General features: G+C 38.6%; 1 protein-coding gene and 2 pseudogenes across 3 annotated transcripts; all 3 read left to right on the top strand.

Moving 5' to 3' along the window:
* The first annotated feature begins 13745 nt into the window (after positions 1–13745).
* On the top strand, positions 13746–14154 carry LOC109457096 (small ribosomal subunit protein eS12; annotated as a pseudogene).
* Positions 14155–22281: 8127 nt separating this feature from the next.
* ABCB1 (ATP binding cassette subfamily B member 1) lies at positions 22282–107400 on the top strand. Of its 3 annotated transcripts, XM_074340684.1 has the most exons (29): positions 22282–22440; positions 23011–23081; positions 28392–28443; positions 40112–40283; positions 51452–51500; positions 53619–53810; positions 54229–54400; positions 57339–57463; positions 63389–63560; positions 65433–65546; positions 65694–65804; positions 65987–66112; positions 66221–66424; positions 67251–67268; positions 67335–67421; positions 70152–70313; positions 71136–71312; positions 71806–71952; positions 74631–74738; positions 77527–77604; positions 80366–80449; positions 90138–90341; positions 92361–92461; positions 93739–93879; positions 96264–96420; positions 96899–97096; positions 103129–103335; positions 105816–105962; positions 106794–107400. In XM_074340684.1, exons 1-29 carry the CDS (start codon positions 22414–22416, stop codon positions 106995–106997), a joined length of 3807 nt encoding a protein of 1268 aa, XP_074196785.1. In that variant the 5' UTR covers positions 22282–22413; the 3' UTR covers positions 106998–107400. The 3 variants fall into 3 exon arrangements, with proteins under 3 accessions (XP_074196785.1, XP_074196784.1, XP_074196786.1); XM_074340683.1 differs by having other exon boundaries at positions 67251–67421; XM_074340685.1 differs by lacking the exon at positions 22282–22440 and having other exon boundaries at positions 23040–23080; positions 28390–28443; positions 67251–67421.
* Positions 86527–88246, top strand: LOC109457106 (retinal dehydrogenase 2; annotated as a pseudogene).
* Positions 107401–110532: the final 3132 nt, after the last annotated feature.

Genomic DNA, 110532 nt, shown 5'->3' with positions numbered 1-110532 from the left:
TATCATATTGGTCTATTGTATATATAGCAAATACTTTTTCTAGTTTGTTGTTGCCTTGTTTGTGGTGCCTATACAGTTATTATATACAGTGACATTTGAAATGTTTTATATAATCTAAATTCATCAGTCTTTTTTATACTGGTTTTTCCTTTGGTCATTTAGAAATGCCTTTGCCACCCCCAACATCATACAGATATTTTATGGTGTCTTTTTTACATCAAAAATAGTTCATCTATTGTTCTCATTAAAAATGTATTTCTGCCAAAATTTATATACACTATAGCTCTAGGAGGACAGATATTACATTCATTATGTTTAGCCTCTGGCATGTCATTGTTAGTAGTCAATAAATATTTTTTGAATAAAAAGTGTTCATCTATACGGAATACATGAAGGTGTGAAATTAGGATATAAATTTATTTTTTTCAAATGATTAGCCACTTGTCTAATTCTACTTAATAAATTATCCATCTTTTCCATTGTACAGATTTGAAATATTAAATTTCTCATGTAATAATTTTTAAGTAATAATTTTGTGTTTGTAATAAAGACTTGTGTTCATGATAATAAATCCACAGAGACAACATAAATATTTCACAACTTCTTTCCTGCTATCTCTCCAGACATACAATAGAGATAAATGTACCTAATTTTACCCAGATGCACTCATGATACTTGCAGTCGATACATACTTTCACCATCTGTCAAATACATTTTGTATTTGTTTATAATGCTTTCTAACTTGCAAAATTTTTGTATTTTTATGCAGTCAAATTATGTATTTTTATTTTTATGGTTTCTGGGTTTTCATGCTTAGAAAAGCTTTCTGTATGCTTAAATTTTAAAAATGTAAACCTATGTTCTGTAATATGTGAACTTACCTTGATGTAAGAGTCAATTGATGAAGAAACCTAACTTTTTCAAATGGTGAATAGTTATCCAATATTGGTATTAAATAATGCATCCTTTCCCCCTGATATGAAATGCTACCTTTGTTAGGTACTAAATATTTGCATATATTTTAATCTAATGATGGATTTTCTACTGTGATCCATTGATTTATCATTTGTGAACTACTGGTACCAAAATCTAAGTACCAGAGCCTTATGATTCTTTTAAATATCTAGTATTAATATCGCCTAATTATTCTCTTTTGGAATGTTCTTAGGTAATTTTAGAACATGTATTCTTCCATATAAACATTAGAATCATTTTGACATATGCTCTCCCCAAAAAGCCTAGAGAAATTCTGATTAGAATTGCATTGCATTTATAGATTAAGTAAAAAAAAAAATAGCATCTTTCCAATATTTGCAATGTTCTAAGACCATGGTATGTCTTTTTATTTCCTCACATATTCTTTTATTTCACTTGGTGGAGTTTTGTAGTTTTTGTCATAGAGTTCTAGATTGATACTATGCTAGGTTTATTTTTTCTTTTATTATATTTCTAATTCATTTTAATTTTTACATAGGAAAGTCATTCATTTTTGCACAATTACCTTTCTAAATGCACTTATTGTTTTTAATAGGTTTTCAGTTGATTCTCTTAGTTTTACATCATCTGAATTTATTTATGTAGCATTAATAATATTGACAAATACTTGGTAAGTACTCAATAAGCATCAGTTATAATTCTTATTATTATTTATATTATATCAATTAGAAATAGTGTCAGAAAGACTACATTTTCCATGATGAAGTACATAGGTTTACATTTTCAGATTTTGGCAAAATGATTCCAAATTTTATCTGTAAGTATAAACATGCAAATATGACCAAGATGATTTGGTAAAAGAAGAGTAACAAAGGAAGACTTGCTTTATCAGATATTAAAATATGTTGTAAAATATATAAAATATTATAAATAGCAAAATACTACCTCAAAAACAGAAAGATTAATGGTAAGTTTGGTGGAGTTATACACAAATCTTTTTAACATCAAGAATTTATTTTCATACCTAAAAATGTGTGAATACCAATTCTACAAAGTAATTTTTTGTAAGTTATCTTTGACAACTCATAAAAAATAATCATCTTGGGAATATTTTGGTAAAGGCTAAACATCAGTGAGAAATGGATTGCTAACAAACTTAAAAAAATGTATTTTTCAATTACAGTTGACATATTGGTTTAGGTGTACATCATAGTGATTAGACATTTACATACCTTATGAAGTGATCACCTTGGTTACTTTAGTACCCATCTGACACCATACACAGTTATTACAATATTATTGACTCTATTCCCTATGCTGTACTTTACATCGCTGCGTCTATCATTATAACTGGCAATTTGTACTTCTTAATCCCTTTCACCTTTTTCACCCACACAAACTTCTAAATAGGATTTTAAGCCATGATGTCAAAAATGTCAAAAGAATAGTGCTTTAATTCTTCTTGCAGATAGACTAAATGAGACTTGTTTCTCTTAAAATAACTTTCAAGAAAATTCTCCCTGAGAGATTCGTAAAGTCAAGAGAATTAAAACACATTTAGTACCAATTCATGTCCACAGCTGAATTTTGCTTATGCAAGCTTAAAATGTGTCAAAATGACAATGATAGTAATGATTGCTCCCTGAATTTTTCTGGGTCAATTTAATCATATATATAGTCATGTATTTATTTAAAGGACTGTTGCTGTCATTTGGGTTCATGATAATATTCAGTATCCTCTACTTGCTTGCTCCTTATTTTAACCAAACTATTCTAAACATTTTCATGATTTTTTTACTTTTTGAAGTTAGCTCTCTACCTCAAAACAAAAATTAAATTATAATATGATGAAAGGAAAAAAACCTGATTGATATTTATGCACTGGAGCTTACAACATTTCCTAGTTTATAACGTTTCAAAGTTCATGCATGACCTTGCATTACAAAGCATGAGATCAAATAAAGATATTCTTCAAGGTGAATGTTCATTGAGTAAGAAGAGGGTTGCCATCTAAAATAAAGCGAACTAAACTGTGCCAAAAGTCAGCCAGTTTAGGTATTTATAATCATTATTTTGTGTTTTGCCTTTTATTTTTACTACTTATTTGTTTCTTTTCTCTCCTGCTACACTGTAGCAGGGAAGGAGCTCTATCTATCTTGTCCGCTTCCTTAATCCCCAAAAGCCTCTGACCAGAATAGAGGCTTAATCTATATTGATGATTAATCTATATTAATGAATAAGGTTGAGCTGTGTGTTTACTTCACCAAGAGTTAACAAGAGGCCTAGGGACGAAGAAAGCAAAAATGGAGAGTTACTCTAAAATAATCCACCTGCTCCTTGCCTCTGATCTCAATCCCCTCCCATTCAAATTCCATATTGCCACTAGAGTGAGCTTTCTAAAGTGTCTAGAAAAATAATTCTGACCATGATACTTTCCTGACTAAAACCTTTCAGTGATTCACAACTACCTAAGAAGTATGGTCCAAACTCCTTTGCAAATCAGGGCTTCAGAGTTCTGGCTTCTGTTACCCTTTCAGCCTTTTCTCCTGTCACCGGTCCTACCTAACCAAGTGCCCCAGGTGTCATATATCTAGATATTGCTATCTTAGCTTTGTTTTTTTGTTTTTAAGATTTTTTTTTATTATTATTGGGAAAGGGGAACAGGACTTTATTGGTGAACAGTGTGTACTTCCAGGACTTTTTTTCCAAGTCAAGTTGTTGTCGTTTTAATCTTAGTTGTAGAGGGCAAAGCTCAGCTCCAGGTCCAGTTGCTGTTGCTAGTTGCAGGGGGCGCTGCCCACCATCCCTTGCGGGAGTCGAGGAATCAAACTGGCAACCTTGTGGTTGAGAGCCCACTGGCCCATGTGGGAATCGAACCAGCAGCCTTCGGAGTTGGGAGCATGGAGCTCTAACCACCTGAGCCACCGGACTGGCCTGCTATCTTAGCATTTTAAAGGCAGTATTTTTCTTCATATTTTTACCTCTGTATGATAAAAATAAACTCATTAGTTGCTAACTATGTACTGGAATATTTTCATATGTTATTTCATTTAATTCTTATAAAAACCCTGTAAGGGACTGCTTTATCTCCGTTTTACATATGTAGAAATTGAGACCTAGTAAAATATAAATTCTTTACATTAGTGTGCTCATTGGTCAGTAAAGATACTAACTTTTTGTCTTTGATGTCTGCTTTAAACACTTCCCTAGTCTGATTTGCCTTTTAATTATTTTTACCAACAGAAATTTTGTCTTTATGTTGTAAAATCTGTCAAAACTTTCCTTAGTGATTTTTTTCTATTCTAAATTTAGAAAGTCCTCTTTTCCTTGGCAGTTTGATACATCATATATAATTCTCTTCTAATTTGTTTTCTTTTCTGTTTACTTTAAAACGAATATCCAGAAGTACCTTAGTAGGTGGCCTAAGGTTAAACAAAATCTAAATGGCTCTATTTTCATATAAATAGCCAATTACTCAAATACAATTTATTGAAAAATCCCTTTCTTCACCATTACTTGTCTTTGTTTGTTTGTTTCCTACAATTTACTTTCTAATGTAAACAGAGTTTACTCCTGAATTACCTGTTCTGTTCCATTGGTCTGATTATCCAGTTTTGTGCCAATACCATATTGTTTTAAGTATACTAGGAAATGCTAATTCTTCCTCAATATTTTATCATTAGATTTGGACATCTTCCATCTTTAAGTTTTAGTATGTAAGTGTTATGGATAGGCACTAAGGAATGCATCTTTTATAATTAAGTTATGTTCCATAAATAAAGACATTTCAAAGATCTCTTGTATGGTGACTGAGTATTATCCCTTAGATTAGTGTTTAAAAGAGTGCTTTAGTGTGTCCATAAACTCCAAGGTACCTGGGTGACAAGCTATTCATTAACAATCTGACTGCAGAAATTCAGCTAGAAAGTGTTATCATTTTATTGAGTGTATAATGGCTTATTATTAACTTTCTTTTAAAAATTCATAGTCACTGTTATCTTCCCTGACCAATTCTACTCTTGGCTGAAGTTTTCCTTCTTACTACACACCATGTTTAGGACAGCAATAGTATTCACCGAATACTGTATTATGTAAAAACACTGTTTTCCATCAACTCATAAGTAAAAATTATGGGCTTATGGAATGTCAGAATGGTAAGGGGTAAAAAAAGACCTTAATGTATGTGCATTCGTGCCTCCCACCCTATGTCTTTCCTTATTCCCCCAACTAACTCCATTTCCCCAAACAATTCCTTTGCTTCCTTTATAATAACCACATAAATCCTGTAATCTTCTTGACTTATTTAGAAAGGCTAGTGTTTTTTTTCCTTTTAAAACATCTAACTTAATTTATATTCGGGTTTTGACTGCCTCATCACAACAAAGAAGGCACATTTTCATGAAGTTTAATTGTAAGATTGAGATTCTTAGAGTAGAATTTTCTCACTGCCACATTGGTTAAGAATTGAACCTAGCATTATGGATGAAGGACCTTAGACAGGTATTCTGAGAAAACTGATATCTAGATCCACTAAGAACTAATTCTCTGGGATTTTGTTTTTTGTCTGTCCTTTCTAAATTGTAGAACTTCATTATGAAGCCACTAAAGTAGGACACTGATGTTTCTTCATGATCCTAGATCCTAGAATCAGCATACAAGATACACTCTTAGTCTATATTCAAGAAAACATCAAGGATACATGGAATTGTACTATCCAGACATCTTGACTAAGGCTCTATGCCATTATTCCCAGGCTGATAGCAAAAACTCCTTCCACACACACTCTACCCATAGAGACTATGCCAGTACCTTACTGGATTTCATTAGCAACTTTCCCAGGTCTCAAGGCTACCTTGAGTGCCATGTCATTCAGAAATAATCTCTGAAACCTGCCCATCAAATCATTCAAATATATTCCAGCTCATTATTTTTAACAGACCTAATTCAACTTTTAAGACACTGTTGAAAATATATAATAATTGTTGGTTCAGGTTGGTTTAAAGTCTTCATGAATTTGAATTGCTTTCCTTGACACATTGATGGAGACCATTTTAAGTTCCCTTCCAACAGCAAAACAATGCACCTCAAATATTCATCCTCTCAAACTCTAATATAGGTTCACTTTGCATTAATTTATGTGATTCATTTAAGGGAAAAAAAATAAATGTGGAAATATGAGTATAGGCTCTCAAAAAAGAAAGAGGCCCTTAAGTAGTACACTAGCTGTCTAAAAACTCTCAGTTCCGCTTCTTGAACATATAATGTTGTTCTGAACCTGAGGAAGTATAGAGAAGTGGTTAAAGATGTGAGTTCTAGAGTTCACATTTCTGTAGGGGATCCTGTATTCAACTTTCTGTTTTGCTACTCACTTACTGTGTGGTATACAGACTTTAACTTCAGTGAATATTAGTCGCCTCGTTTTTTTGTTTGTTTGTTTAATTGGGGAATATTGGGGGACAGTGTGTTTCGCCTGGGAGTTGTCCTTCAATCTAGCTGTGAAGGATGCAGCTCAGCTCCAAGTCCAGTCGCTGTTTTCAATCTTTAGTTGCAGGGGGCACAGCCCACAATCCCATGTGGGAATTGAACCGACACCCTTGTTGTTGAGAGCTCATGCTCTAACCAACTGAGCCATCCGGCCGCCCCACTGGCAGCTCAGTGGCAGCTTGTTGTCTTCGATCTAGTTGTGGAGGGTGCAGCTCACTGGCCCATGTGGGAATTGAACCGGCAACCCTGTTGTTCAGAGCTTACGCTCTAACCAACTGAGCCATCCAGCCGCCCCATAATATGAATATAATCACAGCCCTACTTGTGTCAGGATTAAGTGAGAAAACATCTGATTTAGAGCTCAATAAATATTAGTGATTATTTTTATTTTCTTTCCTTAAATGCATTAGGAGCTCCATTGAGGGCAAGGACTAACTCACTTCTCTTTATATCTAGAATGCTCAGTGCAATTGCTCAATAAGTTGAGCAATTGTTAAATTTGTTAAATTTTGTTATTAAATTTTGTTATCATGGAATTGTTAAATATGAGAGAACTACCTGCAACATGTTATAAAAAATTTTTTAATAATGCATTTCCTGTCGAGCAGAAGCAGGAACTCCTTCCAATACTGGTCACGAAGTTTGATCATACCAGAGTCTCCAAATATTTCCAAATTATGTAATATCTTTCTCTTCAGTAACGATGATTTGCTATATGCAAAACTAAATGTGATTAATTTACACCTTTGTAAGATTTTTTAATATATAAAAAGTCATAAGTGAAAAATGATTCCTTCGTGAAACCCCATGTCCGGATTCTTTAATTTGCAATACTCGTATGTACACAAAACTGAAAATCAAATCTGCAGAGATCAAAGAATTTCAGAGATGCTCTTAAGCATTTTTTTAAAAATATGAAAGCATTATTTTCTTCATAGTCTCAAAAGATAGGAATCTTTGTGAGAATGCCAAATGAAGGCAGTGAAGTTGTTTGCCAGCGAAGACCTTGTAATATTGTTTTACAAATGTAAAATGAGGGTTGAAAAAGAGCAGTGCCCAATAGGATACAATGAGGAAAAAAACAAGGGGATGAGCAATGGTATTGATTTAGCCATTCCTTAATTCAGTAAATATTTACTGAGTGCCTACTGTGCTTCATTTCATGCTGGGAAACAGAAGAGCAAAGTAGAGATAGGCTGCTTTTTTTCATAGAGCTTATATCTCAATGGGGAAGACACATGTTTTAATGAGCAAAAATCACAATTGTGATATAGAATAGGAGGGAGAAGTATAAGGTACTTTGTGAACTACTAACGAGATAACCAAATCTAATCAGGAAACATAGGGAGCATTTCCCTGAGGAAGTGAGTTTTAAACTAAGCCAGAAGAATGAATTCATGTTAGCTACGTGATGGTGTGTGTGTGTGTGTGTGTGTGTGTGTGTGTGTGTGTGTATCCAAATGCATGTTGGGAAATTGGGAGGGATGGGAGAGGGTAGCTAAAGACTGCTTCAGGAGGGCAAGCAGCAGGAACACAGAGCACAGCAAAGTTCCAGCTTACTGACAGAAGGTCACTGGCTGGGTCACTAAGGAACAGAGATATGTACCCTAAGGCTAGAGAGGTATGCAAAAGCCAGATCTTGGAGGGCCTTTGAAATTGAGCCTGAGAGTGATGGAAAAACCATTGCAAGTCTTGCCTAGAGGTATGACATGGTAGTATGTGCATTTTTACAAGTTACTTTTGCTGCTGTGTGGAGGGTGAATCAGAAGGGTTATAGAATGCATGTGGAGAAAGTAGTTAGGAAGCTCTGATAATAGCCCAAATAAGAGAGGATAGTGGTTACAGTGGTTTGGACAAAGTTATTGTTACTGTTAAGAAGATGCATTCAGATTGAACATAGAGAGTAAGGCAGAAGGGGTTCCAGGACCCCTCCCCCCACCCCAGGTTCCTGACGCAAAATAAATGGTGGTTCTGTGTACTTAGCTGTGCATGCTAACCAAGAAACCAAACTGCGAACAGGATCAAAATTTCAATGCTCAATGTGAGACGCATTGAGCTATTCAGGTGGCAATTTCCACAACACGATCTTTAGAATTTACTGTCTTTTAACAATATCAAAGAAAATGAAGAATGAAGAAACTTGACTGTAGAATAGTAAGCATGTTCACCTTTGCCATATGATGAAATGGTAACATGGATAATATACTTGGCTTGGGTGAGCACTACTTGATTCTAATGCACAGCAATCAATAAAATAAAAGGAACAAAACTAGAAATGATATAAGAATAATAATAACTGCAAACTAAATGCCAGTTCCTAAAAAAGAACACTGCAGTATGACTTGCCAATCAGAAGGGACACAATAACTACAAGGTCATGGCATGCAATGTCAAGCAATAGAGACAATACAGTCAAATATTTGGCAGAATTACAGAATAGCTCGCTGGGAAGGACTAACACAAGGGAAACCAACTAAAAGATAAGAATTGGAATTCATCAGTGTCTCATGAAAAGGTCACACAACAAATTAAAAGTTTTGTATTTTTTTTTACATTACTGTAGTTAACATCACCCCCTCATTTTCTATGTGTTAATACCACTTAAGGTATTTTAACAGATAATTTTATTGTTAGTCACAACAAAAATGCAATTTGTAATGAGCAATACTTCTTTCACCCTTTTTTCAAGTATTGCACAATAAAACAAGCCTGGGGCCTCAGCTGTAGAATCCTAGCTAATTGGATTGCAGATGCTACTAAGGCAAATAAATAAGAATGCACTCTAGAAACTGTAGCCCTTTAATGGTAATTAAAACCGGCAAGCCTGACTAATCAAGGACAAAAATAAAATCAAGATGAAAAAAACTTGACACAAAGGTGAAGAGAATATGATTACAACTGTCCCCATAACAAGTATTCCACACTAGCCCACCTGAAATCCCCAGCGTTAGAATCCCCTCCCAATAGGATAGAAAGAACAACAAACTCAGCATTATAAAACCTATGTTATTACCTTGACCCTTTATCTAACCGATTGTGTGGTGTTGGTCAAGTTCCTTAGCATTTCATAGGCTCTGTAATGAAGCAACAACGTTAAATGTCCTCTAAGTTCACTTACAAACCTAAAACACCCATAAATCTAGAGAGAAACAGAAATACCCTACATTAAAAACCATTTTACAGAAATAATTTTAAAAGCATTAATATTCAAGGATTTCCAAGATCTTAATTACACCATTCAAAACTTTCCTCGGCTCTATTATGTCTTGGCTCAAATGAGGACATCCTACTTAAAATTGTAATCTTTCCGTGACTGGCACACCCAGTCTCCTGTCTCTGCTGTTTCCCCCCATAGCACTTTCCACCTTTCAACATACTAAATCATTTTTTTGTGCTTTTGTCAAACTGCCTACCCCACCACCAAATATAAATTCTACCCGGGCAGGAAGTTTTGTTTTGTGAATGGATGTATGCCAAGCACATAACGTACAATAAGTGCTCAATTAGTGTTGTTGGCTGGATGAATGAGTGAGTTCCTAACACAGTTTAAAATGAAACATTCCCTACTTAAGCAACAGTTGGGAAAGCAGCTGTAACCAACTAGTATGTTCCTTTAGTTGGTTAGATCTACTTAGCACAATATCCTTAAATATGGAAGTATATTTTAAGCAGTTTTGTCTTTTTGAAATACCAACCTTTAAAAAAAAAAAAAAAAGTCTGTAAACATCAGCTCACTGAACTGATTTGACCTTGTTTCCAGGAGAGAGTTCATTTAAGATCAGGAAAGTTCAAAGTCAATGAATCATAAAGCAATTGAAAAACTAAAAAGGAAATGACATTTTTTATGAACTGTGCAAATTCAAAAACCATTTAGGGTAGTATTATTATGTCAGGAATTCCTCAGGTTTGGCTTATAAAGTAAGAAAATGATCAACTGGATATATACTAGGATTGATCCAACCAGATAAGTATTGAACCTCAAAGGAATTTGTCTTTAGGAAGAATCTTCAGAACAAATTTACTAGGCAAGTAAGAGAATTGGGCTCATTACTCTATAGCCACATTTCATTTTTAGCTGAAACTTCTCACAAGTCATTCACTAGTCTATTAATAATAATAACGACAAGAACAACAGAAGTAAAGGTTCAGAACTTATACACTCAGGCTGTAAGCTAACTGCTTTACATTCAGTGCCTCATTTTACAAATGAGGAATTTCAGCTGCAATGAGAATAAATAAATTGTCCCATGTCAAACGACCGGAACTTAAACTCAACCTTTTTAATGCTAAAGCCCATGTTCTTCACTGCAATGCTAGTTTGTCTCTGTTTCTAAAACTTAAATTTATCAGTGAAAGGAAAACTTTTTGCTACTTTTGAGGACATTCAAAACACATTTCTGTAGATTCTGAAGACAAACACACAGAAAAAGTTCCAACAACTTTATTTCTTGGCCGGCAGCATTGAAATTGCTTCAGAGCTTCTTTGGGTAATTTACTTTGAAAAGAACAATGCTCAATTAGCTGTAAAAGTTCAGTTTGCTTGTAAAAAAACAAAACAAAACAATCACCCTGTAATCCTAAAATTACACTAATAATTTTCATCCCTGAAAACACTCGCACACAACTTGAGGGGCTTTGTGCCCTTTCTTCTTCAAATCGTCAGCATCTAGCAGAGTGCCTGCCACATAATTAGTGCTCACTAGAAAATTTAAGAAAATGAGACTCAAGAAAGAAATAATTGCTCCAGCTAAGTTTGTCTTTATTTGTGTAGATATGCTTTAAAATGTCAAATAATATCATTAATGGGAGTTTCTCTAAGTCCATTCAACAAACAGAAATTGGGTGCCTACTATGTGTGCTCCACTTTGTATTAAGCACTAGCAGTAAATCACAGAAAAGGAGACAAGGCTCCTACCTTCAGAGAACTCCGCTTTTCAGGGGAATGTGTTCTTAACTGGTCTTCCTGCCGCCTCCCCTTATTATCTCCCTCAGGCAGAGATATGAGGTGGTTAAAAGAAAAAGTAACTCCAGACCTTTGATCTAGGTGATTCTTTGAGGTTGATATGGAAGGAGCAATTAGATGAAACACATCCAATTTACACAGAGAGTTGATGGCAAAACCAAAGCTAGAATCCAATTATTTCAGTCTACCATATTGTTTCCTTATTCCCTAAAGATCATCTCTATTTTCATCTTTCTTTCCTTAGAAGCACGCTAAAGATATTTTCAGGAATATGAGAGTTTTCAAAGAAATGTAGAATATTGAGAGTTCTCAATGTTACTTATTTTAGCGAGTTACTTTTGGCCTTCACGAAATGTGACTGCTCTTTAATAAACAGGAAATCCCACTGAGAGGTGAAAAACCATAACTAGGATCCTGGACCCTCACTAAAAAACAACCATTCTTCATATTTTGATGTATTTCTTTCTAGTATTACAGCAATTAATTTGCTTTACCCAGTTACTATCATCCTGTCACAATTTTCTCCTGACCTTTTCTTGCATATTAACATAGGTATTTTCCAATGTTATTACAAACTCTTTGTAAACATATTTTATATTACACTTTAAGTGACTGTATCATAATTTACTTAGCCATTCATATGTGGTTATTTAGATAACTTCTTGTTTTTCACTGTTATCAAATAAAACAGCAATGAACATCTACATCCTTCTGCCTGATTGCCCCCAGCCCCATATTTTAGATTATTTCTTTAGGACAGATTTCCTAAAATTGAATTGGGAAAACATATTTAAGGTATATATTGATGCAATTTTTCCATATGCATTATAATAATTTCTCTTCTCATCTATTTTACTTCACTCTTGTGAATACTACAGCCTCATTTTTCAAAACGTCTTTGCTGTTTTAATTTGCATTTCTTTGTACTTAGTGTGAACATTTCATATCCTTCTTTGTTCACCAGTGTACTATCGCCCTTTTGTGTGTGAATTTGCATCTTTGGTCCAGTTTCATTTTAACCTTTGGATTTTCTTGTCCATTTATATGTGCTCTTTATGTATTAAGAATATTAACTGACTGTGCTATTTGCAATAAACAGCTATTTGGTTAGTTGTTGCCTTTCAATTTGTATTTATTCAAGATAATTTTTATACAGAGGGTGCCAAAAAATGTATACACATTTTAAGAAGGAAAAAACTATTAAAATTATAGTACTCAAAATATATGGATAACAAAAAATGAGTACAACTCATGTGTATACATTTTGGGGGGCAACCCCAGTATTCTTTTTTGCCTTATTTAAAACAATTATTTATTGTTATTTCCATATCATTATTTTCTTTCATTGTCCATCACTAGCCCTTCCTAATGTTAAAAAAAAAAATTCAACTGAGTAAATTTAAAGACCTAATGGACTTTATTAAGCGATTCATGAAATGGGCCGCCTCCCATCTAGCAACTAGATGGGCACTCTGAGGAGTTGTTCAAAATGGAAGATGTTATAGGAAGAAGGGCGGAGCAAGGGAGTTATGTGGGGGGTGGGTGAGAAAAGATTATTTGGGGGTTGGGACATCTTTTCTTTGGGGGAAGAGAAGAGGAAGAGTTTTTATTGTGTAGATTGCCTCCTTTCTCTGTGGGGGAAGGAGAGGACCTATGTGGCTGATTACTGGTGCTTGACCGGATAATTCCACGCTAGTTGATTAATATTATGTTTCTGGGAGAGGTTGAAATGGCAATTAGATCAGATATTAAATCTAGGTTTGGTGTCACTCTTTCCCTGCTGCCACCGAGTGGCACAGGGGAGAGGAGAAGGCTTGGGTGTAGTCAAGATTTTGAAGCATGGCCTGGTTGGCACCCTCTCCATGTCCCTGGGCCTCACCTTTACTTGACCTACCTATAGCTTAACAATAGATCAACCCCTGCGGCTTGAGATCAAAATGTCCCCTCTCCCTCCCACTTCCGTTTTAGAAAATTACCTTGAAACTTATGATTAATATCCTTAGGCTTATTGAGCACAATCTCTGGTCTAGCATTCTTTCCAGGCTAATCCCATCATTATTCCTGGGTTGCTGACTACACCATAGAATCACGTGGACACAGGGAAGACTCCATGCAGATCCTGGGAATTGTTACATAGCCTCTGGAGGAATGCCCAGATTTTCCCTTAAAAACCCCAAGCCAGTCTGAGACTGTTAAGGCAATTTTTGGAGGTGTTAACCCGCTGCCTTCTCAGACCACCAGTACTCAGATAATAAACGCTTATTCCATGACCCAACTCCGGTGTCTATCTATTGGCTGAGCGGTACAGGCAGCATTAGTCCGGGTCTCTTTTGGCCTCCAGTTTCAATTTGGCTCCACCTGAAACCCAACACCCTTGGCTGAGGAAGGCATTGCTGCTGGAGGTGTAATGGACGTTAATACTGCTTTACAAGAGGCGCTGAAGACAGTGCTCATCTATGATGGCCCGGTACATGGAATTCGTGAAGCTGCCAAAGCCTCAGACAAGAGCCAAGGCCATCTTTGTGTGCTCGCATCCAACTACGATGAGCCTATGTGCAGTCAAGTTGGTGGAGACCCTCTGTGCTGAACACCAAATCAAACTAATTAAGGCTGATGACAACAAGAAACTAGCCGAATGGGTAGGCCTCTGTAAAATCGACAGAGGGAAACCACATAAAGTGGTTGGTTGCATTTGTGTGTTGGTTAAAAGCTATTGCAAAGAGTCTCAGGTCAAGGATGTCATCGAGGAACACATCAAATGCAAGAAATGAACAAATAAACTTGGCTTTTTTCTTTTAAATCTAGGTTTGGTATCATCATGGGCTTTTAGCGTGAGTGATGCTATTTGGGGCCTTTTTTTTCTTTAACACAAGTATCATGTGGTGCGGCCCGTGGGGTCTCAGTTCCCGCTCCCCACATAAAAACGCAGGATGCGGCTAGGCCAAAAAGGAACACCCATGGAGCCATAGGTAGGGGAGTCATACCATTATAGTCTCACTGGAGGCTGGAGTCACCCAACATGCGACCTGCTGTCTGCTTTTCTGCCAACTGACCGACTCCCACTCCCCAGTGTGGCCGTGGCAGTTATATCAGTAGCCAATGGCTAACTGGCTACGGCTGACGGCCAACTAGCCATAGCCCAAGGCCGTCTACTACCTGAGTCAGCACCTTTCCACGTGAGGCCAAGAGCCTTTGTCCCCACAACTAGTCATTACACTTTTACTCCTAAGTTCTTAATTTTTATTCCTGTCTTGGTATTCCATTGATCATCTTTGTTAGGATATTTGGATACAAATACTATGTATTCAATACCAAACACTTTTCAAGTCTTACCAGATTTGCTTCTTACAAAAACTCTAGGTGGATTCCGTTATTGTGTCCATTTTAATGGTGCAGTAATCAAGGTTTTGAGAAGCTGAGTAACCCATCCAAAGCCACTCAACTAAGTGAAATTCAACTTCAAATCCTCCTGAGCCCCACTTCGTCCTCATCTTCCCCTTGATCTTACTCCTTTGTCCTCTCGCCCATTAATTCTGTAATTCATTTTGAAAATCTGTGCTATTATGGTAGATTTATTTTAACAGAGGAGAGTGACTTACTCTTAGTGGTGATTTTCTAGTGGAGTTTTAAGGCTAAGAGACATTAGAGAGCTTTCAAAGCACCCTAATGATAGTTTAGGCAGCTGACCTACTAGCCTAACTTCTATAAAGTTGTCTCTGATATCAGACTCTTGATACTTAACATTTTCAACAAGCATTTATTGAATCTTTATATTTTGTAAGTTGCTGTACTGTTAAAATATAAAAAGAAATTCTTCATCATGTAAAACATTAATAATAAACAACAAATGAGAGGTATAGCTAATGAGCAGTAGAATCAGGGAGGGGTAGAAATCACATCTGACTAGTGTAGACAAAAAGATTCACAGAGGAGTAAAATTAGGCCTCTATTTGGCATTGATTTGACACAAGGCTAAGTCATTTAATTTTAAATTAAGTCGATTTATTATCTGATTACCATTTCAATGTTGCAGCATTGCCTAAATGATGTCAAGAGACATAACCACTTTCAAGATGACTCCAGTTAGGTTGCAAGTCCGGTCTTTTGTTTTTTTTAAGTGTACATGTGCATAGAAGCAATCTGATGTAATCCAATGTGAGTTTAGGTACAGTCATTCAATGTCCCTTGTCATTAAGACAGTCACATGTCCTTTATACATTAAAATCAACTACACCCAAATGTGTGGGTCCTGTATTGTTGCCACAACTGAGTCATTTGTCTTGCTCTTTGGACTGGAAATTTCAGGTGTATTCCTTATCTGACTCAGCTCAATTGAGCTTATCAACGTGAGTGTGCATTCCTTCTTTAATTCAGACTTAGATTGGCTAAATAGAAGAACTGGGAGAAATAGGGGCAATGACCTATTGAAGAAATCAGGGAAAGAAACACACAGGATTTATAACAAAGGAGGCATGGGAAGAACCTCCAGAAGAATTAAATATTCCTTCTTAGGAGAAGAAGGGAAAATAGATGAAAAGCATAATAGACAATTTGAAAGAGGGGCTTGAGAAAATAATGAAGGGTTGAGGAGTTAGGATATGACTATTCATCTAAACATAGAACAAGAGAACTTGCATGTTTTTTATAACACATTTTTAGTGGATGCTTGTCGATTGACAGAAACACATGTAATGGATTTTCTATTGATGGCAGAACTTAAAATCTGAAAATCCCACATTAAAGAAATATAAACATTTATTAACAACACATTTACAGAATCAAAAAGGAAGAAATTTGAATTAAGATTAATTTGTGCATTGTTTAATAGGCTACATAATAAAGAGAACTAATGAGAGTAGCTAAAATACTAGTTGGCCTTCCACATCTAATATATAATATTTCCATTCACTGGGAGAAACTCACTGTTTATCGTACTTATATGACAAATACTTTTTACATTTAAGATTAAGTTGTTTGATAGATCTTTGCATATTACTTTTGCTTGAGGTAGGGTAGAAAGGTGTGTTTCAGAAAAGGTTAATGTTATTTCAGGTGACAAACAGGTCCAAAGAGAATAAGGCAACTAGCCTGACAATAGTATTTATAGAATTCCTACCACTAGAAAAGTACTGTACTAACTGTTACACAAACAAATAAACAAGTAAATCACAATCTCAGTCTACCTGGGACAATAAAACTTTTATAAATAAAGTAATCTACAATCTCCCTGAAGACAGAATATAATGTTTAAATCATCTACCACTATAATTTAGCGCAATGTTTAGCACATGGCAGGCACTTAGTAAATGTTTGTGGAATACACACTAAACTGAAGCCCAGATTTATAGAGAAACAACTCAATAAATATAAATTCAAATGATTAAAATAAATTAAGCAGCATACAAAGTAAGAACAATGTTCTATTAGAACCAAAAAACTTTATACATAATTTTATATGTATGATACAGACCAAACAAAAGGGCTTCTCACTAGGAAACTCTAATTTTTCTTTTCCCTAGTGTTTTGGCTCTGTTGCCCCTGGTTATAATCATTTTTCAAATCAGTTTCTTGGTCATAAACAATAGATTGTTTTTAACCTGAGTCATAGAAATCCCCTACCCCCTGCTTTAGGTAATTATCCTAAAGCTTGTAATTAATGTCTGTTGACTATGTCATTGTACATAGCACAGTGCTCTTTCCAGATCTACCGTGTTCCCCCGAAAATAAGACCTAGCCCGACCATCAGCTCTAATGCATCTTTTGGAGCAAAAATTAAGACCCAGTCTTTTATATTATATATTATATTATATTATATTATATCCAGTCTTATAGTAAAATAAGACTGGATCTTATATTAATTTTTGCTCCAAAAGACGCATTAGAGCTGATTGTCTGGCTAGGTCTTACTTTCGAGGAAACACGGTAGCTCCCAGCTGAACAATAACTGAATGACTAGTTAAACCAGAGGAAACGCCAGGCTCCATGACGCTGAACAATTTTTCATCATGCAGTCACCCTGTGTCAATGGCTTTGAATCCTGCTTCTTGGGCCAACACTCCTAACTCTATTAACTAAAATCTGTGTCTCCTCATCTAGGGGCCGAGGGGATATAAGTGATGCCCCACCAAGACTTCCACTATATTCCAACCACAGAGGTCAACATGGTCCCCCAGGTGGATCTCTAGACCCCTTCCCTGCATCTAAGATCAGATAGTGCGAGAGTCCAGTGATTCCCCGATATGCAAGGACAATGCCCACATTCAGCAGGAAGCAGACACAGAAGAAGAGACCGCCTGTCCCTCAACTTCCCAACTCCCATAGAGACTTATGTGGATCACGTCTCTCAAGAGGGACATAAAGCAGACAGTTAGAGACAGGAATTGGGTCTCCGGCATAGGTCAGGTAACATTCCTGCATGTCCAACATAGTTCACGGAAAATTACCACCCAAAAGACCTCCCCTCTCCGCGCAAACTTGCCCTTGTTTACCATAACCATTAGCCATTATCAGTCACAGGTATCAATCAAGCAGTCCCACAATTAGACAGGAGTAGCCCTTTCTAGAGGAGAAGGAAACAAAAACTCCAAGTCCTCACCAGTCAGCACCTTTTGAGCCACTCTGCTGTTCAGGCCCGCTCCTATCTCTCTGGAGTGTATTTTCGCTTCGAATACACTGCTCTTTCACCACTATATTTCTGTGTCTCGTACAATTCTTTGCTCGAGATGCCAAGAACCTGCACACCGTGCCAAGAAGGGCCTGCTCTCTGGTAACACTTAGACCACACTTTCCTGAGTCAACCTGTTCATTCATTCACTTAATACATTTATTGAGCATTTACTGTTTCTGGTGGTTCTAGCAAAATAACGTGACATTTGAGCAAAGACCTGAAAAAATCGAGAAAAGGAGTGATACTATACAACTAACTTAAGGGATGAGAGTTTCAGGCAGAGGAGATGGTAAGTGCAAATGCCCTAAGCTGGGAACATGCTTGGGTTTTCAAGGAACAGAAGGCTGATGAGACTGGAACAGAATTAATGATAAAAGAGGAATAGGAGATGAGGTCAGAGGGGGCTAGATCACGTAGGGACTTGGGAAAAACTTTGCATTTTACTCTGAGTGGAGGAGGAAGCAGTTGGATAGTGAAAGAATTTGACTTGACTTACTCTTAACAATAGACCCTGGGGAAGGGAGGGTGGAGAGAGACTGTTAAAGGCGGGTAAAGATAGAAGCAGAGAGACCAGTTTTCATGTTATTGCAATATTCGTGGTGACAGATGCTGGTGGAAGTGGCAATGAAGGTGTGAAATAGTATTATATTTGTTTGTTTTATTTATTGTTTAAGTACTGGCTTTCCCCCTCTCTATTACTCTATTGAGTGTAACAGAGAATAAATACATGTAGTATATCCATAAAGGCTGAAGAATGTCAAGGAAAGGCAAAAATAGATTGAGAAGGGAGTATTATTATTAATATATAGCAGTTGTTGAGTATTTAGGGTGTTTCAGGTGCCGTATAAGCCTTCTAAATAAATAAATCACTTAATCTTACAATAACACTATAAGGTACACTAAGTCCTCTCTGAACATCATTGATGCGTTCTGTGACTTTAAACAAAAGGACGTATCATGAAACCAATTTTACCCTATGCTAATTGATATAAATAAGAGTTAAGTTTCTAGGGCATCTCATCAATGCTATAACAAAACAACCGTTGAATGAGATGACATTATTTGAGAACCTACTGTACCATTATTACTGCCTCTTTACCAAAGAGATAACAGAAAGACAGAAAAGTTAAGTAACCTATTCAAAAGTACACAGCAAAAACAGCAAAAATGGTACTTGAAGCTAAGTTTTTCTAACTCTAAAGCCCACATGGTGGAGCGGAGTCACATACTGAAGAGGACAATTATTGTAAACTAATTTAAAGATTTACATGTGGAAAGACACAGAGTGAAATAAAAGAGCAAATCATCTGAGAAGCGAATTTAGCTGAAATGGAATGAACATGTACAGCGTTTCCCTGAAAATAAAACCTATCTGGACAATAAGCCCTGGCATGATTTTTCAGGATGACATCCCCTGAACATAAACCCTAATGCATCTTTTGGAGCAAAAATTAATATAAGACCCAGTCTTATTTTGGGGGAAACACGGTATGTACGTTTTGGGGGCAAGGGAGAGAGTATAAGGAACTGAGGTGGACAAAGACAGTCAGAGGGAAGTAATGTGTTGTAGCCCTTATGAGCTAACTGGACACTCTTAGATCTGATACAGTTGATGGTAGGGAGCCATTGCAGTTTTTCTAAGATGCAATCATAAGATTCAAAGATTTCATAGGGCTTGAAAGGCAGTGTAGGGGAGTGTACCATAACATATACTATAGTGTGGGCTAATGGTGAAGAGATAGAGAGCTGCCCTGCTTTCAAGTCCTGGGTCAGGTGCTTACCCACCATGTGACTTTGGGCAAATAATGTAAACCTCAGTTTCTTTCACTGTAAAATGGGCTTCTTGTGAAGATTAATCTCTTTCAAGCGTCTGAGACAGATCCTCATATATGGCCCGTGCTTAGTAAATATTTATTATTATTATTATTCCCACAGGTATGTATAGGATAGACTGCAGCTGGAATGCAAATTTTGACTGTTGGGAGAGTAGACAAGTTGGTGAAAAGATTACATGCCGATGGAGGACAGAAAGATGCAGCATTATGGGGAAACACACTTCAAAAGGGAAAAATAGTCGCTTGAATGAAGGTGTCTGAGTGAAGACTTGGAAATGGGATGCTTGAGTTTTCTTGAGGAGCTGTCAAGTGCAGCTGTTACTTATTACTAGAAGTAGTGGGCAGTAATGGGAGACAGGAGTCAAAACCGTTAAAGGTCAAGGACTTGGAAGCAGCCAGAACTGTTCATTACTTTAAGTCCATCATATTTTATATCCATCTCCATGTCAGTGGAGCAAAGAAACTAAAAAATATATATAGTTGTCACGCGGGGCAGCCTACAGGGTCTCTGCTCCCGCTCCCCACATGAGAACACAGGATATGGTGAGGCCAAAAAGGAACACCCACGGAGCCATAGGTAGGGGAGTCATACCACTATAGTCTCTCTGGAGGCTGGATTGACACGATGTGCGACCTACTGTCCGCTTTTCTGCCAACCAACCGACGACTCTCCTAGACTCTCCTAGACTGGACTCCCCAACGTAGCCGCGGCAGTTATATCAATGGCCAATGGCTCAATGGTTACAGCTGACGGCCAACCAGTCACAGCTGACGGCCATCCAATCACAGTTGATGGCCATTTACTACCTGAGCCAGCACCTTTCTATGTGAGGCCAAGAGCCTGGAAACTGCTCTCTGGGGTTCTGTCCCCACAATAGTAAAAAAACAAAGCTTTATTGAAAGCTCTCTGGGCTAGCTAGTCTGAGCCTGAAACTATGTATATCCTTGGTAGAGATTTTCACTTGAAGCACAAGCCTACAGGCATAGTATAATCAGCTTATTATACTTCAAAAAATATCCTGCAGTTGTTTTAGGGAGGATTTAAGGTAGTTTACAAGTATACGTAAAATATAACAAGATCACACTAATTAAAGGTGGGACAAAGTAAAAGTGTAAACAGAGAGCAGAGACATAAATCAGATTAAAAATGCATGTGATGAAGAGAAAAGCTTTATACATTTGCCCCAGGTGGTCCACAGGGTTGGTGTTAAACCTTTAAGCAGTGAACCAGTGCTGTACACTTGCACATCCAATTGGAACATAGAGAAAATTAGTGACCTAATTAACGGTTTGTAAAGAAAGAAACCTGATTGTATGGCCAAAAAAAAAAAAAAAAATCAAGGCAAGAAAAATTCCGAATAAAGGATGGAAAAGAAAATTATGCCTTTGAAGTATGACTTAAAGAAAGCATGGAAAATACACTGCAGTAAAAAATAAAAGGGTTTTTTCGTAAACTTGTAGTGAGCTGAGGGGCAACACGTTAAGTCACAGAATGCAGACTAAAGGTCACAAAAAGATCTACTTTCCCCACGTTTATAAGAAGCATGAAAATGTCTGATGTGAGTTAACACTGCTTTATGAATTTGAATTGTGAAGATTACCCTAATTTTCATCAACTTGAAGAAGACAGTGGACAAGAAAAAAATAGTAAAATGGTAACAGTAAAGATGGAATTAAATTACAACTAAAAATAATATGCTAAAATACATGATACTTTAATAATCCGAATTAAAATGTGAGTTTTGAACAGCCTTGAGAAAAACAAGGACATTGATTTGATTGCTAAGATTTGAAAATATTACAGACTTTTATATACCATTTCCACCCTAAAATGTCCATTTCAATTCGCATATTAAAAAATCTTCCTATTTATTTTCTCCCATTTATCTTCAAATAAAAAAACGAACAGATAACCTCAGAAACTATCCAACATACTGAAGAAAGACTTTTGCAGAAAAATTTCACCGGGCCTTTTTAAAGGTGCTGCTGGGAAGGGAAGTTTAACTCGTTTTCACTGTAGAATGGGCGAGGTCGGAGATTGTTTTATTAACGGTACTAGATGCGACGCCAAAGAAAGTTTCCCTTACCTACTCGAGACCCAGGGAGCCATATCTGTATATCTATATATCTATATATCCTCTCTCTCTCGTGAACATGTAGAGACATAACTCTATAAATGTAAGCGCCCCCGATGATTCAGCTGATAGATGTTTCCCTGCTTGCCCTTTTGCGTTGGGGCGACGGTAGCAAGGACATTTCTCCTGCAAATTCAACCTGTTTCGCAACTTGTCGAGCAATTAGCTTTCAATAGAAGAGGGCGGGGAGCAATCCTGAGTGGTCTGGCTGATTGGCTGGACAGAAGAGCCCCAGGGTGTGACCTGCCCATTCCGGGCTCACTCGGTTCGCAGCGCAGAGCCCCGGTACAGTAGAGCTTCCGCTCCTCGTAGCTCGAGGAAGCCGGGGCTGCTGCTCGCATCTGCCGGGGCATTCCGCTTCAAGTCTGCATCTTTTCCCACAAAATCCACGTCATGGTGGACGATCCGAGAAAGCCCGAGGTAGGGGCGCGCGAAGTTGGGGACCGGATGGGGACAGTTCGCAGGAAGGGTCGAGCTCTCCAATTTCCTGAGCTTGGTCGCTGTGGGAGAAAGGCTTTGGTGGGGATGGAGGGGGAGATTTCAATGGGGAAGTCTATGGGGACCAAGTGGGGTGAAACCTAGAGTCACTCGGGGAGCTCCTGGAGCATCCCCAACCTATAGTTTTCGGCGCTAGCCACGCGTAAGTATGCCGCCAAGCGAATGAGGAGAGCGAAGATCCCGAGCGGTACGGGAAGCGGTCTCTGGGCCGGCGGGAGGGTTGTCCGCGGAGAGGGGAACCGGGAGGTAGAGACAGTGTTGGCGGGCAAAGTCCAGGATGCGCTGCAGTCCTCCAGCTCAGTTCGTGTGGACAGGCTGCAGGGCCCGCGTGCGGGGAAGCCCCTGCGGCGACCCTCACGGGGGAGCCTCTGGAGCGTCAGGGCGAGCGCACCGCCCTGCGGCTCGCCGGCCTCCGCGCGCGAGTGGGGCTCAGTCTCACCCCCGTCCCCTGCGTATCGCGCCTTTGGCTCATCCGCTGTGGTTTCTCCGCAGGTCGCAATGGATCTTGAAGGAAACCAGAATGGAAGAGCAGGGAAGAACTTCTTGAAAGTGGGCAAAAAAAGGTAGCCAGTTTGTTTCATTTTCATACTTTACATGGCCCGAGGGACTTGGGCAATTCGTTTCTTGCCTCCAGCTCTGAAATAAATGAGATGATGATTTTAATCTTCAACGCTAGCTGTTGCTCTGCAGAGAAGTTCTCAGGCTGAGTTGAGCCCAGGGTTTACGTCCTCCCTCTGCTTTGGTGAACTTCTTACTCACCAGTTGGGCTTCAGGCCAATGCTCACATCCTTTTTGTGTTTTATAACCTTGCGCTTTCCAAGCCATGTATATCAGCCGTGTTGATCATTTACGTGCTTGAGCGATGTGTTTGTACTCTGCTGCTTGGTCCAGTCTCCTGCTTCTGGTAAAACAGTCACATAAACTTGACATGTTTGTGGCATGGCGGATAGGGCAGAAGGCCAAAACATTGTTTTTCGAAAAGGCAATGAATATCTGACCCTAGTAGAAGAAATTCTGAAAAGAGCAGACTGCAGGGCCAAAGAAGACTGTGAGCTATGGTCTGAAATTATCCTGATCGTATTTAGAATGGGTAATGTAACCACACAGGGAAAATAATTATTTTGAGTACATTTTGATCATAGTGCAGTGTCTACACAGGAGATTTTTAAACTTCACGCATTTGGTTTTAGTAGATTGTAAAATAAAACAAATAAATATATTATTATTATTATTAGAAACGGAGCTTTTAAGTGTAAGAGAAAAATAGGACTGTGGACATCAAATAAGTTTTTTTAAAAAAACAATGTTAAATGTGAATTGGAAATTTCAGTATGAACTCATGCTTTTTTAATAGTTCATTTTCTGTCCACTGAAAGGGGAAAGAGCTGCTATGAACATACTGTCAGATCTTGGTTTCTAACTACCATTCCTCACACTAAGGAATGTGAACCCCACAGAGAAATGGATAATTCCAGCCATGTCTGGTTAGGGAAAATACAAAGTGAGCCTGGAGTATCTTGTGGTACCCCAAAACAAGGAAGAAGAGTTTAAAGAAATTGTCAAAAGGACACAGGAGTTGGCTTGAAGGGGCTTCTGCTGGCCAAATTTGGAACGATATGAGCAACAAAAATAATAATGACTGTGCTTGATTGTGAAATACTGAATACAAACCATGAATTCTTAATAAAATTCTGAGAGGAGGAGGAGGAAAACTAAAAAGGTGGGAGAGGTAGAGAGAATAAAGGAAAGTTCTTTACAGAAAAATGCCAGCTATCATTTTGGAAATTGCATTGTTATAATTGATTCAGGCAAGGATTGTTAGTAGATCCTAAACCACTCAGAGAAAAGCTGTATCTAAGAATTATCCAAAATTCTTACTAATTAGGGAAAGAAAAGTGTGCTTTTCCAGTGGGGAGATTTTTGCAGTTAGCACCTTAACCAAGTGATCAGCATATCTGATTTCACTTGTGGAGGAATATACTGTGTTAGTGACAAGACACCACCTAGGAAGTATGTTAGCGAAAACATTTAGTCTGAATCTAATCAACCCTCTAGACTGATGTGGTCCAATAGAATAGAATGTGAGTTACATGTGAAATTATTAATTTTATAGTACCAACATAAAAAAGTAAAAAGAATCAGGTGAAATTAATTTTGAAAAACTATTTTAAGGAACCCAGTATATCCAAAATATTATTATTTCTACCTGTAATCAGGATTATTAATGAGATAGTTTACATTGTCTTTTTCATATAATAGCCCCCCTGCTATCTGTGGTGATATGTTCTAAGACCCCTGGCAGATGCCTGAAACCAATGATCCTATATACCAACCTAATCCTATATACATATATTGTTGACCCTTGAACAACGCAGGTTTGAACTATGCAGGTCCACTTATATGCATTATTTTTCAATTGATGTTCGCAGTTCAAACCCGTGTTGTTCCGGGTCAACTGGCAGTTCGGAATTCAAGTGTGCAGAGGGCCTACTAAAGTTATATGTAGATTTTTCGACTTTTCAGACAGTCAATGCTTGTAACCCTCCACTCCCAGCTATTTAAGGGTCAACTGTGCTACTATACATACATAACTATGATAAAGCTTAATTTGTAAATTAGGTTTGATAAGAGATTAACAATAATAAATAATACAATAGAATAATTATAATGGTATACTGTAATAAAAGTTATAGGAATGGCTTTGGGGTTATTATTAAGTAAAATAAGGGTTACTTGAACACAAGCACTGCAATATGAGACAGCCCATCTGATAACCAAGATGGCTATTAAGTCACTAATAGGTAGCATATACAGCAAGGGGATGTATACAAGGGATGATTCACGTCTCCAGCTGGTGTATGTGAAACTTCACCACTCTCAAAACAGTGCACAATTTAAAACTTATAAATTGTTTATTTCTGGAATTTTCCATTTAATGTTCTCAGGCCACAGTTGACCACAGAAACCACAGAAAGCGAAACCACAGATATGGGGGGGGGGACTACTAAGTCCTCACATCTGCTGTGTATATTATCCTTACTGTACATCTCAATTTGAACTCAGTTTGAAACACACATATCCAAGGTGTGGGACATTCTGTTCTTATTCCCACAAAATATCAAGGTGGTGAGGGTGGGGTGGGAGTAGGACTTAGAGATTTAAAAAAGAGACTAAAGAGACAAAACCACCAAATGTAGTATGTGAGTCCTGATTACATTAGAGTTCAGGAAAGGAAAAACCTATAGAAAACATTCTTGGGAAATTTGAATGTGGATTGGATATTAGATGATATCAAATTGCTGTTAATTTTTTTAGATGTGATAATGGTAGGAGGACATGTGAATTGCCATGATATTTGTAACTTACTTTCAAATGGTTCAGTAAAATATTAACAATGATAATATATATACTTCCTTATATAGATAAAGAAAATATGGTCAAAATGTTAACACTTGTTGAATTTAGGTGAATGTTATAATTTGAAAATTTTCATATAAACCAAAAAAGAAAAAAGATTCCGCAGAGTGAAAGTAGCTATTTCTCTTTTTGTTTTAAACATTTTTTAAAACTTGGTACCTTAAAGAGCTATGTACTTATGACACAAACATGTAGGGATATTAAAGTAAGAAGTATTGAGGGTATGTGGAGGGAAATGGTAAAGAAATTTGTTTGAACCTGCACATACCTTCATTTTGTTATTCATTCTTATGGCCTACAGACTTTTTTCTAACTAGAAAATTTATTTATTTATTTATTTATTTATTTATTTATTTATTTATGTGGTTCCCATTAAACTGCTCATCATCATTGATTTTAATCTATTCTTAATAAATAAAACTTTATTCTTTTTTCCAGTTTTATTGAGATATAATTGACATACAGCACTGTATAAGTTCAAGGTATACAGTATAATGGTTTGACTTACATATATTGTGAAATGATTACCACAGTAAGTTTAGTTAACATCCATCCATCATCTATATCATACAGAAACAATAAAAAGAAAGAGCAAAAAAACAAACAAACAAACAAACAAAACTGTTTTTTCCTTGTGATGAGAACTGTTAGGAGCCATTCTTTTCACAACTTCCCTGTGTATCAAAGAGCAGGTGTGAAGTATAATTATTATGTTGTACATTACATCCCTGGTACTTTATCTGACAACTGGAAATTGTGCCTTTGGACCACCTTCCTCCGCCCCTTCCCCATAAACCTGATCTCTTTTTCGATGAGTTTGTTTTTTCTCAACTATATATTCTAATGTGAAATTATAAAGAAGCATGTGGCTTTGTTAATAGGTATAATCCTTAGATAACAGTACCATTTGGAATATCTAGATTTGCAAAAATTCTTAATTAAAAGTGAGGTTTGATGAGCAGTTTGCCTTTGGTAAGCACTATGTTTTGAGCTGATGAGGTAAATAAGTAATCTAGTAAGGGTGAGAGTCAGAGTGAAAGTGAATTTCTAGTGAATATCTGAAGTTGAGGGGATCGACTGTTCAGTTTAAATCAGCTTTCTTCTAGTAGCTGTGTGATGTTGGACATGCTGCCGGTTAACTCCTCTCACCTGCAGTTTTCTCATCTGTAAAAGGACAAAAAATATGCCTGTCTCACAGAGATTAAGATTAAATGAGATCATGTATGTGTAGTGTTTACTTAGCCAGCACCTCAGGAACATTATAAATTCTCCAAAATAACAGCAGTTTTAGAGAATGAAAAAGTAAATAAAAAGCTTAAAGCTAAAACTCAATTATGTATGGCTATTTTTCTCCTCTCATCCTGGTTCCAGGGTTACCAAAACCATGCTTTTACTGGGAATAGGGTGGGACCACATTAGAACAGCTATGTTTGTGTATTTTGTGTGTTTTTTTAATGTCCGTCTAACATCACTCCAAGGCCAAATATGGGATTTGGATTTTTTTCAAACTCTGGGTTTTTTTCCTTAGAAGTCTCTTCAACTCTTTAACCTCACTTGGTGTAAAAAACAAAGACAAAGATGAATTTACTGTTTGGACTTGAAAATCTGTGTGAAAATAATGTAGTTCTTCTCTGAAATACTCTTTTTTTTTTGTACATTTGAAAATATAGATGCGGAGACTGCTAATGGTTGGTTTGCTTTCATGTCCTAGGTGGCAATTTATACATAGAGTGGAATCAGATTACAGAGTTAGATTCACTTGAATCCGGGCTCAAAATAATAATGGACTTTGTTACGCCTGAGGACAGCTTTTTTTTTTTTTTTTTTTGCAGTTTACAGACCATCGTTTTTGACCGTAGCTTTTCTAGATTGCGCTTATTGCTATAAGAGTCCATTTAGGGCTCCAGACTTCCTTTCAGAATTAGATTTGCTCGTAGTGATTTAATTACTTTTCTTCTTAGGTTAGTGTATGCCCAGCATCTGATTGCTGTTACTTTCCAATGGTTAAGAGAATGATTAAGGATAATATCTGGGTAGTAGATAGAATATCTGCTTCTAGAATTACTGAGATGATAGTTAAAGGTATTGATTTGGGAGAGCATCATTGATTTTCTAATTAGAGTGAAAACAGGAAGCTCTCTTTTTTCAGTATTGTTTTTTTGAATTGCAGAAGTTGTTGTGTCTGTGTGTGTGTTTATCACAGAAAATTAGGAAGTACCAAAGGCACGAGGAAGAAAATATTTTGATAGAAATCTAAACACCCAGTGATAACCATACATATGGATTTCTAAGGTATAGGCAAACATGCTTAAAATCCTAAATGGGCTCATACTATTAACCTGTATTTTTACGGAATAATATATTCTGAACATGTTATAAGCTCTATGTTAATTTGGCAATTGAAAAATTTATATAATTTTTAAAGTTCTGTATAATTCTATTGCTATGTTTTTCAGTAAAAAAGATGAGAAGAAAGAAAGGAGACCAACTGTCAGTGCATTTGCAATGGTAAGTTTTGAATTTATTCACTATTCAAAATACTTTGGAAATTTGACTTCTCGGTACCTAGAGAAGAGATAGTTCTCTTATAATATTTTCTTGGACAGTTTGTTAATGGAGAGGTGAAATTCATTGGTTTAATTTAGGTTGTTTTCAGGGAAATGCCAATCATAACTTGCCACGTGAATTGAACCTCAATAGCCATGCTTTTTGTTCTAGATTTCAGTATTCTCCTAATTACATCACCAGTGATCTGTTATCCATAGCTAGCACTTCTCCCAGAGCTTGCCATAGATAACAGATCTCTCAGCCATCTGGATAGAGGAGACCAGCCTCATGGTTCAAATAGGACACAAGGTTATCTGTAATCAATGGCTCTGAAATCCTGACAGGTTTGAAGTGAAAGTCCTAGGTACCCATATAATAGAAGTTTACAATGAATCATTTATTACTGTGACTTAGTCCATGTCATCATTCCTCTGTGCTGAGTAATTGAAAATCTAGAATTTGAAAACTTTAGTGTAATTCTTTATCTCATTTTCTGCTTGCACCGTGGTTGCTGAGAAGCTTTTCTTTAATCAACTGGGAATAAGGCAGGGATTTTATAGATGTGGCTAGGTGATGGTCTCTCTCTACCTGAATCCTTCTTTTTTTCTAAGAGTGTAGAACTGTGGGATTAAAACCTGGAAGACTACTGAACCAATTGAGTCTGACAGAGCATTCTTTGTTATTCATTCATGACACACAGACATTTTTTTAAATGTGTGGGGGAGGGATAGGCTCTCTTGTAAAATGAATATTAGTAAATTAAAATAAGAATTAAATAAGAATTGTTATAGGCAGGAAAAAACAGTCGCCTGACTTTTACACTAAGGACTCTGTAGTTATCTTATATGATCATTTTTTCCTGAGCCATAGTTGCTTGGCTACAGTTTCACCTTTTATTCTCTCTCTACTATGAAATTTTGGGGAGATGAGACTATACACTTGTGTCATTCTCAGAAAGATTACTTGAGTATCCAAGTGACAGTTTTTGTTTGTTTTAGATTTCATTCTTGTGTTTTTATATTGAAAGAAGCTTTTATGTTAAAGTTCGGTTTATTTCCAAGTCTTAATTTCAGTTCAAAATGACTTTAGTTATTTTGAGACTAAAACATTTCTGTCTTTTGTAGTTTAGTTTTTATTATTTGTAGCTTAAATTTTAAAAGAAGTCTTATATTTTAGAACATCTAACAGACCTAATACATAGAGTAATGCTATCAATAGAGTTCAAGCCACAAAAGAATAAAAATATGGAGTTTGAATGTGAGGTAATGATAATAACACACATACAGCATTACATGCCATGTACTATTCTAAGCACTTTATATATGAACTCATTTTTTTCCTTACAATTCCCCTTGAGATAGATACTATTATTCTAGTTTTACAAATCAAGAAACTTAGGCCAGATATGTTAACTTGCCCAAGGATACACAGTGGGGCCAAGATTCAGACCTGGGAAGTCATGTTCTAAATCACAGTGCTCAGGATAGCATAGAAAGAATATATTCTAAGCCTGTTGATATGAAGTGCTTACTACTCTCGTGGCTTTTTCTGTGTGTTTTTTCCTGAAGGGTGGACATAGAAAACTGTGGATTTAATTTGTATATAAAACCTATAAACACAAGGACACATTCAGAAAGTTTAATAGTAAAATGCTGATGTTATTGACATTGCTTATTAATAACAGTATCCAGCTTAAACAAAATCTCATGTGTCAGGGGTTTCTAAGAACCCCAGGTTTGATGAGTCACTAGAAGAACTCACAGGACTCAGCATATAAACAGTTATAGTTAAGAGTTATTACAGCAGAAAGATACAGAGTAGAATTAGCCAAGGGAAAAGGCACATAGGAAGACATGCAGGAGAAACTAGGCCCAAGCTCCCAGAGTCCTCTCCCCGTCCTCTGACACTTAATTCCCCCAGCAGTGAGTGGTGACAACAAATATGAAATGCCGTCTGTCAAGAGAAGCTCATTAGGGGCAGCCAGTTAACTCAGTTGGTTAGAACACGATGCATGTAACACCAGGGTTGCCGGTTCGATCCCGGCATGGGCCAGTGTGAGCTGCGCCCTCCATAACTAGATTGAAACTCCTACTTGACTTGGAGCTGATCGGTCCTGGAAAAAAACACTTAAAATAAATAAAAGTTAAAAAAAAATTTTAAAAAAGAGAAGCTTATTAGAGATTCAGTTCCCAAAGTTTTTACTGGGGGCTGATCACATAGGCAAAGCACGTACCAAAATTCCAGACTCACAGAAGGCAAGCAAGTGTTCAGGATAAAGCATGTTGTTTGTACAAATAGTTCTGGCCACTTTTATCAGTTAGGCCACTTAACCATCCCCAAATCCAAGTTCCAGATGCCAGCTAAGGGCGAACCTTATAGAGAGGTCAATTAAGTTCGCGAACTCATCCTAGAAAAAGTGCTACATACCTCATTGCTGAATATCACTACGGTCACCTTCGAAGTACTCTTCTTGGGAAGCTATGCACCAACGCCAGCGCCTAGTCCATCTTTCAAAACAATTTGGAACTCTTTTTCTGGAATGGCCATCAGAGCTGTCTATTACCCTTGTCCTGAATGTCATCAAAATGTCTTCCTTTCAATATTCCCTTTATCTTCGGATAAAGAAAGAAGTCATTGGGGGCCAGATCAGGTGAGTAGGGAGGGTGTTCCAATACAGTTACTTGTTTACTGGCTGAAAACTCCCTCACAGACAGCGCTATGTGAGCTGGTGCATTGTCGTGATGCAAGAGCCATGACTTGGTGAAAAGTTCAGGTTGTTTTCATATAACTTTTTTCATGCAGCCTTTTCAGCAATTCCAGATAGTAAACTTGGTTAACAGTTTGTCCAGTTCGTACAAATTCATAATGAATCATCCCTCTGATATCAAAAAAGGTTAGCAACATTGTTGCAACAAGTTCAGGAACTTAATTGGCAGACCTGGAATACAGATCTAAACATAACACTCTCAGGTTTGCAGTGTTTACTATTTTCTGCATACCTTCCCTGTTCACTTATTTCTGCTATGAAACTTTTTAGCAGTCTTCAGAAAGGTAAGGAATAGATTCAAAAATTTCTCCTAGCCTTTATTTTATTTATATAGGCTTTATTTCAACATTTACAGAAACGCGAAAGTAAAATAAAATCTAAAGCAAGTGAGGAAATGGGACAAATGGAAATAGGGCAGGAAAAATACCAGTTGGGCTGCAGCTCCTATTCAAAGTACTCCTTAAAGATTGTATACTCTTGCCAGTATTGTTCTGCAGATTCAACTCTGAGCTTTCTACTTTATGTATCGTATTGAAACATTTATTTTTTTATCTAAATAAATAATAGCTAGCAATATTAAGTGCTTCCTCTCTGTCAGGCTTTGTTAAGCACTCCATGATATTACTTAACTTAATCTTCACAATAACCCAATGATGTAGGCACTTGTGTTATCCTTATGCTCCAAATGATGAAACAGACTCAGAAAAGTTAAGCAATACATTCAAAGTCATAGAGTCACATAGCTAATAATGGGGCAAGCTCAGAATTGTGTCCAATCTGCTGAGTCTAGAGCCAGAGGTTTTAACAACTTGAATCATTTATGAAAGTTTATAACTGTGTAAGCTTTTATCTGCCTGAGATTGAAGAACGATTTGTTGATGCTGTTATCTTCTGACCACCTGGTCATTCCTCAGAACTTGAAGATTTTACCACCTGTCTCAGTGTCCTCCTTTTCACTCCTGGAACCCCGGCTATCGTGGGTGACTTTTATGGTATTACAGATAAGCACTCCTTGACTTTCACAGGTGCAATAATCTTTTCCGCCCCATCACTCCAGCTATCCACTTACATACTCATAACCTGGATTTTGTTGTTATTTGAAACTATTCTATTTCCAAAGCGACCAGTTGAAGCAGCCAGCTTGAATTAGCCAGCTATCTGCGTTCTTTTTAATGTGGTCACTGTTCTCTCTGGATCTTCAGCCCCTGACCCATCAATGTCCCGTTAGCCCCTCCTGTCTCCATTCTTTTTCTTATCCAGCTGAAAGTGATGACTGTCTCTCTAGTTATTCTCTTACCCAAACTATAAACTTCCTTTCACTTGTCATTTGTCATATATCGTGTAGACAAAATCAGCCATTTGCTTTCTTGCTGCCTGAACCCTGATATCTGATTGCTGTAGCAGAAAATCTCAACAGTGTACCCAGCACAGAAATCCGTCTCCTGTTTGTCTCACTATGTCAAACTTCTGCTCTTTTCAAAGTTCCCAATTCTTCCTCCCCCACGACCAACACCTCCTCTCACTCTTGGTGGATAACCCCTCCTTTTATTTCACAAACAAAATGAAAGCCACCTGACAGAAGTTCCTCAGCTCATTTCTCCCAATGTACAAACATAACTACCTATACCTGGATCAATTCCCTCTTCCTTCTCGCCTATTACAATAGACGAGGCATCTGGTACTTAAAACTCCTCACTCACTTATATTTTGGCTCCCATAGCCTCTTCTTTCTCAAGGACCTTATGTTATTATTATCTCTTCTGTATCTTCAATCTCTCCTCTCAACTGAGTCTTTCCCATTGGCATTTACACATCAGGTGTTTTTAATTTCACTCACGCCCTCCTTAAAGCCATTCCTTTTTAGCTTGCTTCCCACACAGGAGTTGCCTTTGTTTTCTGTCTCCATTTCATCTTGAAATCATTTTTAACATGATAATTTGGCTTCTGTCTTCACCACTCACCAAATCCAGAGGCCTGTTTTGATTCTGACCTGTAAGTAGCATCTTACACTGTCCGCCATGTTCTTTCTCCTGTTTGTTTCTGTGATGCTGCAGGCTGCTGATTTTCCTCTCAGCTTTTCAATTTTTCTTGTGTCATCTTTGCCTATGAAGTTAGAATTCCTCAACCCCTTATCCCAGGAGTCAGTGATGGTGTTGGCATTTCTGTAATTTCACACAGCTGTTTTCTAGTTTTCATGCAAAACTCCTTTCTCCTCTGAGTTTCATTCTGCACAATTACGGTATCTTCTATCCATTTTCAGTGGTGTCCTTCTGATTTCTAGTTACTTTTCCTCCTCCATGGAGACCATTAGCATTTACCTGCTTCTACTTCATTCACCTGTGCTCTCATTCTTCTTCAATTTTGGTAACTTTATTAATGTCTCCTGGGCCCAACATTCTTTGACCTCTTTGGTTCCCACAACCTTCACCCCTATTCTAGTAAGTTACACTAGTGGACAAGGACCTGGGGCTTATCGTGTCAGTGGACTTCCACCTATGATGCTGTAAACGCAAATGGGTGTCTTCACCTTCAACTTCTGACTCCTTCTAGCTTGTAGCTTGGCCGTTTTTCTATTATCCTTTTTTTTTTTTTTTTTTTTTTTACATTGTGCATTCATTTCCTATTGCTGCTGTAACAAAATATTACTCACTTAATGACTTAAAACAACACAAGCTTATTATCTTAGAGTTCTGAAGCCAGAAATCTCACTGGGCTAAAATCAGATGCCATTAGGGCCGGATTCCTTTTGGAGACTCAGAGAGAATCTCTTTCCCTTCCCTTTTGCAACTTCTAGAGGCTGCCTGCATTCCTAAACTCATGACCCCTTCCTTGCATCACTCCAACCTCTTCAGGCATCATTTCTTCTGCTACTGACTTTGATCCCCTTGGCTCCCCCTTGTAAGGCTCCTTGTGATTGCATCAGGCCCCCTTGGATAACCGGGTAATCTCCTCATCTCAAGATACTTAACATCTGCAAAGTCCCTTTTACTGCTTAGGGACACATATCCACAGGATCCTGGGATTAGGATATAGACATGTTTGCCTACCACATATGGTCAAGACTTTGCTCTCTCAACTACTCTTTTTATTCCTAGTTGCCCTCCTTCATTTCTGCTCTTCTAAAAACTACTCTACCCATTGTGGCCATATCACATCACCTCACTTCCTTCCTTAAAACACTCTGGTATGCCTTTCCTTTACACTTAGATGGCAAATTTAGAGTAGAACCCAAACTCCTTCCTGTGACTTTGAAGGACCTTCCATCATCTGACCTCCTGTCTCATCTCTGACTTCACCGTAGACTCTTCCCTTCTACTCTGTTCTTGCCACAGTGGTAATTCTCTTTGGTTCTTGAGACACGCCAAACTTATATTCACCCCAGGACTGTTGCTTTTGCTCTTCCTGCCTGGAATGCTCGGTCTTGGATTGTCACATGACTAACAGTATCCTTCCTGTCACTGAGGTCTCCACTCAGATGTCACCTTCTCTCAGAGATGGTCCTGATCAGCCAATCTAAGCCAGCTGACCTGGCCTATCACTCTGGTCTAAGCTCCATGAGGGCTGGGGTTTGTATGTTTTCTTTCTTCATTGATGTACTCCAAATGCCTAGAACAGTGCCTGGAACTTAGGTACTTCGGTAGTGAGTGAAGGTTGAATACATCTATTCCTTTTTACTATTTGCACTAGAATGCAAGCTTTATGAAGACAGGTATCTTGTTTTATTCACTCTTGTTGCCAGAACCTAGCCCAAAGCTGACCTTTACTAGGTGCTTAATAAGTATCTTTTGGATGCTGAATGAATGAATGAATGAATGAATGAATGAATTCACCAGCTTCCCTCTCCAGCCCAGGCACCATGGTCAGGTCATATTCGCCATCTAGCCTGCTGAATATTATTACCTAAACCACTCTCCTGCCAGCACTTTCTACTTCTTTGTCCTGGGAAGCCCAACACTGTCTTTCCGTGCTGATCAACCTTCCTTCTATGTGGTTCTTGTTCACTTCTTCCCTCCTCCCTATCAGCATCTAACCAGACATTTTGCATGTCATTGTACGTAAAGGGTTCCAATGATAACCAGTTCATATCCCTTGTCTTATATTTCACCTGATGTGTTTCAACTATTTTTTGTCCACCTGCTCCTTCACTGTAAGCTCCTGAAAAATCTTATAAATTTTTAAATTTCTAAAACCAATAACAGTGCCTGCTTATATTGTATATTATTATATTGTATGCCTAATAAAAGGTTCTCTTATTAAATCTTACTTTTATCCTTATAACAGCCACGTGCGGCTTGCGGTATGAATGTAGAAACTGAGGTTCAAGGTTATTAGAGATTTTTTTCCCCTCCGAAGTCTCCTTCCTTAGTAAGTGACAGAGCTAGGACATTTCACTGAGGCTTTTGTCCTACTCAGCATTATGTTACCACTTTCTTCAAATCTCCTTAACCACTTTCACTCCACAAACCAGTCTTGCCTCAAGTCACAAATAAATGTGAGGTTCTGAACTCTCTCAACTTTGTCCAAAATTTCTAAAATTCTTGGAAACTTGTTTGTATCTGTGCTCATTCTGAGCTTGTTCCTACTAGTTTGAGATGAAGAGATACACCTTTGCCAGTTTTATTATGAAAATTTTCAAACTATTTTATAGAAAAATGGTAAAATTCACGCTCATATACCCATTGTCTATATCTAAACATTAACATTTTACCAGGTGTTTCACCTGAAATTATAGATTTCATGATGTTTCATACATAACTATCTCAGTTTATATATATATAAAATATATATAGAAATATATTTCCTACCAAACATTATCCTATAAAATCTATTGCAATCATTATATTCAACAAAATGAATAGTAACTCCTTAATATTATATAATGCTCATATGTAAATTTTTCCAATTATATCCAAAAAATGTCTTATAGTTGATTTGTTCAAAAATGGATCCAGTCAATGACATTTGGATATTGTGTCTCCCAAGTCTAGAACCATTTTCTCCTCTTTTTAAATGTCACTGATATGTTGAAAAGACTGTACGAGTTGTCCTGTAGAATGCTTCACCTTCTGGAATATTTTTATTTCTTCTATGGCATCATTTAACTTGTTCTACCATGCCTTTCATTTCTTATATGCTGAGAGTTAGTTTTAAAGATTTTAATACATTCATCTTAAATATTTTGATTGAGAAAATTGCATAGGAGCTGCTGCTTACTTCATGTCTCATCATATCTGGAAACATCAGATGTCAGAGTATTCTACTTTTTTATGATAGTAAGTTTGATCATTTAGTTAAAGTGATGATGTTGAATCCCTCCGTTGTAGAAGAATCTCAGCCTCCTTGCAACTATGAGGACTCCTAAAGCATCATGGGATATCTTGTTTCACCTCATAGGTATAGAATCCACTGATGATCCCTCATTTCAGGTTCTTGAAACATTGTTTCCTTTATTCTCTAGGGTTTTGCTCCATTGCAGTTTCCTTCCTGTATTTTCATCAATCATCTCTGGATGATTTATCTATAAACATATGTAGGACTTCATTAAATAGTTATCCTTTGGCATTGCATCCCTCTCTACTAACCATCCTCCTATCATTTTGCCCCAAGATCATCAAAAGGATATCTCCATTACTTCATTTCCAAATTATTCTTTTTTTATTATTAGTTTTAGGTGTACAAAACAATGTAATAGTTAGACATTTATACTCCAAATTATTCTTAATCCCACTCACTATCTTTTCCTAGATGATCTTATTCACTCCTAAAATTTCTGCTACATATGCGAGTATCACAAAACTATGCCTCAAGCTCTGAATTTTCTCCTCCATACTTCCTGAATAGCACTTCACCTGAAATTATAGGTTTCATGATGTTTCATACATAACTACCTCAGTTTACATCAAACAAGACTAAATGAGATTTCTCTGCCCACTTTCCCAGCCCTTGCCTCTTCTGGTTTGCCCTAGCTCACTGAAGAGTGCATTTTGCTCAATCAGCTTTTTTAACTTTTTAAAAAATTTTTATTAAATTTATTGGGGTGATATTGATGAGTAAAATTATATAGGTTTAAAGTGTACAGTTCTATAATACATCATCTGTATATTGCATTATGTGTTCAACATCCAAAGTCAGTTCTCCTTCCATCACCATGTATTTGACCCCCTTTACCCTCTTCTACCACCCTTCCTCCTTTACCCCCTGGTAACCATTAAACTGTTGTCTGTGTCTATGAGTTTTTGTTTGTCTAGTTCATTTGTTGCTTTCAGTTTTATATCCCATGTATGAGTGAAGTCATATGGTTCTTGACTTTTTCTGTCTGACTGATTTCGCTTAGCATGATAATCTGAAGATCAATCCATGTTGTTGCAAATGGCAGTATTTCACCTTTTCTTATGGCTGAGTAATATCCCATTGTATATATGTGCCATGTCTTTATCCAATAATCTATTGAAGGATGCTTTGGTGGTTTCCATGTCTTGGTCATCATGAATAAGGCCACAGTGAACATAGGGATACATATATCTTTACAGATAAATGTTTTCAGATTTTTGGGGTGGATACCCAAAAGAGGAATTGCTGGGTCATATGATAATTCTATTCTTAATTTTTTGAGGAACCTCCATATTGTTTTCCATAGCGGCTGTACCAGCTTACATTCCCACCAGCAGTGCATAATGGTTCCTTTTTCTCCACAATCTCTCCAACACTTGTTATTATTTGTCTTATTGATAATATCCATTCTAACAGGTGTGAGGTAGAATCACAAATGACCCCAAATAGCCAAAGCAATCCTCAATCAGCTTTTTTCCTGCTGCTTCTATACTTCACACCCCCAGCTTGGAAGACGACAGTCTTCGCCAAGCACATTGTGATTTTATCTGCTCTGCTTACTGTTCTTTCCGCCTGGAATGCCTTCCTTCTTGCTTCTAAACACTTGCTGAACTTTCAAAGCTGGGAGGGTTCATCACCTCCTCTACGATGCTTTTCCACAAAGGAGGGGATGATCATTTGCTCAATTTTGTGTCGACTCTACTTTGTACACTATGCTGTCAAAATGTGCAGAATATATATTGCATGTTTTTTGCTTTGCCTTCCTCATTCTCTTTAAACACTCTGAAGACAGGAGTTCTGTCTTTTCTACATATCTCTGTCTTTTCTATTTATTTCAGTCATCAAGTAGGCATTTAGTAAATTTTTGTATTCATGACCTGCTTGTTTTTATTATGGCCAATGATTTTTTGGAGGTCAGATGTCTTATGGCGGTAGTGATGAGAGAAACCCTTGCATGTCAAATATCTTCTCTTCCTCTACTGAGGAATGTAATATTTTGTCCACTTTAATAAAGTCTCTAAGAGAAGATAAATGGTTTCTGCCCATATCTTCCTCCTTGTTGTGTGTGTTTTTTAGGAGGCAGATGAGTGCTTAGTTAAGACAAAATAGATAGTGGTAAATTTAGCCTGCGTTTCAATGAAATATGACAAAAAATGTCCAAAACAATCTCTCTTAAAGGTTTAGTTTGTAAAGAGGGTGATGTTTTTAGATTATGTAAAATATATGCCATTAATCCAAACTTAACCTCACTTGTACATTTTTAAGAGCTAGAAAAAGTTTAAATGAATATGTATGTATAGATTTAAGTGTATATTAGATTTTCTTACACCAAACTTCAATTTTCACTAATTTTATATTTCAGCTTCACTTTTTCTTTCCTGCTTTATGGACTGCCATTCACTACCACCAAGAACTATTCTGCTCTTTACTTCTCCACTTGTTAGTTCAATACTTATTCCCATTTTGTACTACTGTAAGTTCCCTGTTAGCTAAAGTTAAGATTGGTTTCTCTTTGTGGGACATATATACAGTCTAAATTTTACTTTCTGCTGCTCTGTCCTTTACGTTGCTGGTTCTTGATCTTTGTTTTCGTTTATATGCCCTGCCCTGACCTATGACTTTCTACCCATTTCTCCCCACAAACTTGCTGACTATATCTACGTCTTGCCTTCATACAACAACCACCTGCTTTGGGATTTATCCGCTAACGCCCACAGCTGGCTTCATCCTGTTTCTGTTTTTGTTTTCTTCCAGTTCTTAACTAGTTCCTTGAATTATATAGAAGTATTAATTGCTTCTCCAGGGGGGCATTCTTAGGGCCCCAAGCACATTCCTCTTACTATATCTTCTTTTTATCACTTTTATCATTTTAGATACAGAGAAGTCTTTCTTGTCTTCTTGAGCCTACAATTACAGAGATTGTGCAGGTCTGCACTTGTCAGTTATTATGGCCATATTCTGTCTTCTCATGAAATCTGTTCTTTGGCAAGCATGCATCTTAACTCATTTTTTTCCTTTTCACTAACTACATTAAAATCATTTTACATTTATGCTAATGCTATTATGCAGCTGAACTGTGACTCAAGCCACTTTCTTAAACCAACAAAACGTGTTTCCTCAATCGTGTCCTTAGAGGGCCCTTGTCAATCAAGATTTTTCTTGACTAAAAAATCTTGAGATGGAAAGTGGTATTCTTGGAAGTCAGAGGAACAAATAGTATATTTCTATTACTCTACCATTAAAGACTTTTACAGTTTCCCAGAGGAATGTCCCCTCCCTCTCATCAAACCTCATGTGTAAAAAAAGAAGACATACTGAGTTCAATAGGAAGAAGTAGGTCAGAACTCAATAGAAGAATTAAATGCCCATTTCTAATTAGACGTTTATCTAATTAGAAAGTTTATCTTGGACCAGGGTGGTAGCAAAGGTAGTCTGAGAAATGTTTGGATTTGGGATACATATGGAAGGTAAAGCAATCCATCCACGAAACTGTGCTAATTGTTCCTATTCTCTACATTTTTTCTTTTTTAGTTTCGCTATTCGAATTGGCTTGATAAGATGTATATGTTGCTGGGGTCTCTGGCTGCCATGATCCATGGAGCAGGACTCCCACTCACGATGCTGGTTTTTGGAGACATGACGGATGCCTTTGCCAATGCAGGAAAGTCACAAAACTTAACTTATACAAACATGACTAATGCAAGTAAGTATTGTTTATGGTACTGATTTTATTGGAAGTTTGAAGAAAAATCAGTCACTTAGAGTGATGTTTGTAAGGCCCTTACTAAATATGCACTTGTGTGGTTAGTGCAGTGGGAGGTGGAGGGTCTGAGCTATTGTTCACATTTGTAATGAGTTTGAGAAGACAATATTCACCAGCATTAGAATGCACAGTGGAAGTGCTGGCTGGGATATGCAGAAAAAGAGAGAGCACTGTGAAGTCAGAAATATCCCAGGAAGTTTCAGGAAGAGGAATAGAAACCTAATCTGGACCTTGAATGATAATTAGGGATCAGTTGTGAGATGCTCTGATATTGGATATGAGTGCAAGAGACAGGAGTCCTGGATGATTTTAAAGTTTTTACCCTGAGAAACTGGATAAACTAGATGCAGTTATCATCAGCTAGGATGAAGGTAGAGGGGAGAGTGGGTTTGGCAGTAAATACCAGAAATTTAATTTTGGACGTTGTCACAGGTTGGGCTCTTTGGAAACAGATGCTAGCTAAAATGGAGAAATTGGGCCAAGAGAAGTTTTTAATTTTTATTTGTTTATTTATTTATTTATTTTGGGGTGTGTGTGTGTGTGTGTGTGTGTGTGTATTTAGGAAAGGAGAAATAATAGTTTGTATGCTAAGGTGAAGGATCCAAAAGAGAGGAGAAACTGATGCTTTGAGAGAGAGGAAAGAAATTTGCTTGAGTGATATCCATGAGACAGGAAGGGATTTAATGCTCAAGAAGAAATATTTGCTTTAGGTGGTAGTACCAGTAGTTCATCTATAATAACAGGTGGGAAGAGAGAGTATTTGAGTGCCAATGCCCAAAGGTGGGTAGATGAGGAGGGAAGAATTTGTGAAAGTTTTCTTTTGGTTACTTCACTTAGTGAAGTAGGAAGCAAGACATTTGGCTGATAAAGAATGGAGGTCTAGAACAATCCTTTAGCAGAGTGGGAAAGTGAATGGACTGTTGAAATACTTCGGGTGTCACATACACACTCTCTGACACTCTCACACTTGATTGAGGAGGGACTAGTTGATAGCTCTGAGCTTCCAAGTCAACTTTGGTCAAGCATAGATTGATTTAAACTACGCTACCCAAAGACTTACAACCTGGTGCGCACGCAAGTAGTAGAAATCTTGAAAATGCCTCTTCGAGGATACACTGGAGAATACAGCAATACTATGTAGCTTTACAATGTCCCTTCAACTTTTGGACCAATAAGTCTCTGATGAATGCTATGAATTCTTTCCCCAATAACATGTACATAAGTATTCATACCAATTTGGGGTATTTATGGATCCTTTGATACCTGTCTGTGGGTTCTGAGAACCCCTTCTTTGTGATCCTGAAGAATACATTCTTTTAACCCTAAGGCAGGACTACTTCAGTTCAGTAAATGCAGGTAATGAGTTAGGACAGAAAGTTTTATAGTAGGATTAAGCTATATAAAATCCTTATGTATTTATTTCGTCCCTTCATGGCATTCAACAGTACCTGCCAAATGGTTGTTCCAACTTTGAATTGGCACCTTTCTTTTCATACCATTCACCAAAAGGAAGTTCTTGGTGCTCTCTGAATTCATTGTTTCCTATGTGTGCTAGATTTGGCAGTATTATTTGGAGTTAATCCTTTGATGTGCTCTCTGGTAGCTCAGTAGACCTTACGTGTACATCTATACTCATTCTGATCGTACCCACTTTTTAATTTTTAAAAATTTATTTTTCAGTTACTGTTGACATACAATATTATATTAGTTTCAGGTGTACAAAAGAACATAGTAATTAGACATTTGTATACCTCACAAAGTGATCATCTCAGTAAGTCTATTACCCATCTGACACTATACATAGTTATTACAATATTATTGACTATATTCCCTATGCCGTCCTTTACATCCCCATGGCTGTTTTTTTTCAATTATAGTTGACATTCAATATTTACATTAGTTTCAGGTATATAGCATACAACTAACCTACTGACTTACTATGGGAATAGAATGTGCAATCTTGTTGAAGAATCTAAGAAATATGGACTAATGGTTCTCAAACTACCCAAAGTATCAAAAAAAGTACACATTTTAAGAGATAATATCTGCATTACTTTTTGAAGTTGAATTACGGTAGCAATGTGTAGTATGATGTTTGTTCAAAAGATGGCATTAATCAAATGAATACTAGCATGATTCATTGTATTACAATTTTAATACAGTTTTTTCCTTCTTAAAATGTGTATATATTTTTTTTGTCACCGTGTGTGTGTGTGTGTGTGTGTGTGTATACATTTTAAAAATATATATATATGTACATACACATATACATTTGTGTATATATGTGTATATATATATAATGTCTTTCTGGTTTTGAATCAGAGTAATGGTAAACTTGTACAGTAAGCTTGGGAGCCTTCCCTCCTCTTGAATTTTTTGGAATGCTTTGAGAAGAGTAGGTGTTAATTCTTTGAATGTTTGGTAAAATTCACTTGTGAATTCACTGGTTGAAGACTTGTTTGTTAGGAGCTTCTTTAATACTGATTCGATTTCATTCGTAGTAATTGGTTGGTTCAGATTTTTTTGTTTTTTCTTGATTCAGCCTTGGAAGATTGTATGTTTTCGGGAATTTATCCACTTCTTTCAGATTGTCCAATTTGTTGGCGTATAATTACTTGTAGTGTTTTCTTAAAATTTTGTTTGTTTCTGTGGTGTCCATTGTCACGTCTCCTCTTTCATTTCTGATTTTATTTATTTGGGTCCTCTCTCATTTTTTCTTGATGAATCTGGTTAAAAGTTGTTGGAATTTGTTTATCTTTTCAAAGAACCAGCTCTTGGTTTCATTGGTCTTTTGCTTTTTTGTTGTTGTTGTTTTTTTAGACTCTATTTTGTTTATTTCCACTCTGATCTTATATTAATTCCTTCCTTGTACTCACTTTGGGCTTTGCTTGCTGTTCTTGATTCAGTTCCTTTAAGTTTAAAGTTAAATTGTTTGAGATTTTTCTTGAGGTAGGCCTGTATTGCTATGAATTTTCCTCTTAGGACTGCTTTCACTGTGTCCCATAGATTTTGTGTCATGTTTTAATTTTCATTTGTCTCAAGCCATCTTTGGATTTCTTTTTTATTTTATTGTTAACCCATTCATTGTTTAATATCATGTTATTTAGCCTCCATGTGTTTGTGTGTTTTTTAGGGTTTTTTTGTTTTTTGTTTTTTTGGTTCTACTTCATACCATTATATTCAGAGAGGGTGCCTGATATGATTTCAATCTTCTTGAATTTATTGAAACTTGTTTTGTGGCCTAATATATGGTCCTTATTTGAAAATATTCCATGTGTACTTGAAAAGGATGTACATTCTGCTACTTTGAGGTAGAATGCTCTAAAAACATCAATTAAATCCATCTGTTTCCTTATTGATTTTCAGTTTGGAAGATCTGCCCCTTGGTGACAATGGGGTGTTAAAGTCTCCTATTATGATTGTATTACTGTTTATGTCTTCATTTCTGTTGGTCAATATTTGCTTTATATATTTAGGTGCTCCTATGTTGGGTGCATAGATGTTTACTAGGGTTATATCCTCTTGTTGGATTGATCCCTTCATCATTATGTAATGTACTTCTTTGTCTCTTATTATATAGTCTTTGTTTTAAAGTCTGTTTTGTCTGATATACGTATTGCTACATCAGCTTTTTTATAGTTTTTATATTTGCATGAAATATCTTTTCCATCCCTTCACTCTCAGTCTATGTGTGTCTTTTGATCTGAGGTGGGTCTTTTCTAGACAGCATATGTATGGATCTTGTTTTCTTATCTATTCTACTACCTTATATCTTTTGATTGGAGCATTTACATTTAAAGTGACTATTGCTAGGTACATAGTTGTTGCCATTTTATTATTCATATTTATGTTCTCTTTCTCCCCCTTCTTCTTTTTAAAGAAATCCATTTAGCATGTCTTGTAATGCTAGCTTGGTGGTAATGAATTTTCTTTTTCTGGGAAGCTCTTTATCTCCTTCAATTTTAAAGGATAGCCTTGTTGGGCAGAGTAATCTTGGTTGTAGATCCTTGCTTTTCATCACTTTAAATATTTTGTGCCAATCCCTTCTGACCTGCAAAGTTTCTGTTGAGAAATCAGCTGACAGTTACGGGAGCTCCCTTGTAAGTAACTACCATGTTTCCCCAAAAATAAGACCTAGCCAGACAATAAGCTCTAATGCGTCTTTTGGAGCAAAAATTAATGTAAGACTCGGTCTTATTTTATTATAATATAAGACCGGGTATAATATAATACAATACAATAAAGTACAGTTCAGTACAGTACAGTACAGTACAGTACAGTACAGTACAGTACAATACTGGATCTTATTAATTTTTGCTCCAAAAGATGCATTAGAGCTGATTGTCCGGCTAGGTCTTATTTTCAGGGAAATAGGGTAGTTGCCTTTCTCTTGGGCTTGCAGGATTCTCTCTTTGTCTTTAACCTTTTCCATTTTAATTATGATGTGTCTGTCTGGTGTGGGCCTCCTTGGGTTTATCTTGTTTGGGACTTTATGTACTTCCTGGGCTTGTGTGTCTATTTCCTTCACCTGGTTAGGGAAGTTTTCAGTCATTATATCTTCAAATAGGTTCTCAATCCCTTGCTCCCTCTTTTCTTCTGGTAGTCCTATGTTGTGAATGTTGTTACTCTTGATGTTGTTGCAGGGGTCCCTTAAGCTTTCTTTGTTGTTGTTTTTTATTTTTATTTTTGCTTTTCCGATTGGGTGTTTTCTGATACCCTGTCTTCTGAATTGCTGATTCAATTCTCTGTTTCATCTAATCTGCTGTTGATTCCTTCTAGTGTATTCTTCATTTCAGTTATTGTATTCTTTATTTACGATTGGTTCTTTTTTATGGTTTCTATGTACTTCTTTATGTTTACCATCTCTTTGTTCAAGGTCTCACTAAGTTTCTTAATCATTCTTATACCCAGTGTTTAGAAGAACTCTGTCTCTGGTAGGTTGGTTGCCTCCATTTCATTTAGTTCTTTTTCTGGAATTTTATTTGTTTGACATGTTTCTTTATTTACTCATTTTGTCTGCCTCTCTGTTTGTTTCTATGTATTAGATAGATTGCCTATGTCTTTCAGTCTTTGCTGGATGGTTTTATGTAGAAGGTGTCATGTGTGGTTCAGTGGTATAGTCTCTCTGATCACCTGTATTGTGTGTTCCTGGAGTGTCCCTTGTGTAGGGTGTGTGTGCCCTCCTGTTGTAGTTGAGCGTTGTTTACTTTTGGCATGTCACTGGGTGGGTTTGACTCTTAGGCTGACTGGCTGTGAGGATTGGCTACGTCCAGAGCATATGAGCTGTTTTGTGTGGGCAGACTCCTCAGACGGAGATTTGCCCCAGTGTCCTGTTGTGCTTGTTGATACCACTCTTTGGGTGTGCCACTTCTGGGACTAATCATGTGGTGGTCTGTTTGGGTCTGAAGCCAGCTTCTGGATGTGGTGTTCTTGTGCCTCTTGGGAGGATCTGCTGTGCAGGGCAAGTACAGCCTTGCCTCTGTATGGCCCAAGGCTACCTGGTGCTACAGAGGTATACATGGTTGGTTGCTGTCTATGCTGGATCTGGAGGCATGTGGGGGTGACCTCGCCATAAAGTGTGGCCGGCTGCCACTAATATCTGGCCTGGGGCAGCTTAGCAGAAGGCCCAGGGCACCGCTAGGCCAGTTGCCATCTGCTGGCTCCCTGTAAGTCTCAGCTGCTGAAACAGCCTCCTTCGGTGCACAGGGCTGGGTTGGTTGTCCTGGTGCTGACAGTGCTCTTGGCAGTGCCACCCATGTCAGGTGCGGTAGGGTTCCAGGGAGCCACCAGAGTAGGGTGGGTGGTATTCACAGAGTTAATGCAGATTCAGGTTTTGTGCCAGTGCTGCGCCTATGGCCAATCCATAAAACCCCAAGGTCAGCTGCTGATCACCTCAGGCCTGCACATCCCTGAGAGCCATCCAAGAAAGACTGTAGTGTGAGCTGGTACTGACCACCCACCACTGAAAGTTTTCCAGGCCACTGTGGGGTGTCTGCTGCTGTACAAGCCTCCAGTGGCTTGTGCAGTGGGACAGCTGCCAAGGAGCCAGGAGTGGCCTGGGTGATGCCACACTAGCTGGGCAGGGCAGAGTTCCAGGGATTCACCAAGGTGGGGTACATATGTATTTTATCAGACCATTATGGTCTCAGATTTGGCCCTGTGGGGGGAGGGTTCAACACAGGAAAGATGGTGCCTGCTTAGAGGCTACACGTGAGGCAGGCTCCGTACAGGGATAATAGTGACTGTCCCTCTAGTCTTGCCCTGAAGCCACACAACTCAGTCTTTCCCTGTATGTCTCTGGCACGTTTTGAGTTGCCACCCCTCTCCTCTGGAACCCAGGGTGAGTGCTTGCAAGTGAGTGTGTCTGTGCATGGGGCCTTTAAGAGGATGTCTGGGTTTTCAGCTGCCTTCTGTCTCACCAGGATAGGTGGAATCCTTGCTGATTTTCACCGCCAGATGTTGTAGGGACCTCTCTTCCTGGTACTGCATCCTTGGGCTGGGGAGCATGGTGTGAGGCTGGGACCCCTCACTCTTCAGAAGGGGCCTGTGACATCAAGGTGTGCCTCCTGATGCTCAGCCACTACCTGTGGGTTTGGGGTCTGTCCATTTAGTGTCTCCGCCCCTCCTACCACTCTCGAGGTGGCCTCTTCTTTATATCCTTAGTTTTAGGCGTTCTGTTCAGCTAGTCTTCAGATGGTTCTCAAGGTTGAGCTATAATTTAGTTGTAATTTAAATGTGGTCATGGGAGGTGGCAGGCACAGCATTTACCTATTCTGCCATCTTTTTTCCTCCATCCCTATCCACTTTTTGATGAAGTCCAGACAAAACACAATAATCTAACAGTGTGGCAGTTGTTATACTAATCATGCACTACAGAAAGGATAGCTGCTGAACTCATCTATATGAAGAAGGAAATATTGCGCTATTAAAACAACTATGGGAGCTTGGCCAATCTGGGGAGGACAGACTATTAAATGGCTGCCTGATGCTAATAGACCTCAACTCTGATGGGCCACAGTATACTCAACTTGCGCTATGTCCATTGGTCCTTTTTTTCAAAACTGCGTTAACATTTGTATACCTTATATGTCCATCACCCAGGTAGTAATTGGCTTTTACTCTTATAAAAATACAATTGATCTATTTGAGTAGAAGTACTAACCATTATTATCTCTCATCTTTACCTGGACCACATATAGATATGTGAGATGGACAGTAATCTGACTTAGTTACCTAACAGCATGCATGAGTTCCCAGGCAATGGTCGAATTGTGGATACTAGCTGCCTCCTAAGGCCCATGTGTCTGTATGCTGATCAGAATCTCCCAGCCAGATAATGTTTGCATCGCCACACCTTGTGAACTGGTAATTTGGACTTTATCTTCACAGATGTCTGGATCACGTGGTTTTTCAATTGCGGTCATAGTTCACAAGCATTGCTTACCAATCCTTCCCAATCAGCTCACTTTTTCAATCTTGGGAAAACTTAGAGAAATATTTGGAAATTTGCCTCTGTCAGTCTGTTAAGAGGTACTGTATTTAAGGATCAGAGAGTGGGCTCTGGAATAATTGGAGTGCCTGGCTCTAAAACCCCACTTTTATCACTTTTTAATTTGGAGCTTTGGGGAATTTCTTCATACTTTAATTTCATTTTCTATAAAATATTGGATGACTATAGAACCTACTTTATAGTGTATTTGTAAGAATTAAATGGATTTGTCATTTAAGACTCACAGAACAGGGCCTAGTCATAAAAAAATGCTCAACAAATGTCTATTATTATTATTATTATTATTATTATTATTATTAACAGGAAACTCATGCTTCTGTGTTTCGCACAAATGGACCTACATAAGTTGCAATGATGATATGATCCCTTATATGATTTTGTCTTTATAGAACTCTGTGATACTACCTCAGTTTTTATGGTTGAAAGCTCAGGTCATACCCAAAGTTACTCAGTACCTGTTACAGATGGGAATACCCATCCCTTTGTGCAGCATTTCTTTAGTAACTGTGGACCATTAGCCATGCCTTTCAGGGAAGGCAAGGGTCCTCCAACTGTGGCCCATGATCTAAATCTGGCCTATTGCCCCTTTTTGTACCACTTGTGAGCTAAGAATCATTTTTACATTTTTAAATCATTGGGGGGAAAAATAAAAAGAAGAATAATATTTTGTGACACATAAAAACTATATGAAATTTAAATTTCAGTACCTGTAAGTAAAGTTGTAATGGAACACAGTCATACCCATCATTTGCTTATTATCTATGGCTGCTTTCACACCACGTTGGTGTAGTAGTGTAGTTGTGACAGAGACCATATGGTTCAGAAAGCCTAAAATATTCACTGTCTGGTCCTTTACAGAAAAAGGTTGCCAATCTCTGAGGTAGGGTATTGAGTAAGTGGTTATTATCTTTAATCAATCCATCAATTAATTTGTTATTCAAGCATTTTATGTGCCAGCCATAGTACATATCCTAAGTATTCATTCCCAACCCCCAAGAAACCTAGTATAGTAAGAGAAATGGACAAGTGAACTCACAAGGGCAATCGGATATGACTAGTGCTGTGATACAGAAATACGCAAAATGCATAGGAAAAGAGAGCTAGGACACCTGACTCCATATGTAGGAATCATGGGAGGCTTCCAAGAGGAGGTGATAACCAAATTTAGTCAGCATAATACCTCCTTTGTGCACAAAACAAAAATGTTCTGTGTAGCAAGGGAAACCATTTAAAAATAAATATGAAATAAAAATTAAAGTTATTAAAATGCCTTTCTCTCACCCCCACTCTTTACTGCCATTCCCTGTTGTATACCCTTCCACATCTTTTCAAAGATAGCATGCTATCTCTACTGTAATTTTTAGTCTAGGACACTCAGTACCCTGTCACTAACCTGCTTATCTACAGATTCAGACTGTCTGATACCCTGAAGGCTGCTTGGATGAGGGAATAGCATCAAGGGTTTTAACGCTGCTCCTAGAGATGAGGGCAAATGAATTATCTGTCCGAGCAGTATTCCACTATAGATGACAATTAAGTTCGTGAACATGTTGCTAACCTTTTTTTATATCAGAGGGATTATTCATTATGAATTTGTACCAACTGGTTAACCAAGTTTACTATTTGGAACTGCTGAAAAGGCTGCATGAAAAAGTTAGATGACCTGAAATTTTCACCAACAATTCATGGCTCTTGCATCACAGCAATGCACCAGCTCACACGGCACTATCTGTGAGGGAGTTTTTAGCCAGTAAACAAATCACTATTGGAACACCCTCCCTACTCACCTGGTCTGGCCCCCAGTGAATTCTTTCTTTACCTGAAGATAAAGGGAATATCAAAAGGAGGACATTTTGATGATATTCAGTATATCAACAGTAATATGACGACAGCTCTGATGGCCATTCCAGAAGAAGAGTTCTAAAATTGCTTTGAAGGGTGGACTAGGCCCTTGCATCGGTGCATAACTTCCCAAGGGGAGTACTTCGAAGGTGACCATAGTTATATTCAGCAATTAGGTACATAGCGCTTGTTCTAGGATGCGTTCACGAACTTAATTGTCAGACATTTCATATGTATGCTGCCTACAAGAGACTCTCTTCAAATCAAAAGACACACACAGTCTGAAAGTAAAGGGATGGAAAAAGATATTTCATGAAAATAGAAATGAAAAAAGAAATCTGGAGTAGCAATACTTATGCCAGACAAAATAGACTTTAAAACAAAGGCTATAACAAGAGACAAAGAAAGACCCAGTAATTCCACTTCTGGGTATTTATCAGAAGAAACCCAAAACAGTACTTCGAAGGGATATGTGCATTCATGTGTTCATTGCAGCATTATTTACAATAGCCAAAATATGGAGGCCATCTGACTGTCTGTCAACTGATGAATGGAAAAAGAAAAGGTGGTACATGTATACAATGGAATATTACTCAGCCATGAAAAAGAATGAAATCTTGCCATCTATATGGATGGACCTAGAGCATACGGTGCTGAGTGGAGTAAGTCAGAGAAAGATAAAGGCCATATGATTTCACTTATATGTGGATTGTAAAGAACAAGATAAACGAACAAAAAAACTAGAAAGATACTCATAGATACAGAGAACATTTTGATGGATTCCAGGTGGGAGGGGGGTTGCAGGGTTGGGTGAAAAAGGAGAAGGGATTAAGAAGTACAATTTGGTAGTTACAAAAAGTCATGTAACGTACAAGCGTAAGAAATATAGTCAATAATATTGTAATAACTATGTATGGTGTTTGGTTACTAGATCTATCAGGGTGATCACTTCCTAAGTTATATAAATGTCTAAGCAGTATGTGGTGTACCTGAAACATAATATAATATTGTATATCAACTGTAATTGAAAAATAAAACAATTATTAAAAAATGAAATAAACTAAATGCAAATAGTAAAATAAAATAAGAGTGTATGTGTATTTGTGTATTTGTATACATGCATACAGAAAAAAAATATGAAAAAATACACACCTAAATAGTGAACAGTGATTATTGTGTGTGTGTCCGTGCACGCGTGCGTGCATGTGTGTTTATTGGTGGTGGGTGGTGTTAAAGTTTTAATGTACCTTGTTCAACAATGTCAACATTTGCTAATACTACATGATAAGCTCACTGGTGTTTATTACATTATTCTTTATATTTTTTAAATAAAAATAAAAACTGGAGAAATGCAGTGTTAGATTTTTAAATACTGAGTGTTTTAGTTTCAAGTATGCACTGATATTTATTTATCAGGACAGAGACTCTCGAAAAGATTTTTTGTGTGTGTCATCTTGGTGATATTTCATAAAATATTTTAATTCAAGGATACCGATAATTCTTGCTGACAGACTGCTTCTTAATAAATGTGGGTTTCTTCTTGTAAATAAACTCCATTTGATTAGTGTGTATGTGGTTGCAGATGTCCAACAGTGAACAATTTCAAGGAGACTGTAATGTTACAATTAAAACTGAATCAGTTTGAGATACTTTTGTATAAATTGTTAAAGGACAGAAGTTTGACTCATTTTTATATGCTTTTTAAAATAGGGAACAAAGAGATATAATGATATATTTTTGTTTTGTGGTGCTCTAGGTCTGATCAACATTACATATGACTTCAACCTGGAGGAGGAGATGACCACGTAATTAGACATTTTCCTTACTATTGTTGAGCTTTTCTGTATCAGTCTAATTGTAGCAGTGTCTAAAATTTTACATACAATGAAGATTTAAAGTTGTGAATAGAACAATATAATTGTTAGTTTCCCAGGAGGACATAATGTAGAATTTTTTTAAAGAAAATAATTTGTTGCATAAAGTGCATTTAAATTAGGGTTAAGCCTAAATTAAATTTATGTGTGCATTGGTAAATATAGAATATCATATACAGGGAAATTAGAGTTCATACTGGCCTTTCAAAATGGAATTATATTAAGAATCACAGTATTTTCGATAGCTTTGTGATTATTAGTTTGCTTCCTGGATGTTTTCAGTAATGATGTGATAATGAGATCAATCAACAGGATTTTTTGTTAACAAGCATATAATTCTAAACAACGAAACAACACATCCCAGAATAAATATAATCACTCTAACTTGAACTCACCTCAAGGAAGCTTTTGTTAATGATTTACATATCTTGAAGTTTGCTCCCAAGAACAACTTATAAAACATGTCCAAAAGCATGAGTTGGTGAATCAGAAAATCATGATTCTGAATTATCCTCTAAGTGATCTGGTAGATTTAGAGAGAATGAAGATACTTGATTATTTTTTGAAAGACAAGAAGCAAGTACTTCAAATATTCACATAGAAAGGCTTTTTAAAAAAAAAAAAATATATCGGGGGAAAATAAAGCTGTCCTATTATCATCTTATAAATCCTTAAACATAAATATATTTTGTTGAGTAAACATAGACTGTTGGTTAAAAATTCATTAACTGATTCCCAAAGCACGAGATCTACTTGTTAAATAGGATTTCTTTTCAACTATCTCTTGCTAGATCATAAACACTTGGATAATAAGTAACCATTGAGTTATCTATTAACTAAAATATAGTAATCCAATTACGTCTTTCCTGATAAACATTGTAACTTATAAGGTGTAGCTCTGGGAGGATATATTTAGCATGATTCCTGCTGAGTGGAACATTGAGTTGTGGACAGTAAGATAAGAGACTATCTGGTTATTACATAACCAGTTTTATAGCTTTTGTATGGTTCATACAAACATTTTTATTTGAAGATGGCACGTAATGAACTCTAAAAAAATGGGAATATTAATATCGTATATTTCATTTCGGAATGTTTGTCTTTCACTTAAAAATCAATTGATTAGTAAAACCCAAGAGTTCTTTGCATTCTTAAACAGGATGACTCAGAGCAAGAAACCTAAATTCTAGATGATTCAAGGGTCTAGTTTTAGAAGATGCTCATGTCTTTTATTTTTAGAGTTTAAGCTGGAAGGACTACTGTTTGATTCATTAAGCCTTTTAAGATAACTCAAGATGGCCAGTTGGGCACATGATGTAAAAATACTTTTTTATTTTCAATTGTCTGTTGGCATCCCAGGTCTGCCAGCTTAATAATAGCCCAAGAGGCTATTTCCATTTCTGGTTCCACTTTCTGGCAAGTTCTGTCACTTCTTTCCATTTGTCAGTGTGCAGGAAACACCCCCAAAGTGTTATCTCATCTCATATTAATCTTAAATTATCTCATCTTATATTAAGCTTAATAGCTTCTGGTGATATCATTGTTAACTAACACCAGGCATTTAAAAGTGCTCATCAAATAATACTGAGGTAATACAAGTAGATAGGACAACAACGGTAGATCTTACCTGATTGTGATACTCCAAGGCACCACACAAGTCTTTCACAACAACTGGCATTTTCTGAGTGCTTGCTAAGTGCTGGGCACTGGCCCACATGTATTACATGCATTACTGCTTTACTATTTTTATCCCATTTTACCAGTTAGAAAACTGAGGCACAAAAAGTTTAATTAGCTTGCCTAAGATTACATAGCAGTTAAATGAAGAGCTGGATTTTGAGCCAAAGTAGAAAAGCACCATCTTTACCATCCCACACTATTTTGGCGCATAGTTGGATATCAACCATCAACTCTGCTTGTTACGATGCCTTCTGTTTGTTGAGGATGGCAAGATAGCCAGATAGCTGAAAAAGTGAAAAATGAGTGGTCAGTTTGGGAAAGACGTATTGGTTAGAAAACAGTGTGTGTAGTATTTTTGTTGTTTTTCAGGTATGCCTATTATTACACTGGAATTGGTGCTGGTGTGCTTGTCGCTGCTTACATTCAGGTTTCATTCTGGTGCCTGGCAGCTGGAAGACAAATACTTAAAATTAGAAAACAGTTTTTTCATGCTATAATGCGGCAGGAGATAGGCTGGTTTGACGTGCATGATGTTGGGGAGCTTAACACTCGGCTCACAGAGTAAGTACCTACCTTTATGTTGAACTGAAGCATGGTTCTTTATTCTCATTAAAATGAAAGAGATGTCATCAGATCTGTCAGGAGATAGTAGTACCTCACTTACAAGTAATTATGAGACTAAATTCCTTCTGAGCAGTGACCATGTCTTATGCATCTTTTTGTTCCCAGTACATAAGGGAGCACAAGGGGACCTGCATGACTAGCACTGAAAGAGAAATTGTACTTGCCAGGCTCAAAAAATCCTCTGCAAGCAGGAGAGCAAAACATGATACTTTCTGGGGATATTTCTGAGCAAGATCCTAGATATAAACTAATTTACCCCACAGTAAAACAAACACACACACAAAAAAACGACCGGATTCAGGAGAAAGGTTCTGTGTTTACAATGTGTATTTCTAACACTATCTGTTTCGTTTAGTGATGTCTCCAAAATTAATGAAGGAATTGGTGACAAAATTGGAATATTCTTTCAGTCAATGGCAACGTTTTTCACTGGCTTTATAGTAGGATTTACACGTGGTTGGAAGCTAACCCTTGTGATTTTGGCCATCAGTCCTGTTCTTGGACTGTCAGCTGCCATGTGGGCAAAGGTAGGTGAAGCCTGCGACTCTGATTAAGATATTTGGTTTTAAATCTTCTGTTCAAAATCAGTGGGATAAGCAGAAGCCACCTCAATGAGTCCTACCCCTGCCAGGACTCCATGCTGTCTTGGGTCATCTGGCTATTTGGGGATGAGATGAGAAAGAAGTAACTCTCATATCTCATCCTCTGCCTTCATATAAAAGGCATGCTCAACTCTTAAAGAGCTGTGTTCTCTGGTTGACAAGTTCATATTCACACAGGAAATAGAGATTCAAGTTCAGTGAACAGCCCATGTGTCCCATTCAATCAACATTATTGGTTTTAATCTTTTTGGTATTGTAGATTTTGTTTAATTTATAAATTGTACAGTTTTGTCAGCATTGTAAATGGTTCTATATTTATATAGATTTAAATCCATTGATATGAAAGTAATTTAAATAAATACTTTCTAGTCCTATTTGCATGTAGATCCTAAGTTTCTGCAGTTCTCTCTCCCAATTACAAAGGCAGAGTAAAACTTATTTTCCCTTTTAAGGTGGGTTTTGGTGTTCATTTTAAACTGATTTGATGTAACAGTGGGTTGTGCTGGAGAGATTGGCCCAGTAGGTAATTTCTGTTGGGTTCAACACAACTTAGAGAAGGTACTGCAAATTCATGTGGCAAAAAGATATAAAATAACAGAGGGCCAACCAAAGCCAAGGCTAACATAAAATAAATCAGACTGTTTAAATGGTGTTTGGGTGGTTAAATTGCATCTCTGTATCAGTCAGCTGAAATATTTTGCAAAACCTTTCTGTGTTAATTGGCTTTTCTATTTATAGAATATTAAGCAAGGCAGGTGGCAAACTCTTCCTATCAGTATTTGTTGATAAACTGTTTAAAATGTATTGATGTCCATTCTAGTTAAGTTAGGAAAACGGTAAGTTAATCTTTTAATAATTAATTATGCATTGCTTCAGATACTATTTATTTAATAAATGGAACACTAGGCTTATCGGTACAGACCTCAGTTTTAATCCTCACTCTGACATAAAGTTTGGTATGATTTCAAACAAATTTCTTAAGTTCTCTGGTTGTCAGCTAGTTTACAAAAGAAATGTGGCCCAGTCTGGGAAGCCTTTTGGTCCCTGTAAGCCTGAGGCCCTCCTACCCAACCCAGAGACACCAGGGCAAGAAGGCAGAACAGGAAGGGACCAGTCACAACAAGCTTCCTGGTCTACAAAGCCTCTGCACCTGTGTGCTGGCGCCTCTTCTCCTCCCAGAGACACTGGAGCAGCTGGAGGTCACAGGTAGGGGAAACCACCATACTTGGCCCCCAGCAAGAGATACGTGGTGCTTTGACCTGAAGAAACCACTTCCACTCCCTTAGGTAGCAGAAGCATGGGCCAATAGTAGCTTCAGGAGCTCCAGCTAAACCATGTTGACGAAAATAATACCACAAAGGCTTGTATATTAAACTGCACTGGAACCACAGCTTACAAAAGTAGGCCAAAAATTACACGCTACACCCAAAGAGGGTTACTGCTTGCTAAAATAAAGGTTTAAATAGGACCCAGAGTCTCCTAACATAATAGATAAAATGTCAAGGATACAATAAAAAATTACTTGTCACACCAAGAACCACAGCATGAATGAGAAAAAAACCAATTAACCTGCACCAACATTGAGATAAATCAGATGCTGGAATGATTTGACATGAATTTTAAAACAGCTATCATAAAAATGCTTCCCTAAGCAATTGCAAATCCTCTTGAAACAAACAAACAAAAAGAATAGAAAATATCAGCAATGAAATATAAGTTATGAACAAAGAACAAAATGAAATTAAAGAACTGAAGGATACAACAGCAGAAATAAAAGTCACGATGGGTGAGCTCTATCTCAGTGAGTGGAGATGATAGGATAGGATCAGTGTACCTGGAGAGAGAACAACAGAATTCACCCACTCAGAAACAGAAAATGAAACGAGCCTCAGGGACCTCTGGGACAATAACAAAAAATCCAAAAGACAATAACAAAAAGGCCAAAAGACAAGAACATTTGTTACCATTGGAGTCCCAAAAGAAGAGGAGAAAGAGAGTGGGACTAAGGGAGTATTAGAAAAAAATAATGGTTGAAAAGGTCTATCCAACAACAGCAAGCCATACTTCAACAACTGAAGAGTTAGGCAAACAGTGGTATGTCCATATTTCACTTAACTCACAAATTATGTAACCTCTTCATCCCTCCATTTCCTCTTGTAAAAACTGGGGGAAATAGTACCTACTTCAATGTGCAATTGAGAAGAATAAGTGAGATCCTGTGTATATAAAATACCCAGTACTGTTCCTTCCGCAGATTAAATGCTCAGAAATCAAACAGAAGGATCAAAGAGCATCCACAAAACAAAGACCTCCCTGGTGGCTGCCTGTATTTTGCTCAGGAGCACCACCTTCCCCTGGCACGTGACACCTTCTGGTAGTTCTGTCACCACACAGTGCTTGGTCCCCAGCATTCTTCTGGCCTCCCACCTTGACACTTCTGAACCAGAGTACAATTTGCAATTGCTGTGTTGAGCACACACTGTATTTTCTTGATGTATTGTAATGCCTTTTTTCTAAATTTGTTTATGACTATGGTATGTATCTTCTTTTGTGTAATTTAAGATCTCCCCAAAGTGTCAGTTTTCTTTATTTAGATGAGGATCAATGAAGCATTCAGTGAGAGAACAAAAATTTTAATTGAATTTATTTTATGCCATCTGAGTCCAAAAAGAATTTGAAGTGGCTTACAGGGAATATATATACCAAACATTAGAATATCATGGCCGAAGACAAGTAAAAGACAGATTTTGTTCAATACATATGTTAACGTACAAGCAGCATTTGTGTATATATTTTTATTTTACAAATTATAAAATTAGCTTGTTGAAAAACTTAAATGATCTGAAATTGCATTTTTAAACAGGTTCTATCTTCATTTACTGATAAAGAACTCTTGGCATATGCAAAAGCTGGAGCAGTAGCTGAAGAGGTCTTAGCAGCAATTCGAACTGTGATTGCATTTGGAGGACAAAAGAAAGAACTTGAAAGGTTTGAGTCTCTTTTTTTAAGTTGATAGAAACGTTAAAGTCTATGTTATCTTACATGCCCTTCAGGTTGATAGTATTGTTTAGAAGACTATTCTCCAATACATATGTTTCCCTAAATAGCTTCATGAATGTATATTGCAGTATGTCTAATGTTAGGGAGAAGTTGTAATTCTGTAGTTGTATTCTTCTTATATTTGCTAATTTAAATAAATTTCCAGAGTTTCCTGGGTGGGTAGTGACATAAAAATAGCTTCTTAGGGCTGAAACATATTTTGTATCCCTGATGGTAATTGTTTCCATCAAGTTAATTCTTATTTATGAGATATAATTTATTTATTTACGAGATATAATTCCTCTACCATCCTTGATTCTCTAAGATTGAATGAGTCTTCTGTGTAAGATCTATGGGGACATGTTAATCTGTGATTCATTTCCCCTCTTGCCCAGGTCCCTAATCAGTTGAGTTATACTCCATGATTTGGAAGATAAAAAAAGCACATTTGTACAAAAGCTCAGTTTTTTTTTTACTGTATGTTATTTAACATTTTCCTTGCAACTATTCTCTTTTATTAGATTTCTGAGAGTATAGATGGTAATTCATTGAAATTTATAATATTCATCAGATCCACTGATTTCTGAGCAGCAATAGACTTTATTACTTAAAATAACGTGATATAATATGTTATGACTATATATATATTTTTGAAAATAGGAAAAACTAAAGTATATTTCTTGGGAAGTCATACATTGTTTGGTAAAGCTATAAGGAAAAGAAGGGAATTTTTATGTCAGAATGATGGTTACCTCTTCAGGAGATGAAGACTTGTGGCATACGCCTGGGACATGTGACAAGGGGTGTCTGTGGTTCTGGCAGTGTTTTGTTTCTTGACTTCAGTGTGGTTACATGAGTATTCACTATATAATTATTCTTTAAACTGTATGTGTGTGTGGAGTACTGTTTTTTGTTCATATGACATATTTCACCTGCACAAAGATTCCTCTGAGAATGACTTGTGATGATGCAGTGCTGTAGGCCAAAGGAAAGCACCATCTCGATTTTTTGCTAAGGTTTTGGCTTAAAATACGTCTGATTACTAAAATGAGAAGTTTTTCTTAATGACCAGGCAAACATCCAATCAAGTAAATCCCTTCTCTCTAGGGGCAGAGGAAGGGTACAGACAACCACAGATTTTCTACACACACACACACACACACACACACACACACACACACACACCAGGGATGCCAAATAAAAATGGATACACATTTTAAGAGATGTTATCTATATATTACTTTTCGGAGTTGAATTGAATTACAATAGCAATGTGTAATTGCAGAAGTCAAATGTGACTTACATTCATCTTTTGTTATCGGTAGATACTGAGTATTACAATTTTAATACAGTTTTTTGCCTGGAGATTAAGAGTCAGTTTAGGATTGCGACTTGATGGCCGAAGGCTCTCTTATCAGCTTAGCCATTTCTTGAAAGTTCATTTATTCAACAAATTTATCCAATGTCTACCTACCACATGCCAAGCACTGTTCTAGGCTCTGGGTTTTCAGTAGTGAGTGGTGTGATCCTCAGTCAAAATAGTAAGGTAGAAAAAAAGGGAAGGAAGGAAGGGAGAAAAGTAAGAAGGAAGAAAGAAATTATCAAAGAAATGAATTAAATTATAGGTTTAAAAAATGTGCTAAAGGAAGAATCAGAGTGTGCTGATGAAGATGAGGAGGGCAAATTTACTTTAAATATGGTGATCAGGGAAAGCATCTGTCAGGAGGTTTCATCCAGGCTGAGACTTGAGGGATGAGAAGAGTCTTCCAGATTTCTTGAGGTGGCAAAGACTTTGGTATGGTCTAGGAAACAGAAGGCTTGTGTGACTGGAGCTCAGTGGAGTGAGGGGAGATTGAGGTAAAGAGAGACTGTTGAAGGTGTATGGAGGTCAAAACATGGGAAATTGTAAGCCATGGTGAGGAGTTAGGATTTTATTCCAAGGCCACAGAGAAGCTGTTGAGGGTCTTAAACAAGGGGATGAGTGTCCACATTCTGTTTTAAGATAATTTTTCTGTCTGTAATTGGTCTGAATGGATGAGAGCAGCTAAAGAATAGAGGCAGGGAGACCAGTGGGAAGGCTGCTGTAGGGTCCAGGTGAGAGAGCTTACGGTGGTGTGATCGAGACTGCAGGCAGGAGAGGGGTGACAAATACATAGATTTGGTATATAATTTTGAAGTAGAATTGGTAAAATTATTTATAATCCTTAAATTTTCTTTCTAGTTCATCCCCTTTCTTTCTCTGCTTCCAAATAGAAAAGTAACTAAGGGTTCAGTCTTTCTCTTCAAATTAACAGGTGCAAGAGGAAGCTGGCTTTCTTAAAATGGAAATTTAACCAGAATTTAAAATGAATTTAATTCAATACTATAGGATAGTTTTACTCTCCTTAACTAAAATTTTTTTCTCTCTTGTGTGTGTCTTGCAAATGTCTACCTATTAGTATTGATTTCTATTTGCTAGACCAAAATTGTTCCTTGCTTATAAGAGTAAGTGGCTATTGTATCACTGATAAATATTTTCATAATATTTAAGAAGAGCAATATTTTCTAGATATCAGGGGTTTTGTTTGTTTGTTTGTTTGTTTTTCCCCTCTTTCTTCCGCCTCCCCCCCCCACTCCAGTTCAAGCCGTTGTTTCTCAGTCTAGTTGTAGGACACAGCTCTGTGGCCCATGCTGGTATTATGAGCCTTGCGCTCCCCCCGGCTGAGGCAGTCGGTCGCTGGTAGTGAGTGGGCCGCTCACAGCAGCTCAGGGCAGCTCTCACTGGCTGCTCACGATGGCTGCCGTCCACTCACTCTGGCCGCCGGCCACTCATGGCAGCACACAGTAACCCATGCCGACCTCCGGCTGCTCACAGCAGCCCAGCTCCAGGGAGAGCCATTGTGTGCAGCTCACTGGCCCATGTGGGAATTGAACTGGCGACCTTGGCATTAGGAGCACGGTGATCCAACCACCTGAGCCACCAGGCCAGTCCAATACAAGTGTTTTTGTTATGTAACTTTAGTCCATTTTAGGAACACCTTTAATTACCATATTCATACTAATGTTTTTAATGAATGGATGATTTTAACAGCTGGTTTGGTATTGTGACATTTTTACTGAAACACTAAAAAAATATATATATAAAAGAAGTATTGTTTATGTTTCCTCTCTCCTTATCCCCTTCTTTTCTTCATTTATCTTTTCTGGTATCTAAATGATTTTCTTCCTTGTTGCATCTTCCTGTGCAAATGTTTCCTCTGGCTGCATGGGACAACAACTAATCAGTGAAATGATTTCTACATTAGTCTCGGTAAGCAAGAAATGAAACAAAGGAAATAGCAGGGTGTGAGTCATTAATTGTTCAAGTTCCTTAAATGTAATCATGTATAATTTATGCCTAATAGTTCACCTCAGATCAGTTTATAAAGTGGGAGATACATATGTCAACTATTGAAACACATTTCTCAAAAATAGTTATTTTGTTCAAAGATTATAACTGGCAAGTTGGGGATTGACATTTTTGGTGGAAGAAACTCTAATAATATGTTACTATTTTATTACTCTAAAGTTCTGTTTAAATTTGATCTTTAGGGAGCATGGGGGTCATGTAAATTCATTTGGCATACTTTCATAACTGGTTAAGTAGCTAGTTAAAAATAAGTCATGAAGGCATGCTCATAATCTGAGCAGGGCTTGAACTCTGCTGTACATACTAATGGAACAAAGCCTCCAAAGAAAATTAATATAATTTCCTGTGCTAAGTTCTGCAGAGAGCTGTGATTCAGAGGATATTTGTCTAATAATATTATATTGATTGTATATTTGCAAAGATCCTTCTTTGTTTTAAATTTGGGCCCTATTATCTTACCTCATTCTCTCTTCTTTTAAAAAAAACTCCACCACATTTATTTATTTATTTATTTATTTATTTATTTATTTATTTATTTATTTTATTGGGGAATAGTGTATTTTTCCAGGACCCATTGGCTCCAAGTCAAGTCTTTATTTTCAGTCCGGTTGTGGAGGGCTCACTGGCCCACGTGGGAATCTAACCCGTAATCTTGGTGTTATGAGAACTGTGCTCTAATCAACTGAGCCAACCGGCTGCCCTCATGTCTCTCTTCTTAAGCAGAATAGTCTACTGTGGCCCTTTCAAATGAAGATAAAGTTACAGACACCATCTCCTTTAACTTTAACATCAGAAATAAACTGCTCTAAAAAGGGTTTAAAAAGTACTTGAGTTAACGTTTGGGAGTGAACTTTAAGTCGTTTGAACTGGAGAGAGAAAAATCTGTCATGGACTCCAACATTGTGTTTTGTTGTTGTTGTTGTTTGCTTACTTGCTTTTGCCCTCTTTTATGTAATTTGAATTGCTATGTAATACTTTTTACATTTAAATAAACTGTATAATTTATCTTATTTCTATAGATGTTTATTTGTAAAATTACTGACCTGATATTTGCTGTATTTGCTATAAAAGTATTAATGGGTATTCTCCATGTTTGGCTAATATAGTGCAGACCTTTGTGCTATGAACAGGTTACAGTGTTCTAGATTTTTATTTTCTCCATCCTTGAAGCAGCCAGGAGGGTTTGGGTGGGCCAAACCACCAGGCTAGCGCCCCTTCAGCACTTACAGCCATGACATGACTAAAGTTGGGAAAGACTGATAGAGGGAATAGGATGTAGACAGTGTGTAGAAAGACTATGGATGGGGACACTGAAGTGTAATGAGGGATTGTTACATATTTTTAACCCGAATAATTTTTTCAGGTCAGTGATTTTTAAAATAAGTGTCTATGGAAATGAGATAAATTCTATAGTTATTTAAATGTAAAAAGTATTATTTAGCAATTCACAGCTCTCAAAATGCTCTCACACATGTGTTAAACAAACTCAGAAGGTTCTGGAGGCTGTGCTAGAAATAAATGACAAAGATTTATTCAAGGGTCTTAGAGTTTGCACACTGGGAACAGAGCTAGGCAAAACCCAGAAGTGTTCCAAAGAAGAAAGAAAAGTTGAGAATTCGTATAATAAAACTCGCATCCTTGAGAATAATCAATCCTGCATTCTTTGCCACAAGATTAGTCCAGAACAGTTAGCAGTCAGATGGCAGGCAGTCTGGATGATGGATGCCAGGTGGTGTGAGGGATGGGTGCCAGGAAGTCTGGTCTTGTCCTGCGTCCTTTAGTGGGTAGTCAGTGTTATTTATAGGTAAATAAATATCTGGGCATTGACATTGAACTGGACAGTTCAAAAATTTGAGTTCCCAGGCTAGTTAAAGCAAGAATAGAATCATGTCCTCATGCCTTAGACTACTTGATTTTAATCATTTAGCAGCTTGACCGTAGTGTCTCCATTTTGTTTCTTACCTCTTTTGCTCACATGTATTTTCTCAGTTGGTCCTTCCAGGGATGCAGAATGGGGAGCAAACTGTCTCCAAAGCTTCCATAATATCCAGAGATTTAAAGGACTTAAATTATGTTGAGCACTTTGTAGCATTATAGCTTCATTTTATTAATAAATTTAAAAGGCATGAAGATTTTAAAGGGAAACACAAGTGTTCATAGCTTCTATTTTGTGTATGAAACAATGCCAGTTCTGGAAGTTTGCTAAACATTACTTATTTCACTATTGTTAAGACCAGAGAAGGGGCTTTTAGAAGACTTCCCCACAAATTACTTAATTTCTACATGCCTCAGTTTCCTCTTCTATAAGAAGGAATGGAAACAGTGCTAACATCCTAAGGTCAATGTATAGACAAAAGGAGAAAATATGTGTAAAACACCTACCATGGGGCTGGGCACATTTTTAAGTCCTCATTAAGCATCATGTTACATTGACCCATTTCATAAGACTTATGAGTATGTGTGATAATTTGTGTTACTTCTCCCAGGTACAACAAAAATTTAGAAGAAGCTAAAAGAATTGGAATAAAGAAAGCTATTACAGCCAACATTTCTATGGGTGCTGCTTTCCTACTGATCTATGCATCATATGCTCTGGCATTTTGGTATGGGACGTCCTTGGTCCTCTCAGATGAATATTCTATTGGACAAGTACTCACTGTAAGTGATGTTATATTAAGAAAATAATCACTGTTGGAAATGCCAATGAAATTGAGTGGTGTTGGCTTGACTGTTGAAGAATATATTTTGAAGGACGATTTAATAACACAAAGGGACATGAACCAATTGGTTAAAAAATAGAAAGGAAATTAGATTCAACAACCAGTTTTGTCTTTTTTGGAGATCCCCCTTGCTTAGTATATCCTGTAGCCTAAATGATATTAACATCACCGATCTTCATAGAATGAACTGTCATTTGTTGAGACTATTTCTTTTTGTCAGACTCTATGCTAAGCACTTCATTTTTATTTTCTGATTTACTGTTCATAACAACAAATGGAAAAGTACACAGTTTAACTTCTTTTCCAAGTCTTTTGAATGACAGCTAGTCCACCTTGCCAATTTATGGAAGTATAAATTGTTACTCTTCCTAAAAGAATATTCTATTCAGAGAGACTCTGCCTTATAGACTGTTGTACAAGTATAGAAGGCTTGCCATTTGATGTCATCCTTTTTTATTTAAAGACAATAAAATAATACGCAACCAAGCTCCATCTGCATCTTGATCTAATAAAATACATATTGTTACAAGTGTCCCTCAGTTCCTTTTTCATAGGCCAACCACAAGTTAACGATGGACTGTATTTTGTTGAGTCCCTTAAAAGAGTTCCCTTTCTGAGGAAACAGATTTGTAACGTGAGTGTAATATATTTGAGTCTCTTGTTTGTTTGTTTTTCAAACTGTTGCTTCATCCAAAATGTGTGGGGCTATTTAGTTAAGAATGGTTTTACCAAAAAGGCTTTCATTAAGATAGTGATGCTGTGGGTGAACCTAGGTTGTGAGAAGAGGAGTATCTACTTGGTTGTGATGTAGGTAAGCAGTTTTAAATCCAGTATTCGCTGAACCCAGGTCTGCCTTACAAATTGGAAGCATCCAGAACAGTGAGTAAGAGCGTGGGATTTGCTATTGGGCCAACTTGGTTCAAGTTCCAGCTGTGCAACTTTTAGCTGTATGATTTGGGGCAGCCATCTACACATTTCAAGCCTCCATTACCAAATGGAAATGACAGTATTCTTGTAAGGACTAATTGAGAAAATGCATGTAGAATCACTTAGCTAAATGCCTTCTACGTAAATTACTGGGTAATATAATCCCTGTGTGATTTACTAAGAAATGAATACTGACATTTATTGTCTTAAACCCTCACGAGAAACAAAGTCCAGTCTTTACCAGTAAGAAACTGATTTGGACAAAATGAAAAAAACAAAAACCTGTTTATCTGACCTCAAAGAGAACACAGTTTGGTGGAGGGAAAAAGACTTCACCTAATAAAGACAGTGTCTTAGGTGTGCGTACTTTTATAATTTACAAAATATTTCCATATATACTGTTTCATTTGATACACCAACTCTAAGGTTTCCAGTTATGGAAAACAGATAGAATCTTGCTTTTTTTTGCTAACGAAGAAATTGAAGCCCAGAGACTCTAGAATTGCCTGAAGATATATAGCCAGTTAGTGCTTAACCCAAAATTCAGACCTGGACCTCCTGAATCTCCTAGGGTTTGTTTCCGCTATCTTTTCCTAATGACCTAAATCAAAATTCTTGGCCATTCAAGAAATATTAGAATATTCTAATATTCCGGTCTTATAGAACTTATACCATTGTTTCACTGAGCAAGTAAGACCGATTCTGCATTCTAAATTGAAAGGTACTGAAACTTTTAAAATATTTTTGACACCCAGTATTCATTCATATGTTGCCTTGCCATTTTAAAATTTAATTAGTTGTGTTAGAAAAAGACAGAAGTATGAAAAAAATTGTACTAAACTCTATCTTAAGAACTTGATGGTTTTTCCTTTACATTCCTCAGGTCTTCTTTTCTGTATTAATTGGGGCTTTTAGTGTTGGACAAGCATCTCCAAGCATTGAAACGTTTGCAAATGCAAGAGGAGCAGCTTACGAAATCTTCAAGATAATTGATAATGTAAGTCTGGGATGGCTATTTAGCCGTCTGTCTAAAAGTGTTTCCAGTTAAAAGCAGATTTTTTTATCACTTGATCCAACTCTCCACAAATGGCACTAACAGTAGTTATTGTAACCTAATAATCTTCTGAAATTTTATTCTGTTTAGAAGCCAAACATTGACAGCTATTCGAAGCATGGGCACAAACCAGAAAATATTAAGGGGAATTTGGAATTCACAGATGTTCACTTCAGTTACCCATCTCGAAAAGAAGTTCAGGTACAGTGATAAATGATTAATCAATGATTCAGCAATGTATCGGATAAAGAGATTCTCATGCTTTCCTTTAGAGATTGTAAACAAAATATCTGTATTTAAATCTAGTTATAAATTCAACTGTCAGTTCATGGTCCTGGTATCTGTGTATTGCCTTTAAGTTCATTTTTCATTTGTCTTGATAGGTCTTGCAGGGTCTCAACCTGACGGTTCAGAGCGGGCAGACAGTGGCTCTGGTTGGGAACAGCGGCTGTGGGAAAAGCACAACAGTCCAGCTCATTCAGAGGCTCTATGACCCTACCGAGGGCATGGTGAGATGGCTCTTGCTGAGCTAAATGCTGCAACGATTAGCAGCACCATCGCAGATAACACATTACCACTTTGCAATGTATGAAATTCACACCTTCTTTTTATTTCAGGTCAGTATTGATGGACAGGACATCCGAACCATAAATGTCAGGTATCTGCGGGAAATTATCGGTGTGGTAAGTCAGGAACCTGTATTGTTTGCCACCACAATAGCCGAAAACATTCGTTACGGCCGTGAAAATGTCACCATGGATGAGATTGAGAAAGCTGTGAAGGAAGCCAACGCCTATGACTTTATCATGAAACTGCCTGATGTAAGTCCTTTTTTTTTTTTAAATTAAAGTTTATTGGGGTGAAAATGGTTAATAAAGTTACATTCGTTTCAGGTGTACAATTCTGTAATACATCATCCATATATCACATTGTGTGTTCGCCACCCAGAGTCAGTTCTCCTTCCATCACCATATATTTGATCCCTTTTACCCTCATCTATTACCACCCTCCCCCCTGCTACCCTCTGGTAATCACTAAACTATTGTCTGTGTCCATGAGTTTTTGTTTCTTCATTTGTTTGTCGTGTCCCTTTGTTGTTTTCGGTTTTATATACCACATGGCAGTGAAATCATGGTTCTCGACTTTTTCTGTCTCACTTATTTCACTTAGCATTATAATCTCAAGATCCATCCATGTTGTCGCAAATGGCACTATTTCATCTTTTCTTATGGCTGAGTAGTATTCCATTATGTATATATACCACATCTTCTTTATCCAATCATCTGTTGAAGGACACTTGGGTTTCCATGTCTTGGCCACCGTAAACAAAGCTGCAATGAATATCAGTCCTTCTTGATCTTTGTTTTGCTAAAGGTTCAAAGAATAGAATGATGACCTAATGCATAAGAAGTTAGGAAACTGAATTGGAGGAGGGAAATCAAGATTATTTCAGATTTTGAAGCTCTAGCAGCATCAACTAGTCGTGGTCATATTTTTAAAAAGTAGGGTTGGTTATTGCTAAATTTTAAGGAACTAGACTATATTGCCTGTGAGACTGGTGGTGTTGAGGGGTTCCTTCCCATCTTAAAGTGGGAGCTGAGATAGCGTGTTCTTTTGCTAAATCCTCATGTGTTTTCTGTGTTGTAGAAATTTGACACCCTGGTTGGAGAGAGAGGGGCCCAGCTGAGTGGCGGACAGAAACAGAGAATCGCCATCGCTCGGGCCCTGGTTCGCAACCCCAAGATCCTTCTGCTGGATGAGGCCACATCAGCCTTGGACACTGAAAGTGAAGCAGTGGTCCAGGCAGCCCTGGATAAGGTTTGTGAGCCTCAGTTCAAATAGACCTGATTTATAAGCATAAGAACATCCCACCATTAGTTCTTCTTAATATTATTCCTTTTAATCTATTTTTATTTATTTAAATGTGTTTTTCCAGGACCCATCAGCTCCAAGTCAAGTAGTTGTTTCAATCTAGTTGTGGAGGGCGCAGCTCACAGTGGCCCACGTGGGGATCGAACAGGCAACCTTGTTGTTAAGAGCACAGTGCTCTAAGCAACTGAGCTAACCAGCCACCCCCTTAATATTATTTTTTTAAGAAGGAAATTTCTGATCACTTCTAGTGATTCCTTCTGCTATCAAAATAAAATCATTAGGCCTCTGGGTCTGTTTAATTTTTTTTTTTTAAAGATTTTATTGGGGAAGGGGAACAGGACTTTGTTGGGGAACAGTGTGTACTTCCAGGACGTTTTTTTTTTTTCCAAGTCAAGTTGTTGTCCTTTCAGTCTTAGTTGCAGAGGGCGCAGCTCAGCTCCAGGTCCAGTTGCCGTTGCTAGTTGCAGGGGGCGCAGCCCACCATTCCTTGCTTGAGTCGAACCGGCAACCTTGTGGTTGAGAGGATGCACTCCAACCAACTGAGCCATTCTGGAGGCAGCTCAGCTCAAGGTGCCGTGCTCAATCTTAGTTGCAGGAGGCGCTGCCCACCATCCCTTGTGGGAGTCGAGGAATTGAACTGGCAACCTTGTGGTTGAGAGCCCACTGGCCCATGTGGGAATTGAACCGGCAGCCTTCGGAGTTAGGAGCATGGAGCTCTAATTGCCTGAGCCACCAGGCCGGCCCCTGTTTGTTTAATTTTTGTTTATTTCTGGGGGGTTTTTTGTTTGTTTTTGTTTTTTTAAGTAGAGATGAATAAACTTTCGCTGAAAAGTACTTTCAAATTTTAAAAATTAAACAATGAAAAATACAGACGCAAATGAAAATTGGTCTTTATTGTAATCTTGAAAACTTAGCTTTAGAGATAACCCTGTTTTTTAGGTTTTGAGTATTTACTGTTGTCAACAAGAGGAAAATATAATCTGAAGGTTCACATTTCATTTCTAACATGTTAAATGCCCAATGCAGACAGACACTACAGGAAATGAGAAACCTCTAATGGTTGGAAACTCACGTGAGCCATGAAATGTCCTTGACTCTGAACAAGGTTTGACCTTCCTGCAATGCCTGAGTTCATGACTCATTCATCAGATTCCATCTGAGTGCTTATTCTATGCCAGGCACTGTGGGCCTTTTCCCTGGCATATTCTGGTGACCAGCTTACCTCTGCGAGGACAAGGAATGTCCTCTTAACCCAAGATATACCTCTTAACCCAAAAGTACTCTGAGTTGAAGTGTCACAGTATAATTCAAAGTTGAACTCAGATTTGTTCCAACTCTTCTCCTCTCTGAAAACAGAACAAACCTGCACATTCCTTTAAATATCCTGTCGTTGTGCTTAATAGATTGTAGAGGAAGGAAAAAGCAGGTTCCTGAAAATATTGTGAACCACGATAGAGGCACATGGGATTATGGCTGCTTTTTCCCCCTTCACTTTGTTTATCTGTAATTTCACATCTGTGTTTTCTTCTTAGTTTACAAAGAACTGTGTATTAAACTATAACTAAAAACAATTTAAAAGGTTGCAGTTAGTAATCCTTTTTCTTTAGAATGTAAATTTGGGGTGTGGAATTCCACATGCGCCTCTTTTCTTGAAAACATCCAAAGAATTGAGCCATTCATTGTCTTTCTAGTTGCTACCACCTAATTTTTCTACATATAATTTTTTTTCTTCTCAGAGTTTTCTACTTCTCTTTTCATATTGATACTGATACCTTTTCTTTGTTAGTTTGTTTTGAGAATTTTACTGTTAGTACCTGGAGAGACATACAGAGTAACAAAAATCCTAAGCATTGGGAAAGTTACAAATGCTAAAGAAATCTGACAAGTTCTGGTTACCTGGCTCTGTTTCATATCAAAATAAAAATGAGATTGTAAAAACATTTACACAGTTCCTCAATGTTTCCATACTGCTTTCACCTAGGCATAAGTATCGTATATTAAGTACTTACTGCGTGTACATCACAATGCTTCATGTATATTATTTTATTTAGTCATCACAACTACTCTAAGAAATGAGTACTATTATCCCCATTTTATATGTTAATAAATTGAGCCTCACACAGGTTAAAAGATTTGGATAAAATCCTGGAATTCATAAATGGCAGAACTAAGATTTGAATTCAGATCTGTTTGACACTGAAGTCGGCACTTTGCTGCCTCATACTTGTGGTCCATCTTGATCATCCAAATGTCCTGTGAAACAGCACATTGTGATTCCCAGAACTGACTGCTGGCTGGTGCATCAGTACAGCTCACTGGCCTGCATCTGCTCTGATTGGCTAATGCCTGGGCCGTAGGGTTTTTATTTCGTAAGCTCCTGATTATTACTATAAACTTAGGCTGACAGAGGTTAAGTAAAATACTTAGAGGTGTACATAATATTAATATATGATTATCATATTTATGCTTATCTTTATTATAATAAAACACCATTTCAACCATTATCATTTGATACACATTTATTGAAGCCAGAGACTGCCTTATATAGCTTGGATGGTTTTACAGTGTCCAGTAAATACAAATTGAGTGAATGGATTTTTGCATGTAATTGTTTTTTTGCATATAATTTTTGCATGTAATTGCATGTATTCAAAAGTCAAATTTTCCTCTCTTTAGGCCAGAAAAGGCCGGACCACCATTGTGATAGCACATCGGTTGTCTACAGTTCGTAACGCTGATGTCATCGCTGGTTTTGATAACGGAGTTATTGTGGAGAAAGGAAATCATGATGAACTCATGAAAGAGAAAGGCATTTACTTCAAACTTGTTACAATGCAGGTAGAGTCTAACTCAAAAATTTTCCTAAAGTGTGTGGTGATTTTGCTGTTTAGTGCTATAAATAAATGTTAATTAACTTGATTATCTTTTGAGAAATGGGGGAAAAAATACTTGGGAGATTCAGGATTAGACCAATGTTTTAGATGTATATTCTTTTCTCTTTAAAGGAAGGAAAAGTAAGAAGAATAATTAGAGAAAGTTAAAGAAAAGTTTTAAAAGGTTTCAAAGGGAGCTATACACTATAGTAGCCATTGGCCACATGTGGTTATTAAGCACAATGGTGGTAAACCTGAATTGAAACGTTTGTAAGTAGAAAGTGCATCCCAGATTCTGAAGACAAGAAAAGAATGCAAACTAAGTTTTTACATTGATTACATGTTAAAATGCTAATATCTTGGATATATTAGGTTAAATAAAATATATTATTAAAATTGATTTTACTTCTCTCACATTTTTTAATGTGGCTAGTGAGAAAATTTTAAATAACAACTGTGGCTCACAGTATGGTTTGCTCCATGTTTCTGTTGGTAGCACTGGTCCAAAGAAAACATGACTGAGCCAAAAATACCCAGAAAAAGGAGGTGACTAGATAAGCTACATGGAATGGATACCATATTATTTCAGCATATTTATTGGGCATCCTCCTTAGTCAGTGGTTTTAATTTTCAAATATATTACACACACACACAAAAAGAAACCGTTTGACTTTATCCTTTCCTGTATTTACTCAGATTACCATTTTCCTTTATCTGATTTATAGTGATTGATTTTCATTGGTTAACTGAGCCTAACCAGCTTATGCATGTGTCTTGCTTATTTTAGACAAGAGGAAATGAAATTGAGTTCGAAAATGTAACTGGTGAAACCAAAAGTGAAATAGATGCCTTGGAAATGTCTCCAAAGGATTCAGAATCCAGTTTAATAAGAAGAAAATCAACTTGCAAGAGCACCCCTGCAACACCAGGCCAAGAGAGAAAGCTTAGCACAAAAGAGGCCTTGGTATGGAGGAGGATGTAGACTTTTATGTCTTCAGCCCTCCCGCTGTGGCTCTCCTAGATTGGTGGGCTAGGGCTGGGGTAGGAGTGGGAACAAGAAAGGGTTATCCAGAATCCTTCTGTGCCATCCCGCAGAGCATTCCACAAACCAAAATTTCAACTTTTTAGACTTGGGTTAGATTTTGTGAATGAGAATTTATAGGGCAAAATTTTTAGAATTAGAGTTTAGGTATAATGTAAAGAGACAGAGTATAATGCATCTTCAAATATAAACATTTCTATTCTTTTATCCCTACTTGCAAATATTCTTGTCGTGTCCCAAATGATAAATGTTTGTGGAAACATTTATTTCTTAAAAAATAGTGAAGTAATAGAATCTGTCAGTGCTTTTTTTAAAAAAATTAAATAACCATCAACTGCACATGGAACAACTGTTTGTTATTAAATCAATTAAGTATCTTTTTTTAACTAGCCTGTTGTAATATTTTGTTTTCCAGGATGAAAATATACCTCCAGTTAGCTTTTGGAGGATTTTGAAAATGAATGCAACTGAATGGCCTTATTTTGTGGTTGGTGTATTTTGTGCCATTATAAATGGAGGCCTGCAACCAGCATTTTCAGTAATATTTTCAAAGATCATAGGGGTAAGTGTTTATGTTTACTTTTTGGATTTACTTTTGAGTCCTGAGTAAAGCATGAACTGTTTGTATTTGTAATTGTATACAAAAGTCTCAAAAAAACCACAGACCTTCATGTGAAATTAAACAGTTTGAAGATATAAGAACAGAAGTGTGGTTTGTGATAGGAAAGCTAATTTTTTGAATCTTCCTTTGTTCTGCAAGCCAGTTTCTACTTGGGCCCTGGGGACCAGATCCCTGAAGTAGTCAATGAAACCAACTAGGTGACGGTCCCTTACCTGCCGTCACTGGGCTCTGAGTAAAACCTCATGAACTGTCATTATCACCAGTGTAGTTAGTTCCGGGTGTATTGGTCCGAGTGGCCTGAGAGGGAGCTGTTCTCTAACATATGCACTTGTCAGGACATGAGCAGGCCTAGTGTGCTGCCTCTGTAATATGTCCATCCCACGCGTTAAGATGAAAACAAATGGAATGGTTTCTGAAAGATTGAGATCATCATATGTTGGTTGCACCTGCTTTTAATGATGGCATTTTCAACAATAAAGTTGCAATCCAGGCAGGAATGCTTTTTGTTTAGTGACAGATATTCAAATATCAAGCTGAGGATACTCCTTGCCCTAATTTCTAGAAAAAAGAGATTGATTGCTACACAAAACATAGGCCAAACACCAACATTTGATTACATCACAAAACCTGTAAAACAAATTGGTAGTCACGAATAGTCACGGGGATGTGAAATACAGTATGGGGAATATAATCAATAACGTTGCATAGATTATGTAGCATGCCAGATGGATACTGGACTTATCGGGGGATCATTTAATAGATTGTTTAGATACCTGACCTACACCTGAAGCAGCAGTAGGATAATATTGAATGTCAACTATAATTAAATACACACACACACACACCTTATGTAACGTGTGTGTGTGTGTGTGTGTGTGAGTGTATACACATATATAGTCAGGGGATGTAAAGTACAGCATAGGGAATAGAGTTAATGGAATTGTAACAGCTATATACGATGTCAGAGGGGTAGTAGATTGGAAGAGGGGGGTTATCACTTTGTGAGGGGTGTAAATGTCGATCACTATATTTTGTACACCTGAAACCAATATTTAAAAAAAGTAAATTAAAAAACATAAATATTCAGGTCTGCCCAGGCCTGGCTAATTTATTTCAGATTGACATTCATATGTTTAATGTACTCATTCAAGAAATGTATTTTCAGTGTCTGCCTTGTGCCAAGTTCTGTTCTAGGTTCTGAAAAATTACCAAGAGGAGTTAAAGTGTCCAATTACTCATTCTAGGTCAGGAATTAGCAAACTCTTTCTACAAAGGGAAAGATAGTAAATATTTTAGACTTTGCATGCTATCAATCTCTGTTGCAAATACTCAATCCATGCCATTGTAATACAAAAGTAGCCATGTTAAAACTTTACATAAACATTTGACTGAGTAGTGTGTGGATTCTAACATTTGCCTTGCAGATAGAGAGGTAGACAATGGCATCATCAGAAAACAATGGAATTGGATTAGTTAGGAATGGTTTAACTGTTTTCCTCATTCCTTATGTAACAATAGGTGTGAAAGCAGATGGTCCAGGACTGACACAGTAGCTCTTAAATATTGGGTAGGAAACCAGCCATCTGCCTCATTAAAGGTTTGAAACACAGAGTTTAAGATTATGGGCTCCTACTTAGATTGCTTGGGTTTGTACCCTTGTGTCATTGCTTGTTGGCTGTGTTACCTTGAATGAGTTAATTAACCTCTCTGTGCTTCAGTTTTCCTCTAAAATAGTGATGATAATAAAACAAACCTCAAAAGGTACTTATGAGGATAAAAGGAATAGTATACATGAATTTGCTTAGACTAATGTCTGGCACAAAGCAGGAGGTCACTGATTGGTAGCTATTATTTTTGTTGGAATGACTAATCAAGAAAAATTAATTTCTTCTGAAAAGCTTTTCTCCTTTATGAAGGATAATGTTGTCTGGATTCAGTTAAGAATGTGGCTGTGTTGCAAGACTGATTTTGGCCCACTGTGAAGGGCAATGTTTGTGTTCTTGTTTTTTTTTGGAACAATTATTCTCTGTGTTCCTAGAGCCTAAGACATCCTATTAGCTCTTCTGACCATTTCTAGAAAGGTCTCCATGTGTGGTGTTGGGTCAGCTGGCTATCATTCCCCACTGGCTATTGAACTGACTATCCTACAAAGAAGGTTGGCTCAAGGAACTGCCTTTATTTCTGAAAGAGCTGGGCTGAGTGCATGCGCACGTCTCTCTAGTTCACCAAAACCACATCAGCAGATTTGTCTCCAGACACCTTGGGACAGTTTGAAGTGTCCAAATTATAAAATAATGAATTGCAATACAATATAATTTCCCACCAAAGGAGAGAGTATTCATTCTCAGTTCTACTTTACTTAGTGGGTGTGGCACTTGTGGCACTCAATACTCCAAGGGGACTATCAGCAGAAAAAGTGTTGGATTGATTTACGTGTGATTGAGAGACCCATTATTGGCCTTTAAGGAAGAGAATATATGGGATTAAGGAAGCCAACCCCAACCACCATTGTACAGTGGCTTTCTTGACCCCCAAATACTGTGCCACAGGGGGAATGGGTCAGACCCAGTGACTTCTTCAGTGATTGAATTGATACCATTTAAATATTTTCTTAACAGGTTTTCACCAGACAGGAAGATCCTGAAACAAAACGACAGAACAGTAACATGTTTTCACTGTTGTTTCTAATGCTTGGAATTATTTCTTTTATTACATTTTTCCTTCAGGTAATTGTTTACATTTTCACTTTATTCATTTTGAGAAAGGCATCATTATTCAAATGTGGGAATTTATAAACATCTGTGTCATGTGCTTTTTAGTAGAATTGCTCCTGTATTAACAGGGCTATTAGCAGCCGAGTTTCTTTTGATATTGAAAACAAAGATGCTTTGCTTCTCTGTCTCACATGCTTTCCTCCTCTCCACCCTCACCTCCCCCAGCTGAAGTATTAATGAGGGGAATAGAGAAAAGGAATTAAGTGCTCTAAAAGATGAGTATGGTACGGCAGTATGGGTTTTGGTGTTAAGAGTTTTAGGGTTGAGTACAAGTTGAACCAGTTTCCAATTTTGTATCGTTGGACAAATAAGTGATTTACACTGTCTAAGCCTCAGTTTCCTCATGTACAGTAGGGATAATGGTACCTGCCTCTAGATGATTAGAAAGAGCTAATTAATGTGTGTTTGAGGCAGTTACAAACACAGTCACATGTTGAATGAATGAATTGTTAACCACATATAATTTTGTAAGATAAAATTCTGAATCGGTCTCTTTATTTAACATGTCGTAAGCATGTATTAATATTTATAATAGAACATTGTCTGGACATTATATAGGAGGTACAAAAGAAAAAGACTGAGACTGAACACCTTCGTTATTAAGTTCTTAAAGTCTCATTGGGGAATTTGACCTTACTATAATAGATGTGACACTAACCATAGACAACATTGCATGCCAACTCTTAATGCCATAGCGTGTTTCCCCCAAAATAAGATCTAGCCGGACCATCAGCTCTAATGCATCCTTTTGGAGCAAAATTAATATAAGACCTGGTCTTATTTTAATATAATATAAGACCAGGTATAATATAATATAATATAATACTAGGTATTATATTAAATTTTCCTCCAAAAGACACAGTAGAGCTGAAGGTCCGGCTAGGTTTTATTTTCGGGGAAACACGGTAGGAGTTGGAGTAAGGTAAAGATTGCTGAGAGTGAAGTTTGGTTGAGGAGTTTGGAGGGAGGAAGGCTTTGAGCTGGTCCGTTAAACTTTGGAGATAGGGATTGGTGAAGCTGAGGTGGTTAAAGCAGTACCTTTGTAACACGAGGATGTGTGGGGAGACCAGAGCCTGCCTTGCCTGGCAAACCAAGGTGAGAACGAACACTGAGTTACAGAGCCTCAGAAGTGTAAACATGGCACCAAGCCTAATGCTAGAATACCCAGCTCCTCATTTAGAAACATAAGGAGGGAGCTCAGTGTGTGATGAAATCTCAGGCTCTGGGTTCCCATTCTGGTAGGAGTCCCATAGATCCGGGTTCCGATTTTAACCCTGCCACCCTAGCACTGGCCTCTGGCAACCTACCAACATCTCTAAACTTTAGTTTCTTCTGTAGTATGGTGATTAAAGGATTGTCATGAGGATTGAATGAGAGAACATATGTAAAGTACAGTGTCAGAGGAAGCACTTCACAACCCTTAGCTCTCCCTCGTTATGTTGTCTCCCATGTAACAACAGTACTATGCCTGTGGGCAAGACATCTTACTTTTCATTCAGTCTAACAGCAGAAACCGTAATCTGCTCATCTCCAAGTAAGTGTAATCATTGTAGTAATTTTAGGCTTAAACTCAATTAATCTAATTCTCCATCACTTCCTGCCGAGGTTGGCAATCTGTGTCAGCAGAGGGGTTATGCCACAGTACAGCACTGGGTGGCCGGCGATGGTCTGCTCATCTGGACTTGAGTTATAGAGTCCAGCCTGGCTGTCCCCTTTATCAGGACCACGTAGAAGAACTGGTTCTTTCTTCACTTGTGCTCTTTGCATCTGTTTCTTCCCTCTCTCTCTATAGTGTCCAACACGCTACTTGGGAGCACAGTGCAGGCCTGGTTGCTGACTCAGGGCTGATGGGAGGGTGTCTCCTCTCCTGAGGCACCATCCAGCCATTTCCACCCGCTTTCCCCACACCATTGTGTGGCAGACCTCCTCTGCAAACTGCCCCTTCTCAGAGCTCCAGAAAGACAGGGAGCACTGCTTTCCATTAGTCCTGCATCCCCAAACTCATTGGGATGAGAGTTCTGTCCTCCTTCCCCCCAGATGTGGCCCAACACGGCCGTACAAACAGAGCTTGCCCTATTCTCTCTGGATAACTTCCTTTCTTCCTCTCAGATACAGAAGGTAGGAAGGAGTAGTGCAGAAAACTCTCTCAGTAAGGCTTCTTCTCCAACCTATTTTTCTCCTAGGCTTTGGCTTTTTTAAACTTGGACACTAAGAATTTGATGTCTTTGTTCTCTGCATCCTTTATGGCGGGGGTGACTATATATTCCTGTTTTCTCAGTGCACTTCAGGTCCTGGTATAATTAATTGTACCCCTTTTCACTCTCAAAAGTGTCCTGGTTTGGATGATACATCATATAACCACCCTGTTTAGAGTGTCCGTCCCCTGACTTGGGAACAACTCCAGCTTCCTGAGTGACAGACCCCGGTTCACTGGGAGAAATCAGCAAGGGTGGGAGTTGAGGACAAAGAAACACGTTTCCGAAAAAAAAATCCCTGATGGGCCTGCCAGTTAGCAGGGGAGTGGCAGAGTCAGTTTTAAAACCGGGCTCCTGGCTATGCCACCAGTGCAGTTAGGCGCCATAGTGTACACGCATCGTCATGTAGACAACCCTTAAAATTAGGCTTTCTGACTGTCTAGTGTCCTCGTTAGCAATGACATCAAGTCCCTCTCCTTTTGTGTGGTCAGTGGCTGGGTCTCTGACACGTCCCCTTACTTGTGGTATGTTTTTATTCCTCACAGGGCTACACGTTTGGCAAAGCAGGAGAGATCCTCACCAAGCGGCTTCGATACAGGCTGTTCAGATCCATTCTGAGACAGGTATGTCTGCGGAGAATCGTGCCCCTGGATGTTCAGAACTCCCCACTTGGGCTCCATGGGGTCAGGCAGTGGGAGTGTCGTCAGGTTACTCAGGGCAGCTTCTGCATTACTCTTCCCTCACTCGCATCTTACAGATGCAACTGAACCACTGCCCAGGCACAGGCTCAAAGGCCCTGCTGTCTGTCTGTCTGCAGTTGGCAGGCACAAGATTACTGGGAGACAGAGTTTCCAGAGCAGATTCACCTCCAGCCTTTGTCTCAGCAGCTGCAGGCAGAGTAGGCAGACATGATCTTCAATATCTGTCATCCCTTTCCTCTCTTTCTTTCCTTCTTTCCCCTGGGAAACCCAGGATACTTGTGTTTTGTCCCACCAAGTAATTCCCTCTTTACCCTTTCTTTCCACAAATCAAAATTCATCCCCACAGCCCATTTCCTCAATGCCAAGTTTTTGTTTTGTTTTTTGCTGGGGCTGGACTGGTAGACCAATTCAAGCTGCAGTGTTACTAGCTGATAATGACTAAATTTAATGCCGCTCACATTTTCATACCTTCAAAACCCTAACAGACAGATGTGACTATTTTCCTGGGACAAAGGGGAGGGGAGATTCTGGGAATGTAACCCAAAGCAGCCCAGTTCAGGAAAGTTTCTTTAACAATCATGAACATTTTGTATGTACCTTTGTAATATAACTTTCCATTAAAAAATCACTGATCACTTGCCAGTGAATACAATGGTGCTCCAAAGGATGCCCTAGATATGCCAGGGTGAACCCTGGATGAGAAGCAATTTGCTCTGTCAGGATTTCTAGAGGACATTCACATTTTCCCAGCAGTCTTTGGTTCCTCGGTCCTTTCCTACACCTACCACTGCCACCTAAAAAGAAGCCATAGTTAGGGAATTGCTGGCCAGTGACTGGTGGATCCAGAACTGAATCTATGAGTGATTTGATGGTGAGTCCTGTCCTAAGACTCGCAGTCATACCATAGTTATAGCCGAGGTTCCACTTGGACTTGAGGCTGACCTTGGGCTGGGGACCAAACACCCTCTTACCCCACCAGCCCCCAGGCCAACTCCTAGGCCCATGGCACTTTGAAGACGAACGGATGGTTTATGTAATGCCCTCTCCATAAATTACTAAGTCCAGCCATCATACATTAAGTGTCTTCTGCTTACAAGGCGTAAGTATTGTAAGTCATTCAAACCTGAATGTATCCTGTCTTCAAGGAAGTTACATTCCAGTGGGGAGGCACTTAGGGGCTTAACAATTTTAAAAAGCAAACTGATGCATACAGTAATAAATTATAATACTCTGTTTTCTTTCCTTAATATTTTTGGGGAAAATGATAGATACAGCTTTAATGCAAATCACCAGTTCAGCTAACTTCTTAGGGACATAGTTACTTTTGTAATAGACATAAACGTATACTTCAAACTTACAATATTTTTAGTATTTGTGTATTTAAAAACATAAGTGGTTTTACAAAGAAAATCCTATGTTGAATGTGACATTTTGGTCTAGATTTCTTTTGTTGTTGTTGTTGCTTTTTTTTTTTTAATCCAATTCATTTATTCTGCCCTGCACTACAGTTTCTACCTGCTCATTCAACCTCTCTATTTGGATGTCTAATAAACATTTCATACTTAACATTTCCAAAATTGAACTTTAGACTCTCCTCTCCCCACAGGGTTTATTCCTTACCTAATCTTCTCCAATATTAGTAAATGGCAGCTCCATTCCACCAGTTATTCAGGCTAAAAACCTTAGTCATCCTTGACTGCTTTCTTTCTCTTAACATTACAGTAGCCTCCTGACTGGTCTCACTGCCTCCATCTTATCCCAATCCAGTAGGTTCACCTTCCAAAAGCCAGAGTCATCCTTCTAAAATATAAGTCCAATCACAGCTCTCTGCCCCAAAACGGAAACCTGCCCATATCCCTCAGGGTAAAATCTGGAAACTTTATACTGCCTATAAGATCATGCATGGTGTGGCCCCCACTGCCTCTCAGACCTCATCTCCCATCGCTTCACCTATTTTCCAACACATAGTCTACACTATTTGCACGGACTCACTGAATAAAGGTATGAGAGGGTAGCAGTGGGAGAGCCAAATGAGAAGGGAAATCTGTCTAGAGGAAGAGGCGACTTTTACAAATTCACACAAAGGTGCTTTTAAGGCTAGCAGCAGCCCTATCACATTGTTTCTGGAGCGTGAACAGATTGAGTTTGCCTCAGGGCCTTGGCACATGCCATATCTTCCTTCTCTCAAGTATTCTCATCCTTCTTTTCCTTCTTTCAGGTCTCTGCTCAAATGGCACCTTAGAGAGGCCCTTTCTGTCCCCTCCCTAGCCTATAAAATAGCACCTTTCCTCAGTGTTTTTCCTTCTTACCCTACTCTGTTTTTCTTCATAGCATTTATTACCACCTGGCATGGTATTTATTTATTTATTTATTTATTTATTTATGGCTTCCATCCCTAGAATTTAGGCTTTATGAAAGCAGCAACTTTGTCTTTTGTTTACTAGTGTATAGATTGAACACTTAGAAATCACATTTGGAGCAAAGTAGACACTCAAAAAGTTTTTTGACAAATGAAATTATTTGTTTGTCTAGTAAGTCCCTTTCTTGTCAGTTGAGTGTCAAATCGTGAGTGCTACATGCAGGGGATATAAATGATTAACAAAACTGACCCTGTCGTTGTCTTCAGAGCCAAGAGTCTCATAAATAGGGCTTTAAGATAACAAAATCATTTTGTGTGCTACAGGATGTGAGCTGGTTCGATGACCCTAAAAACACCACCGGAGCACTGACGACCAGGCTTGCCAATGATGCTGCTCAAGTTAAGGGGGTACGTGCCTCCTTTCTGTTGGTATTTGTCTCAATTGGCCATTTTGGATCTCAGCATGAAACTGATTTTCTCATTACAGGTGTTAGGTCTCATCATCTTTAAGAAAATATTGAATAAACATTTAGCCTACACAGTATGTCACATGCTTTATAGCAAAAATGTTAACTGTTTAAAGCTGTAGAGGTACTACAAGTTTATTTGTTATTTTTCTATCTTGCTCATGCTATCAACAAGATACATGTGGAAAGATATTTAGACAAGGGAGTATTTTCAGCATATCATACAGGATCAGTCTGTTTCGGTTAATCGGCAGAAAATTTTAAGTGCCTCTGAGTAAGGCATGTGTGTAGTTGCTGGACGAAACTTTAGGGGCACTGGAGTTCAGAAGGGAGGGAAGAAAACCTTAAAGGTTGAAAGAAATGAATGAAAAGCACATTAAAAATTAAAGCAAGGGTAGAAGGAATAACATTATCAGACTATAAGGCTTAAATTTTCTACTGTATAAATCTCTTTAATCGATATAACTAGAAACTGTTAAACCAGGGTATCTTGATTTATGGATGAGGTGAAAATTTCTTCTTCTACAACTACAACTTGTGTATAGCAAAAATCCACAAGATGATGTCAAATTTGGAAAAACAATCACGTGATCTCGGCCATCTTTCCCTCCCTTGTACCTTATCAATCTTTAGCTTTTAATCTTTCTGTACAGTAATACCATAATAACATTTTTTCTAGCTAATATACGGGGCTTCTGCAAGAATAAATTATGTTATGAATGTGGAAGCATACAGAGAGTTATAAAATTACAACATACATCTTAGGAATTGTTGTTTTAGTACATATGTCTTTGTTTAAAGCAAACAATTCAAAGAAATTGAGGTTTAGATCAAGTTGTATAGAACCTAACGGAACAGGATGTGCACTGCTTGAAATAACTTTGAATTTCCAAAAACAGACAACAACCCTGACCTTATGGAGTCTGTGTGGCATGTCAGATCATCATAAGCGCTGTGGGGGAAAATGGCAGCAGGCTATGGGAGAAGGAGATTGCTAGTTGTCAGGGAAGGAGGACCTCAGTGATACTTGGTATATGCAAGAGGCCTGAAGGAAGGAAAGGTGGCGATCCTGTAAATCTCTGGTGTTCTAAACAGAAGGATATGCAAGTACAAACACCCTGAAGCTGGAGCCGTTCGACCACTGTTCCCAAAATAGAAGGAGGATGCTGTGGCTGGGATAAAGTGAGTGAAAGGAAGAATCATCAGAGTTGAAGTTGGAATATCTGGAATTAAATGGGAAATCTTGTAGGGTTTTGAATACAGGAGTGACGTGATCTGAAATTTTTAAAGGCTGCTGTGTGAATAGGCTAAAGGCGGCAAGGGTAGAGGCAGGGAGTCTATAGCAATAATCCAGGGGTGTGATGACAGTGTCTTAGACTAGGGTGTTCTTAGTGAGGTGTGAAAAAGTAATCAGATTGTGGAGGTATTTTGAAGGTCCAGCCAACAGAACTTGTTGGTTGGTTGGAGGCAGCATACAAGAGAAAGGGACTTAAGAATGACTGCAAAAATTTTGACCTGCACAACTGAAAAAATGGAATTACCATTTTATTTTATTTTTTGAGAGGTAGAGGAGCAAAGATTTTTATTAAAATGAAAGTACAGCTCTCTTATTAGAGGGGTGCCCGAAACTGGGATGCCCATTGGCTAAGGCAAAAGGCTCTTACTTTTATACTTTCTCTTGCATGCTTGGGGAAGGGAGTTGGTGCCTTCTAATAGATTTTGTCTATCAGATTCGCTCTGTTGCCCAGCCTAAAGGGATTTACGAAATAACCCATTTACCCCCAGAGCACAATTACATTTTTGTCCTGGAGCGAATGAATCATTTCAGAATCTGGAGTTCCAGGATATGGCTGCCTTTGTTTATTCTACCAGGGACCTCCCTGTCTACCTAACAACATGCTAGCTAACCTGTATCAATCTCCCCTCTAAAGACTTAACCCTAACTGCCGTTACAGTATGGAGGTGATGACCGCTTTGGCTGCTTCATGCTGAGGAGGGGCGTAGAAGGGGCCGGCATCTAAGGCTGGTCCATAGGTCCATCTAAAGGTCCCTGGTAGTTGAGCAAATCCAGGTGAAGTTCCATACTCAGGGCCATCTGGAGCTGGGTGGTCTTCGTCCATGGTCCAGTTGTTGTAGTCGCTTGAGCCATCGCAGCCAGCCAGTAGGTAATCTGCAAGCTTTGTGCTGGTCTGCGCTGGAGGAAACTGAGGAGCTCTGACCCGGAACATCCTGGAACAATGTCTCAGTTCTTGGTATGAGACGGAAGGAAGAAAAGCTCTCCTTTGATCCCGGATGAGACCCCAAGGAATGTTACAGGATTCTGGTGTCTGGTGCCTGGAGATTGTGGTCTCACATACCCAAAGAATGAGAATGCAGACTTGGAAGGAGAGGTAGAGGAGCAAAGATTTTTATTAAAGCGAAAGTACAGCTCTCTTATTAGAGGGGGTACCCAAAACTGGATGCCCCTGAAATTGCTTTTTAATGAAACTGGGAAAGCTGTTGGAAGAGCAGGTTTGGGGGGAGAATCAAGAGTTCTGTTTGGAACATGGTGAGTTTGAGATGTCAAGACGGCAGGTGGATTTGCAAGTCTTGAGTTTAACAGAGAAGTCTGATCTGGAAATATACATTTCGAGATTTTTCAGTGCATTGGTGACTTTTTTTAGAGCCATGAGACTGGCGATAGCCCAGGAAGCATGTGTAACTAGAGAAGGTGGGAAGGCCTGGGTCCCGAGCTCAGGGCTATAAGGCTGAACCAGCAAAGAAGAGAGAGAAGGAGTGGCCAGTGAGGGAGAAGAGCAGTGTTCTAGAAACAAAACGAAGACAGCATTTTAAGGAGGGAGCAGTCTAGAATATCAAATAGTTCTGATAAGCTTGCAAGATGACCCGAACATTTCACAATTCTGTAGCCATGTGGAGAGGTGTTTATGGTTCTAACAAGAACTGTGTCAGAGGTGTGGCGGGAACAAAGAGTGATGGGAGTGTGTTCAGGCAAAGGGGAAAGAGGAATAAGACACAGTTGGACAAATTGTTAAAGGACTTTCTAGTAAATGGGGCAGAGAAATGGGTGGTAGGAGGAGGATGTAAAGTGTTAGTCTCTATTTTTTACTTAAACTGACATGAGAATCAGTCAACAAATTTGGAAGCAAATCTATTTTGCTAGCTTCCTGGAAGAGCTGTTTTGGGGGATAGATCACTATAAACTGTTATTTTCACATTTTCTAAATCCTGTATTTCCTCGCTAACCTTAGATGCCATAACTTTAATAGGCCTTTCACGGCTACCTTGTCATATGTGCTCATGTGCTGTCATAGACACACACACATCCCATATTCCATTTGGTGTCGAGGACACAATCCTGGAGCAAACACTACCTCAGTCCATTGGCGCTGAACCCTCTGCATGTGCAGCCTGGCCATTCTAGCTGACAGTCCTTCCCTCCTCTTAAATTTGCCTGGGTTGATGGCCTGCTTTAGACCACAGTGGTTTCCTAATTAATAAAATCGGTGGTCAGTGCTTTCCCTCTGCAGTATTACTTGCAAGGCCCTTGGCCATATCCAGGAACTCCACTAATTATCTGCTGGTGTCAGCTGTCTGTTTTTCACTTGTTTCCTTAAAGGCATCTCAAGCTTGCACTTTCATGACCCCACTAGCACGGGCACCTGCTCACCCTGTGTAAGCTACTCTGAGTCAGAATTATTCTCCAGAATTTAAAACAGTGGCTAAAAAAGAAAGACCAGGAGAGAGGAAGTAGGCAGATTGGTGAGTGCCATCTGAACTAGCAAAGCCCAGTACAGCTGTTATCACATATTGGCTGAAAGAGGATAGTTGTATCCACTTTACGCCACTAGCAGAGCTGTTTGTGATGAGGAATTTGTGTGTGTGTGTGTGTGTGTGTGTGTGTGTGTGTGTGTGTGTGTCTACACATACATATGCATATATACACACATATAGATGCACATACATATGTATGTATCTGTCTATTCTACAGTGGAAAGTAGTGTGATTAATTTTTTATATGTAAAAATATCTGAAGCAAGCCATGGTATCACAAATCATTGCCACCCAAAGCAGGGCTAACTCAAGTTTGCATGTATATTATTAGTGATAATGTTTATCTAGGTTAATTTCTTTTATATTTAACTTCACCATCAGTGAAACGTTTTCTCACATATTTTTGAGTAAGAAGCTTAACGCTGTTAAACATAAATCAGAAGAATGTATGTCTCAGTATTTTGCCTATGACATGGTAGGCTTTTAAATTTTATGTATTTTGGTATTGGGACTATAAATTAGAATTCTACAGGGGAAAAAAACAAAGGAGAGCCATATAGAAATCAAAAGCAATGATGTATTTTTACATTTTTTTCTGGCAGGAGGTAGTTGAGGGAAAGATAAAGTTAAATGTTCCTGATTTCAAAAAGAGGTTCAGGAAATATGTTTTTTTTCCAGTAAGCACAAAATTTTTTAAGGTTAGATTTCAAGTGATGTGGCGGTGTTTTAAGTAGGAAATAAATAGCTAGATGGGAGAAACGGAACCGTGAGGAGAAAAATGACTAGAAAAGGAAGTGAGATACAAATACATGTAAGAACAGTGGGATGGAGGGATTGTGAGGGGGGTCTAACTGGGTTTCATGTGTTAAAGCATTTTCACTTCCCAGTTGGGCTGTGGTGTTTGGAGTGTTACCGCCTCTCAGTCCCTTTTGAAATAAAAATTACCTGGCTCTACTACTAATCCGGGCTCCACTGCTAATCCACTGATTGTTAACCAACATAACGCCACCTGAAGTGCTAAACTAAATTAGCAAGGGGCTCAGTCTCCCCCTAGCTGAAGGTGGTAGATCTTTTAGTTCATCTTCCATGTATATTTAAAAAGGATTTGTCATCTCTGATCCATTTTACTTCTTTCTGAGGGTTTGACTACCATCCGAAATTGAATATTGATATGTCTGAAAAGGTCTGTGCCTACCTAGATTACTTACCTGCCCTGAACTCGGGATGTTCTGCGTGCTTCTCTCAGTCAGGTGCTGTGGGACATGAGTTCTGAGTAGGACTTGTAGACACTGAGAACAGCAGCGATTGGCATCGTCCCACCCCTGTGCTGCAGACTCTCTCCAGGCTGTAACCTTTGATTTCAAATTGAAAAAGTGCAAATATGGAGAGCTGGCTTTGCAGCCCACTCCACTCTGATTTACGCCAAATTTAGCTAAGCACCCCTTTAATATAAGCTCAATGACTGCATCAAATAAAAATAAATGCTCTATTATTTATGCTGTCTCTTTCATCCCTGGTGCAGCTCCCTGGTATGGAATTTAATGCATAAGAGGCTACTGGTAGTTGTAGTACCCTTTTCCCCTAATTACTGATCTAGGGTTTATATTACGTAATGCTGAATGATTTTAGAGGGTCGACATTGGGGAAGGGGTGTTGTAAAAGATTCTGTCCTAGAATTCAGAGCTGAGAGATGCTGTAGTTATTAATCAATATACCTGCTCATTCCGGGGGTTGGAGAAATTTGTTCAATGTCACAGAGGTGGCAGTGACCATCCTAGACTGTACTCCACCATAGTTTTTACCTGAGACCAGCCCCCATTCAGGCAGAGGAAATTCTGGGAAGAGAATATGGGCCATTTCCAGACAAAGCAGATCTGGTGCCCAGAGCAAGAGTTTGGAATAGCTTGAGAGCACAGTGTGTTTCCAGGGTAGAAGGAGAGAAGTATAGAGTGGTGGACTGAATGGACTTTGTAGTTTGAGTTCTGGTTTTAGAGGTGGAAATCATTGCATGCTACTGAAAGTCATGCTTCAGGCTCCCACTGGCATTCTAACTGAAGGTTCTGATGACTGCTAAATATCCTAAATTAAATTCTATAACTTTCTGCTCTTTGTATTTTTTCCAAATCAAATGCAGTTGAAACACAATAAGCATCTCAGAGAAGCCAAAGTACACTGGAATATTTTTAGTGAGAAATATTAGACTTAAATGATAGGTAGTCTGCACCTAACATTGAAAATTTCCAACGTTCCCAGTTCGATGCAATTGATGTAATCTTATCTTGCTAATTTTCGGAGTTCACTTTAGTGATCATGGTTTGATTAATGAAAAATTTCTTGGTATCACAAATCAGAAGAGACAGGAGAAGGACCTCCCACAGAGGAAATGGCGACTGTCCTCCAGCCCTTGCCTTCGAAATCACACACCTCAGTGTGCGACCATGTACCTCCGACGCCCCCTCCAAGTCACCATCCCCCGCTGGAGCCCAAGATGTTTATTAACAATGAGTGGCAGAACTCTGAGAGCAGAACACAGGGAGAGTGTTCCCTGTGTATAATCCAGGAAAACAGGTGTGTGAAGTTCAAGAAGCAGACAAAGCAGTTCAGGCAGCCCACCTGGCTTTCTCTCTTGGTTCAGTGTGGAGAAGACTGGATCCTTCAAAAAGAGGACATCTGTTGGATAAGCTTGCAGACTTGGTGGAACGAGACAGGGCAGTTCTTGCAACCAGGGTCGTGGCAGACCGTCCCTATAAACTTTTTACATGGATTTGCAGAGGGTCATCAAAACCCTTTGGTATTACGCAGGCTGGGCTGATAAAATTCACGGGATGACCATTCCTGTAGATAGAGACTACTTTACCTTTACAAGACATGAATCCATTGGAATGTGTGGAATGATCACCCCGTGGAACTTCCCCGTGCTGATGTTTGCCTGGAAAATTGCTCCAACTCTGCACTGTGGCAATAGGGTAGTTATTAAACAATCAAAACAAACACCAGTCAGCGTGCTCTACATGGCAGCCCTCATCAAGGAGGCTGGCTTTCCACCAGGAGCAATCAGTATTTTGCCAACGGCTGGGGCAGCAATAGCTTCTCATATTGGCATATACAACTTTGCATTCACAGGGTCTACTGAAGTAGGAAAGCTTATCCAAGAAGCAGCTAGAAGTAATTTGAAGCAAGTAACTCTGGAACTTGGAGGGGAAGTCCCAATATTATTTTGGCAGATGCTGATTTGGACTACACTATGAAGCAAGCTCACTAGGGTGTGTTCTTCACCCAAGGCCAGTGCTGTCCTGCAGGCTCTCGCATCTCTGTGGAGGAGTCCATCTATGAGGAGATCCTGAGAAGAAGCATGGAGGGGCCAAGAGGCACATAGTGGGGAGTCCTTTTGACCCCACCACTGAGCAGGGACCCCAGATTGATAAGAAACAGTACAAGATCCTGGAACTCATCCAGAGTGGTGTGGCTGAGGGCGCCAAGCTGGAATGTCAAGGCAAAGGGCTGGGCTGAAGGGGCTTCTTCCTCGAGCCCACAATATTTTCCAGCATCACAGCTGACATGCGGATTGCCAAGGGGGAGATCTTGGGCCTCATTCAGGAAATTCTGAGGTTTAAGACAATGGACGGTTGTTGAAAGAGCCAATAGTGTCTTCATGGTGTCTTCTGCAATGTAAGCTCGGACTGTTTGGATCAATTGTCACAATGCCTTAAATGCCCAGAGCCCATTTGGGGGATTCAAGATGTCTGGAAACGGGAGAGAAATGAGAGAATTCAGTTTGTGAGAGTACGCCAAAGTTAAGACTATGAGTAAAGATCCCCAGAAAAATTCCTAAGAAGGCCAAGAAGGAAAGTGAAAGCCTGCCTGCACGACCCTCCGTCTCTCTTCTCCCTGTGGGGTCCAGCTCTCAGGAACCCAAAGCTGACACTCAGTCCTGATTTAAAGATTTAGATGATAACATGTAGGCCAGGCCAGTCACTACATAATAACTAGAGCAAACCAGCTGGGCATAGTTTCTTGGCATTCTGTAAGGGATCACCTTAATGATACCAAATACTGAGGAAGGTGGGATGAAGGTAATAGGAATAGCTACCGATACATCAGGTGTCTCTTCTCAAAGTAAGGGGCTAAATAAGGGAGCTGTATTAATTGATGCCTTTTGTCACAAAGAACTTATCTCTTAAGGAAAGGTAGCCTTTCCATTGTCTTCATTTTCCCCCTTCCAGACTTGCTGCTCACCCACTCCTCCTTCTTCTCCAAGGAGATCTCAGCTGAGCTCATTTAGGGCAGATGTCTGGGCCGGGAATAATTTTCCAAGGTTTTGCAGCCAAATTACCATTTCATGTTATCCATTTCTTCAAAGCAAAACATGACATAGTTTTCGTTAGAGCCAGATGAGACTGAAAATGCCAGGAGCTGCAGATTTACTAGGAAGTAAGAACCTGGGATATTACTGACCCAATCTGGTTTTTTTACTCCCATAAATTCGTGAGTGAAGCATTAGGAAGATACAAATACAGAAATCATCATGTGTAGTTCACAGTTTCTGAGTTTGCTGCATGGTTTTGGGGTTTGTGTGTGCATGCATGCATTTAATTCCTTGGTTATTCCAGAATAAGTTAGGGGGGTGGGATGTTTTTCATAGATTGAGAAGATCTTTTCCAAAGCTTATCTTTAAAATCAACCAAAAATCTATCTGAGTAAGCTCAAGAATTTGGAAAAAGGTAATGCTGGGTGCCTTGCAGAATTAATTTTGTTTCCAATATTGTTTGACATTTCTTACTAAGTGAATTTCCTGTAGTTGGAGCTCTAGCTTGTTCTGCCCCCAGCCCATACTGTACCAACACCTGCTGCTACTCCTAGTGAGAAGGGTGTTTCTTTGGCCTATCATGCCTTAAAATGCCCTAAATCCACTGGCAGTAACCTTGGAAAATCTGGCCAAGCCTGGAGGTTTTCTTTTTCCATTTGTACAATTCCAGTGTGCCACAAATGCCGTGCTCCAGCAGAGCTCCCCTGCCATGCCCAGTGGCTGGTCGGTATACCATTCTTACCTCTTGGCCTCCCGTGGGGGAGGTGAGAGCAGGCTGGTTCCCTTACCTCCCAGCCAGACACTCCTCTTCGGCTATCCAACAACCCACCAGTGTGATATGCGCCATGTCAGCTTCCTTTCCTTCTTCCCTCTTTCCAGCAGCCGAATCCAATCCAGTCTCTCACTTAGATGAAGATCACTTATTTAAAAGAACCAAAAATAACCTAGAGTATATGAAATATGGGCAACACAAATATAGCCTTCTGTATTTAACTGTTTTCTGCTTTCTAACCCTTGCCTATTCACGATGTTTTAAAGAAATCTCTCCTTGCTGTTGTTTGCAAATGACAGTGCATTCAGTGGCCCGATGCCTTGAGAGAGGCCACATGTGAGTTTCCATGTGAATGTCATACTCTCCCCTTATAGCGTGTGCCCAAGTGAACGTATCCATTAACCAGCTAGTTACCTTTGAACTGCAATATAGAATGTGAAAATGAAGATTTCTTTTAATTTACTTAAAAAAGAGACCTCTGTGCTAGCAATATGCATTTATATTGTGTGACAAATACAACAGAAGAGTTAGAAATATCAATTGAATTCTGCATTATTGACCTTCCATTTTCAGTATTTATTCTGAAGTCATGAAAATCTTCATTTCACAAACCAAATAAACTTCTTACAAGTAAACCTTTACTTTTTATTTCATAACTGAGAAGATAATTAATAGGTTTTCATGAGGCTTAATTGTTATAATCCTTAAGAAAAATATAAGCATGGATTTTTAAAGGTAATATAAAAGTGTTCCTCTAATTTGTTCTGTTTTGTTTTGTAGGCTACAGGTTCCAGGCTTGCTGTCATTGCCCAGAATATAGCAAATCTTGGGACAGGCATTATTATATCCTTAATTTACGGCTGGCAATTAACACTTTTACTCTTAGCAATTGTACCCATCATTGCAATAGCAGGACTTATTGAAGTGAAAATGTTGTCTGGACAAGCACTAAAAGATAAGAAAGAACTAGAAGGTGCTGGGAAGGTGAGTCAAACTAAGTGTAGTTGCTTTTACCTAAGTAGAGTAAAATATTCTAATCAGTGTTGTTCTGTTACTGTTACTCACTACTTCTTATAAGCTGTGAGAGTGTTTTTATAGCCATTCCTTAAAGCAATCTTATAACTCAATAACAAAAAATAAACAATCTGATCAAAAAATGGGCAGAGGACACTGAAAAGACATTTCTCTAAAGAAGACATACAGATGGCCAATAGACATATGAAACAATGCTCAACATCACTAATCATCAGGGAAATGCAAATTAAAACCAAAATGAGATATCACCTCACTCCTGTCAGAATGGTCATCGTCAATAAATCTACAAACAACAAGTATTGGTGAGGATGCTGAGAAAACGGTACCCTCGTGAGATTGGTGAGAGGGTTGGTGAGATTGTAAATTGGTGCAGCCACTATGAAAATCATTATGAAGGTTCCTCAAAAAAGTAAAACGAAAACTATCATATGACCCAGCAATTCTACTTCTAGGTATTTATCCGAAAAAATCCAAAGCACTAATTCGAAAAGATGTATGCATCCCTGTGTTCATTGCAACACTATTTACAATGGCCAAGATATGGAAGCAACCTAAGTGTCCATTAATAGATGAATGGACAAAGAAATAGTGGTACATATATACAATGGAATATTACTTGGCCATAAAAAATGAAATCTTGCCATCTGCAACAACATGTGTGGACCTTGAGAGTATTATGCTAAGTGAAATAAGTTAGACAGAAAGAAAAATATTATATGATTTCACTTATATGTGGAATCTACAAAACAAAATAAATGAACTAACAAAACAAAAACAAACTCATAGATAAGAGAACAAATTCATGGTTGCCGGGGTTTGGGGGGCTGGATGAAAAAGGTGAAGGGATTAAGAAGTACAAATTGGCAATTACACAACAGCCACAAGGATGTAAAGTAAAGCCTAGGGAATATAATCAGTAATGTTGTAATAACCATATGTTTTGTCAGATGGGTAATAAACTTATTGGGGTGATTATTTTGTAAATTATATAAATGTCTTATCACCATGTTGTACACCTGAAACTAATGTATTATTGTATGTCAACTGTAATTGAAAAATAAATTAAAAAAACATAATTGAATGATAGAAACTTTCTGGAAAACAAATTGGTAATACATGCCATGTTTCTTAAAAATTAGTTTATTCCCTTTGCCCTAGGAATTTCACTTTTAAGAGCTTCTCCTAAGAAAATAATTCAATATGGACAAATGTTTATATACAAGGATGATTATCACAGCATTTTTTTTTTTTTTAATAAGAAAAGAATGGAAAACCTTGTTCAGTAATAAAGGAGTGTGTAACTGGTTGGGATATTAAGTGACGCATTAAATATCCTATTAATATATATTTAATGACCTTGAAAAGTGCTCTTGATATTTGTTAAAGTAAAAAATAATGATATAAGGCAAAACATAGAAGTATATTCCAATTTTATTAAATATGTATATGGTTAGGAAAGAATGGGTAAGCTAATATGTACACCAGTATGAATTTTTTATTATCTTCTTTATCTTTTTAATATTTTCCCAGTATTATTTAGTTGTCATGAATGATAATCATGAACAGATAGATATAAACATCACATTTTAAAAATTATATAAAATTTCTATAAACTTAAAATATGACCATCATAGAAGAAAGAGCACTGCAATAGAAGTAAAATACTGAGTTCTCAGGTTAATTTTGCCACTGTAAAGCTATGTGGCTTTAGGTAAATGCTTTTGTCTGTTTCAGCCTTTGCTTCTCATTCTGTAAAGAGGAGATCGAATTAGTCAGTCTTCCTTCCAAATCTAAAACTTGATTTGATAAATGACTTAGTATCCTTTTCCATAGCAAAGAAACTCAGGTCATAATAAAGTAATGCAATTAATTTTATTATTAGATATTATTTATCTCTGTTATGGAATTCATGCTAATTGCCACCATTTGTCTTTGTGCCTCTTAGTGACTGAGTGTTCTCTGTTACAGATCGCTACCGAAGCAATTGAAAACTTCCGAACTGTTGTTTCTTTGACTCGGGAGCACAAGTTTGAATATATGTATGCACAAAGTTTGCAGGTACCATACAGGTAATAACCACTGAAGAATGGGAGGGGAGTGTGGGAGTTTTTCAATCATCAGACCTGTTTTCAGGAAGACGGACTTTGGCTGGAAGATAGGGAACAAGTGGAGAAATTACTAGAAGGGAACCATTTTGAGGAAGTACTTGTAATTATCAGGAAGAGAAATCATAAGACCTTGAGCTAAGGCAGGGACATCTCTGAGGTTGAATCTGTACAGTCGGGTGACTGATGGGAAGGGGAGGGAGACAGGATATTGAGAATGACTCTCTGATGCCACATTTGGATGATGACCCTATTATTTGCTCTTGTTGGAAATGAGTTCTCTGCAGAACATGAAATTTGAGGTGTCTGTGGGACCTAATGAGGTGGTGCTTCTTGAAATATGCCTTTCTTCTTCTCTTTACCTTTCTCCAGGAGAGGCCTTCTGGTTCTTCCTTTAATGAACTCACCTAGTGAGAGTTCTAAAAAGTGATCCGAACATAAGCAAGCCCAACCTCTGAGTCTCAGTTTCTTCTGTGGTAAAAAGAGAGAGCTGGGCCTTATTGATGAGTTTTCAAACTTTGCTGTTGTTGTTGTTGTTGCTATAATAGAGCCTTTTTCTCTGAAAATAGTTTCATTTGAGATCCCAATGTATGAAGTAGATAAAAGCAGAGTAGAAGCAGGAGGAGGAGGCCCATGGGGCTGCCCACTCCCCAGCCTGTTCTTACCTTCACATCACCCAATTCCATGTGGCTCAGAAAATCCACGAATGTTGACTCTGTGAAACCTTCTCTACCTCCCCCCAGAGAATTAAGTGCTCCCTCCTTTCTCCCTATAACATGGTACGTATAAGGTACCGCCATTGCATAAATTATAATCCAACTTTACTCCGGAGTCCCTAAGGGCAAGAATGGGCCTGATTCCTGTGTTGTCCAGCCTGGCCCCTGCAGCTTATAGGTGATGGATAAATGTATGTCAAGGGAGTGTTTACTACGGAGTACATCTATGTTATATGTCCAAGAGTCAGGGGAAAGGGGAAACTTCCATTTATTAATCCCTAATAGGCTTTTCATGTTTTCTTGGCCTATTTTAACTTTACCTCAACACTTTGAAATGTGGTTAATCCTCCATTAAAAATGAAGACACTGCAGCTCAGATTGGGCAGCTTCCTAAATTCTCACAAGTGGTAAAGTGAGGACCAAAGTTAGTTTTTTGGCAATTAAACCCACTTGTGTCAGCGATGATTCCAAGCCCCATCATTAACCTATCAAAGTCAAGTAAGTTTCAAAATGTCTTCTTTTCAGAAACTCTTTGAGGAAAGCACATATCTTTGGAATCACATTTTCCATCACCCAGGCAATGATGTATTTTTCCTATGCTGGTTGTTTCCGGTTTGGTGCCTACTTGGTGGCAAACAAGTTCATGGATTTTGAGGCTGTTCTGTTGTAAGTATCAGATTAATATTTACACTTAAATTCTAGAAATAAAACAGGTGAGCATGCTTCATGCCTGGATGGAAAACTGCTGCTGTGAGGCTCAGGAAGAGATTTTAGTGATTCAAAAGGTGGCATTTTGCCTCTGAATCTCTGTGTGTTGTCACTGAAGTACCCTGTTTCATTTAGGGAATCGGTGACTTCTCTCCCCAGTGCTGACTGAGACATTTGACCTTTCCAGATCTGTGGCTAGGTGGAGTGGTGATTCAGTAAGGGGTTTCCAGAAGGCCTTGACATTTGGAAAGAAACCTAACCCTGAACCAAGTATCTGACTCTCTTTAGAGGACTCTAAATGGGGCAGCTAAAGAATGGGTGTGGAGTTGTGCAAGCCCTGGCAGATTCCAGGATAAATTTGCTTTCTTTGATAAAAGGAGCACAGTTAAGATGTAAGAACTAGAGAATTTCAGAAATGACAAGGAATGCTAGATTGGGATTTCTGCTACATCACTGTGATCGGGGGAGAGAGACCTGAATTTTATTATACTTCTGAAGTACTTAGGTATGCTGTTTGGTATTGAAAAGTGTGTGTAATCTTTCTGAGCATCTAGATTTGGTGATGGGTGAGATTCTGCCCTTTGACTACATACCATAATTAGTAGTAATACAGTTTTACATTTAAAACAGAATCATCTCAGCTGGCAACATAATGTGTTAGTATAATATTTTTATCCTATTTGGACTTGGACATGTGCATGTAGTATAGTTTGCTCAGGATGACCACAACAGAAGATTTAAAATTTCTGCTTAATATCTCTGTGTGACAAATGATACACCGGTGCTATTTATGACCATGACTAGAAGATCAAAACCAGGCATCCCTGGCATTGAGGTTTTGATTAGATAATTATTTGATACATTGCTTTCCTCCAAGGTAAGGCATTATTGAATTGATGAAAGTTGCTGACACTTGGGAGTTTAGATTCAGAAAATCAATATTCCAAGTAAAAGAGAAGGGAGACCTATCAGATCAGAGAGCAGACCATTTTGAAAAGACCCCAGGTCTAAATGGTAACAAACCCAAGATTAACTATCTGTGTTATTTGTTTAGAGCTATTAGAGAGAGAGAGAGAGAGAGAGAGAGAGAGAGAGAGAGAGAGAGAGAGAGAGAGACTGCTTGCTACATTAACACAGGCATAGAGTCCAAAGGAAAGGAATAGCCTCATGGTATTATTCTGGGAGGGTTCCCCAGTTCTTTGTCAGTTTCAGGCACACTGTTTAAAAAGTCATGTGCATAAATATGTCCAGAGGAGGATGCCTGGAATGTGGAGAGTGAAAGGAGTTATCAAAGAAGCACATTTTCTACATCGTACTTGCAATGTGGCAGAAATCCCAATCTAGCTTTCCTTTGTCGTTTCTGAAGTTCTCCAGTTCTTACCTTCTAACTGCTTTTCTTTCTCACCATATTCCAATACTTGAAGGGCTGTCCAATGCAAGCGTATAGATTTTTCTTCAATTTGAAGAACCTTTTAACAGTGGACATAATCAAACTTGCAACTCCCCAAAACAGAGGATGGAAGCCAACTTAGGGGAAGTGCCTAGACATAAACATTCAGAGCTGGACTCGATATCCTGTAAAGTCCTTCCCAACTCGAAGCTGCTGTGGGTTCCCATATCATAGGTTAAGGAGATTGATGCATCTTGAGAGCAGCATGATATATGGCTTTGTAAGGATCTCTGACTTTACTATACAGCTCATAGGTATTCTAACACTCTGATGTAATTCCAGGATCACTGCCTATATCCATTATTGATTGCCAAAATATTGCTGCATGACAACCATCCTTTACAATGGCATACAATAATAAACATTTGTTTTTGTGCACAAGTCTGTGGGTCAGCTGGCCAGTTCTGCTGATCTAGATTGGGCGTAACAGAACCCACACAGCTCCCCCTGCATCTGTGCCTTCTCCTCCAGCAGACTAGCTGGGCTTGTGGTAGTGGCAGTTTTGAAAGAGGGAAGGAGGGACAGAGGGAGAGGGAGAGAGAGAGAGAGGCTCCCTGAGTCATGGAACTGGCAACAGGCACTTCCACCACATCCTGCTGACTAAAGCAAGTCACAAGGCCAACCCAGATTGACATGATAGTAAAACAAATCCACTTCTTAAATGGAAAGTCACGTTGCAAGAAGGTGAACACACAGAGATGAAAAATGGGGCCGTTTTAGTCAATCTGTTACACTAACATGTATAAAGAACAGTGTTTGTTTTGTGTTATTTTTTTAACTTCTGTTTTATAATTGTTTGATGCAGTGCTTTCTGGTTGTAGAAGTGTCAACTTTCAAGCATTGCAGTTGTAATTCTTAGCACAGGGTATTTTCAGCTGTTGTTTTTTTACAGGGTGTTTTCAGCTGTTGTCTTTGGTGCCATGGCAGTGGGGCAGGTCAGTTCCTTTGCTCCTGACTATGCCAAAGCCAAAGTGTCAGCATCCCACATCATCATGATCATTGAAAAAGTCCCTGTGATTGACAGCTATAGCACAGAAGGCCTGAAGCTGGTGAGTGTGATGTTTTCATTGTATGATCTGCTCCTAACTGATGAAAGTATTCTAGGAGGAAATTTAATAAACTCTGTGCTTTTTTGAATTTGCTGATGGTAAAATAAAACTTTCTAGACCACGGTTTCATTTTAATAAACTTTCATATGTATTAACATCCAGTACTTTTGTATGACAAAGTTACAGGAAGATAGGAATACTGCCCATTTTATAAGCAAATCCTGTTAATCAGGTTTTAGTACATGTAGATTATTCCTAGGGAACAGATTGAGTTACCACACATATGTTGTATTAACAATACATGCTATAAAAACACTGACTCTTTGAGGTCTTCTTTATTAAATTCTAGCAGTTACAAATGAAACCCAGTTGGAATATAAATTCACTACCTTCTGACACCTGGTGGTAGAGGGGTTGGCTATACAATATGTTTCCCGGATTACAGCAATCAGATTTATTGAAATTGTTTTGATTTTAGAATACATTAGAAGGAAATGTGACATTTAATGAAGTCATGTTCAACTACCCCACTCGACCAGACATCCCAGTGCTTCAGGGGCTGAGCCTGGAGGTGAAGAAGGGCCAGACGCTGGCCCTGGTGGGCCCCAGCGGCTGTGGGAAGAGCACGGTGGTCCAGCTCCTTGAGCGGTTTTATGATCCTTTGGCCGGAACAGTGGTGAGCACACTTTTGTATTCAGCTCATTTCAAGTTTTTCATCATCTAAAAGCCTGATGTATTCCGTTCTCCACTGTAAGCTATGGTTTTGAAACCACTAAACAACAGTTGCACTTAAAGTCTGACATCTTAGATGTGGTCTCCAGGCTGTGTCATCGGCCCCAGCCTCTCTCTCAACACGGCCCCTCTACTCTCGTTTGTGAGCAGCCTTTTTTCGACCCATTTTCCTTCCCTTAATTAGGTTTCAGCTTCCATGAGACGATGCAGCAAATATATAAGTAGCCAGAAAGATAGAGGCGAGAAAGGTTGGGAACCAAGGATAGGAAGTGTTTCAGAAGAAGAAGGAAGTCAACAGTGACCGAGGTTGTGGAGAGGTAGGTAAGATGAAGACTGAAAAGACATGATAGGATTAGGCCATTCGTGAGCTGCTTCTGACATTTTTGGTGAAGTATTCTCAGTGAAGAGGTGGTGGTAGAAACACGTTTCAGCGTGGCTGAGGTATGGTCAGGAGGGAAAACGGAGACCGAATGTAGACTATCAAGAAGGTCAAAGGTGAAGGAAAGGAAAATAAAAACAGCAGCTTGAGTAGGGAGGCAGAGTCCAGGGAAAATAGTGAGAAGGTATCTTGAGCATTTTTATGGCTGAGGGTGAGATAAAGCCATTGATAGAGAAGGCATTGAATCATTTTCTAGGAGGAAAGAAAAGGGTGATCAACAAATTTAGGAAGTGGATAAAGAGTACAGAGGGATTCCCTTTTGTTTCCCTAACTAAAAGAATAAGTAAAGGGTCACATTTATTCATTCAACATTCAACAAACCTTTACTGAGCGCTCAGGGGACTGTCTTGGGTACTAGGGATGAGATAAGGGTCTTGAAGCGGGCAGTGAGATTTTAAATGGCTATAATAGAGACTAGAAAAAGAATCAAATTAGGAAGGAATAGAATTTATAGCAAGAAATTTTCATTATGTAGGCATTTAGTATTTGTTGTACCCAGAGGTAATATTAAAAATATTTAACAACTGGAATAGCCTGGGCACGAACCGGTCGGAATGGACACCTACCTGTTCCACGTAGTCAGAGTGATGCCCTCCAGCTCCATATGGGCCCTACTTGCATTAATGACTGACATGAAAATTGAATTTTCAACCTGTCATCCCGGGCTTTTTTTTTTTTTTTTTTATTTCCCCACAGCATTCGTGGTCACTTATTAATATATTTTATTCAAAGACTGTTATGGCTCTATTCTTTCACAACTACATCAGCCTTGTTCCTGATTTTTACTACCTTGTTTTATATTTTCTGTGAATTCTGATTTTATGCTTCAGTTTCGCAATTAAAGTTTAAACAGAGGGACTCTACATGAAGACCTCGCTGACAAAAGAGGCAATCAGAGGAGGAAATGTTAGCTCTCAGACACTAATTATGAGCCTTAACAGACATGTATTAAGCAGTGTGTTAAATGTTGAGCTCTAATTAGTTATGGGGTGTCGTGTCTGCCCTCAAAGACTTTAACTGAAAAAATAGTACATATACTTCCATGAGTTAGATTAAAGAAGACAGGCTTGAGCTGGTTCTTTTTTTTTTATTTTTCAGTTACAGTTCATAAGTCCAGCTGGTTGCATAAGGGCATAAGTGTGAGCATCAAGATGTCATTTGATGCAAAAGATTATGTGAGCTGTGGTTGATAAGTGATTTGTTCCCAGTGTCTATATAGGCCAGTTTGGCTGAAATAGTGGCTTAAATAGAGTTGTGATTGTCAAACTTTTTGATTATAACCCATTCAAGAAGGACAAAAATTCCCGTGGTCTCACAACTGCACTCATAGTTACTTTAGTGGAAAAAGCACTGAATAACAATGTTGAGTTGAAAACACTAGTAATGGTAATCGGTACAATAATTAAACAAGAAGAAAGTAAAGAAATTGATAATTATTCTACACATACGGAAACAAAAGGAGAGCATAATTAAAAACATGGACCATATCAGTCATGATTCAGTGTAGGAAACAGAAACTGCTCTAGGTATTTCAAATAGATAAGTATTAAATAAAGGGAATGAGGTACTTACAAAGTCATTGGAAGGGCTGGAAGAGTAGAAGCAGAAAGTGAAAGAAAGTAAGTGCTCCAGGACAGTCAAATTACAGCACTGCAGCTGGGATCCTGTGGCCAGGAAGTCACAGAAAATTATGCCAACGTCACAGCTGCTCCAAACTTCAATACATAAGACCAGAGTGTGGCTTTTGCAAAAACTCCCATCTGCCACAATACGTGTGTTAGCTTGCCACTGCTGCTGGAGAATTGCCCTCTGCTTTCCAGATGTTACACACAGCATCTCTCTGGTAGTATCTCAATTATTTCCAGAACCAGAAGAGGGTCTGGGAAATCATTTTTAACCTTCCAATCCCTTGATTTATAGAAGGGCAGACACAGAACAGTATGGAAATGAATGCTGAGCACATACAAGAACCATCTCAAGACAACAGATAATGCAATGAAAACAGTGTATCCTCATCTGTTGTAGGAATACTGTTATCTGCTCCTGTGCATTTGCACTAGAACTTTGAAATACTGCCAAGTGGTGCATAAAAGCCAGACTTGATGTAAGTGTCCCCAGTAAACACTAGTAAATGTGCCAAGTTTTGCTTATGAATAGTTCAGTTATAGGTTACTAGTAATTGGTTCTTATTACCATATAACAATGAGTCTGTGGATTTGAGCATCAATTGATCATAAGAATGGAAAACAGGACTTGACCCTGAGGTCAGGAAATCCTCATGACTATCAGTAGGCCTGGAATCATACTTTAAGAAACATTGACCTGAGCAGTGGTTCTCAAACTGGTGTATATCAGAATGGCCCTGAGAGCCAGTAAAGAACACAGCCACCCTGGCTCATTCAGGTTCCTGGCCTTTTCATTTTTATAACTTTCCCAGGTGATTCTGATGCCAACTATAGTTTGAGAACCATTGAACGTCATGATAAATTTGAAAGGTTTAGGTTAAACTGTGGAGTCTTGAAAAATGAAACTGTGGAATTCTACAAGGGGGGTGGGGGTTCCAAGTTTGGTGGAGCCTGACTTTTATGGACTCTACTTAAAAGAATACAAAGAATTAGGTACAAAAGTGAATATTTGCTTGGAATTAAAAAAAAAAAAAAATTGAAAATTTAAAGACCCTGGTCCCTTTCTTCTTTAGGCAAGTTGTCATAAATACTTACCTGGAAGAACTTTCTGACTATAGCCTGTCCTCCCTCCTACTCAGAACACTGTTGAACTCCCAGCATTTACCCTGGAAGCTTAATTTCATTAGCTTTACTATTAGATTGCCTTTGGTTTGAGTCCTTCCCAGACTTCTCCTTTCTCCCCTCTCTGGTCCATCCCCCACACCACCGCCAGAGTCCTCTGTCCCTCTTAGGATATACTTAGAAGCCTATGGTCATTGTCTAGATATTAACTCAGTGAGAGCTTGGGTTAAGATGGGGGCCATTCCTCTTTTGAGGCAGGACAGAAAATACCTTTCAATTATGAGACACTGACAACCCAACATGTAATGTGTAGTCCAACCCTAGCTCCCCCAATTACTAATTGTGGGACCTTACACAAGTTACTTAACTGTGCTCATTTCCTTGTCTATAAATGCGGGTTAAAATAACACCACCTCTCTTACAAGGGTGGTTGTGAAGATTAAACAAAAGAATGCATGAGACGTGCTTATATCACAAGATCTATGGTATAGTCAGTCTGCGATCAATTTATCTATAATTATTTCAGAGTAAATACATATAGCGGGTAATACATATTTAACGTTTAATTATTTGTGCTAATAAAACCAAGCAGTAGATTTAACAAGCTAGAATAGAGATAGCTAGTCATTTTATTTGGCCTTACATTATTCTTACTGATGTGTTTACTTTCCTAATTAAGTTTTTATTTAGGCCAGTATTTTTTGAGCAATGCTCACTAATATCCCAGCATTCCTTGGTCTTCCCTCAGACCACCACCCAGGCCTCAGCCAAAGAACTTCTTCTGCATTGATCTGTTTTACATTTGGGCTTCCAAACATGTTTTCCCCAAAAAAGGGGTTGTTCAGCTAACACAGGTTTTAAATAGTTTGCAACTCCAGTGTATTGTATAGGGATGAGGAGGCCCCAATAATATTATTGTATTCAGTGTGACGGAGAGACTCATTAAAACTTGCTGGGATCATTCAAATTTAGCTGATTATATTAGTTAGGCAGTTTCTATTTTCCCCTCGGGCACATAAGCCTGGAAAACAAAATTTTAAAAAGAAAATAAGTACAACTACTCCTTTCCTTAACTTTCCATCTCTCAAGTACAGTCTTCCATTTAATAAGGTCTGCTATTTCGCCACATCTTTGTATGATTTTTCCTGCCTGTCTCTACCCTTTCCACCTTCACTTCACACTGTAAGGAAGCCTGGAGCAAAGATGCTCGGAATAGTCTCCATGGCAACTGGGCTTGGTACCAATAAGGTCATGGCTGTGTTTTCCATTCCTCCACCTGCAAGGTTCACAAACAGAAGTTGTCTTCCCACAGCAAAGATTGTGCCCTTCCCCTATCTCCCACAGGCACCCAGCCAGGCACACAGGATACGGAGAGTATATTATGGTTCAGTATATACTCATCACCAATATTAGAAACACTTGACACTGAGTCACTCATGTCTTCAGAGGGGAGGAACAGCTTTCTCACTTGAATGTCAGGCTTCTCTGCAAAGTAGATCTTTAGGGCAGATATAGCCACATCAGAGAGTAAGGGTTTTTATCAGCAAGGCTATAAAGGGCTTCCCTGGGCTTCTGCTGCATAATTCAGGGAGCCAAGTCACTAGAGAAAGGCCAGCCTCTCCTTCCTGCTCCTTTGGCTCCACATTGTGGGTGTCCATCCATCTTTTAATGCATAAGCCATCTATCCATGCAGTGTGTTTCCAAGTACATCACACACACACAGACACTAATCGCTGACAGTCCTCGGGTGCCTACTGTGTGCCCAGCACTGTGCTAACTGGAATCCATACATGATCTCATTTAGTCCTCAATTCTGTGAGTTTAGGAATCATCACCATTCCTGTTTTACCCAGAAGGAAACTCTCAGAGAAATTACATCGCTTTCCCAGCATCAACAAATACTTAGAGTATAGTGGCCCCCCTCCCTCCCTCACTCACTTCTATTCCATTTAACTGCTGCACCCCAGTGTTCAAATACCTGATCCTAACCAACTCAGGGCACATCAGAAACCTGACCTGCAAGCCTATTACGTGGTTATAATACTTATGTATTTCTAATCTAATCTCAGCTACTTTTCCTAGGAAAAATTGATACATAAGAATAAGGATGCCAAGATACATCTCAGAAATTGCCCTTAGTGTTGTATTAGTTTTCCATGGCGGTTGTAGCAAGTCACAGCAAATTTAGTGGTATAAAACAACACAAATGTATTATCTTACAAATCTGAAAGTCAGATGTCCAACGTGGGTCTCACTGGGCTAAAATCAAGGTGTCAGCAGGGCTGGGTTCCTCCTAGAGGCTCTAAGCGATCTTTCTCCATCTTCAAAGCCAGCGGTGACTAATTGAGTCTTTCTCCTATTGCACCACTCTGATACTCTCCTGCCTCCCTCTTCCACAGTTTAGGACCTTGATGGTTACATTGTGCCTACCTGTAGAATCCAGGGTCATCTCTTTATTTTGAGATAAACTGATGAGCAACCTTATACCTTAATTCCCCTTTGCCATGTGACATAACATTCACAGGTATCATGGATTAGAACCTGGGTATCTTGGGAGGGTATGGGAGCCTTATTCTGCCTACCACTTGCATATATCAGAAACCAGGGTGAACACAGAAGAAACATGACAGTTCCTTGAAGCATACGATTATGACCTTATTTAATTAAAAAACAAAAAACAAAAATGTAGCCTCACAGTAATTTGGCAATTTTCAGGTGTGAAATAATATTAATTTTGCCAAATTCAAAATGTACTGGTCCTGAAGTTGATCTGTGAACTCTTGTTTTCAGTTCATCGACAACAAAGAAATAAAGCACCTGAATGTCCAGTGGCTCCGAGCCCAACTGGGCATCGTGTCCCAGGAGCCCATCCTGTTTGACTGCAGCATTGCCGAGAACATTGCCTACGGAGACAACAGCCGGGTCGTGTCACAGGAAGAGATTATGCGGGCCGCCCAGGAGGCCAACATACACCATTTCATTGAGACGTTGCCTGACGTAAGTCTTTCTCCAAATTAGGAGCCCAGGAGCCCGTGGCAGCCTTCGTGGCCTATACAGTTTAATTTTTAAAGGGCTGGTTTCCCAAAGGTGAAGAGAAATGAGCAACTGCAATACACACACACACACATACAAGCATCTGGCCACACTCCCTATCCCCATTCGATGTTATGTTTACTTGGTCGCCCAACTGACTGTCCCTGTGAACAAGCCTGACTTAAGGTGCATACGCCTGGAGGCCTTTCCCTTCAAGTCTCAGTGCAGGCCCTACAGAAGCAGGCATGACCCTCCCTCCCCATCTCTCTCCCAGCCTTCCTTCTGCCTCCCTGAAACTCTTCCCCACGCCTCAGACCTCCCTCTGTGGAGTCAGGACAGGGAACTGGACCTATGCCAGAAAGAAGGCTCTCTGAATAGGCTGAGCCATTGGAGTGACCATGGTGTCGTGTCAATCTCTCACTATTGACATTTCATAGGCTCCAGGCTCAGCTTGCAGGGTTGATTATTGAAACCTCTGGCCATTGTCCCATGGATGTCCAATGAATTCCTCCTAGGAAGTTAGAGAAACAGAACCTCTCAGCTGCTCTTAAGCCCCTTAGGTCCTATGTTTTGAAGTGGATCTTGACCTGACTCATTTAACCCTTCTCCCCCAATTATCACCAGTTATGTTCTTTATTGTAAGGAAGTGCCCCCTAACACATAATGCTCAGTAGCCGCAAACCAGCAGGGAAGGCAGTCTCATGGGGAAGGATGGCAATACCAGATGACCCTAACTCCTTCCCGAGATTTCCTTTTCCTGAGGCTCCTCTTTGGATAGCTGCTGCCACCACAGGGGGCATTGTCCTCCTCCCTCCTTTAACTTCTAGCCCAACTGTGGACAACTGGCCCTTCCTAAGGCTAGAACATTTGAAAATATAGCTTCAATCCTTTTACTAATGACAAGGTCAGTGTTCTCAAAGTATGGGCACGGACCAGCACATCAGCACCACCTGGGAACTTGTAGGAAATGCGGGTTTTCAGGCCCGACCCCAGACCTGCTGAATCAGAACCTTTGCAGGTAGAGTCCAGCCATCTGTTTTAATAGCCCAGGTGATACTGACGCAGGTTAACATTTGAGAACCCCCGGGCTGGGGGTTGACAAAGACACAAACAGAGTAACTATTACCTAGTTTGTTAGATATACCTTGTTTCTCTGGTATTTGTGTACTACTGGGCCCCCACCTTCTGGTCTCCTGGGCTCAGTCTGTCACACAGAGTACACCTGTAGACCTTGTGATTCTTTTCCTCAGTTTCTAGACAAGGAAAGAGAAGGCAAATCCCCTAAGTCCTGTTTTCTGCCTGAAGAGCCACTTCTTTCCCTGAGTGATTTGTACTAGGATTTTCCTTACACAGCAGGAGGCTGGTCTAGTTACCTCCTGCTGGGCTAGCTTCCTTCAGGGTTCCAGCCCTGTTTTTACCAGCCTCAACAGGCTTGATTCTTCATCAGTGCAACCTGACCGCCCCTACACTTACATGGGGACACATGCTCCTGCCTCACAGGCAGGGATAGCCCTGGGGTAGCACCAATCCCAGGCATTTGCCGGAACCTCACTGGGGTCTTCCTATTCCATCTACAGGTGGAGACCTTGGTCTGCGTGTCATAGAACTAGGATTGCCATACATAGCAAATAAAAATAGGCAATGCTATATAGAACGTGAATTTTACCGTGAAACTCTGGGTGTCAGAATCAGAGCCTACAGTTTGACTAAAATTTTAGACTGGCAAAGGCCTGAAAGTAATAAGATAGTGTTGTTTTCTAGGTTATATGTGTTGTCACATCCCATTTGGGGGTCTCCCATACATTACCCTCTTAACTCCTATCCCTGTCATATTGATTAGTTAGTGACAATTATCAACAACAGGTGAAAATTTGGGGGAGAACTCTAAAAACAAAAACGAAAACAGGAGAGTTCAGCTTGTAAAGTTAGATATCAAAGTAGAATTCCTTAGTGTTCATTAAAATGGTTGAGTACGGAAGGGAGTTTTATAAAAACATACACCAAAGGCTAGCATCCCAAGAATTTCTTCCCTTCCACACTTAAAATAATGCAGAGAGTGTCACCTACTGGTTATAAACAAAATGAGCTTCAATTATTTTATTATGCATAGCCTGTTCAAATCAGATTTCCTTTCTCCTACCAATCTTTGTCGCAAATATGAAACCAGACGACTGGCAGAGACTAACATTGCAACAGTCTTCCTCGTGAATGTGCTGACTTGTTTACACTAAAACGTTTAGACATAAAAGTCTGTTTTCAAGAAGAGATCAAATCTGCCATTTAGATCTATCTTTGTTGTTTGTTTAATCCTCTATGAACCCATTCTTAGCTTCTGAACCTAAACTTTTCCTGTATGTATGGAAGTGGTTATCCTATTTTCTGTAAGCAAACTCTTTTTTCAAATTTTAGTTGTACTTTTCATAGTAACTAAACCCTATTTACAGAAATATAAGACCAGAGTGGGAGACAAAGGAACCCAGCTCTCTGGTGGCCAGAAACAGCGCATTGCAATCGCACGTGCCCTTGTTAGACAGCCTCATATTCTGCTTTTGGATGAAGCCACGTCGGCTCTGGATACAGAAAGTGAAAAGGTAAGAATTTAAATTGGACTCATTCACACTTGAATCAGTTGTACTTGAAAGGTTTAAATGTATGCTTCTGTCTTTCACAGTAGAGAACAAAATTCAGCCAGATATGTTGATTGTTCCTTATGTCACCTTTCAGTGGAATTTAAACACATTCTGTAGCTGTTATTAAATAGAACTAAGATAAAATGAGGCAAATTAGTCTTGTAGCACTTCACTCCGAAAAACAGCCCTGGATCACTTTGTATTGACCTAATACGCTGCATTCAGGAGACGTATTTCCGTTTCTACTGGCAGCATATCCTCAGCAACTATATAAAAATGTAGGAGGGTGATACAGTATTAAGAGGTGACTGTGCCTTAAGATAAATATTAGTAATCATTTTCAGTTTTAGAAGAAATTGATTTTTCAGGTTTCTGAAAGACAAACTGATTCTGAGAAGTTCTGTATCTTAAAAATGCCAAAATGCAAGGAGGCCGTGTTTGACCGATGGTCAGTCTTCCTGAATTTGCTGTAGAGCTGGACCAGAAGGCTGCTTGGTAGGGTGTTGTGTAGCGAGGCACACCGGTAAGCATTTCTAAACAATATGATGGTCTGTATTTACGGTCCTAATTTTGAGATTAGACAATTCCTGCCTCAAAACTCATCCAAACTAGGATTCAGTTATTTTCTGATGCGACAAAGCCCTTGCTTTGTAAAATCTAGGTTCTATTTCACTGACACTATTGTTAAAGAAGGACCTATGACTGGATAAATTAACTGTGAGGCTTCTTATGGAAAAGGAATTACAGGGAGAGGACTTTTTATCGGCACTAATTCACACGATTATTGGCTAGGTTGTCCAAGAAGCCCTGGACAAGGCCCGAGAAGGCCGCACCTGCATTGTGATCGCGCACCGCCTGTCCACCATCCAGAACGCAGACTTGATAGTGGTGTTTCAGAATGGCAGAGTCCAGGAGTGCGGCACCCACCAACAGCTGCTGGCACAGAAAGGCATCTACTTTTCCATGGTCAGCGTCCAGGCTGGAGCCAAGCGCTAGGGAACTGTGACCATGTGAGCTGTTAAATATTTCTAATATTTGTGTTAAAAGATGGCATTTAACCAAAGTTAAAAAAAAAAAAGAGTGCTTATTAGAAAAACTATGTAGAGTTACCTGTTTAATATTTCCTGACCCACAGTCATTCCATCAAGTTCAGAGTCTTCAGAGACTTTAAAGGAACCAGAAGAAACATATCACATGGAATAAAGTAATGGTTTCAATTGCATTAGAAAATGGATAGAATAATTCAAAGTAGATTTTGTTCATAAAGTGTATAACTTGTTTGTATTTTCTTGTTTGGACTGTAACTGACTGCCTTGCTAAAAGATTATGGAAGTAGCAAAAAGTACTGAATGTTTTGCATAAAGTGCCTATAATAAAACTAAACTTTTATATGACTGGAGTTATCTTGTCTAAAACACTTTTTCTTTTTGTATATATATGTTTTTTATTAGTTTCAGGTGCACAAGACAAAGTAATACTCAGACGTTTATCATTTATATCCCTCACACTGTGTGAACCCCCCTCCCCCATCCACTATCCCTCTGACATTGCACACAGCCATTACATTTCCACTGTCTCTATTCCTAATGCTGTACTCTGCTTCTTGTAAGTGTATACATATACATATATATACATATACATACATATATAAACTTGTAGTTGACATTCATTATTGTTCAGCTTCAGCTTCAGGTGTACAGTGCAGTGATCAGGCATCTACATCATCCCTGAGGTGGTCTCCCTAATGAGACAAGTGTCCATCGGATACCCTACAAAATCTTTACAACATTATTGATTACATTCCCCAAATTAATTTTCAAAACCCTGTGGCCATCTTGTGGTTACTGACTGTGCTTTCTAGTCCCCCACCTTCCCCCTTATCCCCACCCCCCCCTCCCATCTAGCAACACTCAGTTTTTCCTCTATGTCTCCAAAACTGTTTCTGATTAGTTCATTCATAAAACGCTTTTAAATACATCACCTCCTGTTGGAATATTGAAGATCATATCTGCATTTGTTAAAAAAGACTCCTTTAAAAATTGCCATTAATTTTTGTGGGAATGGTTAAATAGTGTAAATAATTCCTATTCTACATGTCTTTTCATATTGGGTTCGAAAGAAACATCTACCTTCATTCTTCTTGGATTTGACTTTGCTAATTCTTACATTTCCACATTATGATAGCTCTCACACTGACCACACAGATGAATACAAGATTTTGGGGGTTAGAGTGGGATAGAGGGTATACAATTGTGAAGTGTGTACTCTGATGTACATGACATTTTTTGCATTGCTCTTATAGGATTTTAATATTTTTGTACTTTGAAAAACACAATTATTCTTTTTCTGTTTTGATAATCACTTTTCCTAGTAGTTGGTCTTTTCCAAAGCTGGTCTTTTTGGTGGCAGATGTTTAAAATGTGTTGTAAGTTTAAATACATCATTATGTAAACATGATGAAAAAAGAAAATATCACAAAGAATGATACTCTGATTACAAAAAAAAAAAGCCAAAAAGCACTAGAAACAAGATTGAAGGGCAGAAGCTGAGAGCAATATTTGCCATATTTATTATAAACAGTTGATATCCTTAATATGTGAAGAATTTGAAAGGAAAAATATGCCATCACTTCCAAAGAAAAATTGACAACATGGTCAGGTAATTCCCAAAGAATAAAGTACACAATTTCAAAGAAATGCAGATTGAAACAACATACCCTTGAGAAGTAACATCATCCTCATGGTGGAATAAGATGCCCTCATTTTGCCCTCAACAACAATAATTTGGCATCCACCCACAGATAAAAGTGCCTTTTGGGGAGCAGTGAGACCCAACACCATACACTTAAGGGACCCGAGAGGAGTCTTGCCCACTGTGTCAGGTAATAGACATACAGACCGTGGTTTTGGCTATGGACCTTGTAGTGGCCTATGAGCTGCCTTCAGCCCCTTGTGGCCTAGGTCCTGGAGCCTCTGGTAAACACTGTCTTAGACAGTTACCTACGGACGAGAGAGTGTTAGTAGAAGTCCAGGTTTCAGAAGAGAAGTTCCAGCATATCATTGGAGAAAAACAAAACAAAACAAATGAGTTCAGATTCATTGGAGAGGGTAAGAGGAACAGCTTGACTTGACTTGCACCATCCCTCCCCTAAGGCAGCACAACATAAGGTCAAGAGAGATCTCAGCCTGTGATGTCTCTCATGGGGAAAGTGAGAGTGTGTGTGCGTGAGCACCCAGCCTCCCCAGCTGCTGAAGAAGCTCATTTCTCTCACCCCATCCAGAGTACTGAAGTGTGAGCTGCATGACTTGGGGGAGGGAAGAAAGTGGGAGAGTAGCAGATAGGACTCAGAAGTTATGAAAGGTATACAGAGCCTACTAACTGCATTGCGTACTCTACCCAGAAGCCTCCCCACAAGCTGCTGAGAACACCTCACCTGCAGATCTCCCCAGCTGGCCCAAAGCACTCCCCAGCGCTCAGTGTGCCTCACCCACACGCACCTGACCCTGTGGCTGGAACCCTGTGTGTGCACCCAAAGGCAGTGACAAGAGCAAGATCCGGCAGACAAACAATGACCATGCACAAAAGGCTGTCCCAAGTCTGCAGGCCAGGAAAAGATCACAAACTTGAGCTTTAGTGCTACCTCTGGAAAAACAAAAGTGAGGCAGTCAGTACACAGCCTTGCATCGTGGGATCAAGAGAAACATACAGGCTTAAGGATTCTGTTACAAGAAGGAGCAAGAAAAGTGGATCATGTCTATCCAGGAAGGCCTGAGGAAACCCTCAATCATTAATTAGTAGGGCTGAGGAAAGATATTTATCTCCTGAAGCCAGTTAATAAAGACTGGAGAAGATGACTTACTTCAAATGGTTCAACAGCAATGTAAAACTTCAAGAAACATGGTAAATCAAGGAAACATGATACCACCAAAGGATCACAATAATCTTTCAGTAACCAATCTCAAGATATGAAGATGTATGATTTATTTGATAAAGAATTCAAAATAGCTGTTTTAAGGAAACAATAAGCTATAAGAAAACACAGAAAGACAATTCAACAAAATCAGGACAACAAAATGAGAAGTTTAACAAAGAGAGAAAATATGAAAAAGAACCAGACAAGGGGTGGCTGGATGGCTCAGTTGGTTAGAGTGCAAGCTCTGAACAGCAGGGTTGCCAGTCCGATTCCCACATGGGCCAATGAGCTGCACCCTCCACAACTAGGCTGAAGGCAACAAGCTGCCACTGAGCTTCTGGAGGGGAAGCCAGATGGCTCAGTTGGTTAGAGCGCGAGCTCTCAACAACAAGGTTGTCGGTTCAATTCCCGCATGGGATGGTGGGCTGTGCCCCCTGCAACTAAAGATTGAAAACGGCAACTGGACATGGAGCTGAGCTGTGCCCTCCACAACTAGATTGAAGGAACAATTACTTGGAGCTGATGGGCCCTGGAGAAACACACTGTTCCCCAGTATTTCCCCCAATAAAATTTAAAAAAGGAAAAGAAAAGAACCAGACAGACATTCTGGAGCTGAAG

The sequence above is a fragment of the Rhinolophus sinicus genome, linkage group LG09 (genome assembly GCF_036562045.2).
Source record: "Rhinolophus sinicus isolate RSC01 linkage group LG09, ASM3656204v1, whole genome shotgun sequence".
Taxonomy (NCBI): domain Eukaryota; kingdom Metazoa; phylum Chordata; class Mammalia; order Chiroptera; family Rhinolophidae; genus Rhinolophus; species Rhinolophus sinicus.
Note: the sequence above shows the minus strand (reverse complement) of the source record. Positions and strands in the feature narration are given on the sequence as shown.

What these genes read in the sequence shown, in the direction of transcription:
- ABCB1 (XM_074340683.1), top strand. Translation starts at nt 22,414, where the DNA reads ATGGTGGACGATCCGAGAAAGCCCGAG. An exon ending in CTGTCAGTGCATTTGCAATG is followed by an intron (nt 28,444 to 40,111) that starts GTAAGTTTTGAA and finishes TTTCTTTTTTAG; the next exon opens with TTTCGCTATTCGAATTGGCT. An exon ending in ATGACCCTACCGAGGGCATG is followed by an intron (nt 66,113 to 66,220) that starts GTGAGATGGCTC and finishes TTTTTATTTCAG; the next exon opens with GTCAGTATTGATGGACAGGA.